The sequence below is a fragment of the Passer domesticus genome, chromosome 15 (assembly GCF_036417665.1).
Source record: "Passer domesticus isolate bPasDom1 chromosome 15, bPasDom1.hap1, whole genome shotgun sequence".
Taxonomy (NCBI): domain Eukaryota; kingdom Metazoa; phylum Chordata; class Aves; order Passeriformes; family Passeridae; genus Passer; species Passer domesticus.
Window position 1 is genome coordinate 15,621,325 of NC_087488.1, and position 121,896 is coordinate 15,743,220.

The following is a 121,896-nucleotide window of genomic DNA, read 5'->3' on the forward strand; positions in this document are numbered from 1 at the left end:
GCTGGCAGGGCTGAGCTGGACTGGCACGAGCCTGACCCAGCTCTCCCAGGGCCAGGCTGGTGCTGGCACGGGGCTGGAGTGATGCTGGCACTGCCTGGAACATCCTCTGTCACTGCTGAGTCAGGGACAGAAAGAGTTTAGTCTTCAGAAGGTGAATAAAGGACATTTAATAGAAAGTAACACATCCTTTCATAATGCAACTCACTAAACTGAGAGTTGATTAATCTCAGAGTAAAAACTTCTCACACTATAAGTGAATTATGAATAACACACTCTAAAATATATCTATAAACAATTACAAAAAGAGAGATAATAATTGTTTAAATTCTTTTCTTTACGTTTCTCAGGCTTGGCCTGAGCAAAATGATCTCTGTTCTTTCTTCAGCTAAACTGAGAATATCCACAATCCTCCCTGGGATGATGCTTCCAGGGCCACGGGCTGCTGTGGTTTGGGGTCACCCAGCTCCAGGCTGGATGTGACAGCAGGGCTGTGACAGTCCCGTGGCACAGGGCGGTCAGTGCCACCCCAGGCAGCTCCTGGGACACCCACGAGGAAGCCACCCCCAAAAACCTGGGATGAGGAGGGAGCTGTGGTGGACAGGGCTCTCCAGGCATGGAATTGTGGAGATGTTGAGGTTGGAAAAGATCTTTAAGCTCACCAAGTCCAACCAGCAGCACCACCGTGGTCACAGCTAGCTCACATCCTCAAGGGCCACGATCTCCTCCAGGGCTGCTGGCTCCTCCAGCCAGTTCCAGGGCTTTAAAATCTCTTCCACGGAGAAGTTTTCCCGTGGTCCCACCTGAAGCTGCCGTGTGCTGCCCTGTGCAGGCGGTGCTGAGCACAGGAACACGCCTGGGACAGGCATTTCCCACCCGGGACAGGCATTTCCCACCCGGGACAGGCATTTCCCACCCGGGACAGGCATTTCCCACATCAAAAATGAAGCTGGTGATTCCAGGCGTGATTCCAGGCGATGCTCACTTGGGAGCAGGAGATCAGACCCCAAAGCAAGCGTCTAAGTATGACTGATTAACAACTAAACCCTCACTAATTGCCTTAAAAAGTCAGATCTCGACAGCCAGGGAAGGGGAAAAAAAAAGGATTAAAATTTTCCTTGGGCTAAACATTTTTCCGGCGTGCTCAGACTCGCTCTGGGTGTCTCCAGTCATTATCTCCCTAATTAACACGCGCCACGAACCCCAAAGAAACTTCCCCACCTTGTGGCTGGGGGAGGTTCAGTGGGATTTTCCAAACCTGGGGAAGGGATCGGCCAGCAGAGGTGAAGTTGTTGTTGCTGCAGGAACTGGAATAAACCTTGGGAATAAACCTTGGGAATAAACTTTGGGAATAAAGCTGGAGGTGCTGGGACAGGTGAGGGAGGCTCCTCTCCTCCTGCCGCCAGGAAATCACGATGGGGAAGGATTTTTATCCATTTCCATCCCTTTATTTCCTTTATCCATTTATCCTTTTCCTTTTATCCATTTCCATCCCTTTATTTCCTGTAATTAACACGACAGCCGCATTTTCACAGCCCCAAAAAGAACCCAGATGATCCCTTAGAAGCAAACTGATGCCAAAGGGCACCGAGGGGATGGGAGCTGGGCATGAAAGCAAAATCTGCTGGGAATGATGGTGCCAGAAGGATGAAACCCCCCAAAAGCGCTGCTTTGGCCTCTTGGAGCAGGAAAAACCGTGGATCAGAGGATAAAATGAAATAAAACCACACAAATGTGAAAGGAGCCATCCCTGCGGTGCTGGGCAGCCTCTGGAAACTGGGAATTCCAGAGTGCAGGAGGAGCAGGAGCAGCCAGGCACCGGCTCCGAGGAGCAGCGGTAATTAGAGCTTCCGAGTGCCTCCAGGTCATTTGCCTTTTCCTCGGATAACATCATTTCTATAGGGCTTGTTGTCTTATTGGAGAATTAATCTAAATCTTGGCGGGCTCTGGATGCTTGGCCGGCGGCTGGAGCCATCCCGGGGAGGGTCAGGGGCAGGTCCCGTGCGTGGCATGCGGGAAAAAAACCCACAAAACTCAGAAGGGAGGTCAGCTGGAGGCTACGGGGGAGGAAATGAGCGATTTCTTCAGCAATCAGGGAAGTTCGCGTCGGCCTGGAAACGTAATTTAATTTGTGCCGTTAAAGCCGGGCTGCTCCCGACTGAGGAAAATCCTCTCGTTAAGGCAGAGCTGTCATTAGCGGGATAATTAAAGCAGGGGGAATGGCACGGGGAATGTCCGGGACGTGCAGTGAGGGGGGAAAAGCAGAATTCCGAGTGCCCCGGGGGTCCCGGGAGGGACTGGGCAGTGCCCAGGGCTGAGGGTGCTCGGGGATGGGATGGGATAATGGGATGGGATGGGATGGGATGGGACAATGGGATGGGATAATGGCATGGGATAATGGCATGGGGTAACGGGATGATGGGATGGGATGGGACAATGGGATGGGATGGAATGGATTCCTCCTGCGGGATTGCATCCTGAATCCTCAGCACCAGGCGCTGCCTGGAGCTCTCCACCCTCAGGTCTCCCGTATTCCTGCTAAAATCCCCTCTCCAGCCAGATTTCCATGAAAATGCCCCACCCCTGTTTAAACCATCCCGGGGGGGGGGGGGGGTTTGGCTCCGGGGATATTTCCTTGTGGATGCAGGGATCCCACAGGAGCATCCTCCTCCTTCCGTTCCCTTCCCTCCCTGGAAGGCTTGGGAAAGGCACTTGCACCCTCCCGTGCCCGCATCCACAAACTGCAAGGCAGCCTGGAATCCGGCTGGATCCGCTGCGGGCAGGGCAGGGATGGAGCAATCCCTGCTGGATCCCTGGCACGGGGTGCTGGGCAGGGCAGGGATGTTGGAATCCCGGCTGGATCCCTGGCACACACTGCTGGGCAGGGCAGGGATGTTGGAATCCCAGCTGGATCCCTGGCACACACTGCTGGGCAGGGCAGGGATGTTGGAATCCCAGCTGGATCCCTGGCACACACTGCTGGGCACGGCACGGATGTTGGAATCCCAGCTGGATCCCTGGCACGGGCTGCAGGCAGGGCAGGGATGGAACAATCCCTGCTGGATCCCTGGCACAGGGTGCTGGGGAGGGCAGGGATGGATCAGTCCCGGCTGGATCCCTGGCACACACTGCTGGGCAGGGCAGGGATGGTTCAGTCCCGGCTGGATCCCTGGCACAGGGTGCTGGGCACGGCAGGGATGTTGGAATCCCGGCTGGATCCCTGGCACAGGGTGCTGGGGAGGGCAGGGATGGATCAGTCCCGGCTGGATCCCTGGCACACACTGCTGGGCACGGCAGGGATGTTGGAATCCCGGCTGGATCCCTGGCACAGGGTGCTGGGCACAGCAGGGATGTTGGAATCCCAGCTGGATCCCTGGCACGGGCTGCAGGCAGGGCAGGGATGTTGGAATCCCTGGCACACGCTGCCCACGACGGGAGGAAGCTCTGCCATCCCAACACTGGCACTCCCAAGGTTTCCTCCCATTGCAGCATCTCGGGGGAAACCACTCCAAAAATCCCTTCCTTCCACACCTGCAGGGCCCATGCAGATGTCACCTGGCCTGGAGAATCCTGGAATGGCTTGGGTTGGAGGGACCCTAAAGCCCATCCAGTGCCACCCTGCCATGGCAGGGACATTTCCACTGTGCCAGGCTGCTCCCAGCCCTGTCCAGCCTGGCCTGGGCACTGCCAGGGATCCAGGGGCAGCCCCAGCTGCTCTGGGCACCTGTGCCAGGCCTGCCCACCCTCCCAGGGAAGAATTCCCCCTCAAAGCCCTAAACCCCAGGGATTAATGAGTGAAAAGGCAGACTGGACCTTCAGACCTGGTGAACGATCAGAGCTGGAGGCTGACCCGAGGTGAGGGCACTGGGGGGAGAGCTGGCCCTGAGCTCGAGGGGACTTCACCCCCTGGAGCAGGAACTGCAGCCTAGCAAAGCCCAGCTCAAGCTCCAGGCTCAGGGATCCAGCTCCAAGGTCCCCTGTGAGACTGAGGGTTGTGGCTTCCAGTCCTGCAGGGGAACTCTGGTGAGAAACTCATCTCCCTGTGCCCAGAAAATCCTGACAGCCCAGGAAGTGCCAAGAACGCCCTTGGAACAAGCCAAAAGTGGCTTCATTTACGAAAAAGTGCTAAGTGGAGTGGAAGGAAAGCTTCCCAGTGGAGCTTTGGCTCTGGGAATGCCCCATCCCCCTTTCCAATGGCAAACCTAGGGAAATGGGAAGAGATTCCAGGTAAAAGCACACACCCCCAGCCCCCAGCCAGGGAGCAGGGAGGCACCCAGGGATGCCATTCCCAGCGTGTTCAACACTCCAACACAGTGAATCAGTGCTTTATTTCAGCATGGAGAGACCAGCAGTGAGCTCCAGGGCTGGCAAACCTCACCCGGTGCCCCTGGATCCGTGGGATTGAGGGAAAACACACGGAGAGAAAAGGCCCCAAGGTATCCCCAAGAGGAGCTGCACCCACAGCGCAGCCCCCCAAAACCCCACGGGTCAGCAACAGCCTCTTCCCTCATTAAAGATCCTGGTGTATCCATTGCAGAGGAGGATTTGGCTCCTGGGACAGGCAGGAACGAGGCACTGGATTCAGCAGAATTAGTGTGGCAGCCCTTGGGAGCAGTGAGGCAGAGCCTGAGCGGTGCCAAGCACAGCCCTGGGCACAGCTCCAGCCTCCCTCTCACAGAGCAGTGCCCTGAGTGCCCCTGGGAATGATTGCACAGTGCTGAGTCAGGGGTAAGGCCAGGGCAGAGTCGAGGACACTGGCGTGGAACCGTCCCTGCAGGGTGGGAGGTGGGCAGGGGGGGAAACACCTGGGTGCTGCCCAGTGGGACCATAAAACATCCCTGCCCCAGCCCCCTGGAAGGGTTTACATGGGGCACTTCATAGCATGATCCCAGAATAGCTCCAGGGATTAACCCCGAGCCTGAGCCCAGCTAATCCTGCCTCACTCCCCGGGAGTGCCAGCAGAGCCTCCTGCACCGAGCCGGGCCTGCCAGGCTCTGCACACTGTCACAGCAAAGGACAGTGACGGGGTCAGCACGGGCACTGCAGCTCTGGGCTGGGGCTGGAACAGCCCCAGAGGGGAAATGGGACGGGGGAAACGGGGGGGACTGGGATAGGGAAAACGGGGGGACTGGGATGGGGAAAATGGGGGGACTGGGACAGGGAAACCAGGGGAACTGGGACAGGGAAAACTGGGAAACTGGGACAGGGAAAACGGGGGGACTGGGATAGGGAAACCTGGGGGGACTGGGATAGGGAAACCTGGGGGGACTGGGATGGGGAAACCTGGGGAACTGGGATAGGGAAAACTGGGGAAACTGGGATAGGGAAACCTGGGGGGACTGGGATAGGGAAACCTGGGGGGACTGGGATAGGGAAAACTGGGGAAACTGGGATAGGGAAACCTGGGGGGACTGGGATAGGGAAAACTGGGGAAACTGGGATAGGGAAACCTGGGGGGACTGGGATGGGGAAAACTGGGGAAACTGGGATAGGGAGAACCTTGACAGGGAAACCAGGGAGGAACTGTGACAGAGAAACCAGGAGAGAACCGTTAGAGAGAAACCAGGGAGGAACCGTGACAGAGAAATCAGGGGGAACCGTGACAGGGAAATCAGGAGAGAACTGTGACAGGGAAATCAGGGGGGAACCGTGACAGAAATCAAGGGGAACTGCAACAGGAAAACAGGGGAATTCTGACAGGGAAATCAGGGAATAAAACCCTGACAGGGAAATCAGGGAATCAAACCCTGACAGGGAAATCAAGGGGAAACCGTGACCAGGAAATCAGGGGCAAACTTGGACCAGGAGCTTCCTTGGGGTTGCTCGTGCTGTGGGTCCCCTTGGCAGGTCAGTGCATCCCAAGAGTGCAGGCAGGATTAGCCCAGGGCAGTGGCAGGTGCAGCAGCTCACTTATTTCTCCTTCAGGTCAGCTTTACCTAAAAACAGGGGAGGAGCAATCAGGGCTCGTGTTTCTTCCTCCAGAACCACCAGCCCTTTTTATCTGGGGGTTTTGCTACACACATCCCCACCCCCACAGCCTGACCAGCTCATGGCCTGGAATTTGGCCTCCTGAGGCCTCTCCTCGAGAGTTTATCCTTTGACAACTTCCCCAGGGAGTGCCCAGCAAACCCCCCCAGCCCCTCAGTGCCAGCACAGAGACTCCCTGCACCCCCAGAGAAACCCCCCAAAAACTCAGCCACCCTCAAAGCCACGGAGTCCTGGGTGCTGCTCAGAGCCAGGAGCTGGGCAGGGTGAGCTGGATCTACCCCAGGAGTCCTGGGCTGGGCAGGGTGAGCTGGATCTACCCCAGGAGCCTTGGGCTGGGCAGGGTGAGCTGGATTTACCCCAGGAGCTCCGAGCTGGGCAGGGTGAGCTGGATTTACCCCAGGAGCTCCAGCTGAGCTCAGAGAGCCCTGGGCTCAGTAGAGTGAGCTGGATTTACCCCAGGGAGTCCTGAGCTGGGCAGAGTGAGCTGGATTTAGCCCAGGAGCAGCTCCCTGGCCTTATCAGCCCGGCCAGGGCCACCCTGCTGCAAGCAGTGCAGCACTCACAGCGTGCCCAAAACCAACTCCCTGCACTGGGCCAGGGGCCAAGCCACCTCTGGTACCTTTCGGGACGAACTTCAGCGAGCTGCTGAATATTCAGAAGCGGGACTGGCCCCGCTTGGGGCCATCGTTGAGGAACTCGTGGCCCAGCCCGTTGCCACACTTGCCACACGTCACCTGGGGGAGGAAGGACAGGGGCTGGCAGCAATGTGGCTTTCCGGGGGCTCACGGAGAGCCAGCCCGGGGTGTTTTTGTTCGGGCCCGGGGTCGGGGGTCGCACCTTCAGCGCCCCCGGGCGCTCCTCGCGCTTGGCCACGCTGTCCCCCCGCAGGGTCTCGGTGAAGGCTGGCCACGGCGACGAGTGCTCGTACTTGGCCCGGCTGGAGAACAGCTCATGGCCACACTTGGCACACACGTAAATACCTGCGGGGAGGGCACGGCGGGGGGACAGCGAGGGGACAGGTCAGCGCGGGGACACGGGACACCCGCGGGACAGCGCGGCTGCCGCACCCCCGGGCAATATTCCTGCTAATATTCCGGGCACCCCCAGAACAACCCCGGGCACCACCAGAACAACCCCAGAGTACCCCCAGGGCACCCCCAGGGAATACCCAGGGAAGTCCAGGGACCCCCAGAACACCCCCAGGGAACCCCCAGAACACCCCCAGGGCATCCCCAGGGAAGTCCAGAGAACCCCCAGGACACCCCCAGGGAATCCTCAGGGCATCCCCAGGGAAGTCCAGGGACCCCTAGAACACCTCCAGGGAATCCCAAGGCATCCCCAGGGCACCCCCAGGGCCAGGCACGGGGTGGAGGGGCAGGACCCCCACTCCCCACAGGACAGACCCCCACAAGGGGCTCCCACAGGGACCGAACCCCCGAATCCCCATCGGGACCCCCCACCCCGTGGGGAGGACCCCAGCAAGCACCGCAGAGGGGGGACCCCCGCCCGGACCCGCGGCTGGAGGATGCTCCGGAGAAGGAAACCCCCCCTGACCCCCCCTCAGCCGCTCACAGCGGGGGGACAGATTCTGGGGGGACAACCCCCCCCGACCGCACCCCCGGAGCCGCGGGGAGCGCCCCTCACCCGGCTGGAAGTGGTCCTTGAACACCTCTCCCCCCAGGAAGGAGCAGAAGGACATGGCTGCGCCCGCCGCCCGTTCCGTTCCGTTCCGTTCCGTTCCGTTCTGTTCCGCTGGCCCGGCCGCGCCCCCGCCACGCCCACCCACCGGCCCACCCCCGTGTCCCTCCCCTCACCGGGCCACCCCCGTGTCCCTCCCACCCCCGTGTCCCTCCCCGGTCCCGCCCCGGTCCCGCCCCGCCGCCCGCAGAGGGCGCTGCGGGCCCGGCGGCACCGGCGCGGTCCCGGGGCGGTCCCGGTACCGGGGGGACCCCGCTCCGAACCCCTCCTCATCCCCCGGGACCCCCGGCCCGGCCCGCAGCTCCCCGGCGGGGCGCGGAGCCGGCTCGGGGCTGCGGATGCTCCGGCACCGCCGGTGCCAGCCCGGCTCCGGGCATCTGCAGCCGGCAGCGGGACCGCGGCGGGGCTGCCGGTAGCGGCTCTTCACCGCCGGCACCGGCACCGGAACCGGCCCTGCTATCCCGGCACCGGCATCGCTCCTTGGATCCCGGCACCAGGACGGACCGGCCTCACTGACACCGGCACCGGCACCGACACCGGCACCGGCATTGACACCGGCACCGGCACCGGCACCGGCACGGGCTCTTCTTCCCCGGTGCCCCCGGTACCGGGACTGACCCCCCGTTATCCTCCCCCGGCGCTGGGACCGCTCCGATTCCCCAGCACTGCTCGTCCTTCTCCTCCACCGGACCGAGCGGCCCTTCCCGGCTCCCCGGGCCCCCCGCCGCAGGTACCGGCGCTGCGGGGCCCCGGGCCGCCCCGCTGTCCCCAGCAGGGTTGGGGGCGGATGGCACCGGGGGTCCCTCGGGCGCTGCGGGGCTCTGGGGGTGGGTGCGGGCACCCCAGGGACCACCCTGACCCCGGAGAGCAGAGCGGGGTCACCCGGGGGTGCGGGGTCTGACCGGGGCCCGTGGTGGGTTCGGGGGTCCCGGGGAGGAGGAGGAGGAGGAGAAGGAGGAGGGACAGCCCGGCATGTGGCAAGGTGAGGGCTCTGAAGGTGAACCTGGGCAGGTTCCAAAGGGGCCGAGCTGCCGCAGCTCCCTTCTCCTTCCAGAGATCAGCCCCGCAAATCCCTGCTCGGGCCGTTTATCCCAAACCTCTCTCCCGGATGAGCCCCGGGCTCAGGCTCTGCTGGGAGCGGCACCTTCCTCGGTGCAAGAGGAAAAAAAAAAAAAAAATCTTGGTGCCGTTTGGGCAAAACGCGGGTCTGGCTGTGCTGCCCTGGGATGGATCCCGGCTCCCGAATGCCGAGGGACGCGGCCGGGGCTCAGCCTTCATCCCGGGCAGGAGCCGGGATAGGGGGAGGAAGGGGCTCCGCACGGCCGGGACCGCACGGAGGGAGGAGGAGGAGGAGGAGGAGGAGGAGGAGGAGGGGGATGCGCTGCTTTGAAAGCGCCTCCCGTAAGATCCACCGAGATCAGAGGAGCGGGATGTCAGGGAAAGCTCCAAAATAGACTCCAGGGCCCCGCTCACCTCAGGGGTGTGGATTTGCTGGCGGTGGAAGGAGCTGCAGCTGCCAGGAGCTCCCGGCAGCATCATCCACGGGATAACTGCTGCTCCCTGCAATTCCTGCGGCGAGGCTGTGCCGGCGCGAATGGCATGGATGTGGGAAGTGGCTGGGTCCGTCCCCATGGCTGAGAGCCCCTGCGGGACGAGCAGAGACCGGGAATGGCTGAAAAGGGGCGTGGGGCAGAGCCCAGAGAGAGGCAGGGCTGGGCTCCAGCCCCGGGATGCACAGGACAGGTTTTGGGAGCGGCTCCTGGGGCTGCCAGGCTCTCTGGGATGCACAGGACAGGTTTTGGGAGGGGCTCCTGGGGCTGGCAGGCTCTCAGGCACCCCAAAGCCCTGGGATGCACAGGACAGGCTTTGGGAGGGGCTCCTGGGGCTGGCAGGCTCTCAGGCACCCCAAAGCCCTGGGATGCACAGGACAGGCTTTGGGAGGGGCTCCTGGGGCTGGCAGGCTCTCAGGCACCCCAAAGCCCCGGGATGCACAGGACAGGCTTTGGGAGCGGCTCCTGGGGCTGGCAGGCTCTCAGGCACCCCAAAGCCCTGGGATGCACAGGACAGGATTTGGGAGCGGCTCCTGGGGCTGGCAGGCTCTCAGGCATCCCAAAGCCCATCTGGCTCCTTGCTCCCCCATTAGCACAAAACCCACTCCAGGATTCACCAGTAAAACCCCTGTGATGTGGAACTGGGAGCAGAGGATGGAGCTGGGATCCCACGCTGCCACCCCACTGGGCAAAGTTACCTCTGAGCTTGCAGAATTCCCCCAAAGCCACCCCAGTGCTCCCTGGTCCTGGGATAATGCAGGGACAGAGTCACAGCCGGGCTCTGTCACAGTGTTTTGTGCAGATAATTAGAGAGGGATTTCCAGCTCCTTTGGCTGGTGAGGAAAGTGCTGCTGTGGTGCCACGTGCCCACCAGCAGCGCCACTGCCACCCTAATTAACCACCGAGGACTGAGGGAAGTTAATGAAGTTGATATTTCAATTAACTCCCTGATCCTACAAGCAAAGCAAGGACCAAGCAGGCGGTGCCCACCCGGGAGCTCCCCCCGTGCCAGGCTGTGCCGTGCCACCTCTGCTGCCATGTGAGGGAATGTCCCAGTGGAGACACCCCAGGCCACCAGCCCAAGCTGGGTCACAGCTTGGCTCTGCCAGGTCGTGTCAAGCTCTGAATTTGAGCCAAATCCAGGAGCAAGGAGCGGAATTTTGGAGCTGGAATCCAGGGAGAGGCTCACTGATGGTCGTGGCCCTGGTGAGGGGGGACACTGTCATTAGGGCTCTTGTGTCCCTGCCCTGCACAGATGTGACCGTGCTGGGCTGGCTGTCCCTCAGCAGACACCCCTCTCAGCCCCATCCCTCTCAGGGGTGTCCTGGCAGGGGTGGCATCACCCCTGAGAGCTGTTTGCTGGCACCTCCAAAGCCCCCATCACCCCACTGCCCCGTGACCCCACCGAGCCCACCGTGCTGCCCCCATGACAGCACTTGCAAGGACTTCACGTCTGATTTATCCTGCAAAGAGCACACAGAGCCCCCTGATCCTGCAGGGCCACAGCCTGGGGACGAGCTGCAGGGAGGGGGCAGTGCTGGGGATACTGGGCATGCTGGGGCACCTCCACACTCCGTGCTGCTCTCTGGAGCCCGAGCAGCAGCAAAGCCTCCCCCAGGGCTGCACCTCTCCCTGGGGCACTGCTGGTCCAGGCGGGACAGCCAGCAGGGTCTGTCCTGCTGTCCCCACCCTCCCCAGAGGTGGCTGCAGTGTAGCCCCTCTGTGCTCAGCATCCCTGCCAGGGGAGAGCTCCCATACAAACCCAGGCTATTATTATCTCTGTCTTCCACCGTGCTAATGGTCTCTCAGGAAACAGACTTCTTTTTTTTTTTTTTTTCCTTTTCTTTTTTAGCTTTTAAAACCCACGAGTACGGAGCGGTGGGAACGGAGCTGGGCACGGTGGGGTGAGCACAAGGAGCACCGAGGCCAGCCCTGGGGGGACACTGTCCCCTGGCCTGGCAGGGACACGGAGCAGGGACCGGCCGGGACCCTCCGAGCACCAGCCCAGGGGCGTTCTGGTAGGGGCACCAGGGTGCTGGGGATACTGGGGATACTGGGGATATTGGGGATACTGGGCAGCTGGGCATGCTGTGGATACTGGGCATGCTGGGCACGCTGGGGATACTGGGGATACTGGGATACTGGGGATACAGGGAATGTTGGGGATACTGAGATACTGGGGATACTGGGATACTGGGGATACAGGGAATGTTGGGGATACTGGGGATACTGGGCAGCTGGGGATACTGGGATAATAGGGATAATGGGATACTGGGGATACTGGGCATGTTGGGCACACTGGGGATGCTGGGCATGCTGGGGATACTGGGGATACTGGGCAGCTGGGAGTGGCTGTGATGGGGCCACTGGGAGCCCTGCGTGGTGAGGGGCAGGGGGGTCCAGGCTGCAGTGGTGGGTGGGGGTTGGACAGGGCCCTGCAGTGTCAGGGATCCCTTGGAAGCACAGAACCATGGAATGCTGTGGGCTGGAAGGGACCTTAAAGGGCCACCTTCCCCTGGAGCAGGCTCCTCTCAGGCCCTGCTCCCTCCTCCTTTGGCTGTTTTGGTGCCTTGCTGGCGGTGCCAGCCGTGCCACCAGCACCAGCCAGGCTCTCTGCCAGGGCTGGCACCACCGGGACAATCACCCGTGGCTGATCTGGGGTTAACAAGTGGCTCCTGCAAAGGAGAAGCGAAGCAAGAGCTGAGATTATATAAAGGGGGCTGGAGGCAGCTGCGGCGCAGGCTGTGATTAATTCCTGGCACCGAGGAGCTCTGAAGATGCAGGGCAGCAGCTCCAGGGTCCCTGGGATGCATTCCTGCTGCTGCTGCAGGGCTGCTGTGAGGGGAGGGGGGCAGGGAGGGGCTGAGCACCCCAGGGACCCGCCGGGAGCTGACTCAGCACCGCGGTGGCCCTGCAGAGCCCGTCCTGCAGATCCCTCCCAAAATCCCGGAGGGGACACGGCTCAGAGCAGGTCAGCCCATGGAGAGCAGCAGGGAGGGGTGGTGGTGGCTGGTGGGGACAGGACAGCACTTCCTTCAGGCCATGGACCCCCTCAGGACAATGGAAACTCGTGTTAGAAAAACTTTTGTCCTCTGCACCCCCAGTAAAGCCAGAGATTGCTGCCTGGGCACTGGGGCTGGGCTGGCTCCATTTTGGATCCATGCACTGCTCGAAGCAGGGGCCAAACCATGAACTTCTAGAGGAGCCAGGGAGTCCTGCCCGCCGGCCTGGCAGCCCTGGGCTGGCACTGGGAGCAGTGGAACATCCCGGTGTGGAACATCCCGGTGTGGAAAATCCCGGTGTGGAAAATCCCCCCGTTTGGCTGCAGCCCTGCTGGCAGCTCCGGGCTCTCTCAGCCCCATGGATAATTGCCCGGCCGGGGTTTATCCTCCTTGGACAGGCGTGTTCCCGCATGCAGCCACGGAGCTGGGCCCAGGAGCCATCCCAAAGCAGGCTGGCAGGCGGGCTGACCCCGGGCGGTGCCCATGGGGAGGCAGGAGCAGAGCAGGGATGCTCCGTGCCCGCGGTGCCACGGAGCCCTTCCAGCTGTGACAGCTGCTTCCCCGCCCCTCGGCAGGGCCGTCGGCGATGCGAGCGATGGCAGACCAGGCTGCGGTGGCAGCAGACGCCTCTCCAGCCCTGGCACCGAGCCCGGGCTCGCCTCGGCGCGGCGACATCGAGGGACCGACGCCCCACGCCGGCGGCACCGGGGAGGACGGAGGCGACCGGGAGGGCTGCGGGCTCCTTCCCACGGCCGACGGGGACACGAAGCGTCCCCCCTCGCCCCAGCCCGAGGGGATGCTCCTGGCCGACCTCCCGCGGGCCCCGCAGCCCCGGCTGAGCCCGGCCAGGTCGCGCACGGCTCCGTCGTCGCCCAGCGTGTCGCCGTCGGAGAGCCGAGCCGCGCTGCTCCGGCTGGAGGACACCAGGAGGCGGCTGTCGGAGGCCGTGCAGGAGCCCCTGAGCCGCCTGAGCCGCCTGATGGCCGAGGAGAGCAGCCCCACGGGCCGGGCCAGGGAGCCGGGGGGCAGCCCCGGGGGCAGCCGCGGGGCCGGAGGCCGCCGGCTGCGGGACTGGACGCCCTGGGAGCCCACCCTGAACTGCCGCTACGAGATCTGCTCCTACGGGGACGTGATCCAGGTGGTGGAGGTGGCGCAGAGAGCCGCGGAGCCGCCGCTGCCGGCGGCCGAGGAGGGGGCGGCGGCGGGGCCCGGGGGCTCCGTGCCGGGCCGGGCGCTCGCCTGCATCGCCCTGCTCGCCTACGGCTACCTGGTGCTGCCGCTGCCGCCCTACGCCGCCGGGCTCTGCCTGGGGCTGCTCTGCGGCATGCTGCTGGGCTTCCTCGCCATCCTCCTCCTCGTGCCCAAGGCTCCGCCGGCCGCTCGGGGAGCCTGGGGCCGCCTGCGCCCCAAGCTGCTGCCGGGGGAGCCGCGGGAAGCCCCCCGCCTCCAGGTAGGGGAGGGGTGGTCCGGGGTGGGGGGCTGGGGGTGTCCGTGGTGAGCGGGAGCATCCCCCCTCCCCGTGTTGCAGGGCTGGATGAACCAGCTGCGCGTGTACGACCCCGAGCTTTTCCACCCGTCGCTCACGCACTCGGTGCGGGCCGTGCTGGACGGGGCCACCCTCAAGCTGTCCTACCCCAAGAGCAACATCCCGCGCCGGGCCACCTTCGAGGAGGACATCCTGGACGCCGCCTTCGTCAGCCACCGCTGCTACGACCTGACGGACGCCAAGGTGAGCCCGGGGGTCCCCCGGGGACCCTCCGCGCCCGGGCCGGGCTCACCCCGCTCTCGGTGCCGCAGGTCTTCCTGTGCCCGCCCAGCCTGGCCCGAAAGCGGACGTGGAACAAGAAATATCCCATCTGCGTGCTGCTGGCCCAGGCGGAGGAGGGACAGGGCGGCGAGGAGCGCGACACGGAGCTGCAGGGGGAGGAGGGCGCCGGGAAGGCGCCGGTGGCCGGGCAGGACGTGCCGGGGGACGGCAGGGACAGGTGCCTGTACCTGTTCGGGCGGACGGGGCGGGAGAAGGAGGAGTGGTACCAGCACCTCGTACAAGCCTCCCGCGGGACGGCCAGCAGCCACGGTGACAGCAGGGTGACAGGTGAGGGGCAGCCACCACGGCCAGGACTGGTCCAGGAGCAGAGACTGACCCAAGGGTGCCTTGGTGGGCAGCAGTGAGCGTGGAGGGACAGACATGGAGGAGCCCAAAGTGCAGCCAAGAGGGTTCAGATCATCAGCACAGAGTGGGTGGCATGTCACTGGTGTCATGGACAGGCATTGTGTCACCCCTGATGCCATCCTGACCCTACAGAGTGGATATTAGGAGCAGTTCTTTAGCTGAAAGGGCTGTCCAGGCCCAGGGGGATACTGGGGATACTGGAGCCCATCCCTGGAGGGAGTTAAAGCCACGTGCATGTGGCACCTGGGGACACGGGTTGGTGCTGGCCTGGGCAGTGCTGGGGTGGTTGTGTTGATGACATGAGAGGGGTTTTCCAAGCGAAAGGATTCTGTGATTCCACACGGCCAGGCACGGGATGGGCTGCGCAGAGCAGCGGCAGCAGCAGCGGGGGCAGCACCGAGGACATCCCAGGCACGGATCCCTCCAGGGACGCGTCGGGAAGCACCGAGGAGATTTACCTGGACTACAGCACCTACATGGCCCGGTTCGTGCCAGCACAGGGGGCAGGCAGCCCGGAGAGGAGCCCCTCTCATGGAGCTCTGGGCAGCCCCACGCCCACCAAGGTGAGGGGGACAAGCCCAGCCCTGGCTGATGGAGCCACTTGCAGTGTGGGGTTTGCCTGAGCAGCCAAGCCCCGGGGCACAGGACAGCAGGTCCCACTGCTCACGGGGCCACCCCGCTGCAGGGGCTGGTGGCTGCTGTCCCCTCCCACGAGGACACGAGCATGGCCTGGATGAACGCGCTGGTGGCACGCATCTTCTGGGACTTCCTGCGTGAGCAGTACTGGGCAGAGCAGGTGTCCAGCAAGATCCAGAAGAAGCTGAGCAAGATCAAGGTGAGAGGCAGGAGCGTCGCCCAGGGGAGCCCTGCTCCCGAGGCCCCACGGGGAGTGCTGACTGTCCCCCACGGGGGTTCCCTCCATCAGCTCCCCTATTTCATGAACGAGCTGACGCTGACAGAGCTGGACATGGGCACATCCATCCCCTCGGTGCTCAGTGCCTCCAACCCCACCATCAACGAGCGAGGTGAGAGCCCCACAGAGGCACGGGGACCCCAGTGCTGCCTCCAGGATGGCTTTACAGAGCTGCCAGCCCGGTGCCCAGAGCTGGGAGGGCTTGGCAGTGCCCAGCTCTGAGCCCCGAGGTGCTGACCTGATCTCGCCCTGTCCCTCTCCCTGGCAGGGCTCTGGGTGGACATGGAGGTCACCTACAGCGGCTCCTTGCAGATGACACTGGAGACAAAGATGAACCTCAGCAAGCTGGGGAAGGAGAGCTCTGCAGAGGAGAGCGGCCCTGCAGAGGCAGGCAGAGAGGGGTGAGGAATGTGCCCGTGGAGGGGCTCTCCTGCTCCTCCTGCCCCAGCGGGGCGAGGCCGCTGTCCCAGAGCAGCCTGTGACCTCCTGGGGCTCGCAGGGCCAGGCCACGGCTGATCCTGCTGGCAGACAGCGACGCCGAGTCGTCCAGCGCCGGCTCCTCCGACGAGGAAGATGGAACCAGTGCAGAGCCCGTGGGGGAGCGGCCGCCCCCGCCTGGCCCCGAGGGGTACGGGGGTGCTGGGGGTCCGTGCCACGGGGGGCACGGGGAGGGGCTGGGGGCACACGGTGCCACGTCAGCACAGGGGCATGGGGACGGTGTCCTCAGCAGGACACACACAGCACATCGTGGCAGCCTCCAAAGGGGACTCTGTGCCTGTGGGGTGCTGTGGCAGAGGGCGGGGGGACCCCAAAACCCAGCAGGGCTGAGCTGGGGCCCCTCTTGCTTTAGGCACGTGGGCGGGAACAGCACGAGCAGGAAGATCCTGCGCTTCGTGGACAAGATCGCCAAGTCCAAGTACTTCCAGAAGGCCACGGAGAACGAGTTCATCAAGAAGAAGATGGAGGAGGTGTCCAACACGCCGCTGCTGCTGACGGTGGAGGTGCAGGAGCTGGCAGGGACCCTGGCTGTGAACATCCCCCCGCCGCCCACCGACCGTGTCTGGTACCAGCTCTGCTCCCCCAGCACGTCCTGCTGCCAGCGCCCCTTGCCCCCTGTGGGCACCCAGCCCCAGGGCTTTGGGCTCCTCTTGGCACCTACAGCCCAAGGCTGCTCCCCAAAGGGGCTCACAGACCTCAGGCTCATTCCTGAGTCTGCACCCAGGCCAGCACAGATGTGGGGACCCTGAGCTGTCAGCTCCTCCCTGAAACCCAGCAGTGCCACACCTCTGGCAGGTGATGCTTTCTGCCTTTCCCTGTCCCCTCGCAGGTACAGCTTCCGAGTGCCCCCGCAGCTGGAGCTGAAGGTGCGCCCCAAGCTGGGCGAGCGGGAGGTGACGTTCCTGCATGTCACCGAGTGGATTGAGAAGAAGCTGAAGCACGAGTTTCAGGTGCCTGGGCTGCTGTCCAGGGGCTCAGCAAACCCTGCTGAGGCTTGGGCATTGCTGCCATCGGGGAGTTCGGGCCAGCTGTTTCTGCAAAAAGCCAGCCCCTGCTCTGGTCTGGTCTGGCCAGCTTGGAGCAGTGAAGATGCAGAACCCAAATAACCAGCTCAAGGGCTGAGGGAAAGTGATTTTCTCCCATCATTTGCAGGGAGAGTTTGGGGTGTCAGGCAGTCCCAGGCAGACACCCCCCAGAAGGGCTGAATCTACCTGTCCATTCTGGTTTGGGGATGTTTGGGAGATTTGCCTTCCCAAGGGTTTGTGTTCAGCCTCCCACCTCTGCTCAAAGAGCAGAAATGTCCCCACAGATACTTAGGGCCCCCAAAAGCCACCCATTTGGATAGTTTCAAAATGCTGGTCCTGCCTCTCTGCTGTGACCATCCCTGAAGCCATTGAGGTGGCCAGGGCAAAGAAAAACTGTCCCTGCTTGTCCCCACCCTGATCCAGAGCTGGGACCCTCCTGGGGCTGCTGCTGTGGGGTGAGAGCCCCAGTTCACAGTCCCTGACCTCGGCCTGGCTCCTGCCAAGGCTCCTCCAGGAGTGTCCCCGTGGTGTTCAGACCCACTGATTTGTTATTCTGGATTCCTCTTTGTAGAAAATTCTGGTGATGCCAAACATGGACGATCTCATCATTCCCATCATGCGCTCTGGCCTGGATCCTTGGCCCCCCTCCACGGGACCGCCCCGGGACCCCCCAGCCAAGGGGGACAGGAGGCTCTGAAGCACAACCCCAGGGGCAGGGACACTGCCCAGAGCTCAGGGACCTCGCTGGGACATGGGACAGCCTGCATGCAGGGCTGTGCCTGGGTTCATCCTCATGCTCTGCTTCTGCAGCTGAGCCTCCTCAAATCCTGCAAGCACACCTCCGGGGCACAGCCAGGCTGCTGGAGAAGGAATTCCACACTCCAGGACTCCTGGTCAAGCAGGCAGCTCTGCACAGTGGAGGGCTGGGCTTCCCACTGTCTGGTTCCAAAGAGGGTGCAGGACACCTGGATCACGGCGCCGAAGGAGTTGGGATCATCGCTGATCCAAAATTCCCAGCCCCGGGGCATCCCCCCTCCCCACAGGCAGCTGGGCTGCAAGGCAAGCACGGGGGGGAGAGGTCCCAGGTGAATAAATCCATCGCTGCCCAGCCCTGCCTAGCAGCCCTCGTGTTGTGCACAAATTCCCACCTCTGCCAGGGCTCCAGCCAGGATCAGGGGGCTTTGAGCAGGGAGAAACCCCCAGGGTGCACCTTCAGCTTGGCAAAGGCAGAGCTGGAGGTGTGTGGAGAGGCACTGAGGGGACAGGCAGGGAGCCTGGGCAGGGCCAGGTCCTGGGAATGCCCAGTATTCCCAGTGGAAACTGGGGCAGAAGTGCTGGAACGTGCTCTGCTCTCTGCTGGGTGAGAGGGAGGGGAGGCTCCGTGGTGATTTGGGTGAGAGGGAAAAATTCTCAGAGGAAAGGAAAGGGGGGATCCAGAGGGCACAGCAGGCCCTTGGCTGTCCCAGTGAGTCCCTGTCCACGTGGGCCAGTCCCAAATGCCACTTTCCCCATCCCCACCTGCTGAGGAGCCTGAGAACAGGCAGGAGACCCCTCCAGGAGGAGAGAGGAGCAGGCTTGGCTTGGAGCCCCTTTATTGCAAGTGCCCAGCCAGGCAGCCTTGGACCTCTGTCCTTAGAGCTCTTCCTGCACTCCTGGCTTCTCCTTCACCAAATGCTTCTTCTGGGGGCCCTGGAAGAGAGCAGAGAGGAGAGTTGGGATTTAGGGACACACAGACCTGGCCTGCATGGTTGTGTCTGGGCTGTGGCAGCCAGAAAGGCAGCTCGGGCCAGCAGATTAAAAATGGACTTATCCCACAGCAAATCAATCCTATGGGAGCAGGTGGCAGGAATTCCTTATGTCCCTCAACTTCCAGACAAATGTGATGTTTTGCCACAGAATCCATGGGGCAAAATGGCAAAGAAAAGAGCTGCAGCCAGGTCAATCCTCCTCCTGTCACCGAGCTCCTCGTCACAGCAGCTCAGGGCTGGCAGTGACACAACAGGCTGCTGACACTGAGCTGAAGGAAATCGGCTTAACCTCTAAAGAGCTCTGCAAAGGCAGTGCCTAACCAATCCCCCTGCCAGCTCTAAGGAGGCTTAGCCAGCTTCACATGGCATTTCTGGCTGACAGGCCAGATCCAGACCCAGTTTGTGTCTGCGTAGGACACAGGGAGTTGTTTTTTTCCCTTCTCCTTCTCCCTCTCCTGGTTTACTCAGTGCTTCCTCCGCTTCAGACTCAGACTCACACCAGCCTGGTGAAGGCTGAAAAACTATTCAGGAAACTGCTGTGTTTGGATTATTTAATTATATTATATTTGCCCTGGATTTAAGAAAAATACACTGCTTGGCCTTCTTGAAAGCTTCTGACAAAAGCAACACAAATTTGCATCTGAATTTGACCCAAACTTTTTATCCTCTGAGAACATTAAAGCTATGAATCATTCCAAACAAATCAAAGCAGTGCACAATCCCAAGTGAAAGGCACCATATGGCCAGGACAGTGCCTGCCAAGTTAACTGCTTGTTTAAAACTTCCCATGGTGAATGGGAACTGGTTGCCCATATGGTCTTTTATTTGCTGGTTGAGTTGCCTTGGATCACTCACACAACCATCCTGTTCTTCCTTAGCATCATTTCTGCTCTGTGCACTGAATTCATGGCTGCCTTTAGGCAAGAGAGTCACCAGCATTCCCTTGGCTGTTGTTGTATCAAGAAACACACCACAGAATCATGGAATCAGAGAATCCTGGGATGGTTTGGGTCAGAAGGGACACAAAACTCATCCAGTTCCACCTCCCTGCCCATGGACACCTGGAAGAAGCTTGGTTGGAGCCAGTCAGTTGCTGTGGCCTCCTGAGGCAGCCCGAGGAACTCACCATGAAAGCTCTCTTCTCCTGAGCTGTCTGGAAGCGGCCGTGGCCGAATTTGGAAGTGGTGTCAATGAATTTGAGCTCGATGGCTTCGTGGGCCCGGCGGCTCGTGTGCACCAGGAGGGACTGGGAAAGAACAGCCACAACATCAGGAGAATGGCCACAGGACCTCAGGACAGCTGGTCCCATGGAAGCAGGGTTGGAATATCCTCTGAACAAACATCTCCTCAAAAATCTGTGTTCTCAGAGCAACACTCTGGTGCTCAGGTGGTGGAGAGCTGGCAGAGCTGCTCTTTGCTCAGTGTTTCACAGAATCACAGAACCAACCAGGCTGGAAAAGACCTCTGAGGTCACCAAGTCCAACCTGTGACTGACACCACCTTGTCACCCAGACCATGGCACTGAGTGCCACGTCCAGCCTGTCCTTAAACACCAGGGACTCCACACGCCATCCCTGGGCAGCCCATTCCACCTTTCTGTGACAACCCAAGTTTTCAGTTCTGAAATGAACCACAGCCCCCAGAGCTCCGAAGCTCTCCAGCTCCATCCACCTGCTGGCACTGCACCAAGAACCCGGCAGGTCCCTGCCCAGCACTCGGAGGGTTCTCCAGGGGGGGAATGTGCCCGTGGGGAGCTGCAGCCCATGCCAGCCCAGAGCGCTCACCTTGCGCAGGGTGAGCACGCGCTTCCTGGTGCCCACCACGCAGCCCTTCAGCATGAGGAAGTCGTTGTTGACCTCCCCGTAGTGAGGGAAACCACCCTGCGGGGAGAGCAGAGGGGCTGGTGGGCAGGAGAGCTGGCTGGGGGAGTCGGGGGGGCACAGCCCTGTCGCCCCTCAGCCCTCACCAGAGGCGTGATGGTCTTCTCGGTGATATCGTAGTGCGTCGAGGCGTTGTTCCTCACCACTTTGCCGTCCTCCACGTGGATCCCGTGGCCAATGCGGTAAATCTGGGAACACACAGGCCGTGGAGATGGAGACTGTCCCACCCCTTGCTGAGGAGCTTCCCAGGCTGCCAGAATCCCCCACAGATTCACGTGGTTTTCACCACTTTGTGCCCTCAAACAGCGGAAAACCACCAGGAAAGGCATGGAGATGTCCAGGGAAACATCCATGAGGATGCAGGGAGCTGAGGGCACCGCGGGGAGGATGTGACAGGATGGGAGGCCTGAGGGGCCCCCCGGGCCGTACCTTCTTGTTGATCTCGGTGCGGTGGTGGTAGCCCTTCTGGCCAGCGCGGGCGATGGAGTAGCCCACGCGGGCCGGGTGCCAGGCCCCGATGCAGGCCACCTTCCGCAGGCCCTTGTGTGTCTTCCTGGGCAGCTTCTTGGTGTGCCAGCGGCTGGTCACCCCTGGGAGCGCGGGAACAGCGGGCAGGGTCAGCAGGGAGGGCTGGGGCTGGGGAAGGGCAGTGCCATGGCTCTCCTGAGGGACATTTCCTGAGGGGCAATCCCTGAGGGACAGTCCCATGGCTCTCCTGAGGGACATTTCCTGAGGGACAGTCCCATTGCTATCCTGAGGGACAGTTCCTGAGGGACAGTTCCACGGCTCTCCTGAAGGACTGTCCCATGGCTCTCCTGAGGGACATTCCCTGAGGAACTGTCCCACCAGTCTCCTGAGGGACAGTCCCGTGGCTCTCCTGAAGGACATTTCCTGAGGAACTGTCCCATTACTCTCCTGAGGGACAGTCCCATTGCTATCCTGAGGGACAGTCCTTGAGGGACTGTCCCATTACTCTCCTGAGGGACTGTCCCATGGTTCTCCTGAGGGATAAGTCCCTGAGGGACTGTCCCATCATTCTCCTAAAGGACAGTCCCACAGTCTCCTGAATGACAGTCCCATGGCTCTCCTGAGGAACATTCCCTTAGGGACTGTCCCATCACTCTCCTGAGGGACATTCCCTGAGGGACAGTCCTATGGCTCTCCTGAAGGACAGTCCCATGGCCCTCCTGCAGTTCTCCAGGAGGCCGTGCTGGGAGGAGTTCAGGAGCTGCTCTCACCTCCCAGGGCTCTGATCAGACCAGGAGATGTCCCATGCATACGCCCAGGGACGCCCACACCCTGCACATGTGGGGTTTGTGAGACAGCCACACCATCACAGAATGGTTTGGACTGGAAGGGACCATAAAGGCCATCCAGTTCCAAGCCCTGCCAGGGGCAGGGACACCTCCCAATAGACCTGGTTGCTTTATGTACTGACAGTGCCTCTGAACACCCTGGGAGGAGGCCTTCACTGGCCTTAATCTCAGGGAAAATCTTTCCACCACCTCCTCAGCTCCTCTGTATCTGCATCAGAGGTGCCCCTGTTGAATTTTCCCTTGCTGGAATCCCTGAGATTAAGGAAACCAAGCCCTGCCACAACAGAACTGGATGTCCTGCTTAAGACCCTGGGGCTTTTTGCTACTCCCTCTACAAAAAGTTAGGGGTTCTCAGCGTGGTTGACACTCTGCTGCCCCCAAACCAGCTGATGGGCAGAGCCACGTGAGGAGGAGAGCCCCAAAGCCCTGCACCTTTCATGCCGTGGCCCTTGGTGACGCCGATGACATCGATCATCTCGTTCTGGCTGAAGACGCTGTGCACAGAGATCTGCTTCTCCAGCCTCTCCCGGACCCAGTCGACCTTCTCAGGCACTGTCCCCCCGTTCAGCTGGATCTCCATGATGTGGGCCTTCTTCTGCCTCAGCGGGAGCAGCCTCATCTGCAGCACACAGTGCTTCAGGGTGACATGTGGCCCCTCACCCCACAGACAGGAGGGTGCAGCAGGGCTGGGTAACTCACAATTTGTGAGTAGAGGGTGAGCAGAGCCACGGCTTCACCTCTCTGCCACAGTCACCCCCTTTCAGAGCAGCCCTGGGTCAGCAGCTCTTGATATCTGGGATTTTATGGAGCCAGCTCCTTGTCCTTGAGCCCAGAGACCCTGTCTGGCCTTGAGCCAACTTAGCTCTCCCCCAGACCCCAAAGCAGCCCTTAACTCGGGGATCAGCATTAAAATGAGTCCCACGTGCATCCAGCAATCAGCATCTGGCAAAACTGTGCCTGCCCTTGGGGTTATTTTTGCCCAAAACATTTGACACCAGTTGCTAATTTGAGGTGATCATGAGGCCCGAGGTCCTTTGCTGACACAGGACTCGGGCTCTGCTCTCCTCCTGCTCTCCTCCAGGGGTGTGTGGGCTCCCATGGGGATGTGGGGGCTCCCCAGTGACCCCAAACCATGGCAACCCTGGAGCAGGAGCTCTGGGAGGGCACTGGGAGCTCAGGAGGCAGCTGCAAAGGTCAGCCAGCACCTCCCATCACCATCTCACACCCTCTGCTCTCTCAGCCTCTGTGACCCCACCAAAACACCCCCTGGTCCCATTTCCAGGCCCTTCAGAGCTGAGGAAGCCCCCGAGCCCCCTGCCCATGCCAGGGGGAGGCTCTGACCTGTGTGTGCATAATGACACGGATGACCTTGCAGTACTTCTTCATGGCTGCAAAATCCTTCTCCAGCTGCCTTTTGCCAGCCTCGTCCTGCCATTTTTTGCAGTACTTGGTGAACGCCTTCTTCTTGCTCTTGTGCCTGAGGACAGAAGTGGCTGGCACCCATCAGAGCTGATAAAGGGCTTGTGACAGTGCAGAGAGGGGACAGGTCACCTTGGCAGCCGCCTCCTCAGTGGCACAAGGAACCTGTGGATACCTGAGCCTCGCCTGACTGTCAGGACCTTGGGGTGCGAAGAGGGAGGTGGATAATGAGCCCTGAAAAGGGCTCGTTCAAGGGTAATTCAAACCTTTCTGCATGAGGAATGCAGTTGTCTCCCACTGACTGACTCAGCACATCAAAACAGGAAAATCAGAGGCAGGAGAAAGCAGGGATCGGAGGATTGGGGTGGGTGCGTCTCCATGGCACTCACAGGAGACTCCTGCAGCCAGGAAATCGCAAAGGCACTTCCCTGCTACCTGTGGGTACCTGAGCCTCACCTGACTGCCGAGGGCTTGGGGTGGGAAGAGGGATGAGCCGTGAAAAGGAAAAAACGGGGATCAGAGGCGTGTGGTGGGTGGGTCTCCATGGCGCTGTACCAGGAGACCCAATTCCCACAGCGAGGAAATTCGTGTTCCCACTTCCCTCTCTGCCGAGGGCTGTTGATGTTTATGAGGGCCAGGGGCCACGTTCTGCATCAATTTTCCCCCTGGCAAATCTGGTTTCAGTCCAGCTCAAGGATTCTGGTTAACCGGGGAGCCGAGGAGCCCGAGCTGCACGAGGGAAAAGGAACCTGCCATATGATATTGTGGAGAGAGCTAACTTGGTTCGGCTATTAGAATAAATTTACATATGCAAACGCTGCTCCCCAGCATCGGGCTGTCTGCAGGATCCCTGTGCATGACTAAATAGGCAGCAGTGTCACTCCACAGGAGCTGAGCTGTTTGGGCATCCTGTGGAATTCCTGCCAGGGATCCCTCACAGGCAGCCCCCCAGGACACCCCACTCTGGGAATCCCGGGATCACTGAGGCTGGAGCAGCCCTCCCCGACCATCAACCTGTGACTGATCCCCACCTTGTCCCCCAGCCCAGGGCCACACCCAGGGGTGCCTTGGACACCTCCACCTCCTGCCTGGGCACTCCCAGGGTTTGATCCCCTTTTGGGGAGCCCGTACCAGTTCTTGTAGAAGCGCCGCCGGCACTCATCGCTGATGTGCTCAGCAAAAACAGTCTTGAAATTCCTCAGGCCCTTGGGCGTCTCGATGTAGCCCACGACCCCCACCACCACCATCGGGGGGGTCTCGATGATGGTCACGGCCTCCACCTCCTCCCTCTTGGAGACCTCTGCAAGGCAGCAAAGGGAGGGGGTGCCTGGAATCCTCTGGGATCATTCCCAGGAGGATTCCTGCTGTCAGAGAGTGCTGGGGGCGAGGTCGTGTTTGATCTCAGCCCCAGCATCCTCACCTCCCAAACCACCACTCACCATCCCAGTGTGGAGAGTTCCACACTCAGCCCGTGCTGAGCTGGCCTTTGACCACCCAAGCCAGGATTTAACGCAGGGCTCCACCAGCCCTTTCCACAAAGAGCCTTTCCCCAGGAGCCCACTCCCCCCTTTCCCTCCCCCCGGGCCGAGCCTTACTGAGCCCGGGCCGGTGCACCTCGCGCACGGTGTGGGTCATCCCAGCCTTGTAGCCCAGGAAAGCCGTCAGGTGCACTGGTTTGCTGGGGTCATCCTTGGGCCAGGCCTTCACCTTGCCCCGGTGCCGGCGGCTCCGCTTGTGGGGCAGGAAGCCCAGGTGGCCGTGCCTGGGAGCCGAGAACTTGCGGTGGGACTGCGGAGGGGAACCGCAAAGGGAGGCTGCACAATCAGCTCCCCCGGAAAGGAGAGAAGGGAAACATGACAAAAACACAACCAAAATCCCCTCCTTCCAGATGGGAATGGCACAGAGATTCCGGGCTCTTCACTGCGTCCTAACAGGGCAGGGTTTTGTTCAAGCTTCTGTTGCATACATGAAAAAATGGCATAGAATTCTGGAATGGTTTGGGGTGGAAGGGACCCTGAAGCACATCCAGTGCCACCCCTGCCATGGCAGGGACACCTTCCACTGTCCCAGGCTGCTCCCAGCCCCATCCAGCCCATTGGGCATTGCCAGGGATCCAGGGGCAGCCACAGCTGCTCTGGGCACCCTGTACCCAGAGCAAGGAAAGGATTCCTTCCTAACACCCATTCTAAATCAGTCAGGGTGAATTGACTAAATTTCTGGTCAAATTATGCCACTTAAATAAGAAACCTAACCTAATCTCCCTCCTTCAGCTTTTTCTGAAGGACTTTGAAGGAGAAATACATTCTTTACTAGGTCTGTCCTTCCATGCTCTTAATTATATATACAATTTATTTTGTATCCCGTAGCACCAAAAAGGCCTGCTTGGAATTCCTGGGCTTCATGTCATCAAGGCAAATGGCACAAAACAAGCACAGCCAAGGGTTGGGGAAACAGGGGAAAAGATGCCCAGAGGAATGGACAACAGGAACATGCACAGGTTCTAAAGGCACCTTAAAAGCCAGATGAGATAAATACATAAACCTCAACCACAAGCAGCAAAGGGTTAGTCCTGCACCCACTGCAGCTCCTTCCTAGCTCAGATCAGTCCCTGCTCCTGGCTGTGCTTTCCACCAAGCTCCTTTTCCAGCCCGAGTGGAGCTCTGAGGATTCTGCCCCCATTCCTGTGGCACCACCGGGAGCAGAAGCAGCCCTGCTCGCCGACCCTCGCGCACAAGCGGCTCCAGCAGAGCTGTACCAACCATGGGACGTCTCCAGGCCGGGCAGCAGCAGGGAGAGGCTGTCAGGAAGTGCGTCCCAGATTAATACTTAAGATGGGTATGGGTCTGAAGACACAAATTTAGCCGCTCGCTTCACCCGCTGCGATATTCATTTCATTCCTGGCAGGTTGGACACGACAGTTGTGGTGGGATAAAGGTCAATTGCTGCTGGCTCAGTTTACGCTTCTCCCTCCTGAACAGCTCTGATGTGAATGGGGAATTAGGGCAGTTTCCTGAATTAGGGCAGTTTCCAGAAGGGGCACCACACACCCAGAGCTGTGAACACCTGCGCCAGGTACCCCCAGCACAGGCTGGGAATCTGTCAGCCCAGGATTGTGATCCTGACTGGAAAAAGAGACTGAGACAATACATCTCAGAATCACAGAGCAGTTTGGATTGCAAGGGACCTTGAAATTCATCCAATGCCAGCTCCTGCCATGGGCAGGGACACCTTCCATGGCTGAGAGGGGCCCTCATGCTGGGTGCAGGGAGGGACAGAGCAGGGACCAGGCTCTGCTTCGGGGGCAACAATGGTACCAGAGCCAGGGCAGAACCGATGCCAGGCAGAACTTTATCCCTGTGCGGTGACCGAGCACAGATCCCTCAGAGGGTGCAGAGCCTCCCTCACCGGGGATATCCCAAAGGGGTCTGCTCCCAGCCCCGTGCCATGTGCTGTGGGATGGCCCTGTGAGCGGGGAGGGGGACAGACGGGATGGGGACAGATGGGATGGCCCTGTGAGCAGGGAGGGGGACAGATAGGATGGGAACAGTCGGAATGGGGACAGACGGGATGGCCCTATGAACGAGGAGGGGGACAGACAGGATGGGGATAGATGGGATGGCCCAGTGAGCAGGAACTGGGACAGATGGGATGGGGAGAGACAGGATGGCCCTGTGAGCAGGGAGGGAGACAGACGGGATGCCCTGTGAGCAGGGAGGGAGACAGACGGGATGCCCTGTGAGCAGGGATGGGGACAGACGGGACGGCCCTGTGAGCAGGGATGGGAACAGATCGGATGGCCCTGTGAGCAGGGAGGGGGACAGACGGACACGCTGTGGGCTCCGCCGTCCCGCCCCATCCCGGCCTTCTGGGATCCCCTCACGGAGGAGGCACTCGCGCACTACAACTCCCGGCGTGCCCCGGGGCCGCCGCCATATTCCCGCGCCCAGCCCCGCGGGGTCGCCGCCATATTGCCGCGCTCCCGCCCCCTCAGGGCCGCCGCCATCTTTCCGCGCCGCCGCCGCGATGCCGGAGGATCACGACTGGGAGGCGTACAAGGTGCCGCCGACCCGCACCCCCGTCTCCGAGAGGACCACGTCGGTGCCCAATCCCGTCGATTACTTCCAGACCGCCTTCAACTATGTGCTCGACGCGCCCGTCACCTTCATCCGAGGTACCAGCGGGGCGAGGCAGAGACTCCCCCCACCCCGGTCCCCGTCCCCGTGGGAGCTGAGCGGCGGCGCGGGGACGGGGACACCGGGAGGGGCACACCGGGACACGGGGCAAGGGCGGGAGGACACGGGCACCTGCACAGGCAGAGGGCACCACAAGGACACTGGTCCTGATAGTAACAACACAGGCAGAGGGACGGGACACTGGGACATTGACGAGAACACAGCATGGACACAGGGACAGGGGACATTGACAGGAACACAGCATGGACACAGGGACACGGGACATTGACAAGCACAGCATGGACACAGGGACATGGGACATTGACAGGAACACAGCATGGACACAGGGACAGGGGACATTGACAGGAACACAGCATGGACACAGGGACATGGGACATTGACAAGCACAGCATGGACACAGGGACATGGGACATTGACAGGAACACAGCATGGACACAGGGACATGGGACATTGACAAGAACACAGCATGGACACAGCGACATGGGACATTGACAAGAACACAGCACGGACACAGGGACACGGGACACAGACAAATGCACGGCGTGGACAGAGGGACAGACACAGGGACAAGAGACACATGGACCGGGGACACACAGTAGAACACAGCACGGACACAGGGATAAGGGACAGACAAGAACACAGCTTGGACAGGGCAGACTCAGGGACATGGGACACTGCACAGGCATGGGACACAGACAAGAACACAATACTGGTAGTGTGACAGGGACATGAGACATGTTGTGGACACTGTGACAGATACAGGGACATCAGGGTACACCTTGGACACTGGGAGAGGTGCAGGGGATAGAGGGACAGTGACACAGCGTGGACAGGACATGGGACACGGCGCAGAGGGGCCCCATGGGGCAGGTGGCAGCGGGCAGTGCCAGCGCGGGGCTGTGTGTGACCGGGCTGTCCCTGCAGGCTGGATCGAGCGGTGGCAGAACAACAACAAGTTCTACTACTACCACCAGAAGTTCCGCCGCGTGCCTGACCTGAGCCAGTGCCTGGAGGGCGACTACCTGTGCTACTACGAGGCCGAGGCTCAGTGGAGGAGGGACAGGTATGGCTGCCCAGGACTGTCCCCAGGCAGGGACACAGCACAGCACACAGCTCTGGGACCTGCAGCCTCTTGGGGGATTCTGGGCACGGTGGCATCAGGGAGCTGAAAATCCCAGAGCTGGCATTGCACAGGGTGTCCTCAGCTTTTCTGGTGTCCCGTGGCTGCTGTTGCATTGCTCACCATCTCTCCCCAGGATGGTTGACCAGGAAATCGTGGAGATCGTCCGGGAAAGGGTGGCTGCGTGCAAGCAGAGGGAAGGGCCCAACCAGTTGCAGAACTGTGCCAAGGAGATGGAGCTGCTGGCACAGGTCACCAAGGCCTACCAGGACAGATGTGAGTGGCAGCAGCACACGGGGCAAGGGCTCTGAACGCAGGAAGGGGCTCTGAAAGCACATCCCACCCTGCGTGAACGCAGCGGGAGGCACTGCTGAGCCCCTCCTCTCTTTTTCAGACGGGGATCTGGGTTACCACGGCAACGCACGGACATGCCTGATGAAGCAGAAGCACAGGATGATGGAGGAGAGGAAGGCAGCACAAGAGAATCAGTAGAGCTACAACAGTTCCTCCCTCCATGGTGCTGCTCTCCGAGTGCATGCTGCTTCCTTGGCCTCCACAATAAACAGACATCTGTACAGCTGGGCTCCCTACTCATTCTTTGAAGAGCTCTGCAAGCCCTCAGCTCCAGGCTCTTGGGGCTGCCCTCTCCTCCATGAGCCTCCAGAACATTCCGTGTGCTGCTCTGCCCTGGCTCTCAATTCCAAGTGCCCCAGGCCGGGCTGGACAGAGCTTGGAGTTGGAACTGGATGAGCTTCCAGGTCCTCTCCAACCCTCCCATTCCGTGGTGTGACCCACCTGCCCCGAGCACCACCCCATCACACAAGCACGGGTTCCTGGTTCTCTGATCACTTTATTCTCCTACAAAACCCCTCAGGTGGTGGCCACAGCGGCTGCCTGGGTCCTCTGCACCGACACTCTGGTGTGGGTCTTGGCCAGGTGATCAGTGAACTCCTGCAAAGAACACCAACAGGGTTATTCCCTGCAGCCCCTCACGGCTTCCTCAGCACCCCTCCCATCCCTCTGCTGTACAGCTACCAAGCCTTTGGGTACAGAAATCGAAGTTTTAGGGTAAGAAGGTTTGAGCTGTAAGTTACCCAAATGCTCTTACCTGGTAGGGAGACTTGGTGAAGACAGTCTCCTTCCAGAGGTCAGGAGTCAGGTAGCTGTAGGTTTTGGAGATGGCATCGAAGGTGGCTTTAGCTGCAGAGAGATGTCACACGCTGTCACACACTGCCACTTAATGGCTGCACAACCAGGCAATCCAACCCACAGCTCCAGTATCCCCCAGTTAGGAAAATGTGGAATTTTGCAAGGATCAGGGAGACCGGGGAGGGCCTCCCTGATGAACCCACAAAGCTCAGGTTGCTCTCTCTCTCCAGTTACGACGATGACACCACGGCACGCAGGTGCAATCGCGCAGATTGGGAGATGCAGGAGTGCTGAACCCACGGTTGTGTAACTCTGACAGAACCAGCAGCAGGACTGACCACACTGCCAGCACAAGGCACAAACCACTGTCACGCTGTGCCCCACCCGTGACAGAAGCGGCCCTGCACCCCGTGGCAGCCCCAGAGCTCACCGAAGTTGCCGAGCGTGGCCGTGCAGCCCCGCGCCGACGTGTAGCAGTCATCGATGCCAGCCATCATCAGCAGCTTCTTGGGCACGGGGGCGGACACGATGCCGGTGCCGCGGGGCGCCGGGATCAGGCGCACCAGCACGGAGCCGCAGCGCCCGGTGACCTGCGGGGACACGGAGGGTCACGGCCCCGAGCACAGCCCGGGGGGACGCTCACCTTGCAGGGCACCGTGTGCCCGGGCAGGGCAGGGCTGGGGGGACGCTCACCTTGCAGGGCACCGTGTGCCCGGGCAGGGCAGGGCCGGGCCGGGGGGACGCTCACCTTGCAGGGCACCGTGTGCCCGGGCAGGGCAGGGCAGGGCTGGGGGGACGCTCACCTTGCAGGGCACCGTGTGCCTGGGCAGGGCAGGGCAGGGCTGGGGGGACGCTCACCTTGCAGGGCACCGTGTGCCCGGGCAGGGCAGGGCTGGGGGGACGCTCACCTTGCAGGGCACCGTGTGCCCGGGCAGGGCAGGGCTGGGGGGACGCTCACCTTGCAGGGCACCGTGTGCCCGGGCAGGGCAGGGCTGGGGGGACACTCACCTTGCAGGGCACCGTGTGCGGCTTGCCGATCTTGTTGCCCCAGTAGCCGCGGCGCACGGGCACGATGGACAGCTTGGCCAGGATGATGGCCCCGCGGATGGCCGTGGCCACCTCCTTGGAGCACTTCACGCCCAGCCCCACGTGGCCGTTGTAGTCCCCGATGGCGACGAAGGCCTGCAGCACAGGAGGAGCTCTCACTGCTGGGCCAGGGCTCGCAGCTCAGCCCCAAACCTTCACACAGCTCTCAAAACACGCTTTTGCCCTCAGAGTTCATCCTTCAGGCACTGGGTTCAATTCCCTGCTGCAGCCTCACTCTGGTCAGAATTCCCCAAAATTTCACAACAGCGTTCCCTGCTTACACCCCAAACATCTCCCTGAAAACCCAACGCTGCTGTGCAAGAACAACTCAACTTTGCGCTATCAGAAAAGTTTCCTTAAAAAGGACTTTTAAAGACTTGCAGCCCAACTTTTGGGCCAGTGCTGCTTCAAGGAACATACACACACGTCACTGACGTTTTCAAGTTAATACATTTAACAAACTATTAATGATCCTCACTACAAAGTAATTACTTACTGGATGTGACAGTAAAAGAGATTTGGAGTGATTAAAATGACTCTGGAAGTGCAGAAAGGGAAGCTGTGGGCAGGAGGATCCAGAGGAAGGGGCGTACCTTGAACCTGGTGCGCTGCCCAGCACGGGTCTGCTTCTGCACAGGCATGATCTTCAGCACCTCATCCTTCAGCGAGGAGCCCAGGAAGAAATCGATGATCTCCGACTCCTGCAAGAGTCAGCGCTGAGCACACGGAAACCACGGAGTCCTGGGATGGTCTGGGGTCACAGGGACCTCACAGGCCAGCTACTCCACCCCCTCCCCAGGGCAGGGACAGCTGCCACTGCCCCAGGCTGCTCCACGCCCCATCCAGCCTGGCCTGGGCACTGCCAGGGATCCAGGGGCAGCCACAGCTGCTCTGGGAATCTCTGCCAGGGCATCACCACCTTTACAGGGAACGATTCCCTCCCAGTATCCCATCTGATGCTGTCCCACGTCTTTCTCCTGTTCTCCTGGAGCCCCTTCAGGCTCTGAGGTGCCCCCGGAGCCTTCCCTTCCCCAGGTGAACAACCCCTGCTCTCCCTGCCTGGCTCCACCCTTTGGAGCATCTCCCTGACCCTTCCCTTCTACATCCACAGCAACTCACCTTGATGGGAAGCGAGAACAGATAAATCTCCTCCAGAGACTTGATCTTCATATCTTTGACCAGGCGACCGAGTTTGGTGACAGGAATCCACTGGCAGAGAAACCCGCGGGTAAGAGTCACCAGGGGCTCTGCTGCCCCATCCCGGGGGCCGGCAGCAGCCCCGTCCCCGCTCCCCACTCACCTCCTTGTCCTCGGCTTTCCCTCCGCGGGCTCCGCGGCCTCTCCCGCGGCCCCTCCCGCGGCCGCGCCCGCGGCCCCGCAGCCCGGTCCCGAATCCACCGCGGAAGCCCCCGCGGGCCGCTCCCGCTCCTCCCGCAGCACCGGCGTCGTCCGCCATTTGCTGGAACAGAGCGGGAGGTCAGGCGGGCGGCGGCGGGCGCGGATGGGGCCGGATGGGCCGGGCCGGGCCGGGCCGCGCCGCCGCCGCTCCCGCCATACTTACGTGATCCCTCAGCGTAGAAGGCCGCGCTGAGGCACCGCGCGCTATTTATACGGCGCGGGCATCTCGCGAGAGCCGCGGCGGCCCTGCGCGCTGGATGGGGAATACACGGCGGGCTGGAGCGGGCGGTTTGTGGTTATTTATACAGAGCGCGGGGCGGCGCGGCTCGGGGTATATAGGGGCGCGCACGGGCGGAGCGCGCAGAGCGCGGCGCGGCGGCGAGCGGTGAGGGCTGGGGGTGCGGGCCGGCGGGACGGCACCGCCGCGTGTCCCTGCGCCTTCAGCGCTGTCAAACTGCCGGGGAATGGCTGCGGTGCTGCCCCAGCCGCGGCCGGGGGGCAGGGAGTGTGCCGGGAAGGCGATCCAGGGGACGCGGTAGCGCCCGGCGCGGTCTGAAAATCATTGGGGGCCTGCTGTGGCCCCGGGTGAGATAACGGCGCCCAGAGCATCGGGAACATTAAGCTTGTTGCCCACGGCTGTGTGTGGGGAATGAAACCCATGTTCCCATAGGTGCCGTGCGGGCGGTGCCGGGCTGGGCTGGTCGTTCCGGGGCCGTTTCTCAGTTCTGTTCCCTGTCCAGGTTCCCGGCGCTGATTCACGGCCATCCCGTCCCCAGGAGCTGTGGAGAGCGCGGGGCTGCCGCGACGGACGGCGGCACGGGAGGCACAGCTGGGAGCGGTTCGGTTTTGTATTTCGGTGTGCAATAAAACACGAAGCGCTGTAAAGATGGAACGTGTCTGTTCTCTCTAATTATCAAAAGTTCTCCTTCCCGCGGTGGTCGGGGAGGTTCAGCTTTACGCTTCCTGGGGGCGGTTGTGCTGCGGGGCGCTCCGGATGGCGGGGGATGCAGCGGCGGGGCCGGGCTGTGCCCGCTCTCCCGGGAACCGGGAATCTCCATCCCGGCAATTCCCGTCCCGCTCTCCCGGGAACCGGCAATCTCCATTCCTCTCTCCGGAGCCGCGCCCCGCGTGGTGCCGCTGGCGCCCCTCGTGACGTCACTGGAAGGGCCGGAAGTTCTCCCTCACTTCCCGGAAGTGGCGGCGGAAGCACGTGGGCCGCGGCCATGGCGGACGCAGAGCCGGCCGCCGCCGCTCCCGTGCGCTTCAAGAGCAAGTGAGGGAGCGGCGGGACCGGGCTGGGCTGCGAGGGCGGGCGAGGGGCCGGGCCTCGCGGCCGGAGCCCCCGGGCCGCCGCCGCTCCGCTTTAACGGGGCCTCTCCGCGCGTCTCTTTCCCTTCCAGCTACGCCGCGACGCGGAGGATCGAGCCGTTCTACAAAGGAGGGCGAATCCAGGTAACCCCGGCTCTGCGGGGACAGCCGGCAGCGCCGCGCCTCTGGCTCTAACCTTCCCAATCCCTTTTCCCCAGATCAGCCGCGATGGGAAGTTCATGTTCTGCCCCTGTGGGAGCAGAGTCAACGTGGTCGAGGTGGAAAGCGGAGCGCTCCTGCACAGCCTCCAGCAGGTGACCGGACCGGGCGGCTCGCCAGGCTCCCGGGGGTTTCTCACTGCGGATGCAGCGCTCCCAGGAGCGGGGAGGGCGGGAAGGGACCGAGCACAGGTTTTGGGGGCTCAGCAGAGCCCTCGGAGAAGGGAGCTCGGAGATCTCTGCAGGGGTGGTGTAACCGTGGCGTCTCCCCTGTGTTTTGCCAGGATGAGGAGGAGGATGTCACAGCGTTCGTGCTGAGCCCTGATGATGAGGTAGGTTTGTGCTGGGGGCCGTGAGCACCTGGGACAGGCTGAGCCTGGAATGGAGGGGATTTTGGGGGGGATTTTGGGGTGTCTGTGCAGGGCCGGGGCTTGGACTCGATGGTCCTGGTGCATCCCTTCCAGCTGGGGATCTTCCATGGCTCCATTCCACAGTCTGTGCTTCCTGAGATCCCCTGGAGCCTTCTCAGGGCGTCACCCTCACCCCTGTGGGTCACCCTCACCCCTGCCCAGAGCCTGAGCTGCCCAGCAGCTCCCTGTGCCACGTGGCACTGACAGGAGCCCAAACCCAGCCCGTGCTCAGGCTGTCCCTCTGTCCCTTGTCCCTCTGGTTCTGGCTGTCCCTTGTCTTGTGTCCAGGTGCTGGTGACAAGCAACCGGGTGCTGCTGTGATTCTGTCTGTCCCTTGTCCCTCTGTCCCAGCTGCCCATGCTCAGGCTGTCCCTTGTCCCCGTGTCCCAGGTGCTGGTGACAGGCAGCCGGGCGCTGCTGCCATGGCTCAGGCTGTCCCCGTGTCCCCTGTCCCTGTGTCCCCTGTCCCCAGGTGCTGGTGACAGGCAGCCGGGCGCTGCTGCAGTAGTTCAGGCTGTCCCCTGTCCCTGTGTCCCCGTGTCCCCTGTCCCCAGGTGCTGGTGACAGGCAGCCAGGCACTGCTGCCATGGCTCAGGCTGTCCCTCTGTCCCCTGTCCCTGTGTCCCCTGTCCCCAGGTGCTGGTGACAGGCAGCCAGGCACTGCTGCAGTAGTAGTTCAGGCTGTCCCCGTGTCCCCTGTCCCTGTGTCCATGTGTCCCCAGGTGCTGGTGACAGGCAGCCGGGCGCTGCTGCCATGGCTCAGGCTGTCCCTGTGTCCCCTGTCCCCGTGTCCCCTGTCCCCAGGTGCTGGTGACAGGCAGCCGGGCGCTGCTGCTGCGCCGCTGGCGCTGGAGGGAGCCGAGCTGCGAGCGCTCCTGGCGAGCCGTGCACACCGCGCCCGTGGCCACCATGGCCTTCGACCCCACGGGCACCCTGCTGGCCACAGGTACGAGCCCCCTCTGTCCCCGAGAGCTCCGGGGCAGGGCCAGCCCCAGAGCCGTGTCCTGTGGGGTCTCTGCTGGTTCCCAGAGCCGTGTCCTGTGGGGTCTCTGCTGGTTCCCAGAGCCGTGTCCTGTGGGGTCTCTGCTGGTTCCCACTGCTCCCTCCTGCAGAGCTCAGTGTCCTTCTCTTCCCAGGGGGCTGCGACAGCACCATCAAGGTCTGGGATATGGTCAAGCACTACTGCACACACAACCTGAAGGGATCCTCTGGAGTGGTTCAGTAAGGAGCAGTGCTGCTTGGCAGTGCCAGGCTGGGCTGGGATGCTGGGATTGGGGTGCAGGTCTTGAGTTAATGCAACATTCCCAGCGGGTTCTGGGCTCTTCCTGCTTTTTGAGAGCAGGGTTATGGCTGGTTCTGCAAGAATTTTCATGGACTCACAGAAGGGTTGGGCAGGGACACCTCCCCCTAGGCCGGGATGCTCTGGGCCCACCCAAGCTGTGCTGCTGGGGTGGGCATTGCTCAGGGCTGGGGTTATGGCTGTGCTGTCCCTCTGCTCCTGCCCAGCCTGGTGCAGTTCCACCCCGACGCCTCCCGCCTGCAGCTCTTCTCCTCCTGCATCGACTACAAGATCCGCATCTGGGACCTGAGCTCCAGCAAGTGCCTGGCAGTGCTGGAGGGACACTTCAGTGCTGTCACCTCGCTGGCCTTTGCAGATGGGAACAGCCTGCTCAGGTACCTCCTGGCAGGGCTGGCACCTCCAGACCTCCATCTCCTGGCGGGTCTGGGTGGGTTCTGCTGACAGGGAAGGGGTGGTGCAAGTGCTCGGTGGGTGTGCATTGGAATCATGGAATGGTTTGGGTTGGAAGGGATCTTAAATCCCATCCAGTGCCACCCTGCCATGGCAGGGACAGCTTCCACTGTGCCAGGCTGCTCCCAGCCCATCCAGCCTGCCTTTGTTCCTGGGAGTACCCTGTGCTGGCACAGGGAGTGCTGCTGCTCTCTCTCCCGTGGCCTCTCCAGAGAGGTGTTGAGCTCCCACAGTGCCAAGTTTGCACCCAGAGCCAAGCTGGACAGGTTTAGCACTAAAACTGAGGTTTTCTTTCGCAGCTCTGGCCGTGACAAGATCTGCATGCTCTGGGACCTGGAGACCAGGCAGAGCAAACGAACCGTCCCTGTCTACGAGGTGAAACTGCTTTTTGTTCCTTCCTTTGGGGCCCTCTGGAGTTTCTAGGCCATGGTCCCCCCGTTCAGGGTCTGTGTGTTGTGAAATCAGGTTTCTCCCCTTCCCAGGGGTTTCAGCTCTGGGTCTCTGCCTCTCTGACTCTTGCAGACTGTGGAAGCTGCTGTGTTGTTGCCTGAGGAGGGAGATTTCTCTCAGCTGGGTGTGAAGAAACAAGGGCTGCACTTTGTGACAGCTGGCAGCAAAGGTGAGTGTCACTTTTGGAGCCTGAAGGGTGGCACTCAGTCACTTCAGTGCTGTTATTCCCAGGCTGTGTGTCCTCCATGTGGCAGGAGCCTTGGGTGGAGAGCAGAGCCTGCTCCTCACTTCCTTGGGCAGGGTGGCTGAGCAGGATGGAACATGCACAGATCCATTTACTACTCAGACACATTTATCTCTGTTTGCAAACTCGATGAGTTTGAGTGAAGAATCAAACCCTCCAGGCTTTTCCAGCCACTGCATCCTGCCCAGTCTCGCTTGGGGCCGCGTGGCTTTTCCCTCTGTGCTTGGGATGACGTTCCCTGGACATCCACCGTGTGAAGCAGTGCTGTGCCACGTTTTCTCCCGCTTTCCCAGGCATCCTGAGGGTGTGGGACGTGGCCACGGGGGCCTGTGTGCACAGCCAGGCCGTGCCCTTCGCGCTGCGCGAGGAGCCCAGCGAGCGCAGCCTCTCCCAGTGCCAGCTGGTGCCCGCCAGGAGCGAGATCCTCACCGTGTCCATGGAGCACAACATCGTCTTCTATGATGCCCAAAGCCTCCAGCTCAGGAAGCAGGTGACAGCCCTCAGCCTCCCTGTCCCTTTGTCCGTGCTGCTGGAAGAAGCACCAAGGGTGCCTTGGCTCCAGCCCGTTCTGGGATTGTTCCGTGGGGCCACAGAATTCCACTGGTTTGGGGGAATGTTGCAAGAGCCCGTTCTGGGATTGTTCCATGGGGCCACAGAATTCCACTGGTTTGGGGGAATGTTGCAAGAGCCCGTTCTGGGATTGTTCCATGGGGCCACAGAATTCCACTGGTTTGGGGGAATGTTGCGAGACACCAACACAGGAAGGAGAAAGCAGAAAAGATTTAGCCAGAAATGCCTCCTGTGTGTAGAAATTACACCCAGTGTGAAATGAAAACCAGGCACTCCCACCTCTCCTTCAGCTGCCTTTTCCCTCCCGGGCTGTTTCCATTGCAGCTCGCAGGATACAACGAGGAGGTGCTGGATGTGAAGTTCCTGGGCCCTGGTGACTCTCACATCGTTGTGGCCACCAACAGCCCCCAGCTGAAAGTGTTTGAGCTGGCAACGTCCCACTGCCAGATCCTGTACGGCCACACAGGTGGGTGACACTGCTGCCCTGGGGGACACGGGCAGCTCTTCCTTTAGCCAGCTTCTCCTGTGGTGGAGTCCCTGAGTTCTTGGTGGAGCAGCATCACAGCAGGTTTGGGAGTTGTGTGGAGAGAGGATGTGTCCCTTTGTCCCCATCCCTGGCAGTGAGGTCAGTTTAAACTGGAGCTGAAGGTGCAGGTGTGTGACAGGCTCAGTCCTTAGGCACCAGTCGTGTCCCTGACCTGTCCCCGGCTCGTTAACTGGGCTAATTAACTCACCCCTTTCTGTTGTCCCATCTCAGCATTGCTCTGCACACACCAGCTTTTATTTCTTCTGTTTAGAAACAATCCTGGCTTTGGACGTCTTCAGGAAAGGTCTGATGTTTGTCACCTGTGCCAAGGTGTGTCACTGCTCTCCATTTAATGAAATTATGGATTCCTAGTGATCCTTGTGGGCAAAATTGTGGTTTTTTAGGAACTCCAGAAAGGGCTTTCTGTTCATACAATCCCTGTCTGCTGCATGCCCCAAATAGGTTCTCCTTTTATCTCTTTATAACATTGTCCCTGGGAAAACGAGTTGTGTTTTATTGGCCTGAAGGAGATGTTTCCTTCTCCAAACATCCTGGTCTGGTGTCAGAGTACAGAAAAGTTGTTAGTGTCAGATTGATGAGGGAAAAGGTGCCAAGAGCCCTGACAGACCCAAAACCAAAGCTGTGAGAGAACCAGAAATGAACGTCCATGCTGGAGCCCCAGAGTGGGGGCTGCCCTTGCCACCTGCCCTGACAGAGACGGATTCAGTCTGGAACAGCAGAGACCAGTGGGGCTGGGGGATGTGGTGGGAGCACAGGGGGGCCTGATGCCTCCCCAGAAACCTCGGCAGAAAACCTGCTGACTCCTGGCTGAGGCATTTGTGTCCCCCCCCAGGACAGAAGCCTGCGGGTATGGCGCATGGGCAGGGCTGGCAGGGTGACCTGTGTGGCACAGGGCCTGGGCCATGCCCACGGCGTGGGCGCTGTCGCCTGCTCCAGGTAACTCAGACTGGGGCAGGGAGGGAGGGAGGGAGGGAGGGGAGTGTCCTGGTGGGTGCTGCCCCCTCCCAGCTGTGCTGCTTCTCATCCCTGCTCCCAGCTTCTCGTGGTGCCCGAGCGTGAAGGGGTCATGGGGTGGTTTGGGTTGGAAGGGGCCTCAGATGTCATCCAGTGCCACCCCCTGCCATGGGCAGGGACACTTCCCCTGTCCAGCCTGGCCTTGGATATCCCAGGGATGGGGAGTCCCTCTGAAATGAAAGAGCTTGGAAAGCCATGAAACCACTTTTGCACACCCAGCAGTGGCTGAGTGTGGAGATCCCAGTCAGGGAGGAGAAACCACGGAGTTGTTTCCCTGCCCTTGATGCTTTCATTGCTCTCAGGCTGAAGGAAAGCTTTGTGGTGACCAGCAGCCAGGACTGCACCATCAAGATCTGGAACATCCCGGAATCCCTCACTTCCAAAGCAAAAGCAGCCTTGATCTCCAGCCCAGAGCCCCTCCATGCCAGGGTCACCGAGAGGGGCCATGACAAGGTACAGCTCCTTTCAGTGCCTCAGCCTCCCTCCTGCTCTGCAGCCTCCGTTTGTTCCGTGTCCCACAGCCTGACCCTCTTCCTCCTCCTCTTGTGGCCTCCCCAGGACATCAACAGCGTGGCAGTGTCCCCCAATGACAAACTGGTGGCCACGGGCTCGCAGGACCGGCTGGCCAAGCTCTGGTCCTGCTCCGACTGCTCCCTCCTGGGGGTTTTCTCCGGGCACAAACGTGGCATCTGGTGTGTGCAGTTCTCCCCTGTGGACCAGGTGCTGGCCACCTCCTCGGCTGACGGGACCCTGAAGCTTTGGGGACTTCGGGACTTCAGCTGTCTGAAGGTGATGAGAACTTCGCCTCTTGCCCTGGGCAAAACCTTGGGGTTCCTTAAGGATCCTTCCAAAACCTGGGGCGTGTTCCTTTGGGTTCTGTGAGTAAATGGGATCCTTTGGGGTCTCTCCAAAGGCCTGGCACTGCTGAGCCTCCTTTGTGTTTTGCAGACCTTTGAAGGCCACGATGCCTCAGTGCTGAAGATCATCTTTGTGAGCCGAGGGGCTCAGCTGCTCAGCAGGTTTGTGCCTGGTTCCAGAGTTAAGGGAATGTCTGAGCTCATCAGCAGCACCAAGAGGAAAGACTTGTGTCCAAAGAATCTTTGGACAGATTTATAGGAAGATGCCATGTGTAGGCCAGGCTTTCTGAAGAGGTTATTTTAATCTTCCTCCTCTCCAGGTGTCCCATGGGTTCCATGTGGCTGCTGTGGGGTTGGGACAAACTCAGTAGACAAATCTAAGGGTGCCCTCTTGCCCTCCACATTTTTGGTTAACTCTGCTCCTGTTTGGAAGGAATTGGGATGGGACAGGTCCCTCTGATATGTGAGGTGGGACAGAGCAAGAATGGATCTGTCCAGTGATGCTTTCTGTTGTGTTTCTCTTCCAAAAGTGGATCCGATGGTCTCTTAAAACTCTGGACAATTAAAACAAACGAGTGTGTGAAGACATTAGATGGCCATGAGGATAAAATCTGGGGCCTGCACTCCAACAAGAAGGATGACATGGTTGTGACAGCCTCCAGTGACTCCTGCATCACCCTGTGGCAGGTACAGCGGGGGGCTGGTTCCTCCCTGAGTTAATAATCGGGGTAATTGGAGAGCTCAGGGTCTCGTGGCTTGTTTTTCATGTGTTCTCCTTGTCTGCAGTTTGAAATTGGGGTTTGGGGGTATTTTTTTGGCCGTCCTGTATTTCCCCAGAGCAGCAGATGGGCCCTAGCCCTGGAGCTTTGGAAGGAAGTTGGAAATTGCTGGATTTAACATTTAAATTACTTGACCCTGAGATTTTGCTGCAGAAACTGGTCTCCACATCACTTGATGGCTAAATCAAAACCCTTCTATATTAAAGCAGGATTTGATAGAGTTTTATCCTGGTTTTTTTAACAGGATGTGACTGAAATTGAGGAGAAAGAAGCACAGGCTAAACAGGAGGAGCAGATTATGAAGTGAGTTAATCTTGTGTCATAAAGAGCTGTGAAAGGCAAACTGTGCAGTGGAACTGTCCACACCTGGAGCCACCCAGCTCCACCTGATCTCAATATTGGAGTGAGGGCATTTATTGACGAGCACCACAAACTTCTTAACTGTTATTGCCAAACCTGCTGCTTTTTCTGTAGTTTTGGTTTTTTCAGCACCCAAAGACTGGTCTCACTCTGCCCCCTGCTTTGTTTTCCAGAGAGCAAGAGCTTTCCAACCTTCTCCATGAGAAAAGGTACCTGAAGGCTCTGGGCCTGGCCATCTCCCTGGACCGGCCGCACACAGTGCTGACCGTGGTCAAGGGTGAGTCCAGAGCGTGCTCTGAAGGATTTCCTGCCCTCCCTCCTTCCCTGGACACCTCTTCCAGCTAGTTCAAGGCTTCAAAGTCCAGTAATTAGTCTGAAGCCTGAGTTTTCCCCGAGTGCCATCACCAGGGTGTCCCTGCTGTCGTTTCTCTCTCCAGCCATCCTCAGGGAGCCCGAGGGGAGGAGGCACCTGGAGGAGAACATTGTTCGGCTCCGCAAGGATCAGAAAGGTTTGTGGCAGACTGAAACGCTGAAAGCTTTCAGCTCACAGGCTGAAATTGGAATCCTACAGTCCTGGAATGATTGGGGTTGGGAGATTGTCCAGTTCCACCCTCTGCCATGGGCAGGGACCTTCCAGCAGACCAGGACCTGGCCTTGGGCACTTGCAGGGATGGGGAGTGTCCGTGTGGCACCTGAGAGAGCCCAGGGATGTTTGCCAGGGCGGGCTGTGCTGTGTGCCAGCCTGGCCAGGCTTCCCTCCCCCACAGAGGCCGTGCTGGCGTTCCTGGTGACGTGGAACACCAACTCCCGGAACTGCCACGAGGCCCAGGCCGTGATGGAGACGCTCCTGAAGCACGAGGCACCCGACAGCCTCCTGCAGTTCTCTGGGATTAAATCCGCCGTGGAGTCCCTGCTGCCCTACACGGGTGAGCCCTGTGGGGACAGGCGTGGCCTGGAGGGGCTGCCTTGGGTCAGGGATCATGGAGTGGTTTGGGGTGGAAGGGGCAGGTCGGGTAATGCACCCCTGCCATGGCAGGGACACCTTCCATTATCCCAGGGTGGGATCCCCGTCCCAGGGTGGGATCCCCATCCCAAGCCTCCATGTCCAGCCTGGCCTGGGACACTCCAGGGATCCAGGGGCAGCCACAGCTGCCCAAGGCATCCCCACCCTCCCAGGGAATAATTCCTGCCCAATCTCCCATCCAGCCCTGCCCTCTGGCAGTGGGAGCCATTCCCCGTGTCCTGTCCCTCCATCCCTTGTCCCCAGTCCCTCTCCAGCTCTCCTGGAGCCCCTTCAGGCCCTGGAGGTTTCCCTGGTGTGTTCCCTTCTCCAGGCTGGGCATTCCCAGCCTGGCTCCACAGTCCAGGGCGGGCTGTGGTGCCTCCCCCCGTGAGCTGAGCCCTCCCTCCCTCCCTGCAGAGCGCCACTTCCAGCGGCTGAGCCGCCTGCTCCAGGCCTCCACCTTCCTCGAGTTCCTGTGGCACAACATGAGGCTGGCAGAGGTGGCCCAGCAGGACCAGGGGACTCTGTGACCCCCCTCCCACCAACTGCTCTTTCCCACCAGGATTTTTAGTTCCTGTATTTTATAATAAAAGTTTGAATTTCTAAACCAAGTCTAACATCCAGTCTCCTCAGGGATGAATGAAAGGAAAGCACAACACAAAAGGTCATTTCTTTGGCCAAGCTGGGGTTTGTGTTTTCACACCCTGAATTTTCAGACACACAAACAGCAGGTAGTTTGGGATAAAAAAAAAGGCAGAATCCCAACAAGCAGCTGGGATTTAAAGGGTTCATGGAGCTGGGATCTTGCTTGGGCAAAGCAGCCTGGACTAAGGTAAGGGTCTCACCCATGCCCACCCAAAATTTAGCACCTGGGAGGAAGAGAAGCACAATTTAAATTCCCCAAACAGCATATTTTTAAAGCATAATACACAAGCCGGCTTCAGAGATATTTACATGTATTTTATTTCATAGACAAAAATGTATAAAATTCAAACAACATAAACACAAGTTCTTTATAAAAATATAACAGATACCTGGGAGAATAAGTACAATTAAAGCCATCAGTGTAGAGAAAAGTTAATTTTCCTATAACTCTTTTTCTGACTCATTTCTAGCAAATGAGTTGAGGATTAGAATTGTGAGTTTCAGTAACTAGCCAGTCCCCTGTGAAGAGGAATGTTTTGTCCATAAAAGTGACCTCTGTTCCCATCCCAGGTGGGACAGAGCTGTGGCTGCCCTGGTTGTGTTCCTGTGCCTGCACAGACCTGGCTGGGGTGAGCAGGGATGAGTTTCCTCCCCAGCAGGTTTTTTATTCTCACAGCCATTCAGCAGATCCAGCCCATCCCTATATTCATGGCCACTCCACTAACCTATTAAAAAATCCCAAACCAACACCAAAAGTCAAAAAAGTTAAAAAATATCTATAAAATAGGGGGTTCAGTAAGAGCCATCACACAGGTGAACCAGCCCATCCCTCCCCAGTCCCGGGACTGGCTCAGGGTGCCAGGGGCACTGAGGCACTCTGGTGCCACTCCTGTGCCCTCCACGGTGGCCGTGGCTGTGCCAGCTGATCCTGGCATGGGGAATAACCCAGCTGTGCTGCAGGGAGGGGAACACTGCCTGGGGAGAGCTCCCTGAGCTCCGAGTGACCTCCGGCTCTGGAGCTGCTGAATGTGACCCCACAGCCCTGTCCCAGTAATCCTGGTCCCTGGGGAAGCTGCAGCTGCCCAGGGAGGTGATGGCTGTGTGTGTGTCCCTCAGAAGGGACAGTGCCAAGCCCTGACACTCCAGGGTGATGGAGGTGTGTGTGTCCCTCAGAAGGGACAATCCCAAACCCTGACACTCCAGAGGTGATGGCTGTGTGTGTGTCCCTCAGAAGGGACAGTGCCAAGCCCTGACACTCCAGAGGTGATGGCTCTGTGTGTGTGTCCCTCAGAAGGGACAGTGCCAAGCCCTGACACTCCGGAGGTGATGGCTCTGTGTGTGTCCCTCAGAAGGGACAGTGCCAAGCCCCGACTCTCCAGGGTGATGGATGTGTGTGTGTCCCTCAGAAGGGACATCCCCAAGCCCCGAGGCTCCGGAGGGACCCCAGCGAGCGGGGTGTCAGCGCTGTGCCCGTGTCCCCGGCCAGGGCCGCTAATGGCGGCAGGGCAGCGGCAGGCCGGGCCGGGGAGCCGCCTGCTGCACGGCGCGCTTGGTGACGGTGCTGCAGCGCTGCAGGATCTCCTGGGCGGAGGGACGGGCTGGCACCCTGGGCACAGCCGCGGCCGGCTCCGGCTGGGCTGCGGAGGGCTCCGCGAAGCCGGAGTCGTTGCTGTCCCCGGCGCTGAGGTGCGGGGCTTTGCCGCTGTGCGCGGCCGGCCCGCGGCTCGGCCCGGGAGCGCTCCTGGCCGGCTCCACCTCGGGCAGGGACCGAGACAAGTCGGCTTTCCAGGCGCTGCTGCTCGCCGAGCTCCGCGAGGAGCTGTCCAGCCCCAGGTCCAGCTGCGGGGTGGAGCTGGCCCGCGGCAGAGAGCGGGAGCGGCTCCGGGGAGAGGCGGCGGGCTCCGGCCGGGCCGCGCCCCGCGGCTGAGGGGAGCCGAGGCCCGGGCTGCAGGCGTGCGGGCTCAGCATGGTCTGCAGCTTGTGGTGAGGGTTCTGGTAGGGCCGGAGGCACAGCGAGGGCATGTAGCCGGTGCAGCCGTTGTACCTGAGGGCAGGGATGGAAAGGACACTGAGAAAACCCTTCCAGCATCTCGAGCCAAGGGGAGGGAGCGCCTGGGGAGCGGGTCCGTGCTGTACACGGGGTGTGAGGAGAGGGAAAGCATCCCCAGCCAAGGACATCCAGCTCAGAGGGCTCCTGTCCATCCCACACGGGGCAAACAGCAAGCAGCTCCCTGGGGCAGCCAGGGCTTTGGGAAAGCCTGCTCACCGTATCAGCCACCAGCCGTTGTGGGATGTCCTGAGCACCTCCACGACCACCCCCTGGTTCAGCGAGAGCTCGTCTGCCTTCTGAGCCTCGTAGGCCTGCACCACAAAGTACAGGCTGCCTGCAGAGAGAGGGAGAGGTCAGATCTGCCTTGTGGAGAAAGTGCTCTGATCCCTGTGGGAGACCAGCCCAGCTGCAGGGCAGCTGCCCCTGAGAGTGACTGGTTTGCTCAGGGACCCCAGTTTGATCCATTTAAGTTGGATATAAAGAAGTTTTTTACAAAAAGGGTGTGGAGGCCCTGAAGAGGTTGCCCAGAGAAGCTGTGGCTGCCCCTGAATCCCTGGAAGTGTTCAAGGCCAAGTTGGACAGGGCTTGGAGCAGCCTGGGACAGTGGAAGGTGTTGGGGTTGGAACTGGATGGGCTTTAAGCTCTCTTCCAACCCAAACCACTCCATGGTTCCATGACCCACAGGTGGTGGCAGGGCCAACAAGAAAAGTCAGAGGTCCAGGCAGGGACACCAGGCAGTGGTAAAGTGGTGGGAGTTTGCAGAACTCATGTTTTGAAGGAAGAACAGACTTACCCTCCTCATCTGAGCTGAAGGCATTCTGGACGTCCTCACAGGCATCAAGCTCTTCCAGGTACGAGGCTGGGAACCAGGCTATCTGTTTGTCTGCATTTTCCACCAGCCACCAGCCTACAAAGAGGAAAAATACCCAGATTTTAACAGCCTGCAAGTCAAGACGTGACAACAATCCCTGGGTAGGGGACACAAGAGACAGGAGGGACATTCACTGTCCCCCAGGTAAACACACAAGTGCAAACACCCGAACCCCTGACACTGCCTCAGCATTTGCCTGGCTATGAATCCATCTGCCCATCCATCCCAACACTGAATCCTCTCAGACCTACCAGTCATGTCCTTGATGAGCACTTCCACAATCTCCCTCTGAGCCACTGTGAAGGGTTTGTTCTTTGTGTCTTTGGTTTCAAAGGCCTCGATGCAGTGGTAGCTCTGCGACGCCTGAGGGAGGGTGATGGAGAGGGGCTGGGGGCTCTTCTCCCTTCTGAATACTGATGGCATGATCACCACACTGGAAAGTAAAGGTGCACATCAAAAACTCACATGAGAGGTTGAGTTTAGTATTGATTTTGGTAAAATAATGTCTGCAGTAGGCTGAGAAATGCTTCAGGCATCAGAAACAAAATTAAAAGCACCCAGCTGAGCTGCCCTGGAGTGTAAGTGGTGTTTCCCTTCTATCCATATCCATAACATTTCTGTTTCACCAACAAACAAAAAAATGCAACTCATGTTTCATACCTGTTTTCAGGGAAGGAGGGATCGAGGTCTTGAGTCTGTGCCTTGAAAAACTGATTCACCTCTTCACCCCGGGAGATTTTCACATCTGTTTTCAGCAGCTCCTGGGAATATGTTTCCAGCAGTTTCAGGATCTCCAGGCACCTGTTCAGCTTCCCGCCCTTCCTCTGCTGCATAGTTATTCCTTCAAAATAACAAGAGCACAGTTGGGATAGGGCAGCAATGGATCTGGATCCCTGGAAAAGAGCAGCACTTTTCCCTGAACAGCAGGTGCCCTCACCCACCACCCTTCCTGCCCAAGGCAAACTGTACAAAGTCACTATCCCTGCCTCCCTGTCATTTTTAACAGCTCCTGATAGGATTTTGTAACATCTAAAATTTCTCTTTTTTTTCACATGTGAAGTTTCAAGAAGCTCTAGGTCAACATTTGAAGTGTAGCATTAATTTGCCAAGTGCAGCTATCTATTAAAAAGCCTTTCTGGGTCATTTTAAGTCAGTTCTAGACCCAAACAAGCTGCTGTGACCCAGTGGTGCCATGGCAGGAGCAGGAGAGAGCCCCTGATCTGTTCCAGAGCAAGGTCAGCCTCAGAGGCTTCAGTCTCTGTCACGGGTTATGGCTGTCCCTGATCACTCTTGTGTTTGTTGGTCCATCAGAGATTTGTCCTTACCTTTAAACCTGGGCAAACTCCTCAGTGACCCACTCTCAGTGGGGAATTTTCTCTTCAGCTCTTTCTAAAAGCAAGGAGAGGGAGAGAGCAGTGATTCCTCACAGCTGACACACGGCCAGGCTCCTTCCCCTCCCCAGGACAGGAACCTTGAAATTTCAGGAATTGAAAATTCACTTACATGGAATTTCTTAAAATCTTCAAATGTCCTGTAGATGAGAATGTTGTTCTGATCTGACCAGGACACAAACATCATGTAGTTCTGGGAAAAGAAAAGGGAGAAGAAAAGCAGTTTAATCATAATGTTCAATGTTGGATGGTTCCAGACAATCAGCATGTGGTTTTGCTGTGGTTTAGTTGAGGCTTTTAACATCACATTAAAAAATTAAATGAAACATTAAACCTACAAAAATATGTCTTTAATTTCATAGTCCCAAATGGGTGATCATTGCTGAAACCAGGAGAATCTTATGGTGCTCTGACAAAAAGAGAGCAAACCCCAAGATATGAAGCTCATTAAAAACCAAGTCCCCTTATCCTAGACCCCTAGGCTCCAATCCCAGTACTACGGGGAATGAGCAAACATATCCCTGGCAGAGTAACTCAAAATCCTCTAGTGTCCCAATATGTAAATTATATTTAAGGAAGAAAACAAAGCCCCCCCCAAAAAAATTAAATTACCTTCTGTTTCCTGCACTGCATGAAGCCGACAGCCTTCACATCCACGGGGTACCTGTTGCAGCTCATTTTCCCCACGGCTGCTGCTGCTCCTTCGCAGGGAGCCAGAGGGATGAGAGAGGGAGGGATGAGAGCTGGAGGGATGAGAACTGGAGGGATGAGAACTGGAGGGATGAGAGATGGAGGGATGGGAATTCGAGGGATGAGAGATGGAGGGATGAGAGCTGGAGGGATGAGAGATGGAGGGATGAGAACTGGAGGGATGAGAGCTGGAGGGATGAGAGCTGGAGGGATGAAAACTGGAGGGATGAGAGCTGGAGGGATGAGAGCTGGAGGGATGAGAGCTGGAGGGATGAGAACTGGAGGGATGAGAATTCGAGGGATGAGAGCTGGAGGGATGAAAACTGGAGGGATGAGAACTGGAGGGATGAGAGCTGGAGGGATGAGAGCTGGAGGGATGAGAATTCGAGGGATGAGAGCTGGAGGGATGAAAACTGGAGGGATGAGAACTGGAGGGATGAGAGCTGGAGGGATGAGAGCTGGAGGGATGAGAATTCGAGGGATGAGAGCTGGAGCGAGCAGAGCTGCGGCTCCTGCCCGAGTGCCGAGTTTAAATAGCCCGGAGCAGGAGGCAGGGCAGAGGTTCCCGAGCTTCCTCCTCCGCCCAGCGCCCGGGCAGAAATTCCGCGATTTGCCAAAGTGCCGCGTGCCTTTTACCTTTCCCCCCGCTTTTAACATGCAAATGCTGCCGGGTGCAGGCGGGACTCGTTCAGGTAGCCGGGGAGGAAAAACAGAGTCTTTTATCACGTCCTTACTAACCAGTGCCGGGAAGGAAGGGAGGGGAAGGCAGCGGGGCTGTGTGCCAGCGCTGGGTTAGAGAAGGTCACAGGGGCTGCAGCACCTGCCCCGAGATATTTCCGGGAGACAGGTGAGGTTTTTATGGTTGTATCACACGGACCTGCAGCTCGGGCTGAGCTCACCCAAAGACTGATTTAGAACATGGGTTGTAAAACACAGATCAGGCACCATTAAACGTGAGTAATATTTGTTGCAAATATTTTTCCTGCTTTGTCCCACCTGCCGAGTTACTTTAAATAGATTTCTGACAGTTTTATCAATACCTCCATTGAGATGCCGATGTAATGAACAGACATCCCCAGGATGTAACTAAAAGACTGAAAGCTCCTCGGGTGTAAATATGTGATGGAAATTCAGCTCTGAGTGCTCTGCCCTGTGTCCAGCCAGGTGTCCACACCCTCCCAGGGCAGCCAGCAGCTCTTCCTGAGGAGCAGCTCCACTGCCCAGAGGCTCAGCAGGATAATTCCGGTCTTGGCCAGCCTGTCCTCTCCCTGAACCTCAGGGCTGATGGGCACCGTGTGATCAAACCGCCTCTTCTTTGGTAAAGCCTCAATTGAACCATTATCACTATAATTATCTTTATCATTATCATTATTGGAACCCCAACTGAGAGGCTCAGCCGTGCCTGCCTTTCATTTCCCAGCCTCACCTGGTGCCTCAAACCCTCAGCAATAGCTGCAGGTGATTTTTCATCTACCAAAAAAAAAAAAACCAAAAAAAAAAAAAAAAAAACCAAAACAAAAAAAAAACCAAAAAAACCCAACCCAGAACTGGAACAGGGGGCCAAACCAGATTCCTTCTGGAAAATACAGTGAGGAGGGTCTTGGTTTGTGATCCAGGAGCACGGGAGGCTGCTCCACACAGCAGGGTGGCAGCTTGTGGAGACAAAGAAAGCAGGTTTACTGCAGTTGGATTTATTGCTGCTGGATATCTGTCCTGCATTAAAAAGGGAAAGTTATCCCTTTGGATTTTGGAGAGAAAAGCTCTCCAACAGGCTGTCCAAGGCATTTCCTGGCTCAGGAAGCCGCACAGGAGCTGCCCTGTGGAAAAGGCATGTGGAGCAGCTCCCTGCCCTCCACAGCCCTGGAATCAGACCCTCCATCCCTCTGTTATAAATCCTCCAGCCAAACCATGTGCTGGTAAATCTCTCCAAATGAAAGAGTGAGGATTTCATGGAGTGAGAGGAAATCACTTCATCCAGCAGATTTATTTAGAAAGTTCCAGTCTCTGAGGTGCCAAAACCCTTTGCTGACTCCATGTCCTCAAACCTGCACTCACTGGCTTCTCCTTGGCAGCCAAGCCAGGGCCAAACTCACCCTCACGTGGCTCTTGGAAATATCTGGGACCACGACTCCCAATGAAGCACCTTGGCTTGGTTTCCTGTCTCAGAGCAAACACAAATGACAACGTGTTTCCAAGAACATAAAGGTTTAAACATGTCTATCCTGACTGGGAAAAGCCAAAGACAAGGAAAGCTTTGGAGGAGCTGCAGGATGAGGAGATAGCCGGGGGGGCACAGAGAGCACCTTGATCTGAGGATGCCATAAAAACCAGAAGAGTAGGAAACAGCCTTGGTTTTTCTGTGTTTCATCATTCTCAGGGAATTCAAGCAGAAAGGGAGGTGTGGAAAACATCTAATGGAATGTTACAACAGGAAGGTGAAGCTACACAGGGTTTTACAAGTCACCCGAGGCAGAAGGACCAGCCCTGCAGCTTGCAGAGCTGATCTTCTGGAAAAGATTGGACTGACTGGGACATTGCTGGTGACAGTGGTGTTGTATAAAACCAAATATGAGCAAAACTGCTCAAAACTCAATAACTGGTTATTGAGAAAACGTTTTGAGGAAGTGAAGGGCTCTGTGACACAGAACTGAGGTGCAGGGAGGGAGGGGAAATCCCTGCCACTCCCCTGAGACACCAACACCTCTGGAGTCACCTGGAGGGCTCAGGTCAGGCTCTGCAGCTGTCACAGTATCGGTGCCCTGGCGCTGTCAAGGGTGATGTCACAAAACTGTCTGCTCCAGAATGACCTCAGGAGCCTCGTCACATCTGCAGTGACACCGCCTACGAAACCAGAAGGAGGCTGGGCCAGACGGCCCTTGGAAGGGTAAGGTGCTCCTCCAAGCTCTCCACAGCTCCCAGCCATGGCAGGGCCATTCCTGTCGGCAAGGATGGGTAACCCCCAGCAGAGGCCATAACTCCACTCCTCTGCTGGATGCATTTGGACTCGCTTATAAAAAAACAAGACAAACATTGTTTTTCTGGCATTATCAAGTTTACTTTGTGTCTTCTACAGTTTCCATGTCATCCTGCTATAAATCAGTGCCTCCTCATGGGTAATAATTAATGGCAGAGGAGGAGGGGTCTGCCCAGAAAAAGTGATACTCAGCAAGAATTACTGGATGCTGCTGTTTCATCACCTATATTTATTTACACGGCTCTGAGGGCAGCAGTTAATTTTCCTTTGTTGTTTTACAAGGTACCAAAGAGATCATAAATTAACAGGCAATATGTAATATTGCCCTGCCCGGCTTTGCCAAGATGCAGGAAACACGGATTTTTCCATAAAGACTCCCATCATTTTGCAGTGTGCTCCAAGAGAGCTTCCTGCACCCCACCAAGGTGCAGCTCTGCTGCTCGAGGAGCCTCACTCCAGCCACAAACTGCCCCTCTGGGGACAGAAACACGTTTGTGTCACAGCAGGTGACTAAGGCACTGTCACAGGGAGCCACACCAGGCTGCCTGCCCCAGACTGGCCACGGCTGGGAAGATGAAGTAGGTCAGCCAGAGGTGCAGGAAGGCCCCACAGTCACCAGGGCTGTCCCACTGATATTCCCATCCCAAGATCAGCCTCTCTTCCATGACAAATGAACACTGATGCTCTGCTTTTCTATTCATTTCCGTGTGGATGAGGAGTAATTTCAGTAGAAGCAGAATCTGAGCGCACAGATGCCCAGGGGCAGCCAAAGGCAGCTCCTCTCCAGCTCCTCCTGAGCCATTTTCCAGGTCCAGCAAGAAACAGCCTTGTCCCAAATGCTTGGAGAGGAGCAGCTGTGTTCTGAACATCTTTCCCACACACACAAGTCGTGTCTGGGCTGCTGAGTGACCTGTGCCCCTCATGGCTGATGATGTGTGGGACTCTGCATCAGGATTTCTCTTTCTGTGGCCACCACAGGAAAGGCAAAGAGAGGAAAAGTCCTCAAACCACCCCCAGGACACTGCAGCTGCGAGGAAGAGATACAGAAAGGAGCTGTGGGCACAGCCAGGGGGGGCCTGGAACAAAGCTGGAGGAAAAGCTTCATCTTTCCCTTGCTCACCTTCAGGATCAAAACCTGCCCTTTACTGTTCTTGAAGGTCACCTGTGATGACACATGGCCTATCAGCACCTTTAATGAAAAGCCCAGATGCTAAAAGCCGATTTTAAAAGTACAAAGAGGTTTTAGACTTTTAATAAATAGAGAAACAGACCTTTATTTAAAAAGAATAATGAAAACCCAGACACTGGAGTTGACAAAAGTCTCCTTCACTTCAGGAACAAAGGAAGCAGTTGAACTTTCACACAGGCTGGGATGAGAGATTTTGCAGTAACTAATCCAGAAGAAAGTATTTCATTTTCTCCTAATTCCAGCAGCTGCTGCAGCCACTAAAGCATTTCTCTGTGGCAGTTCAGGAACCCTTTGAGCCCAGGCAGCAGCTCAGCCCTTTCCCACTCCATCACATCCCTCTTCAGTGCATTGGGGCACTCACTCCTCACAGGCAGCTTTAGTTCAGGATCCAAAATCACAGCATCACATCAAAGTCCTCAAATCTCACTCCCCAGGTGTCATTTTCTTTACAAAGCCCCTGGGATGGCCCTGGCCAGCCCAGGGAGAGCTCTGCCTGTCTCAGGAGCTTTGCTCGCTGCCTGGGGCATGCACAGCAGCCAGGCTCTTGTTCACCAAGCACTTGTTGAAATAATTTCATAGTTCTTTTATAAAAATGACATGTTTTCCTAAGCTTCTGCAAAATACAAAAGTGTGATTCATGAAGGAATCTTCCAGAAAGGGTGAGAATGTAACTTAAGCTTCTTCAAGAAGAGGAGGTTCCCTGAATTATTTTCTCAGGAAAACACGGTGTTTGATGAGTGCATGGCATGAGGCCAGGGTTTTGTGGACGTGCTGTGACCCAGGAATGAGATGTGAAGGCAGAAGAAAAGGAGGGTGGAGTTTCCAAGGGGGTTTGAGGCTCTGCACTGCGCAGCCTGCCCACATTCCAAAATCTGGTGGGAGAAAATCCCAGCAACACCAGTACAGCCAACAGCAAGCGCAGCAAGCACCAGCGAGCATGGAGAAATACTGTTTTCACTTGGGGAAAATCTGTTCTTACATCATGCTAAATATAGTAAATTGATCGGAGACAAGACCGTTGTGTTCCTTCCAGATTAGTCAGAGATGCTCATCCCACTCTTTCCTCATTCCCCACGGCCATCGAGGAGCAGAGATGCAAAGCCTTATCTCTCCTGGGGATTCCACCAGCACCAGGAGCTCTAGCTAAAAGTCCACCCATATTTCAGAGCAAAGACAGCAACTTGTGTTCCTTGGCCCCTTCAGAAACCAGGGAAAACCAGACCACTCAAAAGCCTGGTGGGAGAAGAGCAATGTGGAAGGAACATTTGGGTTTAATTCTTAATGAGTCCAAGCATAGCAGCTGTTGCCTGAGGAAAACCTCTTCCACTGAAGGAGACTTCTGTTAAATTCCTTAGACCTCCTTCTGGAAAAAAGGAATCGCCCCAAATCAGAAGCAACTCCCCTTTTGCAAAGCCAAGTGGAACAGGAGCTGCTCCCTGAAGACTTTGTTTTTCAAGAGGACAATAGGAACCCCCAGTTTTGCTGTGTTTGTCCTCAGAATGGATGAACTGTTCCAGGGATGCTCGGAGTGGGTCTGGGAAGGAGGAGATGGATTGGAGCACAACACAAGCAGGGCCACCAAAACCAATCTGCAGAAATGATTTGGTTTTCTCCCTGCCCCTGCCATCACCATTACCCATGGATTCTCATTTTAATCAGCAAGAGGATCCACACATAAAAATGGCACCAACTTTAAAAGAACAAACGCAGTGTCGGGTGTAGGTGCCCAGATTTGAGCAAGGCAGTGCCTTGTGCTGTCCTTCACTTCAGACTGTTCTGAACACATTTCAGCAGTTCTGGATGGATCTGAACTGAGACATCTCAGCCATTCCCTGGCAGGGGGGCTGCAGGCTTCTTCCTGATATCTGGGGATAAATTCATACTTTTGGGAAATTTTACAGGTGATAAAGTTCTTACACAGGCAGAGAGGATCAATATGATCCACTTAGCTAGAAATGAACACCTTTTTTTGATGTTGTTGCTATTTCCTACTTGGCTGTAATTTCTCAAACAAGTCTATGACTAATTCCTGGTGCTGCTTTATCACTGGTCAGACTTTAGGCTCACATTCTTACATGTAAATACAAGACAGCTTCCTGCTGTATTGCAGGAATACAATCCAGGGTGCTCCACCACCCCAGGGTGCTCCAAACTGTCCAAGCTGGCCTTGGGCACTGCCAGGGATCCAGGGGCAGCCACAGCTGCTCTGGGAATCTGTGCCAGGGCCTGCCCACCCTCACGGGGAAGGATTCCTCCCCAAAATCGAATTTGTGTGAGGAGTTTGTTTGGTAACAGGCTCTAGCACACTCCAGCTCCTGAATCAGTGCTGGGAGCAGAGGTTGGGTGGGTTAGGGCTGTGCAAGGGGGAGCAGGAGGGAATGTTCCCTCATCCTTCCCCGGCTCTGCACCACATTCCTTCCTTTGGATGGAAATAATTTGGCTCCGCACTTGGAATCATTTAGAGACAGTAAAGTGAATTTCCTTGCTCTGACTTGAATTGGAGCATTTCTCCATTTTTTAAACTTTAAAATCCAAGCTGATGCTGGACCTGAAGGCAAGGGGAGAAAATTTTCCTAAAGAGGCAGCTCTGCTCCTAGAGCTGAGCAGGAAAGGGGCGAGGGGAGCAACATGGAGCACAAATCTCTGTAACCAACAGCCTCCTTCAAAGCTTTTCCTTTTCAATAAAAATGATGATATTTTAACTGAATCCATAAATTAAATCACAATCAAGGAAGCAAAGTCTGCTAACGGCCAAACCAGGAGATTGCTGTGGCCCAGTAACATCTCTGCACCTGTTTAATTGCTTGAAGACCAAACAATAAAGCTCTAGAGGAAATTCCCTCAGTATCTCATTCTCTTTTTTCCCGACTTTACAAAAATTAATGAGGTCATGAGCATCAGTTAAAACATTTATTGGCGGGCAAGGAAAACAGACATAAAAACGTTGCTGTCCCTACTTGATCTTTCCTTTGCGTGTGAAATTTATCTTTATAGTTGTCTACAACTTCAGACAAAGTCATTCCAGCAGTTCCTACCAGTTACTCATGTGTCTTCTCCCTTTCTAACAAAAATCAGCACATAAATATTCCCAAGAAGTAGCAAATAAATAAAAATAAAGGAGCACTGGTAGATAGAGACCCCAAGATGGAGATCCAGACCATCAGCTCAGTGCTCCACAGAGCAGGAACAGCTCAGCCACTTCCACATGAAACACACCAAGTGTTAAAGTATTTTTGAGGGCATGTCTTTGAGGTATTTCTCTAAAATGATGCTTTTTCTAATACATATTTTACACTACACTGTGTTGAATAAATCACATATATATATATTTATATATAAAGTGACATTTTGGTCCAGCCCCATTCTGGACGTACATTTGTTTGCATTAAACAAAATAATAATATTTTTCATTTGACCTACAGGTAATGAACAGGAGAAAAGTTGAAGTAGATACAAAATTCACATTGTTCATGGTAGGAGACTTGTGGCTCTCAAACCTTTAAGAGCATGACAGAATCAAGGCAAAAAGAAGGATGAGAGCAAGTCTGTGCTGCTCTCCAAGTTTTCCCTCTCTGACCTCTATTAAATATTTTGTAAGGCCACAGATAATTAACATTTCCAAGGGGTGAAAGAGCAAGCTCCAAAGTCTGATGCCAGGCTGGACAGTTGCCCAGGTCACCACCCTCATGTGCTCACAAGCTCTCTGGGAATAAAAGAAAAAATGTTAAATATCCACTGAAGACCAAGATCCTGGGACCAGGTCTGGCTCTCCATCAACCCACGGAGCCCAGCCACTCCCAGGCAGAGCCTGCCCTGGTGTAACACGTGCCAACACTCCCAGAAAGAGGAAAATCCTCCCTCCGCATGGATTTACAAGCATGTGACAGGTGTTAAAAACATGGAGCACTTCATATGGGCGTGCTGCTATAAAGGAGCTTGAGTTGAATGGAGTTATCTACTTGTTTGTCCATAAAATCGCCCTGTTGATTGTATGACTCTGCTGGAGATAACGCTGAGGTGCCTGCCAGCACTGCTGGCACGAAGAGCTGCTGTGTGCCATGGGCTCTGCCACACTCAGTGTCTACACATCCCGGAATCCCAGAATTGTTCAGTGTGGAAGAGCTCATCCAGGGCAGCCCCTGCCCAGGCAGGGTCACCTGGAGCAGGTGACACAGGACTGGGTTTGGGATGGCTCCTGGGGGAGGCTGCACACCCTCCCTGGGCAGCTGTTCCAGGCTCTGCCGTGTCAGGGCTCGGCTCTTTCCCCTCTCATGGAAAGAGGTTCCTCCTCCTGTCAGGTGGAACTTGCTGTGTTTTAGTTCCTGGCCATTGCTCCTCACCCTGTCACTGAACAGAGTCTGGCACCATCCTCTGACACCCCTGGGAGGGATTTGTATGGATTGATGGATCCCCTCGCAGCCTTCCCTTCTCCAGACTGACCAGGCCCAGCCCCTGCAGTCTCTCCTCATCACAGAGATGCTCCAGACCTCATAGGAACACATATTTATACATATTTTTTGTGCTCATTTGGGAGGGCCAATGAGGGGGCACTCACTGAGGGAACCCTCAGGGGGACATGGCAGAGTCCCTCACACTCTCAGGGGGATCATGGCTGTGAAAAAAATGTGTATTTTATGATTGGCTTTTCGCAAGTATTAAAATGAATATTGTATGTGTATGTTAGAAAGTTATGCTGTATTAATTTTCGTAAATATAGTTTTAGGTTATAACATAATGTTAAAATAGAAACTATGCTATGCAAGATATTTGTTTAAGAAAGGACTCGCACCAGATAGGAGCCACAGGACCCTGAATCTTTCAGAGAAAGGGAATTTATTGCTCCCTTATCAGCAGAAAACTAACTTCTTCCCGCCTCGCTCAGACTGGAAGACGGCATGAGGATTGAGAGGAAGAAGCTGACAGTGACCAAAAGGAATCCTGTGTTTGAATGGAATTTATGCATCATGTATGAGGTGTATGAATATGCAACAGGCGATTGTTTTTAAGGGTTAATCCTCTGTTAACGGGTGTCCTTTTTCGGGCTTGTGTTGCCCTGAAAAATGTACCCGGCCGTCCCTATCTCTGTTTTTATTGTCTCATATTGTGCTAACCTCAAATGTTCAAATTTTATTATTTTTATTATATTACTATTTTATAACCATTTTATTACTATTAAATTTTTAAAATTCTAAAAACAAGTGATTGGCGTTTTTCACATGGCTGAGCCCCCTCACGTAGAGAGGAAGGAGACGAGACCCCCTTCAGCCTCCCGCTGTGCGGGTGAGCACAGCTCCACCACACCCCAAGGGCGATGTGAAGCGAAAACCAAGGATGCACACAGCGGAGTGTCGCGTTCTCCTCACACACGACATTTAAACACGGAGTTTGCTGCGGTTTTTCGGTAAAACCACCTCAGGAACGGCCCTCGGGCGCACGCCGGGCGCCAGCCCCCTCACGCCGCCCGGGCGCGAATGGCGCCGCCCCGGCCCGGCCTGCACCGCGCGCCAGCATGGCGGCGCCCAGCGAGGGCCGGGCGGGCCGCGGCTACGCGCCCTTCCCGGGCACCGACAGCGGCTCCTTCCCCTTCGCCGTCCCGCACGGTGCGGCGGGGGAGCCGTCCAAGAAGCCATGCCGAGCCTGCACGGATTTCAAGAGCTGGTTCCGCGAGCAGAGGAAGCAGACGGCCCCGGGCGGCGCGGTGAGGCGCGGCGGGAGCCCTCCCCGGAACCCCTGGCGACCCTCAGTCCCTGCAGCGCTCCCTCCGTCCTCCATCCCGCCCCCGCAAGTGGGACGAGGCTGCGTGTCCCCTTCGGGGTGTGAAGGAGCCGGGGACAGGGTTCCCTTCGGTGGGAATGGGAAGGGAGTCCCCATCTTCTCCCTGGGGATGAGGGGCTCTGCCATTGCTCCCGCTGAGGTGTGAGGGGGGCTCTGCCGTGTCCTCTGAGGGTGTGAAAGGGTCCTTGCCTTGACCTAAAGAGCGTGTGAGAGGAGCTCTGCCATGTCCCCTGAGGGTGTGAAAAGTCTTTGCCTTGTCCCCACAGAGGGTGTGAGGGGGACTTTGCCATGTCCCCTCAGAAGGTGTGAGGGGGACTTTGCCATGTCCCCTCAGAAGGTGTGAGGGGACACTGCCATGTCCCCTCAGAAGGTGTGAGGGGGCTCTGCAATGTCCCCTCAGAAGGTGTGAGGGGGACTTTGCCATGTCCCCCTCAGAAGGTGTGAAGGGGCTCTGCCATGTCTCCTCAGAAGGTGTGAGGGGACACTGCCATGTCCCCTCAGAAGGTGTGAGGGGGACTTTGCCATGTCCCCTCAGAAGGTGTGAGGAGACACTGCCATGTCCCCTTAGAAGGTGTGAGGGGACACTGCCATGTCCCCTCAGAAGGTGTGAGGGGGACTTTGCCATGTCCCCTCAGAAGGTGTGAGGGGGACTTTGCCATGTCTCCTTAGAAGGTGTGAGGGGGCTCTGCCATGCCCTCAGAAAGGATGTGAAGGACCTATTCCGCCATCTCACCTTCCCACCCAGCACAAAAGGGCTGTTTCCCCACCCACCCCGCTGTCCCCTCACACCGCTCTGTCCCTCTGCAGGACGTGGAGGTCACGGAGGTGAAGGAGCCCCCTCCAGACTGTCCCCTGGACAGCGAGCAGCTGGGCCGCAGCACCTGGGCCTTCCTGCACACCATGGCTGCCTACTACCCCGACCAGCCCTCCGGGGCACAGCAGAAGGAGATGAGGGACTTCATCAACCTCTTCTCCAAGTTCTACCCCTGCGAGCACTGCGCGGAGGACCTGAGGGAGAGGTGAGTGGGAAAACCCTCAGAGGGTTTTTTCAGGATCTGGGGAAAGGTGAGTTTCCTCAGTGGGGTTTTTGAGGCTCTGAAGGACACGTGACTGGCCTCAGCAGGTTTTCTGAGGATCTGAGGGAAAGGTGAGTTTCCTCAGCAGGTTTTTTTGAGGCTCTGATGGACAGGTGAGTGGCCTCAGCAGCTCTTTGTGCTGGAGGGGCTTGCCAGAAGTGCTGTGCTGCAGCAGCTAGTTTGCATATCAGCAGCTCTTCCTGCACGTGGGGTTTGTAGCTACCTGGGCTGGTTTCTTCCATTATTGCATCAATCACAGATGCACTTACTCAAAAAACAAACACCTGTCCTCATGCTGTTGGGTTCTGTGCTGCCCCCAAGGCCTCCCTGAAGTGATAATGGAGTTTTCTGGTTCAAAATGGGCTTATGAACAGTTGTGGAATTAGACTGGGACTTGGAATAATTTGGTTTTCAGGAGACAAGTGTTCTTCTACCCTCTACAGTGCCTTGTATAGGCAATCTCAGTATTGGAAGCAAGGACGGAAATGGGCTGAGGTGTTTGATTTGGTAGAAGGAGTCCCTGCCCATGGCAGGGGCTTGGGATGAGATGATCTTTAAAATCCATTCCAACCCAAACCATTCTGGGATTCTGTGATAAAGTTTTCTGCTGCTCTCAGCTCCCTTCTCAGAAGTTTCCACTAATTTGTTTCCCATTCCCTGCTTGCAGATTACGGACAAACCAACCCGACACGAGCACCAGGAGAAACTTCTCCCAGTGGCTGTGTCTGCTGCACAACGAGGTGAACAGAAAGCTGGGGAAGTCAGAATTCGACTGCTCCCGTGTGGATGAGCGCTGGAGGGATGGCTGGAAGGATGGGAGCTGTGATTAACCCGCAGGGATTGCTCTGGGAATGCAGCACCGCCGTGCAGTCCGCGTGGAGCTGCTGCAGGGACACAGGGAGTCAGTAACTCTGTTTGTGTGGGACTGATTCAGAGCTGAACCAATGCCAAAAGGAGAATTGAAAATCCTATCCCAATGATGTTTTGATAAGTAATGGTGCCTGAGGGGTTGAGGCTGCCAGAAACCTCTGAGATTGGGCCACTGACAAACTCATTTCATGATGACATTTCCTGATTTTGGGGGCATTTGCTTATTTCTGTGCTAGAATTCATTTTCCCTGAACACAGTGGTGTTCTCGGCAGGCATTGCCTGATGTTTTAGAAGATGCATCTGATTAATTGTCATTTTCATTTCTGTTGTTCTGATAGAGAAAATTCATGCTGGGTTTTGTGCCAAGTCTGTACCCATGGATTTCTTTCCAGGATCTCCAACATTTGTTGTTACTCTTTCATCCAATTCCTTTGGTAAAAGTCCTGAGGGCAGGTACATCTGATTTAAACACTAAAATACAGAGCCCAGATTTCTCAATTTGGTTTTGTGTTTCAACTTACCATGTCAGAGGACAAAACAGAGTCAAAATCATTTCAAGTTCTTCACGTAGCTGGTGATCTCATCCCTTCCTGCACTCCTGGCTGGGAGAGGTTTGCACAAACCCTGACAGCAACAGGTTTTTTTTCCTTTCCCTGTTTCCCGCTGAGGTTTTCTTGCCTGTTTTATTGAGCTTCCTGATGTTGTGCCTCACAGCACACCTGTGAACTTTTGGCAGGTTTTGACTGGAAAGGTTAATGGTGCTGCTGTAATTAGAGCAGAGGCACCTCTTATCTGAGCCTTTGCTCCTCACACCACTGTGTGGGGCTCCTTAGTGGTTAGAGAACCAGGAACACCTTTGGAAACACATTTTAATATTTTGTGGCACAGTCAGGTCCTTTCAAGTCAGGTCTGTTAAGTAAATGTTGGAGTTTTATGGACTAATTATTTCTGAACTTTTTGTGTCATAACATTTCTAAACACAGACCCAAATGAACTGATAACAAGGTACTGCATGAAGAGTGTGACTGAAGCTGTCACTCAGGCTATTAAAAGTGCTCAGAAAATTTCCCTAGCACCATGCTGAGGTTTCTTAGAACAAATAAACCCCAGCTCTTGGATTTTGTCTTTTGGTAATAAACTCAGCCCCCAAAACAAAGCCCACTGGGATCCACTAGAGGGGAGAGGACCAACAAAAGGGCTGCAGCTCTCCCTTTTTGCAGGCAGGACCCAGCTGACTCAGGTCTCTCAGGCCACTCTTAGCAGCTGGGGGTGTGGGCAGGCATCTCCCTGTGGGTTTGGTTGTGCTAAAGCAGGAATTCAGTGTTCTTCCATCCCAGTCTGCCCTGCACTGTTCTGTGTGACAATGTCCTCGCCCACGGAGCAGATGATGAGATTTCTCCCTCCTTTGTTTCAGTGTGAACAAGCAGGTTGGTGAAACATCTGTGCCATCCTTTGTCACCTTCCTGTGCCAGGGGAGCAGGCTGGGGAGCTGCACTGCCCTGTGCCAGTCCTGGCATTGCTGGCCAGGCTCAGGGAGCAGCAGGCTCCCAGCACACCCTGGGTGAGGGTGTATCAACACATTCTGGTCACTTTGTGTGCTTCAGGGAGGTGCTGTGCAGTGCAGGAGGAGAAGCCTGTCCTGTCCTGGCAGGGCTTGGGAGGAGCCTTCAAGCTGAGTCTGTGTCTTTAGCAAATCCTGCCTGAAAATGAGGCCACCAGCTGTGGCCAGGATGCTTCTAGAGCAGTTTCTATCTTTACCAAATGGCCACTTGATAAAATCTCTTCTTGCACTTTGTTCCCTCGTGGTTTTGGCTTGGCAGAAGAGCTCTGATGTAGTTGTTTCTCAGGCATAGCCTCACCTCTGTGGACTTGGCCATGTGAGGATTGGGGGGATTTGTTCTGCTGCTCATTTGTACCACAAGTTTTAGTCTGGGTAAGGAATTTCCACTGGAGGTCCTCATACTTGTGTACAGCAAATTGTGAATTCTCTACTAATTGCACTTGATTAAATCTAGTTTTAAAAATCTCTGTATTCAGATTATATTTCCTGTTGATGTAAAAATAATAAAGCAACTTGAGTTCACTCCTGTTCACTCCTACTGCATGGGATCTTAGGAAAAGGCATCATGCTGTGCTGGTGGGTCTAACCCCTGCATGCCAAGATACTACTGTTATATATACAAAACATATATAAATATATATAAAATAATATAAATATATAGTTCTATATGTGTATATTATAGTTTGGTGGCTCAGGCAAACTGTGATTCTGTGTGGATTGATCAGACGAGGTGGGGCTGCTCCTGATCCTTTCCTCTTGTGCTGTAGAATTGATGCAGTTCTCTGTTGGCCCTACAACAATGCAGGAATTTGCACAGCAGGTCCTGTCACATCGGAGTTTGCTTTTATATGGGGAATTTTTATAGGATCCCAGTGATTGTTTTTGACTTGCTGACAGTGCAAGGGGCAGCATTAGGGTTGGGAGTAGCTCAGCTCTGGCTGGTTTGGGGCAGGGTGGCATCCCTGAAGGGCAGGGTTTGCAATCCCATTTCCTGGAAAGGGGAAGCTGCTTCCTCTCCATGCGAGGAGCTCCCTGAAGAGCAGAGCCAGGAGCAGGTGCTGCCCAAGGAGCTTGTGGGACCTTGCTCCAGAGCTGCTGCTGTGTGACAGGAGCCTGACCAACCCTGCAGCTTCCCAAATCCCTGTTTTCATGGGCTGGCTTGCATTCAAACCGTGCTTCACGTCTTTTCCTTCTTTTTTTAGGATTTTTATTCCCTCCCCAAAAGCAAAGAGCAGGGAGCCCTGGGGGAATCATCTGTTCCATGGATGGCAGGCAGGCTTGCAGATGCTGGCAGAAGCAGCACTGTGCCTTTGACATTTTTCCAGGGATTAGCTGCTCCTTTGCAGTGTGTTGGGTGCATGCAGGCTCCTGTTTACAGAAGGATTCCCAAGAGTTGCTTTGTTTTCTCATGCCTTTTGCTTCAGTCTGTTCCAGGCAGTGTGGGAGATTCTTCCTGTTGGAGTTTTACAGGCTTGGAGAGGGAAGGGTTTGGATTTTTTAGGGTTTTTCTTTTCTCTCCCTCTAAGCACTGATTTTGTTGGGGTTTTATTCCATCCCTGGAATGGCTGCTCAGGGCTTTTGTCTGAAGGATGGAGAGGAGCTGTCCAGTATTATTTGAAGTCAGGATCAAGCACAGCCAACCAGGTGATGTAAAGTCAACTCTTGATTTTGTAGGGTAATGGGGAAAGTAATAAAACATGGAAAACAAACCACAGGTAATGGCACAGAGACAAATCAGTTAAATTGTAATCCAGGGGGGTGAGGGTCAGCCTTGGGACCAGCTGGGGCTCTGGATCAGTCCCACAGGGAAGTGTTGATGAACACCAGATCTTGCTTCCAGGCTGGCCAACCCTCAGTTCAGGTGTCAGTCACAGGGCAGGGATGATGGTGGTTGGCATCTTCTACAAAACTGTGAACAAAGGCTGTTTGCTGAGGATAAATGAGGTTTGGTGCCTTTCTCTGTGCTGATGCATGTAAAAAAAAACCCAAAAAACCAAAAAAAAAAACCAAAAAACAACCCAGGTGGAGCTGATTTTTCTGTCATTTCCGAATATTTGTAACTGCTGTTAAGGTTTCCACAACAGAATCACAGAATACCCTCAGTCAGAAGGGACCCACAGGAACCATCAGCTCCCAAGTCTGACAGCCACAGCCTTTGCCAAGCTGTGTTCCCCTTGGCATGTGACAGTCCTGGTGAGGGGTGGCTGGTCCAGCCCAGAAAGTTCTGCTGGCATTTCTCTGGACCCAGCAGCTGGCATGGGCTGGCACCCTGATGGTGACCCTGGCACTGGGACCTGCCCTGGCATCCCATGGAAAGGTGCCCTCCACTCCCACGTGCTGTGCTAGTGCAGGCTGATGCTTTCCCTCCAAACCCAGAAGCCCCGTCCTGGTGCCAGTTTTCCCTCCGTGTCCCAGTTTTCCCTCCCGTCCAGCACATCCCGTGGTTCTCCTTGGCTGCTGTTGGTGGCTGCAGTGTGCTTCCCACGGGGAGCTACCGGGAAAATTCCCTCCACATCTGACCAAGCCAACAGCAGAGGGCAACAGAGGATGTATTGCCATGTATCTCCTTCTATTGCCATGTATCTCCTTCTATTGCCATGTATCTCCTTCTATTGCCATGTATCTCCTTCTATTGCTGTGTATTTCCTTCTATTGCCATGTATCTCCTTCTATTGCCATGTATTTCCTTCTATAGCCATGGATTTCCTTCTATTGCTGTGTATTTCCTTCTATTGCCGTGTATTTCCTTCTATTGTCATGTATTTCCTTGTACTGCCATGTATTTCCTTGCACTTCCTTGCATTTCCTTGACTTTTCCACCTCTCACCCATCTCTGGAACAAGACTGCTCCAGACACCAAGTGTTTCACCTCATCCTAGTCCCTTTCCTGTGACTTAGGGAGGAGATTTTGGTGCCTTCAGTTACTTTCCAAATGAGTGTGCAAGCCTCTTGTCTAATTACTAAAATGAGGGATGTGTTATTCCTCTGCCTGCAGCTAAAGTCTGCACTTGGAAGCAGAATAAAACGCTGTTTCCAGTTAATTTAATGTCTGTCCCACCAGGCATTTAATGCAGCCCCTAAAACCTTCCATGTTTCTCAGAACACCAAGCTTTAGCTCTAAGCTCAAGTCCCACTGCTGGATGGAGACTTGCCCTGTGAATTCTGGGTATGGTCAGGCAAAGCTGGGCTTTCCCTGCTTTTTCCATCCAGGTGTGCATAAAATTAAAAAAAAAATAATAAAAAAAGTGGATTCTGTGACTGTGCCTCATGTTCTGCTGCTTAGATGGGGTAAAAGATATAAAAGATGTAAAGGAGACAATGCCCTGTGGCCAGAGCATGTGGCTGGAGGCTCTGCAGATCAAAATTCAGTTCTTTTTTAGTCATAAGCTTCTTGCTAAACACCAGGTAAGTCCCTTCATCTTCTGCAGCCACACTTTCACTTCTGCATAAGGGGGGTAAAAATAGCTGTTAGGGCAGTCTTGGCCTGTATTTCCTGTTTAGATGAAAATCTCTTTTGGGGAGGCTGTTTTAATGGGCTTGTGCTGCACAAGCCTGGGCCTGAGAGCGTTCACACTTATAAAATCCCTCATCTTCATCCACCCCACAAATCTCTTTTCCGTCAGGTTGTATCCTGCTCGTGAATCTGAGGACCTGTGGGGTTGTGTTCAGTTAAGAAACAAAGCTTTTTTTTTTTTATTTTCAGTGTGTTTTGGCAGCACAGCTTGGTGGAGCTGTGGATGCTCTTCACGTCCAGTACGGCTCGAGCTGCCCCAGGTCCTTGTACCTGCCAGCTCTGCTCAGCTGTGCCACAGCTTCTTCTGGTCATGCCAAATTCTTCCCTTTGTCTCTATCACAAAAAAACCACAACCCATCAGGCTTTCTCAGGGTTCAGTATGTGGACATGACAACCCGGAGGAAACAAGATGTGGGGCTTTCTCCTTCTTAAAAACCTGTTCCAGTCAGCCTGGTACCCTTTAGGGTACCTGCCAGCTCTGCTCAGCTGTGCCACAGCTGCAGGTGGCAGGCACCAAGGTCAGCTGTTGGCTGGCACACCCAGCACAGAGGGACTGCTGGTGTGCTCCTAAGGAGGCCAGTCTGGGACAGCAAAGACCTTGTTCCCCTTCTTCAAGCTCCCCCAAGGTGGGCAGCAGTGGCTGAATCAGATTAGATTCTGATTTGCCAAAAGCCCCGAAATTTTCATGCTGGGAGGAATTTGGAGGAGCAGATGTGAGTTCCCTCCTGAGCCGCTGAGAGGAGTTTTGAAACCCTTTGGGGTTGGGTTCAGTTTGGGTTTTACGCAAGCACTGAGAGACCAAGTCCCCTGTTCAAAACCAGCGCTACCTCAGCTCACCGAGCTGCGTTAGCCCGACCTCCCCTCGGTGATTTCAGTCAGCAAAGTGTTCCACAGTTTTTTCTGGCACACTTTTCCTGGGTTTATTCATGTACAGTGAGTGCTGAATCCCACCTGAGAACTGTTTCACAAGCAGATGAGTAACCAGCTAGTAAAAGATCTTCCAGATATTTTTGGATCTCTCAGGGTGGAAAGCATGAAGAGCTTTCTAGTGGCAGTGGGCTCTCATCAGGAAACCCATTCTCTCTGCTCCTGGGCCCTATGGACTTCAGAGCTCTTCCCAATATTCCCATCAACTCTCATTTTCATTTCTCATTTGATGGCAGAAAGCAGCATCAGCCAAGCTCTAATGAAGGGCAAGCAAAGCATTTCAGAGCAACAACTAAACATGTCTCAAAGTGCTGTTTCAGGCCTGCTGCCCGGGGAATGTGAAGGACAAGCTGTTTTCCCACCCACGCCGTGCCAGGCCGGCTCAGACCACGGGGAGCTGCTGATCCGGTGGCTGCAATCCGTGTCCAGAGCTCCCCCAGCCCCCTTGTCTGGTCCTGCAGCCAGGCTGAGTCCTGCACGCTGGGATTGCTTCACTCCAAACACACACTGGTGGGGCTGCTCTCAGATAAAGGTGGTTTCACCTTGCTTTTCCCACCGGGGGCTCCTGTCCAGCTCTGGGGCCCCACACACAAGGAAAAGATGGATGTGTTGAGGTCACTGCTCCCAGGGCTGGGAGGGCTGGGGGTGTCCAGCCTGGAGAAGAGAAGGCTCAAAGTCTGCTTGGAGCCCCTCCCAGTACCTAAAGGGTACCAGGCTGACTGGGACAGGTTGTGAAGAAGGAGAAAGCCCCACATCTTGTCTCCTCCAGGTTGCCATGTCCACATACTTAGCCCTGAGAAAACCTGATGGGTTTTTTTGTGATAGAGACAAAGGGAAGAATTTGGCATGACCAGAAGAAGCAGAAAGCAGATACAGATTTACTACATTTAATTAAATTAATGTAAAATCAAGACATGGGCAGCTCTTGGGCAGTTGTCTGCGTGCTGCTCTGTTTGTTTCCTGTCCTTGTTCCCTGTCCCTGGAATCCAGTGGAATGGTAAATAGAGACAAAACTTGTTCAAATCAAACTGACACTGTGGGAAGTGCCATTTCCAAACGCTGCTGTTCTCCATTTGATGGGAAAATGTGGAAGGTGCAATATCCTTCCCCATTATTGGCTGGCTCTGTGTTTCTGTTGATCTGCAGCAATAGGAAGCGAGACAGAAAGACAGTTTGTATGTGGGCTGGAGATACCTCCTGTGCTCTCTCTGAGCTGGAGCAGGGGGAGGAAACTGGCACCCCCACGATGTGGGCAACGATTGTATAAACACTGCACGCAGCTGAAGCTGGGGGGATGAACCCCAAAGAAAGGACAAGTTTAGGAGAAGAGGTTTCAGTGCACCTTGGTCATGCCTGGAAGGGTGTAAAACCCATACCTGTCTGGAAATGGTCATGATTTGTTCTGGGGTAACATCTCAAACATTCAGTGCCCAGCTCCCTTGTGCTTTGCATTGTCTAAAAATTCCAGCTGGGGCAGATGAGCTGGGCAAGACATGTTAGAAAGAGGGAGAAAGAAGTGGTTTTCCCAACATCATCAGAAAGCCAGGAGCAGAGCCCAGGGGTCCAGCTGATTCCCTGCAGCAGCCCTGGAACCTGCTGCCTCCTGTCATCCTGCCACCCTGGAGGAGCAGGGCAGCCCGTGCCATGCCATGGAACCCTGGGCTGATGGGTTTGGGATGGTTTGTGCCCAAAGCCTGAAACGGATTTTTGAGGATGCTGAAACAGCTGCTTCTAAACTGCTGAACTGATTGAAAATCCCACCTCGGGTAATCCCTTCAAGTTAATTTGGTCTTTGTTCCTGACCTGCAATTCAGGGATGAGCTGGCAGTGATGCTCTTGGCACTGGGGTCCCATCCCTGGCCGGCTCCACGAGCCATCCTGCCAGCAGAAAGCAGGAGGGACCAACCTGTCATTTTCTTCACGGCCATTCGGTTTTGCCTAGAAAAATGTGCTGGTTCCTGAGCTGGTGGCATTGAGGAATGAAGGGCTGAATTCTGCTTTTCCTGCTGGGAGTCAGAAATAGACCTGGCGAGATGATGACTCACCTGGAATTGAGAAAAACTGCGTGGCATCGCTATGAGCTTCAACAGTTAAACCCTGCTTCCAGCCTGCCAGGAAGAACAGACTGACAAAGCAGCAGAGGGCCAAAAGGAGCTGGAGACAGCACCCAGCACCCGGGAATCCTTGGCTGTGTGTGTGAGGGGTGTGACACACTGTCCCGCAGGTCCCCCGCAGTGGCACGGTCCCTGCCGGGGGGCAGGGGCTGTGCTGGGGCCGGGAGGAGCCCCCAGCCCCACAGCCCCGTGGCAGCAGGGCGGGTGGGCTCCTCCTGGCTCCTCCTTTCCCTGCAGCTCCCGTCCGGAGCCGGGATGATGTCAGGGTTGTCATGGCACCGGTATCTATGGAGCCGGGATCGGCAGCGCGGCGCTCAAACCCAGCTCAGGGCACGGCCCGGAGCGGCGCGGGGAACTCCCTGCGCGATAATCGAGGCTTTCCCTCCAAGCTTCCTCCTTTTCCTCCTTCCTGCTGTCCGTGGGGAGGGAGCAGGGCTGGGGCTTGGCCTCCTCCCTCCCGTGGCAGCTCCGGGGGCTCCTTCCCTAAGCGAGAGGCCAGCCCCAGCGATTTTCGCTTCCCCGTTCTCGCCCCAGCGGTGAATGTGCAGCAGCACGGAGCGGCTGCCACACCTCGCCCCCTGCTCCGGGCCACTGGCCCCGGCGAGTGGCCAGCAGAGCCCTGGCTGTGCCAGGTCTGAGAGCCCTCCTGGCTGCAGGGCTGCAGGTCCCCAAAGGGTGGCAGCCACCCTTTCTGGGGCTGGGCACAGGAGGGGTGTTTGTTTTAGGGTCAGTGCCCGCAGCAGAGGTGAGCTGAGCACTGTGGTGACCTCCCTGTGCTCCGGGCCATGGCATGGCCCTCGTGCCAACTCACATGGAGCCTTTGCATTGCCTGGTGACACTGGCGTGGGATGGTGACCCGTGCAAGGACACCCCACGGCATGCTATCCCCAGAAGGAGCATGGTGACCATGGGACGGTAATTCTTGGAACAGCACAGTGACCCTGGCTGCTCTGTGGTGTCCCCAGCCCTGGCACAGTGCCCGTGGCCACAGCACAGTGGCACTGCTATCCACAGTGCTCACAGCTCTGCTGTGGTGGCCATGCCCACAGCTCGGTGACAGTGCCTGTCCCACTGTCACAGTGCCTGTGCCCACAGCTCGGTGACAGTGGCTGTCACAGTGCCTGAAGCCCCTCCTGGTGACAGTGACTGTCACAGTGTCACATTGCCTGTGCCCACAGCTCGGTGACAGTGCCTGTCCCGCTCTGCCCATGCCTACAGCTGGGTGACAGTGCCCGTCACAGTGCCCAGAGCCCCATCCCGGTGACAGTGCCTGTCCCACTGTCACAGTGCCCATGTCCCCATCCCAGTGCCAGTGTCACTGTCACAGTGCCCGTGCCCCCATCCTGGTGCCAGTGTCACAGTGTCACTGTCACATCTCCCGTGTCCCCATCCCGGTGATACTGTCACATCTCCCGTGTCCCCATCCCGGTGATACTGTCACATCTCCCGTGTCCCCATCCCGGTGATACTGTCACATCTCCCGTGTCCCCATCCCGGTGATACTGTCACATCTCCCGTGTCCCCATCCCGGTGCCGCGGGCTCAGCTCGGTCTCAGCGCCGGCCGCGCGCACCTGCCCGTGCCCACCCCCCCACCCCACGGGTGGTTCCTCCCGCCGCCCGCACGCGGCGCTGCGGACGAGCCCACGAGGGAGGGGCGCGGGGGGGGCGGGCCGGCGCGGTGCGCGCGGCGGGGCTCGGCTGGGCGCGGAGCGGGGGAAGATGGAAGGAGCGTCCTTCGGAGCGGGCCGGGCGGGGGGGGCCATCGACCCCGTGGATTTCCTCAAGCAGCCGCAGACCCTGCTCCGGGTCACCACCTGGGTAAGGCGGAGCGGCCGCCGCGCCGCGGGGATGGGCAGCGGCGGAGCGGGGACAGCGCCCGGTGCGGGGACAGCGCCCGGGCGATGGGCAATGCCGGGGCGATGGGCAGCTCAGGTGCATCGTTCCCGGTGCCGGTGCATCATTCCCGGTGCCGGTGCATCGTTCCCGGTGCCGGTTCCGGGTGCCGGTGCATCGTTCCCGGTGCCGATGTATCTTTCCCGGTGCCGATGCACCGTTCCCGGTGCCGGTGTATCATTCCCGGTGCCGGTGCATCATTCCCGGTGCCGGTGCATCATTCCCGGTGCCGGTGCATCGTTCCCGGTGCCGGTGCATCGTTCCCGGTGCCGGTGTATCTTTCCCGGTGCCGGTGCCGGTGCCCGGTGCCCAGCCCCGCGGGCAGTGCCGGCTCCCGGGGGAGCTGCCCGGGAGTTTCCCGGGAGCGGGGCCGGGTTGCGCTGCCCCTCTGCCGTGCGGTGCCGAGGATGGCGAGGCAGGGGACATTTTCCTGCCTGCCGCGCTCCGTGCATGCGTGTGCGGGTGACAGAAAGCCGGCAGCGGCCCTGCCCAGCTCCCCGTGCTGCTGACGGGGTGTCATGTTCGCTGGACGGTTCCCACGGGTGAATTCCCACCAGTGGGCTCTGCAGGGCTCAGGGGAGCCCTTGGTGCCCCGTGCCCAGGGTGCCCCTGGGGCCGTGGTGCCCCGATGCCCAGGCTAAGGACAGCCCCTAATTTGCCTCCCCAGCCTGGCTTTTGCTGAGATCTGCAGGTGTGCAGCGCCTGGGGAGGTCAGGAATGCCAGGTCTTCCCAAAAACCCGCTGCGGGAAGGATCAGCCCGGCTCTCGCCTGGCTCCAGGGCTTGGCTGGAGGCTGTGGGTGAGCCTGGGGCTTGTCCTCGCCCGTGTCACACCTGTGCTGGCCCGTGTCACCGTGGCAGTGCCCAGCGAGGCAGGGAGCTGTGCTGGGAGGAGCAGCCAGCCCCGGCTGCCCTCCTTCCAGCAGGCACAGCCGTGCCTCCGAGGGGCTCTCCGGCCTGGGAGAGGCCCCGGCAGCAGCACATGAGCAATTCCAGCTGCAGTCACATGCTCAGGGTTCAACCACACGCTGCAGTGTGTGCCTGATGGGAGCTGGTGTCCTTCCCAGGGCGTGGAAGGCCCACAGCTCCAGTGCTGGGGAAAAACAGGGCCAGGGGTGGATCTGGGGCATCCTGATCCACGGATGTGGTGTGGATCTCGCTGTGGATGGGGCATTTTGGGCAGGCTTGAGGCACAGGGCAGCAGCTGTTTCCTAGAAGAAAACTTGGTTTGGATCCTCCTTGGGTGGTCATGGCAAAGTGCTGGCAGTAGGGTTTGGGTACAGTTAAATAAATCTGCCCCACTGCTGGTGAGTTCAGCCCCTCCCAAAATAAATGTGTCACCTTGCACCCAGAGGGCTCCCCAGCCTTGTGGGGTGGAGGGGATTGGACACTGCTGGGAAGGAATGTAGGTACAAAATAAAAATCCCAGCTTAGGAGATATTCCTGTATCTACTCACTGGTTCATTCAGGGGTGAAGTCCCTCCTTTCCTCTGTTCCCAGGGAATCAGTGACAAACGAGTGCTCACAGCTACAGAAATGCATCAGCTTGACTCCAAACAAGTGCAGGGGCCACCAGTGTGGACAAGCTGGGATGAGAGTGCTGCTGTCCATGTGTTTGCTGCATTCAGGGTTGGCCAAAGCCCCCTGAGCAAAAAGGGAGGTTTTGCTCTTTTCACTGGGCTGGGGGAGCTCCCTTTGGAGCCCTTTTCCCAGCTCTCACACTCTCTGGAGGGCCTGTCAGGGTTCATCACCGCTCCAGCCTGGGGGTCCAGAGCCCCAGTTTGGTTGTCCCAGCCCAGTTCCCCGTGCGTTGAACCAGTTCAGCACTTGTGGCTCCTGCCCAGGGTGAGCTGCAGTCACAGCATTCCCCTCCTGCTGCCGTGCCCCGTGCCTCCCTCCCAGCCAAACCCGAGTCAGCATGGACAGATGGGGCGGGGGAGGCACCACAGGCCTTGCTGGGCTCCCTGCTGCTGTCCTGGGTGGGTGGCAGCGCTGTGGCCGTGGTGGCATCCGTGCAGGAGCTCGGCCCGATGCCACTCCCTGGTTGCCAGAGCACACAGAGCCTCGCCAGGCCTCCCTGCCAGCCCGGGGGGATGAGCTGCCTGTGCCAGCGCAGAGCAGCAGGGCTGAGGTCAGGGCTGGGGTGGGTTTTTCACGTGGTTTTCCTTCCTGTGCTCGCCGGGGCCGTGGTTAACCCGAGCAGCTGGAGCCCACGCACACACAGGAGCCTGCTCTGCCTGTGAGAAAGGAGGAGCTGCTCCTGGGGACAGGAGGGGCTGCCAGGGTGGGCTGCTCTGGGTGGGGGTGATGGAGAAACCCCACAGGGATCTGGGGCCAGCCCCTGGTGCCTGAGTGAGTGACTCGTGCTGATCTGGCCACTGCTGGGGCTTCCCACCACCAAAGGAAGGTCCAGTTCCCTTTTTTTGGGATTCTTGTGCTGCCAGACATGTGGGGGACTGGCAGGTGAATGGTGACCAACACAGAAACCCCCAAATGTCAGCCGTGCCCAAAGGGGATTCCTGGTTCTGCCTCCCCCTGAGAGAGTAATTCTGAGTGTCTGAGGGGGAAAAACACCCCTCCTGGCTTGGAAAGAACCATTTAGCAGTTCCTCATTCATCTCTTCCCTCTGTGTCTGATGCAGTTTGTCAGATGAAGATGTGATCGCTCTTGTGGTTTCCTTTTGAGACATTTTTTGCACAGCCAAACAGAGCTGATATTCACAGCAGCTGCCTGCAGAACCATGAGCTCCTCTCCCTGCCACTGCCCGTGCCAGCCAGACTTTCAAGTGGCCACTCAGCTCCGCAGGGCAACTGTTCATTTAACACAGGCTTAGGTCTGGCTTTTGAAAGCAGTTTTGGAAAATTTGGTAAACTTTTTCAGCAATTCCTGTGATTTCGTGCAGAGCAGCAACAGAAGTGCAGTGCTGGGTGCCATCAGTGCACCCTCACCCCCCAACTCACCCATCCCATCCCATCCCATCCCATCCCATCCCATCCCATCCCATCCCATCCCATCCCATCCCATCCCATCCCATCCCTTTATCCCATCCCATCCCATCCCATCCCATCCCATCCCATCCCATCCCATCCCATCCCATCCCATCATCCCATCCCATTATCCCATCCCATTATACCATTATCCCATCCCATTATCCCATCCCATTATCCCATCCCATCCCATCCCATTATCCCATCCCATTATCCCATTATCCCATCCCCTCCCTCTGTGCCTCCCTGGAGCTCAGCAGAAGTGCAGGAGATGAGCTCTGGATGGCTCCTCAGGGCTTTCACTCACTCCTGAGCACTCAGGGCTCTCAGGGAGGAGCTCCAAGGCTGCTCTGGCACTCCAGAGCCCCCAGCAGTGCTCAGAGTCATTAGCATGATCTGAGCTGCCTCAGACTTTGCTCCTGACCACTTTTCAGAAGGGTCATCAGATTTCTGCCTTAATTTTCTCTTTCTGCAGGCCATGGATTAAAGGCAGAATTCAAACTTAACATTTTGGTAATGGAATTATAGGGGAGCTTTGCTGCATCTGAGCTTAAAATGGTTCTGAACTGTCATGCTCCTGTCATCTCTGGTTTCAAGCACTGCTGCTGTGCCATGTGCTCAGATTGCAGGACGAGATTAGGAGCCTTGAATGAACGCTCTGTCTCAGCCAGCATCTCTTACCACATCAGAAAAAGTAATTCAGGCAGAATCAGTCATGTGCTCATCAATAGACATCCTCCCAAGCTGATCAGCCTGGTGGATGTGGCCCTAAACCTATCAGAGCCAGCATCAGCCCACCCCTTTCTGTGCCAGGAACCACGCCAGGCCTTCCCTTTGTGGCCATCCCTGGGATGACCTGGCAGTGCCTAAAGCTGAGCTTTGGTCTTCACAGCCCCCAAGAAATGGTGCAGGGCAGTGCTGGGAGCTGCCCTGTGGCTGACTGCTGTGAGGATAACCTGCAGAGGGGCCTGGGGGCTGATTGCCCCCGTGCCAGGGGGTCTGTGCCAGGGGGGTCCGTGCCAGGGGGTCTGTGCCAGCCCAGGGCTTGCAGGGCCTCAGGGGATGCTCGGTGCTCAGCAGGATTTGCCCTGTGCTAATTTGCCCTGAATTGTTTTCCTTTCCCATTTGGAGGTCCCTCCTTTCTGTGCTGGGCTGCAGGAGGGCAGGGAGCTGAGCAGGAGCAGTTTGGCTCCTGGAGGCAGTGAGGGGTCACCAAACCTGGCTCTCTGCACCCCTGGGCTGGAGCCACAGCAGAGGAAAGCAGCTCTGGGAGTTTCTCCTCATGCATTGCATCTCCTCCTCGCTGACATTACTGGGTGTGTGACCAAAGCTGGGTTCTGCAGTCTCCTACAACCCCACACCTTCTGCTGCTGTTTTTTATAGGTCCCAAATGCAAGTGCAGCTCCTCAGCAGTGGGAACATCTCACCTTAAAATGGCTGACAGCTCTCAGCTCCTGCTCTCCTGTGCTGTTTGCTTCTTGTTTGCCTCGCCTGGCTCTGCTCAGGCTGCTGAAGCACAATTTAGAGGATGGGCTGCAGAAAGCTGAAAGCAATAGGGAGAAAAACTGTGTGTGTGTGCTGGGGTCCAGGCTGCTGGAGCTTCAGGAGGGAGCAGGGATCTGCAGAGCACAGCCTGGCAGGCTGGCCAGCCTGCATCCTCCAGGTGGCAAAAATGTGGTGGAGGGAGGGCACACACAGCTCCAGCTCCGTGCACACCTGAAAGGTGTCTCCATCTGGGCACAGCAGGGTCCTGCGAGGGCCTGGCGGGTCCAGCAGAATCCTGGAATGGTTTGGGTTGGAAGGAGCCTTAAAAGCCACCCAGTGCCACTCCTGCCATGGGCAGGGACACCTTCCACTGTCCCAGGGTGCTCCGAGCCCTGTCCAGCCTGGCCTGGGCACTGCCAGGGGTGGAACAGAAATGGATTCTCTGGACACCTTGCACCAGAGCTTCCCCACCCTCTGAGCAGAGACACTGTCCCACTGTCCTGTCCCACTGTCCTGTCCCATTTTCCTGTTCTGCTGCCCTGTCCCACTGTCCCGTGTCCCAGCAATGCTGCCCGGCCTGCAGAGGTGTCTCCTCTTGCTCGGAAGCCAGCTTTAATCTGGAGGAGCTGTGCTGCTGGCCTTCATCAGCAGGAGAGGCCCCAGTTGCTGCCTGGGTGGTGGAACCCAGCCCCCTTAGCATGAGCAGCCCCTGCATGTCCCCGTGGGTCTGGGGGCTGTGACCTGTGCTGTGCTGCCCCAGGGTGGGACTGAGGCTCCTCTGGGTGCTGAGGTGCAGCTCTGAATGGAAAGGATGGCAGAGGAGAGCTTTCCTCCTTCCCATTCCCCTGCAGCCACGGGCAGGGCAGCACTCGTGGGCTGCTGGGGCTGCTGGGGCTGCTGGGGCTGCTGGGGCTGCTGGGGCTGATGGAGCTGCTGGGGCTGCTGGGGCTGCTGGAGCTGCTGGAGCTGATGGAGCTGATGGAGCTGCTGGAGCTGATGGAGCTGATGGAGCTGATGGAGCTGATGGGGCTGCTGGGGCTGCTGGGGCTGCTGGGGCTGCTGGGGCTGCTGGGGCTGATGGAGCTGATGGAGCTGATGGAGCTGCTGGGGCTGATGGAGCTGCTGGGGCTGATGGAGCTGATGGAGCTGATGGAGCTGATGGGGCTGCTGGGGCTGCTGGGGCTGATGGAGCTGATGGGGCTGTTGGAGCTGATGGAGCTGCTGGGGCTGCTGGGGCTGATGGAGCTGATGGAGCTGATGGAGCTGATGGGGCTGCTGGAGCTGATGGAGCTGCTGGAGCTGATGGAGCTGATGGAGCTGCTGGGGCTGCTGGGGCTGCTGGGGCTGATGGAGCTGCTGGGGCTGCTGGGGCTGATGGAGCTGCTGGGGCTGCTGGGGCTGCTGGAGCTGCTGGGGCTGCTGGGGCTGCTGGGGCTGCTGGGGCTGCTGGGGCTGATGGAGCTGATGGAGCTGATGGAGCTGCTGGGGCTGATGGAGCTGCTGGGGCTGATGGAGCTGATGGAGCTGATGGAGCTGATGGGGCTGCTGGGGCTGCTGGGGCTGATGGAGCTGATGGAGCTGATGGAGCTGATGGGGCTGCTGGAGCTGATGGAGCTGCTGGAGCTGATGGAGCTGATGGAGCTGCTGGGGCTGCTGGGGCTGCTGGGGCTGATGGAGCTGCTGGGGCTGCTGGGGCTGCTGGAGCTGATGGGGCTGCTGGGGCTGCTGGGGCTGCTGGGGCTGATGGAGCTGCTGGGGCTGCTGGGGCTGATGGAGCTGATGGAGCTGATGGAGCTGCTGGGGCTGCTGGGGCTGCTGGGGCTGCTGGAGCTGCTGGGGCTGCTGGGGCTGCTGGGGCTGCTGGAGCTGATGGAGCTGCTGGGGCTGCTGGGGCTGATGGAGCTGCTGGGGCTGCTGGGGCTGCTGGAGCTGCTGGGGCTGCTGGAGCTGCTGGGGCTGCTGGGGCTGCTGGAGCTGATGGAGCTGCTGGGGCTGCTGGAGCTGCTGGGGCTGCTGGGGCTGCTGGAGCTGCTGGGGCTGCTGGGGCTGCTGGAGCTGCTGGGGCTGCTGGAGCTGCTGGGGCTGATGGGGCTGCTGGGGCTGCTGGAGCTGATGGAGCTGCTGGGGCTGCTGGGGCTGCTGTAGCTGTGGATCTGCTGGGGCTGCTGGGGCTGCTGGGGCTGCTGGATTTGGGGTCCCAGCACTCAGGAACCCCCACACCAGGAGCCCCCGAGCTGCCAGCACATCCCCATGGCAGCTTTGGCAGGATGCAGGGATGGAAAATACAATTTCCCACCAGGGTGGCTGGGGACAATCCATTTTCTTGCTGTGCCTTGCACTGGTTCAGCCAGGAAAAGCAGAATTTGTTGCTGGTGGTGTTGGGTTGTTCAGCTGGAAAATGGAGTGCCCTGTGAAGCTCCTGTGCAGATCCTCTGAGATGCTGCTCAGGCCCACCAAACCTCGCTCACGGTGGAAAATCTGACCTTGTGTTTTCCCTTTCAAGACTCTGGTGAGCTGGTCAGGGCTTTGAGCTGCTGTGGTTTGTGAAGGTGATGGGGAAAATGCACTTGTTCTGTGGGAACTTCAAAAAAAACACAGGGGGTTTATTTCCCTGCCCACGTTTATTTCATCTACCCACGTTTTCCTAAAATAAAAGCACTTTTTCATCTATACTTAGAAAGACAACACCAAATTTATTCTCATTACAGTGTTTCACCAGCACCAGTAGGTTTTTTTAGGAAAAACCATAACATTACAATCCTGGGGTGAGGGAGAGGTAACCCTTGGAAAGGCACATTTTGACAGGAATATTCCAGGCAGTGCTGATGTTTTGAGCTCATCTATCAATGTGTGCTCTTGGAATTTGTTTCTCCTTTGGCCTCCCAAGGAAAAGCTGCGTGTCCTGTGCTTTGTACATGGAAATTGGTTGTGGGGCTCTCATGGCTTGAGCCACTTGTGTTGTCTGGCAGCAGGAAGGATGCTCTGCTTTCCAAAATCCTTTGGAACTGGAAGTTTAGCAATAAAACATCCTTTTTTAAAAATCAAACCATGGACATTGGCAGCCCCAGGTGTGCAAAGCTGGTGCAGGAACCCCACGCCTGTGCTGGGACCTCCTGAATTGTGTTAGTGGGAGCTCTCCCTCCCCAGCAGAGCCCTGGGCTGCAGCAGGCTCCCCGAGCTCGGAGCTGATCCTGGGGGGACTGGGTGAACTTCTCACAGAGGCTGAGCACAAGTTTGCTGGCCTGCCAGAGAAGTAATCGCGTGGAATCAGAGGTCCTCAATTATTCATGCTTTCCAGAATCACATTACTTCTTCCCAGGGCCTGTTTCATAAATGCTGCTGCTATTTCTGATGGTAAATAACAATTTTGCATTATTTATGAGCAGATTTTTACAACTGCTGATGTTACAGCTGCTGCCAAAGCTCTGGGAAAAAAGATTGGTGCTGTTTGTTGTTGTTTCTGCCTTACACACGGCCCCGCCCGTGTGAGCGTGGGGATGGGGAGGATGAGGATGAGGATGGGGATGGTGGGGATGATGAGGATGGGGAGGGACTGAAGATGGTGATGATGATTATGGAGATGGTGATGAGGGTGGTGGTGATGATGAGATGAGGATGGTGATGATAAGGATAATGATGATGATGAGGATGATGATCATGGTGATGAGGATGATCCAGGGAGGGATCCAGGGAGGATCCAGGGAGGGATCCAGGGCAGGATCCAGGGAGGGATCCAGGGAGGGATCCAGAGCAGGATCCAGGGAGGATCCAGGGAGGGATCCAGAGCAGGATCCAGAGCAGGATCCAGGGAGGGATCCAGGGAAGGATCCAGGGAGGGATCCAGGGAGGATCCAGAGCAGGATCCAGGGAGGGATCCAGGGAGGGATCCAGGGAGGGATCCAGGGCAGGATCCAGGGAGGGATCCAGGGAGGGATCCAGGGAGGGATCCAGGGAGGATCCAGAGCAGGATCCAGGGAGGGATCCAGGGAGGGATCCAGGGAGGGATCCAGGGCAGGATCCAGGGAGGGATCCAGGGAGGATCCAGGGCAGGATCCAGGGAGGATCCAGGGAGGATCCAGGGAGGATCCAGGGCGGGTTGTGCTGCTCCTGCAGCCTCCCCTCCTGCCTTTGGGAGATAAGGAATTCCTGGGGCATGCAGGGGGATGGTGTCACCTGGGGCAGCAGCTGCCATCGGCTCCTTCCCCACATGTGACAGGGATGTGACAGGGATGTGACAGGGTGTGGCAGGGCTGTGACAGGGGTGTGATACCTGTGGTGCCAGCATGGCCACCTGGGCAGCCCCAGCAGCTCCCATCCTTCTGTCCCTCCTGGCCCCAAGCAGGTCACTGGTAATGCATTCAGCAGCTGCACCTTTCAGCCCCTGCTGAAAAATCACCCTGCAGCTCCCAGGGCAGCCAGTGCCCCTGTGCCAGCTCCCCACACATGTCCCCTGTCCCCTCCAGCAGCCAGCCAGCCCTTCCCAGGCTCAGCTGCCCAGCTGTCCCCTGTCCCTGGGGACTCCAGGGGCTTTGTGGGGCCCAGCCTGGCAGCAGAGAGCAGCCCAGCTCTGCAGGAACCTGCCCCACCTGGGGATTTTCCCCTCCCCAGCGCGTCTGGAGAAGCAGGTCCTCACCCTGCTCTGCACAGCGGGCGCTGGAAGGCAGGAGCAGCAGGAACACCCAGGTGCAGCCTGGGGCCACCAACCAGAGCAGAGCCAGGAGGTGTGTGACAAACGCCACGTTGCCATGGAGCACAGGAGTTGGGGATTGCTGGGAAGCAGAGCTCAGTGCCACAGCAGCGAGCTGTGCTCTCTGCTTGCTCCTGCAGATCTTCTCCATCGTGGTGTTCGGCTCCATCGTCAACGAGTGCTACGTGAACAAGGACAGCCACGACCCCGAGCTGCTCTGCATCTTCAACGAGAATGAGAGTGCCTGCAGCTACGGCATCGCCGTGGGCCTCATCGCCTTCTTCGGCTGCATCTTCTTCTTCGTGGTGGACCTGTACTTCCAGCAGATCAGCAGCGTCAAGGACCGCAAACGCGCCGTGCTGCTGGACCTGGGCTTCTCAGGTACCCTGCTCTGCTTTGGTCTGCTTGGCTCTGCTTGGCTCTGCTCTGCCCTGCCCTGCTTGGCTCTGCCCTGCTCTCTCTGCCCTGCCCAGCCCTGCCCAGCCCTGCTCTCCCTCCCTGGGCTCTTTGCTGGGCTCTGCTCCTCCTCTCTGGAGCCTTCCCCGCTCCTCCCGTGGCCTGACACTGCTCGTGTGCCTTGGCTGGGGACAGTGGGGTGGCAGGGCAGCTGTGCCCCGCAGCCGTGGCTCAGGGGCACTCAGGGAGGTGGGCACAGTGGTGTGTCCTCACTCTGGAGGTGTTCACTGAGCCGGGTTTGTCACCCGCAGGGGTGAGCCTTGGTGGCCACATCTCAGAGCCCAGCGGGGTTTTGCCTGCCCACACCTCCTGCTCTGGCTCACAGAGAGCAAAGGTGGTTTCAGCAGCTGCCTCGGCTCTGGTTTCACTTCGTGCACGGGTTTGGGGCACACAGGAGCAGCTCTGTGCAGCTGGCACTGCCCTGGGACCTGCTGTGCCCTGGAGCTGAGCTCAGCCCTGCGGGCAGAGCAGGCAGCGTGCTCTGGGCTGGGGGGAACGGGCTCTGCCCTCCCTGGCAGCTGCTGCCCTGCACTCCCAGCTCTGCTCACAGCCTGATTTATCCAGCACGAGCCTTGCTGATGGCTCTCTGTCCCAGATGAAGGCATCCATCATCCCCTCCCTGCCTTGCCTGTTGTTCAGGCTGTTCTCTCCTCGCTGCAAAGCTCATTTCCGTGGTGCTGGAGCATCCAGCCCTCGTTAGATAAAATTTACAGCCTGTTCCGTGGGGCTTGGTGCCTGAAATCCTTGGATTCCAGCAGGAGGGGGACACCCCATCCACCCTGTGGCTGCTGCTGAGTGTCACAGAGCCAGGCTGGGCTCCTCCTGCCCTCCTGGCAGCCTCAGGGGAGCTGGCACTGCTCCCAAACCCTGCCTCCTTTCTCTTTGTCCCTGCTGTGGATCCGCTGAGAGGGGAAATGACAGAACCCTGGGATCCTGGGGTGGTTTTGGGAAGGGACATTGAAGCCCATTCAGCTCCACCTTCCACTAGGCCAGGATGCTCCAAACCCAGTTAAACTCTTCCAGGGACCCAGGGGCAGCCCCAGCCAGGGCCTGTTCCACCCTGACGGGGAAGAACTCACTAAAATGATGTGGGCAGTAGCTGGGTGGTGACTCTGGGGCACAGCTGGTATTCAGGGCTGCTCTGAAAGCAGCACTTACAGCCCTCTCTTCCAGCTGCTCCCAGGGACAGGTGAGGCCAGCTGTGCTCGGGGTGCTGGCACATCCTCCTGGGTGCTGGCACATCCTCCCGGGTGCTGGCACTGCTGTCTGCAGCCCCTGAACGATCCTGATCTCCCAGCTCTCCTCCCCAGTGCTGGAGCTGCTGCTGCTGCCAGGGCTGGGGCTGGCACAGCCTCACCCTCCACTGCCAGCCCAGCCCTCCGGGGTGTTTTAAACCCCTGTCACCCCTCCAGGCATCCCCCCCTACCCTGGCTGCTGTTCTGGGGGTGCTGGCAGTGCCCACCCCTTCTGCTGCGCTGGCAGTGCCACCCGCCCTGGCCCTGGCACTGGGGCAATGCTGCTGCTCCCAGAGCTGCTCTGGAGGGGAGAGGCTTCTCCCTGGAGCACAGCAATCCTGAGGGCAGCAAAGGCTGCCCAGAGATGCCCAGGTTTCTTCCTGGAGCACAGAGCTCCTGAGGGCAGCCGTGCCTCCAAGAGCTGCCCAGGTTTCTCCCTGGAACAGAGCAATCCTGAGGGCAGCAGTGGCTGCCCAGAGCTGCTCTGGAAGGGAAAGGTTTCTCCCTGGAGCACAGCACTCCTGGAGGCAGCAGAGACTGCCCAGAGCTCCTCTGGAAAAGGGAGAAGCTTCTCCCTGGATCCCAGCTCTCCTGAGGACAGCCGTGCTGCCCAGAGCTGCCCGGGTTTCTCCCTGGAGCCCAGCTCTCCTGAGGACAGCCGTGCTGCCCGGCGCTGCAGGTGCTGCTGGCTGCAGGACGGGGAGGTGGGTGCTGCAGAGCGCTCTGGCAGCTGCAGTACCCAGCGCAGCCGTGCTGCCTCCGGGCTCGGCGTGATGTCATTTTAACCCCTGGCAGCCCGCGGTGCCACCCCCGGGGCTGGGGTGGCACTGGGGACAGAGCGGGCAGGGGAGCGGTGGCAGCGTGTGCCAGGGAGGACGAGCTGTGCTGGGTCCAGTGTCACACACAGGAGCAACTCCCCTCCACAAACCAGTGCCAGCCCCAGTGCCAGCCCAGTGTCCCCAGCCTTGTCCCTGAGCCTAGCCAGTGCCAGCCCTGTGTCCCTTGTGCCAGCCCTGTGTCCCTTGTGCCAGCCCTGTGTCCCCTGTGCCATCCCTGTGTCCCTTGTGCCAGTCCCATGTCCCCATCCCTGTGTCCCCTGTGCCATCCCTGTGTCCCCTGTGCCAGCCCTGTGTCCCTTGTGCCAGTCCCATGTCCCCATCCCTGTGTCCCCTGTGCCATCCCTGTGTCCCCTGTGCCATCCCTGTGTCCCCTGTGCCATCCCTGTGTCCCCAGCCTTGTCCCTGCTGCTCCCACGGTGTGAATCAAACCTTTGGGAGCTGCTCTTGTTTCACCTCTGGGTTTTTGGCTCCCACAGTCCCCCAGTGTGATCTGAGCAGTGGCTCAGCTCCAAACGTGGGCGCTGGAGCTGCTTCCCATCCCAGGGAAGAGCTGCTGGGAGAGCCCCTGGTGACAGCAGGGCAGCAGAAACGTCCCCGGGTTAAAGGGTGACCTTTAGGGAGCAAATCCCAGGAAATCTCTGCCCTTTAGTGCTGGCAACAAGCCGCTGTCCTGAAGGGAAGTGAGAATGCTTATGCAGAGATCTGGGTGGGTTTGGTGACAGGATTGGCTGTGTTTGGTGAAGTGTCTGTCATTTGGGAAGGGAAACCTGGCTGATCCTTCCTGTGAAGGAAGGGTTCCTTCCACGGCCAGGCTGCTGCTTGGGAATTCCCAGGCCGTGCAGGAGGAGACAAGGAATGTGTCTTAAACTGCAATGAGGAGCAAATTCTGAACTAAAGAAAGGAGAAAATTCTGAATTAAAGGCCTTGAGCCCTGCTCCTCCAGCACTCGCTGTGGATGCTCCATTTTATATCCTGTTTAAGGAAAACTGGCAGGATAAATGTGAATGAAAGGGAATAAAGGAAGGCTCTGCCGTCCCTGCAGTCAGACGGGGACAGCAGCCTGGTGCTCATGCTGATGTGCTGATGATCCTTGCTCAGCATTGCCAACATCCACCCAGAATCCCGGACATGAGGAGTGATGGAGACCCTGACAGCAGCACCATGGGAGGCTCCAGGTGGTGCAGCTCCTGTTCCCAGAGCTGGAGAACTCCCCTGCTGCTGGCCCCGTGTGCTCCTGGCTGTTCCTTGGCTGTGCCCTGGGCTGCTTGGCACTGGGCAGGGCTGGTGGCTGGGGGTGGAATTAGAGCAGCTGCAGCCCTGTCTTGCTCAGCCAGCTTTGCTTCCAGGCAGGAATAATCAAATAATCACCAGAGGGTTTCTGCTCAGTTCCACAGCCCAGGGGGATTCTCTGCAGGGATGAGCAGAGCTCTCACGTGTCGTGAATTACAGAGTGCTTTGGGTTGGGAGGGGCATTAAAACCCATCCCATCCCACCCCTGCCGTGGCAGGGACACCTCCCACTGTCCCAGGGTGCCCCAAGCCCTGTCCAGCCTGGCCTTGGGCACTGCCAGGGATCCAGGGGCAGCCCCAGCTGCTCTGAGCCTCCCCACACTCACAGGGAGCAATTTCTCCTCCATGTCCAATGTAAATCCACCCTCCTTCAGCCTGAGGCCATTTGCCCTGTCCTGTTTCTCAGTGCCCTGTGAAAAGTGCCTCTCCACCACGTCCAGGGAGGCTGTGCTGTCCCTGGGGCTCCTTGAGGTCAGGCTGAGGCTGAACTGAACTGCAGGCAGGGGATTTGCTGAGATGTCCCCACAGCTTCCCTCCATCCCTGGTTTTGTGTTCAAAAAGCTCCTTTTGGGCCAGGCTCCCAAAATTCCTGTTCCTGTTGGAAGCCTTGGTGGATTGTGCAGCAGGAAGGGAGAGGTGCTGGCCAGGGGCAGCAGTGACCAGCACTGTTCCTGTGGCAATCCTGAATGAATTTGAGATGGGACCTCTGAGTTGCTTTAGATTATTTGATTTTTTTTTCTTATCTTCTGCATAGACAGGAAGAGTGAATTCAGCTCACATCTTCAGTGCATGGCTCAGAAGGTCACAAGACCTCTAGTTACAAGACCTTTTAAGGATTTATTGACCAATAAAACACTGCCAACAAGGATATTTATGCTTTTGACACAGTCCTTAAATATTTTGTTTTATAGACTCATGCTACAGTGTCAGCTTTCTTGCCAATCAAGTTAAGACACACAGACTTACAGTACTACACTTTAAAACTGTAAACTTTCTTCTGCTTAGCTTAACTTTAAAACTCTAAACTTTCTTCTGCTTAGCTTAACATGCCTCTGCCTTTAAACCATAAATCCACATTCCCACTTCCAGCACCTGAGCTTGGGAGCCTTTTCCAAGGTCTCAGATCAAACCTTGGGTTTAATGCCAACCTTTGGCTCACAGCCCCAGAGTTCCGAGAGCTCCCTGCATTTGGGATCCCGTGTTCCCCTGCAGGTTTCCTGGCCTTCCTGTGGTTTGTGGCCTTCTGCTTCCTGGCAAACCAGTGGCAGAGGACGACGCTGACCCGCGGCTTCTCGCAGGGCGCCGACGCGGCGCGGGCAGCCATCACCTTCTCCTTCTTCTCCATCATCATCTGGGTGAGGCCGCCGGGCGGAGGGGGCACAGCAGGAACGAAACCTGCCCCGGGCTGCTGGGGAGCTGCCTTTGCAGAAGTGAATGCTGCTGCTGGTGGCGAGGGGCAGCGCTGGGGAAGCTGCGGGCTCCCCTCGTGTGGTTTCTCACCAGGGAAGGCTCAGCTCTGCCTGGGGAATTCCAGGCTTCCCTTTCTCCCGAGGCTGGGGGGTTTTGTTCCTGTTGAAAACGTGCTGCCAGTCACGAGCTGCCCTGGTTTCAGGGCCTCCTTGGAGGGCCCAGGAGCAGATCTCTGCACTGAGCAGCTTCGTGGGGTGGCTGGGGGTCTTTGGGAGCTCTCAGGCTCACAGCTCCTCCTGGGACACACCAGACTGGCCTCACTGCTGTCCACCTGGGGAAGGGGCTTAGAAACCCCCCTTGACCCCACTTTTGGCTCCACCTGGGCAGAGGGACTGCAGCCAGGGCTGTGTGAAGCCCTGGGGCTCTCCTGGAGGGCTGGGGGCTGTGCCACGCAGGGCTCCCACCCCAGAGCTGTGTGGGGAGAGGCAGGGATGGCTCTGGGTGACCCCCAGCCTCCCCTGGGCACAGAGCCCCGGGATGTGCCCCAGTTCCATGTGGCCTCCAGAGAACTGGGGCAAGAGCCAGTGCCAGGCTTCCCAGCAGCGCTGCAGCCTCGCTCAGTTCTCCCCCAGTTTCACTGCTCCCTGCTCTGTGATTATCCCCGTAAATCTCCTTTAATCCCAGCTCTTCCCCATCCCTCCCAGTTGGGGGGATGTTCCCCATCCCATCAGCATCTGCTGCCAGCCCGGGAGGGCCGTGGGGACACCGCTGTCACCCTGTGCCACCCCAAGGATGGCCGCGGTGGCTGGGAAGCCATTCCTGGCCTCTACAGGCGTTTTCCAGCCTCCTCAGAACGTCACTTACAAACTAATTGAATTGTTAATGAAGCCTCCTGGAAGGAGAGCGAGCGGGGCCCTCCTGGGCCCACATTTCCCACCCTCAGCAGCCTCAATTCCAGCAGCCTGGCAGAGGGTGAAGGAGTCTCGGCACAACTGACCCATTTTCCTGGGCTGCCTCTGGGCAGCTCCCCTCCCCACAGCAGACGTGTTTATTTGGGCCAGCAGTGCCAGATGGGCACGGCCAGGGCCCCCCAGCCCGGGTGGGGCTCTGGGGGTCACCCTGCCCCTCAGAAATGGCCTCTGCAGGGTTCACTGGGGTCTGGGGCTGGGCTGGCTCGTGGGTACAGCCTGGGGGTGCTGCCTTGAGCTCGGTGCTTTGCAGGGAAGGGGAGATGTGGGGTGCTGGGGGGATGTGGGGTCCTGGTGGGATTCAAGGTCCTGGGGGTTTGGGGAACTCTGAGAGGACATGGGGTAATGGGGAATGTGTGATGCTGGTGAGACACAAGAAGCTGGAGGGACATGGAGTCCTGGGGGTTTGGGGGACCCTGAAAGGACATGGGGTCCTGGTGGGGTTTGAGATCCTGGGGTTTTGGGGGATCCTTGGAGGACATGGGGTCCTGGGGGAAGGTGAGGTCCTGGGTGTTTGGGGGACCCTGGGAGGACAGGGAGTCCTGATGGGATTCGAGGTCCTGGGGGTTTGGGGGGTCCTTGAAGGACATGGGGAATGTGTGATGCTGGTGAGACACAGGATGCTGGGAGGACACGGGGTCCTGGGGGTTTGGGGGATCCTTGGAGGACATGGGGTAATAGGGGAATGTGTGATGCTGGTGAGACACAGGAGCTGGAGGAACACGAGGGATTGGGGGACACTGGGAGGACAGGGTGTCCTGATGGGATTCGAGGTCCTGGGGATTTGGGGGACCCTGGGAGGACATGGGGTCCTGGTGGGATTCAAGGTCCTGGGGCTTTGGGGGGTCCTTGGAGAACATGGGGAATGTGTGATCTTGGTGAGACACAGGATACTGGGGGGACACGGGGGGTTGGGGGACCCTGAGAGGACATGGGGTCCTGATGGGGTTTGAGGTCCTGAGGGTTTGGGGAACTCTGAGAGGACATGGGGTCCTGGTGAGATTCAAGGTCCTGGGGGTTTGGAGGGTCCTTGGAGAACATGGGGAATGTGTGATGCTGGTGAGACACAGGATGCTGGGAGGACACGGGGTCCTGGGGTGATGTGTGATGCTGGGGGGACACGGGGTCCTGGGGTGATGTGTGATGCTGGGAGGACACGGGGTCCTGGGGGTCCTGGGGGTCCGGGGCGGTTCCGGGGTGCCGTGGGGCCGCAGCCGTGCCCGCTGTGACGCTGTCCCCTCTGTGGCTCGCTGTCGCAGGTGGTGCTGGCGCTGCGGGCGCTGCAGCGGTACCGCCTGGGCACGGACATGTCCCTGTTCGCCACCGAGCAGTTCGGCACCGACCCCAGCGCGCCCTACCCCGGCTACCCCGGCGGCAGCAGCGGCGTGGAGAGCACGGAGACCTACCAGAGCCCCCCGTTCACCGAGACCTTAGAGCCCAACCCCAAAGGTTACCAAGTGCCAGCGTACTGAGGGGCTGCGGCGGTGCCACCCCCGCCCTGTCCCCGCTGTCTCCAGCCCCGACCCCTCAGTCAGTGCCGGGTCCCTTTATTAGCTCGTTGTGCAGTGAATTCTGTACAGTGGTATTGGTTCTTGTCTTACCTGTCCCCGGGTTTCTAAAAGCAGTGTTCCCTCTAAGCCAGCAGGAAGGAAGGTTGGTGCCGCATCACCTACAGGTGGGGAGGAGGAGGAGGAGGAGGAGGAGGAGGAGGAGGAGGAGATGCCCCCTCCGAGCTCTGCTGGGAGAGCCCAGGACGCCTTTTCCTCCTGGCAAACAGCAGCTGAGGAGTTCTTATCTCGTTCTTCCAGAGCTAACACAGAATCCATCGAGGGTGGGTGGGCAGTGGGGAGAGCTGGCCCTGGCTGCTCCCGCTGCAGGTTCCAGGAAAGTGCCAAATTCACAGGGAAATCAGTGGGGTCTGTGTTGTTTTCCTTTGTATATACTTGCTGTACAAAACAAACATCCAAACAGGTGTTTCCAAACTTGGTTTAGAGGCTCAGGGAGCACAGCAGGCCGGGGCTGGGGTCAGTATCCAGAGTGTTTCTATGCTTCAGCAGGTTCTGGTTGAGGATTTAAAAAGTTGCTGTTTGAAATGGAAACCAGCAGGAGCTGGTTGCTAACTGGGAATAGCCTGAGATCAGTGGGGATGTGTCACTTTGTGGTTCTGTTTCCTCGTGGGGAGTGGGAAATGTGTAAATTCCTAAGGAATTTTTGGCTGGCAGCGCTGACACGTCCTCACCCTGGGCAGGTGAGGGCCGAGGTGAGGGCTCAGACTCGACATCCAAGGCCATTAGGAGCAATACTGCACTTGTGTTTTTATCCTGGGAGCAGCCTCCATCTGTCAGCTGCAGCAGAACCCGGGGGGGACACGTGTGTCACCCTGCAGCCTCCAGGAACGAGGGATTCAGGCAGGGAGCTGGAAAGGTCCACAGGCCACCGGAGTGTGGGGTCACACCCGAGTTGGGAGCTGGTGTGGGAAGAGTCAGTGAAAAGCACCCGGGAAGGAGGCTCAGGCTGGGGCTCAGCTGCACAGAACAGAGGAAAGGACAGAATGTAAAACCCAGCAGGTCCCTGCCAGCCTGCCAGCCTTCCCTGCCCGGGTGGCAGCTGGTCCAGGCTGTGGCACCGAGGGTGGCACTGAGGGCTGAGCAGAAACTGGAGTCCCAGCCCTGGGTGGCAGCTCCATCCCTGGAGGCTCCACTGCCTTGTGGCCCCGTGAGGAGCAATAGCCACCACCTGTCCCCTCCCTGTCACAGGTCCTGGTCGCCCTGGCCACAGCTCATCCTGCTGCAGATCAGTGTGCTAATTAACGAGCAGCAGAGAAATGCACTAATTAAGCAGCCAATATCCCGAGGTCACTGCCAGAGCGTTCCTTGCCTTGGCTCCAGGTCCTGGCTGTGCCCAGCCCCTCACAGGGGCCTGACCACGGCCCAGTGCAGGGTCAGCCTCAAGGGATTCCGGGATCTTGGTGGTTTTGTGGAGTCGGTTTTGCTGGGAAAGAAAAAAAAAACCCCGAGGATTTTAATACAGGGTAGGGTGGAACTGTAGCAATATTTTCCTTAGAGGGAACACTGAAACTTTAGCAGCACAAACAGTACTTGTGTTAATATTTTAGCGAAATTATAATCAATTTAAATGTTTAAATTGATTGTACGTGAGATAATGTTCGTTGGGTACAGTGTATTTTTTCTAACTATAATATAACTGTTCCAGAGTTTCCGTGTAACCGTGAAGAGCTAAAGCTGTGTCTGCCTGCGGGACACGTCCTGCCCCGCGTGCCCCCGCTCAATATTACACGCTCTGAATGTCCCCCCAGGCCTGCATTGCCTTTCTTTGCCCCCACACGCACATCCCACCACGCCCTGACCTTGGGGCAGCAGCAGGGACACAGGGACGACCCCAGCACAGCTCCTGGTGCTTCCCAGTTTCCTTTTCCTTGCTGCTGTGCTGGGCAGGGAGCAGGAGCAGGGCTGGGTGCCCCAGGGGCTCCCTGGCAGCACAGGAGATGCTCCTTGGTGAAGGCAGAGCTGGGAATAATTAACCTGTCCAGCCTCATCACTCAGCAGCGCCTGGAGGGAGGCGAGCCCTGATCCTCTGCAGGCAAAGTGCCCGTGCCAGGCAGGGCAGGGGTGGCACCTGCTGGGGTGGCACCGGGACAGGCTGGAGCCACGGCTGGAGTTTTTCCAGGGAATAGCACTGGGCTCTGTCCCATGTGGCCGTGCCAAGGCCGTGTCACCAGGCAGGACGGGACAGCCCCAAGCTGCCTGGCCGTGCTGAGAGCCTTCACCCACCTCAGCCTTGCTCTCACAGCCCCATCTGGGGCATCTGTCACACCCCATGGGGGGACACCCGTGCTGGAATCCTGCCCCACGCCCTTTGGGAGCCCCCCCAGTGTCCCCACGGTGTCAGGTGTCACTGGCACCCTGCGGTGGCCGTGGCAGCCCCTCGGTGTGCCCCTGAGCAGAGCAGGGTGTGCAGGGGGGGCTGTCACCAAACACACCCCAAGGGGACAGGGCTGGAGAACCAGAGCTGCAGGAACCCCGGGCTGCTGGGGGTTCAGGGATTTGGAACATCAGTTTTCCTCTTTTCTCCTCTTTTTCTCCCAGCTGTGCTGCAGCAGCACTCACCCCCTGGTAACCACCCAGCCACATCCTAGAGGATGCCAGGGCTGGGCCAGAATTGTCCCAAAGGCAGGCCAGGACTGTCCTGAGCGTGCCAGGGCTCTGCCATGCTCACAAGCTGTTTGCAGCCCTCTGTTCTCCCCACAGCTCAGCAGCACCTCGAGCTCACAGGGGGCTCAGCTGTGCTCAGTCCTGCCCAAAGGCTTCTGCACAGGGTTAGCACTAAATTTGGGTGTGAAGAGTGGAATTCCAGCATTCTGCCTTTCCGGGAGCTGCATTCTGCCCCACCCATCCCCTTGCTCCAGGAGCCTCTGTCACACCACCACTGCTCTCAGCACTGAGGTGACCACATCATGCACTTCAAGCATATTTAAAGATTTGGAATTTTTGCCAACATTTCAAGCTGTTCCTAGCAAAGGTGGAAGCTTTGCTTAAGTGATGTTCAGTAAAAAACATTCTCCCCCTGCAGTGCCTGCTGTGCCAGGGGCTGGAGCAGACCCTGAGAGCAAACCCCTCCCTTTAGAGGACATTTGGGATCTCCTGTGCCTGGACACTGGGCTGAGATTCCCATCATTTCATGCCACAAGGAGTGGCACTGCTGTCCTGCTGCCCATCAGTCCCTCAGTGCTGCCCTGCACCTTCCCTCCCGTGCCAGCCCGAGGCACAGGGCTGCCTCTGCCCTCTGCTCCTGGGGAAATGCCATCATTGCCCCATGCAGAATTCTCTCAGTGTTAATAATAATAATAACAAACACACTGCTGTGGTTCAGACCCCTCCCAGCCCGTGCTGGCCCCAAGCAGTGGCTCTGGCTCCCTCTGGTCCCATCCCCAGTTGCATTTTGCCCCCGTGTGTGTCACAAGCCCTCTCCCCCTCAGTGAGGCTCAGGCCCAGCCCTCACTGCCTCAACTTGAAGCCCCAGCTCAGCTGCCTGGATTTTGTTGCAATACACATTCAAACCTCAGCTCCTCTCAGAGTTTTAATCTCCAACAGCTCCCACTGAGGGCTGGGGAGTTCAGTTTCTTTGCCAATACCTCTGTCCGAGCAGACGCTTCCAGGAGTTGCAGTTGTCACTAACCTCTGTGCAGTGTAGTATAAAGTGGACTGTGTATGGAAATAAGTTTAAAATGTTTACAATTTTGTATATATTATATATATAAAAATATCTTTTGAGAGAACAATCTGTGATTCTGTATTTTCGGTGTCTGTGTAACCAACTGCAACTTATTTTCAATAAAGAGCTAAAAATGAATAGAAAAAACCCATTTTTGGTAATAACTTTATTGAATCAGGTGAGCACAAGGAACAAGGAAACTGCAACATCAGGCCCCAGAGATGCAGCAGCTCGAGGGAACTCCCAGCAGCACCTCCCAGGGAACTCGGAGCTGCTGATGGAGAAGTAACTGAAACCCAAGGGAAGACAAGATGCTCCTGCAGGGAAGACATTTCACTCCCTGAACTTTACAAACCAAAGGGAGGGGATGAGGAAAGTTGCTGACTGGAAGTGGTGGCAGCACCCAGCCCCCTCAGGGGCCAGGAACAGGGACTGCCAGGGGCTTGTGCACCCAAATCACCCTCCCAGCCCCTTCTGGGCCAAACCCAACGTGCACAGGTGGTCAGAACAGTCTTAAATATTCAAGAAAAGAAACCCAAAGCACTTTGCAGCCTGAGAGCAAGCAAAAATAACACATGTAAGGCAAGGAAGAGTGGCTGTAGGCAGGAGTAGCTCTTGGGTAATACTCTGAGCTCGATTTCATAGAAATGATGATGCTAGAAAAGCTGTGTTTCATCACTACAAATTACATAAATTCATGTCAGCTTTATTCCTACACGTTAGAAATAACTAAACCTGGGGATGGGAGAGAATCAGACACTGAATTACAGCCAGGGGGGACTCCTGGCACTCCATCACCTCAGAGCTGCTGCTGGAGGAGTCACTTCAGAGGAGGAAGAGATCCCCCTCTTCCTCTGGGGTGGAATTTGGGGGTGCCAAGGAACAGGAGCAAAGCTACGCCAGCCCGGTGGTACCGAGGGAGGTGCAGGTGTCAGACTACTGTAAACAGATAAATGCACTTAAAGGCACTGCAGAAAACATGGTCAGTAATCAGCAGCATTTAATGGCCCAGGATGCTGTTGGGAGCTCCCACCAGTAATACATCCAAGAAATTAGAAACATGGCAGTCATTTAAATAAAATTCCCGTGTGCTTTACGCAGAGTAAAGCCTTAATGCTGTTACTGTACATGCAGGGCTACAAAATCAGCTTCTTGAAAGAACTTTACAGAAAAAGTCAGAGGCAACTTCAAATCTTGCACAGATCGGCCCAATTCTTCAAGCAGCAGAACTGACTCTGTTTGCAGAAAGGGAAACTCTGCAGCCCAGTGCGTGCAGCCCTCCTGGTCACACACCCCAGTGAGCAGCACTCTCTTGCACCTTTTACCCCTGACTAGTGTGATCTTCACTGAAATAGCACAAAAAAAATCAGAATGTTATAAGGGAAGCCACCTCCATTCATTTCAGTGACCCGTTAACTTCCCCCACCCCCAAACCAGAAAGAAACCCCCAAAGCAGAAGCTTATTCCCCTGTTGTATCCCCTGTCATTCTGCAGATCCAAAAGGATTCCCAGCTATTGCATGTTCCAGGAGGAAGGAGCCCTGCCTGCCTCCCCCCTGCAGCTCAGCCTAACCCTAGCCCAGATTTGGGAGCTCAGACAGTGGGTGGGGACGAGCTCTGGCCCATTCCTGTGATCCCTTTGCCCAGGAGGGCTTCCCAAATCACCTGCTCCTCTCTGCCTCAAGGGCAGCAGCCCCCAGCTATGCCAAACCTCGTTCCAAAGTGCACATCCACAGGCAGAGCCCGGGTGGTGGCCCTGGGCAGAGCTAACTGATGATCCTGCTGATGGCCTGCAGCGAGGGGAACTCCTCATCCTCGATGTGCAAAGCTTTGTGGGTCACCACGTCCTGCTGGGTCAGCACCTGCCTGCACGTGGGGCAGATGGAGCAGTCGAGGTCGCCGGCGGAGTCCGTCTGCCAAACATTCTTTTTGTTCTTTTTGGGTTTGTTGGAGCTTTGTTTCTCCTTGATCCGGAAGTCGTTGTGAGCAGAGAGCAGTTCCTGCTGCTTGGCTGTGTCTGGCAGCAGCACCAACAACTCCTTGAAAATCTTCTTGAAGTTTTCCCCCAGCAGTTCCCGGCAGCTTTTGTAATACTGAGCTGCAGAGATCAGCCCCTGCAGGGGACAGGGAAGGGCAAGAATCAGAGGAAAATGAATATTTATCTATTAAAAATCCCACTGGAATTCAGGCCTCCCTGAAAGGGAGGCTTTGGGAGCCACTCACCTGCCTGAACTGCCCAGAGTGAGTTTTGAATTTATTGAACTTGGACTCGTCGCTCTGAAGAAATTCTTTAATGGATTGTATGAGCTGGATGTTCCTCTGCTGGAAGTTCTCAGGTATCAAGTATGATCCATGACAGGATTTTGTCCTGTGTTGGAAAAGACCAGAAGTGACCCTGACACTGGTTTGTGTCACACAAAGATGTCCTGGGACATAAATCACAAGGCTGTTCTGGTTTGCAGCTGCACATCTTTCCTCCACCCAGCTACACAAAAGCAGCACACAGCTGTCTTGTCAGGATAATAAAATATGGGATTTCCCTATCAGATTCCAGCTTTACACAAACAGAATGTTTAAAATCCAGGTTTAACGTGGTCCTGACGAGCTGGGTGCACTCAGAAGACCTGAGCAAAGACCTCACTGTGAATAAACCAACAGATAATGCAGGTTCTGTATGAAACTGACACAGAGTTTTCCCTCCCCTTTTCCCAAAAACTCCTCCTTCTGTCCCAGAAGGAACCAGAGAGCAGCTCCTGGAAAGACCAGAGCAGTGAAGGTCACCCAGGAGAACAAGCCTCAGCACCTTGCTGCTGGGACTCCACAGAATCAATGGGAAGTCAGGAATGTGTTGGAGCTGCAGATTCCCAAATAAATCTAGGACAGACCAAGGTCTGAGCAGCCAAAACATTGCACAGGTTTGCAGTTCCTCAGACTTGTAACTACACAGGGCTGTTTGATGCAATTCTCCTGAATCCAACCCACAGCACCCTGGGACTTCCCAGGGGAACCTTCCCCTGACTGGCCCCTCAGTCACCCCCTGCGTGCTGTCTGAAGGCCCTGGCACCAGGGAGGTGTGAGGTGTCCCACAGCCCCTGGACTCACTCCTTCAGAGCTGTAGTGACGGGTTCAGAGATGGTGGAGGATGGGATGACAGCGAAGCCCGGCGGGGGTTTGCTGACAGGCACCGACAGGCCCGGAGGCGGAGGAGGGTTCTTCAACAGCACCACGGAGTTAAAGCCTGAGGGAAGCAGGGAAGGGGCAGGAATTAGAGCACCACAGACCCCTGGATAAAACCCACACCAGTGCCTGACACACTCTGCAGAAGCACCAGGAAGAGCTTGCAGTGCAGACATCACTGTATTGGAGAAAAACCTAAAAAAAAAATCTTCAAGAAGCACTTGAGAGTGGCTGATGTTCCTCTACAGAGAAAGTGCTTTAATTATTCATTTACTTTCTCAATGGAAAATAATTTTCAAAGCCCACTCCAAGTCACAATGAAAAACACTTTTGCATTATTAAAGTGAACACAAACCACGGGAGGAGGCAGCGGGCCCAGCCTGGCCTCTCCCAGCAGGAGCTGCACAAACAGCGGTGCCGGCGCCTCCCGATGGATCCCACTGCCATGAAAACCACTCCAGGTCACGTTTGTTCCTGTCTCCCTGCTTTCACAAGGTCATGGCTAAAAGCACGGCAGGAAACCTCTGCCAGCACAGGAGCAAGTGAAGTGACAAGTGCCAGCAGGGACAGCACACAGCCAGATTCCCTCTGCCTGCAGCGGCTTCCAAGGCAGATCTTGGAGTACAACACACGGATGTGTCAGCCCTGGGGACAGGGAAAAACCAGCTCTGCATCCATGAGCCACCCCCAGCGAGCAAACACCTCCAGCTGTGGGGCACAGGTGATTCCTAGAGGACATCCCAGCCCCCCTGTGACAGCCAGGCTGCCTCTGCCTCCAGAGCCCAACCTGGCAGCTGGTGGCAGAACCACACGAGAGCCAGGAGGAGTTTACACAACACATCCATGTGTTCTCTTGGCTCTCCCCAAGCAAAGCAGTGCTTCCCCATCCCTGGAAGTGTCCAAGGCCAGCCTGGAGCAACCTGGTCTATGGAAGTGCCCCTGCCTATGGCAGGGAGTGGAATGAGATGATCTTTAAGATCCCTCCCACCCAAACCATTCCACGACTCTGAGCTTCATTCCCTGCTCACCTGGTGGCGGAGGCATCCTGGCTGATCCTGAGCTCCCAAGAGCTGGGAAGTCTTCCTGAGGTAAAGGGCATTTGTTAGTCACTGGGGGCTTTTTAAGGCCGGGGGGCTCTTTGGGTGCAGCACAGGCAGCTGATGGTTTCTCCGCGTGCCCGTTGACGAGGGCCGCGGCTCTGTCGGGGCCGTGAGCAGCAGGGAACACCCTGCAGGGCTGCTCTGCCTCGGGGGGCTTCTCTGTGCCTGGCCTGGGACATGGTGGCTCCTGGGGCGGGCGTGAGGATGACAGGCTCTGCTTCTCAACCCCCATCTTCTTTTTCTTGCCCACTTTTGTAAAAGTTTGTGAGGTAGAAGCTGCCAGCAAGGACGAGACGTCGAACATGGTCGGGGTGTTGCGGATCTCCTGGGTGGTCAGGCCACCGCTGCTGTCCTCGTCGTCTGATTCACAGAGTTTATTGCTCTTCTTGCTTCCTTTGGAGGTGTTCAAGGATGGTTTTTTGGCTGGCTGGTTGACACAGGGGCTGCTGATGGCTTTGACCATGTTTTTACTGGAACCGTTGTTCCATGCAGATGTGATGTGAGTTACCGTCCTATTGGTGGGCTTCACTTTGGACACCAGGGCTGGGAAATCCTCCTCCTGGAAGGCTGCTTTCCTGGCAGTGGCTGTGTACATCAGAGACATCCCTGATGAGATGGTGGGAGCTGCAGAGGAGGACAAGCTTGGGAAGTCTTCTTCTTTAAGCTTAACCAGTGGTGGCTGGGCAGAGCTGTGGGGAAGGGAGAGGGTTGGAGTTACTGAGGCAGCAGAACCCCAAGGGACAGCACAAACCCACAGCTCTCCACCCCTCCTCAGACTGCCACTTAGGGTTGGACTGGATGATCCTCATGGGTCCCCGCCAGCTGAGGATGTTCTGTGATTCCATTCCATGATTCTAAGATCAAGCCAGGAGCTGAAGCAATGCCTGATGCTGCTCATGCTGGTGAGCAGCACAGAAACTGCTCCAGGCAGGGGGGACAGGGCAGGGGAAGCCCTGGAGGGATCAAATGATCTGGAAAATTATTTTCCCCAGAAACGCAGAACACATCAATCAGCTTCCAAAGGTGCTTTGTCCCCGCTGCAGCCCTGCAGACTCACCCTTGGAGAGGTCCTGCTGCAGAGCCGATTGCTGGAAAGTCGTCCTGGCTGAGCACTCCATTAGCAGCTGCTTCTTTTGGAACAGGGACAGAAAGAGCAAAGACATTGTTTTCAACCCAAACCCATTCATTCCAGAGCAGGGGCTATCAATGGCCGTGACAGCAGCACTACCAAGGCCTATTTTCAGCAGCTGATGATGTCATTAAGTGACATTCCAGAAGAACAATTTCAATCCATGCATCACTATTTCCTTCAATTAACTGTGTTGCCCATTATGTTGTGGCATTCAGGAAATTCAAGATACTTTAAATGACTAAAACATGGGTAAGGCAGAACTTTCTGAGGGAACCTTCTGGACACTGAGATGCCCTGCAGCTGCAGGACCTGTCCAACACTCACCTGGGACATCGTTTGAAGACTTTGGCACACGTTTGGAGCCGAGCACATCGAGATCCCTCAGATCCTCCTTTCTCCCCCTGCTGCTGCTGCCTTCCTCTTTGTCCTCCACCCTCTTCTTCTCTTCCTGCCGTTTGGCTGCCACAGATGCTCTGACTGCTGCTGCAACATCCCTGTCTTCCTCCTCCCTGCAGGACAGGGCAGACTCCCTTGGTCAAACAGCAAGGACCTTGCTGCAGTGCCACCTCTGCAGTGCCAGCTCTGGTGACATCCCTGATCTCGTGCTGCCACCTGCTGAGAGGCCCAAACCAGCCCCACCAGTCCAATCCACCCCAGCCAGGCAACATTTTCCCCCTGGATTTCCAAGTTCCATGTGTGGGAATAACAATCCAGGCCAGAAGAAACCGGGGTGAACTGGGAGAGAGAGTACCACGGCCACAGGGGGCACCTGTCTCTCCTGCTCATTTCCACGTGTATGGAATCATTTTGGAGGCCACAGGAACTCTCTGAGGCATGGCTGGGCATGAACTCTCAACACATGCACGATCCACATGCGACACCAACAGAGGAGTGTTTTGGGATGGACTTTTTTGCCCCGTGGAATCACCAGTCATGGACCAGCTGCCCATCCAGTGAGAAAAAGAAGAAAATAAAATGTGCAGGATGTAAAAAGCACTCGGGTCTGGTGTGGATGAAGAGACACAGAAATGCAGTTTCATTTCAGTACTTAACCCTCTTCCTTTTCCAAAGCACTCAGTCTGGCCACACAGAGATCTGTTAGTTCAGTGAAAAGCATGGTCCTTAGAACAGGAATTTCATGATTACCCAGACCAAAAACTCCATTAAACCTGCACAGACTTGTCACCTACTTCAGAAAATCCTATTTAGAGAAGTTTGCATAAAAACAGCTGTTGGAATTAACTCAGGGTTCTGAGTTTATTTCAAACCACAAGTTGAGGGTTACATTGTTTCCTGAGCTGAAACCTCACACAAAATAATTCCATGATGAGCAACCATGTAGCCAGGACACAGGCTTGGATGGGAAGCTCTCAGCTAAGGATTCACCACCGGGGCCTCCAAATTTTGTATCACTTCCTTCCTCCTAATCCTCCAAAATATTGTGAATTGGCAAGTAAAAGCCATGAGTAAATGGGAGTAAAACTCCACACGAGGTCGTGCTACTCACCTCTTGTACCTCCAGCTGCCTCTCCTGTTCTGCTGGCTCCCTCGGCTGCTCAACCTGCCTGCCCTCCCTTGCCTGTTGAACCTGTCAACCTCCTCGTAGTCATCTCCACCTACAACACCTAAAACAGAGGGGAGGGATGATCACTCTCAGTTATTTCTCTAGTGTGGGCATCACACTGTGCCTAAAAAACGCAAAAAATATACTGGTACAAATAAATTATCTTCATTTCTTTCTGATGACCAAGTCAGCAGTTCTCCTAAAATTACCTGTCCTCATTAAACCCACACACAGGGAAAAAATCCTACAACAACTCAGGCAGGAAGGGATGTCTGGATATCACCTGCTCCAGCCCTGTACTCAAAGCAAGGCCAGCTCTAGAACTACATCAGAGGGCTTTGTCTGGGCAAGTTCTGGTTATCCTCAACCTCTGCAACCCCTCAGGTTGGAGAGGCCTTCTCAAACTGTGCAACCCCTCAGGTTGGAGAGGCCTTCTCAAACTCTGCAACTTCTCAGGTTGGAGAGGCCTTCTCAACCTCTGCAACCCCTCAGGTTGGAGAGGCCTTCTCAAACTCTGCAACCCCTCAGGTTGGAGAGGCCTTCTCACTCTACAAGCTCTTGGTGCTGTTCCAGGACTCGTCTACCTTCTTTGGGGAGAATTTCTTCATGGCTATGAAATATTCACCAGAAAACACCAGTTGTTCTTGAAAACTCTTAGAGAACAAGAGCCATAGAATGGTTTGGGTGGAGGGGGGACCTTAAAGAACACCTCGCTCCTGAGCAGGGACACGTTCCAGCACACCAGGCTGCTCCAAGCCCTGTCCACCCTGGGCACTGTCAGAGAGGACAAGGACACCTTCCACCAGCCCAGGTTGCTCCTGCCCACCCTGGGCGTTTCCAGGCACGGAGCAGCCCCGCTGTGCCTCCCCACGGCGCCGGGGTGCCCATCCCTGCCCTGCTGTGCCTCCCCACTGTGGCAGGGTGCCCATCCCTGCCCCGCTGTGCCTCCCCACGGCGCCGGGGTGCCCATCCCTGCCCTGCTGTGCCTCCCCACTGTGGCAGGGTGCCCGTCCCTGCCCCGCTGTGCCTCCCCACTGTGGCAGGGTGCCCGTCCCTGCCCTGCTGTGCCTCCCCACTGTGGCAGGGTGCCCGTCCCTGCCCTGCTGTGCCTCCCCACGGTGCCGGGGTGCCCATCCCTGCCCTGCTGTGCCTCCCCACGGTGCAGGGTGCCCGTCCCTGCCCTGCTGTGCCTCCCCACGGTGCCGGGGTGCCCATCCCTGCCCTGGCTGTGCCTCCCCACCATGGCAAAGTGCCCATCCCTGCCCCGCTGTGCCTCCCCACGGTGGCAGGGTGCCCATGGCTGCCCCCGAGCCCCCGTGCCCAGCTGACCGTCGTTCCTGCGCGGGTGCCGGGGCGTGTAGGTGAACTGCAGGTCGATGTGGCGGTTCTGGCGCGCCTCGGCGCGGCTCTTGCTGTGGCAGGCGCTCTTGTGGGCCTTGTAGTCGATCTCGGTGCGGAAGGCGTGCGTGAACTGCTCCGAGCTGCAGCGGCCCTCCTCGCACAGGAAGTGCTTCTCCCTGAAGTGCTCCCGCAGGTATTCGTAGTCACTGGCAAGGGAAAACACAGGGCTGAGCCTTCCCACTCCCTGACACAGACACTCCTGCAAGGGTCATGCCTTAAGGTTGAGCTTTCCTGTTTCCCAGATTCTGGACTCCACTGGTACAGAACTCTAACTAACTAACTTCATATGAAGCTCAGCCACACAGAACAATCCTTTGCCAGCCCCAGAACCAAGGACACCACTGCAGCTTCAGCCCAAAAAGTGCAAACAGGGAATGGAGGAGAGCAGTCTGGGAGGATGGGACTGCATCACCTGAGCTGGAATTGGACAATGAACCCCAGTGTGGAAATGGATCTAAACTTGTAAAAGTGTGAAAACTCCTAACCCATTGTCCATCTTGGGGGTAGCACAGCCAGGCTCTTGTGCTGCCCAAGGTGCATCCTTTGAGGTCTTTCAATAAATCCCTGCTTTATTCCTTTAACTCTGCCCAAGGTGTATCCTTTGAGGCCTTTCAATAAATCCCTGCTTTATTCCTTTAACTCTGCCCAGCTCTGCTCCAGGCAGCCTCTCAAGGCATCAAAGGGAGGTGAGGACAAGCCCTGGTGGTTCATTTGTCCTTCTCCCAGGGATGTTTTCCAGCTGACACCAATTCTGTAGGGCCAACACACTCCTGGATGCACCACCCAGATGTCAAACCAAACCCAAACAGAGCTGACCCCTCCCAAGGTGCTCTTCTGATGGCACTTGGCTACTCTTGCAGGCTTCAGTGAGGACAAGCCCTGGTGGCTGGTTTGTCTTTATTCCCAGGAAGTTTTCCAGCTGATCCTGTTTCTGTACAGCCAATGCAGCAGAGGTGTTAAACCAAACTCACAGATGCTCAGCACATCCAGCTGTACACACGACAAAAAAGTTACCTCTATTCCCCTTGCACACAAACCTTGGAGCAGCAGGATCAAGGAATCACAGAATTAAGGCTGGAAAAGACCTTTAAGACCATCAGCCAGCACCACCACCATGTTCACCACTAAGTCGTGTCCCCAGGTGTCACATCCTCATGGTTTTAAATATTTCCAGGGACAGTGACTCCACCATTTCCCTGGCTAACCTCCTCCAGTGCCTGACAACCCTTTCCATGAAGGAATTTTTCCCCAATATCCAATCTAAACCTCCCCTGATGCAACCTAAGAACACTTCCTCTCATCCTGTCCCCCCTTAGAGGTAACACACCAGACAGTTGCTGTCAGGCTGCAAAATTAAATTCATTTCATAAAGAAAATTTTAAAGCATTAACTAGACTCAAAGTGAATATTTTTGTTATTTATTTAAGGGAATTTCAGCTAACCTGCTGCCATTCCTCCACTCTGCTTTCAAACACTACCCACCCCCTAAATTCAAAGGGCACCCGAAGAACTTTACTTCAAAATTTAAGCTAGAAAAATGAAATTTAAGGCAGAAAAGGACTCCTATCAATAATATTTGCTTGCCTGTAGTACTCCTGAGCCCCCTCGGAGTCACAGAAGTGGCAGAAGTAGTGATCCCTGCGCAGGTGCTTCAGCAGCTCGTCGTTGTCCAGGTAGCGCTCGTCGCAGAACTTGCAGAGGGGGTGGCCCCGGTGGGAGGTGTCATCAGGGTCCCCGTGGATCCGGTGCCGGGCCAGGTCCTTCCTGGAATACCATTTCCTCTCGTAGGTGAAGATCTGGAGGGCAGGTGTTGTGTTAGTACATTGGTATTTAGAGATTTGTAGTTATGGATTTGTACTGTTTCCTACGGACACGGAGCCAAACTGAACCAGCCAGGCTGTGTCCAACTTCTCCATCTGCAGGGGTGGAAGATTTGCTTCCAAAAGATGCAGTTTGATCACCAACACCTAAAAGTTTTGGTGGACAGGAAGTAAAATTCGTTTGATGGATTCAAATGAAATCTAACTCGCATTTCTCTGAACACTGGGAATGAATTTAATTCACTTTTTTCCCTTTGGAATCTTTTTATGCTGTAACGAGTTTAAATTATAATCTCTGGAGTGGAAAAAGCCTAACTATGTATTTATCAACAAACAGTATTTCGCATTCTTGAATTGAGAAACCCCAAGGGAGCTGCTTTACCTTCCTCTCACAGTAACCACCCCAAAGAGCTGCACACAGAGGATCCACTTCAGTGAACAACCTGTGTATCAAAGCCAGCCCTCTGTCCCCACTGCCTCGTGAGCTGTTTTGGTAGGAAGGGTTCTGGAGATGCCAAAAAGATCAACCCAGCCTTGAGAACAGAATATCCTTTAGTTCTGGCCTAGACAATGACTGGGAAATTGCTCTGGGAAAAGGTCTGTTTGGCTTTGCCAAGGCTGATGGACTGAAGCTGCCACAAGTTTAAGAGTTTCTTTTCAGTGGGTATGAGTAACATGGGACTTTTTTCTTTGAAATAAAAATCTCTACAGTATTCTGAAATTAAAAAACAACAGTTTTAATATTGTTTGTGAGAGAAAATGGCAAACAGTGCTGGCTATGCACCCTGAGCATGAAGCACCTCACCAGAAACCAAAGGAGGTCCTGCCCTCCTTTCCCACTTCCCTTCAATCAGCCCCAGGAATTCCAAGACCACAGGAAAGACTCAGCTCCCAAACTTGTTAGGGTTCATTTAGGTCAACCTGCTCACTCCTGGATCCCATCCCTTTTGGCACAAACTCCAGTTCACCTGGCACAAACCAACCGTGGCACCACCACCGTGGGGTTTAATTTAAAACCTGGAGAACCTCCAGGCCCTCTTCATTAATCAGTTTATGGAAGGAGAAAGGCTTTAAATAAAGCAACTGGCCTCGCTGCAGGAAGAGGGAACTTAAATACATCCTTGCTGTTCTGCCTTCCCACCTTCCCAGGAGCTCTGGAGGTCAGGGAGGGAACTCCCTCCTTCCCACACATCCAAGAGAGGCCCTGCTCACCTTCAGGTGTTTAACACAGAGTTTGCAGCAGAAGAGCTCGTGCTGCTTCCTCATGTGCTGTTCCAGGTCTGCAAAGGTGTTGAAGGGCTTTGCATCCGGGCACAAGTAGCATTCGTGCTGCAGCAGCTTCCTGAGGGATGAGAGAGATTCCCAAAAATGACCCAACTCCCCCTCAGCACCCCCACCCCTGCAGCAAAACACAACTGTCCCATCCCTGGCAGAAGGCTCCAGCTTTAAGGCTGCCCCTGCAGTCTGCAGTGAGGGTTGTGAGCTGCTCATTGCAAGAATTCCTTGTTGCAAGAGTTCTGCTGGATGGCAGGAACAGGATGGAACCAAACTACACCGAGGTTCCAGCTGCTGGGGAAGAGCTGAGCAGCCAGGGAGGAGGAACCACAGTGTCTGCAAAACTGAGTAAACTGAAACAAACCCTCCCTCTGCAAGAGATTCCTGCAACATTCACATCCAATTCCAGCACACTTCCCACTGTCAGAAACTGAGGAATACAGCGGGGAGAGATAAAGTGAAATTAAGGAATTGTATGAGGAAAGGAGGGGAAAACCCCACCCAAAAAAACCCACCACACAACGGCTCCCAGGAAGAGCTGAGCACTGCCACTCCCTCATTCCCATGAACACCAAGCCATGCAAAACTGTAAATGTCCCCAAGTTACATTCTCAGCCCAAAACAGGGTGAATATAATGCCCAATTCTCCAAGGAAAAGGTTCCACTGCCTGTATGCATCATTTCCACTCCTCTTTCCATTATCTCACATCCTCCCAATTAAGATTATTATGAAAAATATTTGTAGAGCACGATGCTAATGCCACGTTTTTATTCTGCACTGTTTTTTTCACTTCACCTTTTTTCTCTCCCATTCAGAATTAAGATCTTTGTGTGAAGACAATGCTACTCTTCATGCAATACTCGGCACACCTTGGTTGGGTTAGTCCTTATTCAGCACAGAAGTAATTACAATTACAACAGTAATTAAGTCTTTATCAACTCCACAGCAGCCACGCAAGGAACGGGAAGGTTTTCAGCAAGTTTGCTGCTGTTAAAGATGCCAAAAATGACTTTTATTGAGAGAGCAAAGCTTGTGTGTTGTGTTGGTGATTCCACCAGTGCAGTCCCACAGCTGCTGAGGCTCAGCGCCCTGCTCCAGGCTGTCACCTGGCCACAAACACCTGCAGGGCAGGTGACTCAGAGCTCCCCGAATGCCAGGGCAGCAGAGCACCCCTCCCTCCTGCAGCAGCGCTTCCTGCCCCGTCCCGTGCCCCGCCACGTGCCCGGGGACACCCGGGAGGAGCCCGGGCTCACCTGTACAGCGCGTACACCTCGGCGTCCATGAAATAAATGTCATATTTCTTCTCGTGCTGCAGCTGCTGCAGGGCTATGGAGGAGAAGGAGGGGAGCTTCCTGCCGAACACCACCTGCGGGAACAGCAGCGGGGTGGGCATTCCAGGCGGGCACAGCCCCTGGGAGCTGCCCACAGCCCCGTGCCACCTCCCCCGGGCACTGTCCCCTGCCGTCAGCAGGGCCACGGCACATCTTATCAACCCGCCAGGGGAACGTGGATTGGCCCAGCCCGGCCTCTGGAGTTTGAACGGGGTGTTTTGCTCCCACAGCTGTTCCCAGAGTAAATATCCTCGAGCAGCACAACCCCTTCCACGGCCAATGCCTGCCAGGAGCCCTGCCCTCGGCTCCTCCCCGTCTCCTGGGGGAGCACACGGGGACCTGGAGTCTCCAAGTGACAAGTGACTCAATGTCTAAGGCTGGCAGGGAAATCACTGTTTGGTCTTCCCTTAACTCCCAGGAAAGCGAGGAGCTCAGCAGCCATCACCTCCCGAATTGCCTGTACCACACTCCCCTCCCTGGGCATCCCCTGGCTCCCAGCTGCCCCCCAGCTCGGAGCACTGCAGCCCCCACCTCCAGCACACATTCCCAGCCCGGGAACTGCTGCGGGAACGGCTGGAGTTAACAGCCCCAGCCCAGAAAGGCCGAGACATAAATACAGTAAGGAATTTCAGTTCTCACAGCAAAAGCTACGTCAGAAATCTCGAAGTGCATGCCCAGAGAAGCTGTGGCTGCCCCTGGATCCCTGGCAGTGCCCAGGAAGAGCTTGGAAAGGGCTTGGAACACCCTGGGACAGCGGGAGGTGTTCCTGCCATGGCAGGGGTGGCACTGGACGGGCTTTAAGGTCCCTTGCATTCCAAACCACTCCAGGACTTTACCATTCCACGATCCCCCCTAAGAGCTGCTGCCTCCTGGGGCAGGGAGCTCCATTCCCTGCTGCCAGAGCGAGCCCTGCTGACCTCACACCATAAACATTCGCTCCAACTCCATTTTCTTCACATTTTCTTTCCCACTCGCCCAGGCGGCGGCGGCGGCACCCAGGGAGCGGGGCAAAGGCAGACAACCGGGGCAGTCCGTCCCCGGCGGTCCCGCCAGCCCGGTCCCCGTCCGCCCCGCCCGGAGCTGCCCCGCCCGGCCCAGGCCCCCCAGCCCCGGGCCCGGCCTCACCTGCCGCAGCTCCTCCCGGCACACGGCGCAGTACCGGACACCGCAGAGCGCCCGCATCCGCACGGAGCAGCGGTAGCAGATGGGGTGCTCGCAGCGGCCCAGGGCCACCACGTCCAGCTCCCCACAGCACAGCACGCACGGCCCCTCCGCCGGGCCCGGCCCCGTGCCGGCCATGGCGGCCATGGCGGCCTCGGCCCCGCGCCGCCCCGCCCGCACCACTGAGCGCGGGCTAGAGCGCCGCCCCACCATAGAGAGGCACGCTCACACAGCGCTCGCCGGCCATAGAGCTCCGCCCCGAGCGCCGCCGCGCTGCCGGAACTGATTCACCCCACGGCGACAGCGCCACCCCACTGATGTCACCGCGCGGTCCTCCAGCGGCCGGCCATAGAGACGCAGCGCGGTGACCATAGAGACGCGCGGGGCGGAGCGGCCCCGGCTGCGCCGCTCTGGCTCCCGCTCGGTGGTGGCTCTGAGGGGGAGGAGGACCCCGGGGGTGCTCGGTGGTCCCGGACGCGTTTGGGGTCCCCAGGTCCTTCCTGGCTGTGGGGACATGGGGACCTCAGACTCTGTGGGGACATGAGGGACCCCGGGATCGCTTCTGGTGCCTCAGTCTGTGGGGACATGAGGGACCCGGGATCGCTCCTGGTGCCTCAGTCTGTGGGGACATGAGGGACCCAGGGCTGGTGCTGGTACCTCAGTCTGTGGGGACATGAGGGACCCCGGGATCGCTTCTGGTGCCTCAGTCTGTGGGGACATGAGGGGACCTCGGGCTGCTCCTGGTGCCTCAGTCTCTGGGGACATTGGGGACCTGAGCCCATTCCCGCTGCCGGTGGATGTGGATTTTCCCCAGACAAACACCACCCCTGGGTGCCAACAGACCCTCCATGGATTCATCAAATCGCCAGCTCCGCCGCTTGATTTAATTTTAAATTTTGTAACCCAACCGTGCGTTTTCACAAGTAAACCGGGGGTGGCTGGGGAAATAAAAGTGTTAAAAATGTACTGGAAGCACTGTAGATACAGATTTTACATCCACTTAGAGCAGGAGCACAAAGGAGCTCAGTGTAACATGAATAAACTTTTATTTGCTGCAGGGGGTGAGTCCCACATGGTTCCCCCTGTGTGGAGGCAGCCCAGGTGTGAAAAACGCCAATCACTTGTTTTTAGAATTTTAAAAGTTGAATAGTAATAAAATGGTTATAAAAATAGTAATATAATTAGAGTAATAAAACTGTGGACAATTAGGATTAGGACAATACAAGACAATAAAAACAAAGAGTTATGGACAGTCCGGGTACCTCTTTCTGGGCAAAATAAGCCCGAAAAAGGACACACGTTAACAGAGGATTAACCCTTAAAAGAATAGTCTATTGCATATTTATATATCTCATACATGATTCAAAATTGAAGGGGTTTCTGCTTAATGTCTGCTTCCCCCTTCATCTTGTAAATCAATTTCCTTGGCTCCTCAAAGTCTGAGTTCTCCCGATAAGGAGGCAATAATTCTTCTCTTGGGGTCTTGGTGTCTTGTTGCTGTTGTCTCTGTGAAGAATTTCTGGATTATTTTATCCATTCCTTGACATAGTTACAAAAAATATCTTATATCACATAGTTTCTATTTTAATATTACGCTAGAGCCTAAAAACTATATTTACCACACTACTTAAAAAGATTAATACAGCACTACTAAAAAAGATTAATACAGCATAACTTTCCAACATAACACATTTAGTATTAATTTCAATATTTGCGAAGAGCCAATCATATAATATGCATTTTTCACAGATGGGAACTGCGGCTGCTTGGACAGGAGAGGGTGCTCCAGGAGCAGGGAAAAATGCTTTAACAGCAGCCATGTTCCTCTGGAAGTGGGGAAAAAGGAAAAAAGGAAAAAAAAAAAGGATAAAAGCTTGTTTGGTGACAGCACAGAGGAACACACAGGAAGTTTTTCAAAGTTTGCTGCCTCCCACCATTTTTTCCTCTCGGATCCCTGCTAAGTGACCAGCGTAGGATCACTGAGTCATAGAACCATGGAAGGGTTTGGGTTGGGAGGGACCTCAAAGTGCCCCCAGTGCCACCCCTGCCATGGGCAGGGACACTTCCCCCTGTCCCTGGGTGTTTTAGGCTCTCTCCAGCCTGGTCCTGGACCCTCCCCGGGATCCAGGGGCAGCCACAGCTTCTCTGGGAATTCCATCCCAGCCCCTTCACCACCCTCACAGCCAGGAATTCCTTCCCAATATCCCAATATCCATCCCTGCCCTCTGGCAGTGGAAACCATTCCGCCTTGTCCTGTCACTCCATTATGAAATTCCTACTGAATTCCTAGGGTCCTCCTGGAAGATCTGCTTAGCACCTTTGTGGTTCCTTTCTTGTCCCTGAATTCCTTGTCATTTGAGTCAAAAGTTGCTCTTCGTTTTCTTTGAGCCATAAACAATCATTTCAGGACAAAGCAACTCATCAAACAGATCATTAAAACATCCCATGATGCTCACCAGCCTCGGTTAATGACATCTGTGCCATCAAATAAATTAAGTAATAGCTTTGTTAAGTGTTTGGGAGCAGATAATGAAGGATTTGAACGATTTGGATCATTGGGTACAACAGGTAATATTTACTTCTCCTAGAGAGCCCCATTTATCCCTCTCGAGCGTGGAGTGGGATAACACACGCCTTGCTAATCAACCTGAAGTGTGTTTGGGTGGGGCTGCGTGGAATAATTAGGCATGACTGGTGATGCTGGCTGTAATTACTCCAGGAAATGTTCCCCGAATTAATGACACTGTTGAAAATGTTTTTTTGTGCCCCAACTGCATCACCCAATTTTGGAGAGCAATTAGCATGAAATGAGCTGGAGGCTGCTGGCGGTGATGTGCTGCCCTGAGTGTCACTTGGCTGGGCAGTGACACCATGGCTCGGGATCATAAACACACCTGAGCAGCTGGGAGGGAAAGGGACATTACTCACTGCCAGGACAATGGGACACGGACACTCAGCAGGAGCTGGGACATTTCAGAGTTCAGCTCTGGTTGGTGACATCATTCCCACCAGCCCAGGAGCGCCAAGGACCTGATCCAAAGCTCTGATCCTGCACAGTGTGTGCACAGAATTGTGGTTTTCCCCCAGGAATGTGTGGTGTTCCTGGTCCTGCTTGTGTGGTTTTCCCCCAGGAATGTGTGGTGTTCCTGGTCCTGCTGTTCACCAGGCAGCCAGCAGCTCCTCAGCTGGGGCATTTTCTGCTTTTTGGGCTGATATTTGTTATAATATTTAGGGAGGAAACTGCTGAAGATTCTGTGTCCCTTGACGGTGCAGGTGAACCTCCCCCAGCACTGACAGCTCCTGCCAGCTCAGATCCCATCCTCAATTCTCAGATCCAGGGAGCTCATTTGGAACAGAACTCATGTAAGGGCATCATAGAATGGCCTGGGCTGGAAGGAACCTTAAAGATCATCTGTGTTCCTTCCAGAGTTCCTTCTGGAGGCCAGATCCATGCCTGGTGATCCATCCACCATGGGATGACCCATCCCAGCCCAGATCCCAGCCTGTGGCACATTGCCACATTGTCAAAGTTGGGTGTCCTTAACTGCTGCTCTTCCTCCACAGCACCACGGGGAGCAGCTTGGAGCAGCCCTTCCATGGCACCACGGCCTCAGGCTGCACCAGGCAACCTTCAGCTTGGATATTGGGAAAATCCCCTCACGGGAAGGGCTGTCCAGCCCAGGGCAGTGTTGCAGTCCCCATCCCTGGATGTGGCACTTGGGGACACGAGTTTGTGGTGGCCTCGGCAGTGCTGGGAGCGTGGTTGGGCTCAGCGGTGTTGGAGCTCTGTTGAAGCTCAGTGATGCTGTGATTCCATGATTCCATATCCTGCTAACGCAGCTCTGCTGCTACCATGGCTTTTCCAGCAGTTGGACACATCTTTCCACAGCTGTAAAATGCCAAAAAAACCCCTCTTTGTTCCCTTTTGACATCATCACACAAGATATTCCCACTCTCCTGGCATTCCCACCATCATCAAGCAGCACAAAGAATTGCTAAAAAGCCAACATTCAAACTTCACCAAATCTTGTTTTCAGCTCCTCACCCTTCTGGAGAACCATCCTGCTGGTGCCTGTGAGTCATGTGTTGAGATTAATTTATTTTGTGGTGCAGAGAGGTTTTTATAAGCCTGTTTGAAGGGATTGAATCATTCTTTGCTGATGATTTAAAGATGCTGGTTTATTTCTCTGGTGATTGCAAATGAAAGCTGAATCTTATCACTGAGTGTGACCCCAAAATATAAAGAAATAAAATTTTATAGAATTAGCTGAGTTCTAAATATCTTAGTTGGTGCTTAGTTCTGTGTGTTGGCAGGCAGGGAATGTTTTCTTCCCAAGAAAAAGGGTTAATATTGACACTTGGGATAGTTGATTTCCATGTTTACTCACTAAATATCCCATAATAACTGCGGGAAAAGTCCCTTCTCCAGTCATTTCATCAGCAATAAATATACTTTGGAATAATTGATCAGTCTGGAGATGAGCACAACAAACCCATTCCAGTCAGCAGAACCACAGCCCTGATATTTATAGTTCAGCACGGAGGTCCTGTCCAAGTGTAGAACCAAAGGTTGAGCCTTGGATTCATTTCCCATTCCCAGCTTGGTGCCGACATGGCTCATTTGCAGCCAAGGCTCTCAGTGCAGAACGGGGAAATTTGCCTTCATTTGATAAAGTTTCTGCTAAAAGTGATGATTTTCTCAGTGTTCTGTTTTAAGGAAAATAAGTGTCAGCCAGCCTCTGAGCAGTGGCTTCTCACAGGTACCTCATTGCCTGGAATCCTGGAATGGTTTGGGGTGGAAGGGACCTTAAAGCCCATCCAGTCCAACCCCAACACCTCCCACTGTGCCAGGCTGCTCCAAGCCCCATCCAAGCTGGCCTTGGGCACTGCCAGGGATCCAGGGGCAGCCACAGCTGCTCTGGGCACCCTCCCCATGCTCTGAGTCAGGAATTCCTTCCCAGTTTCCCATCCCACCCAGCCCTCTGGCAGTGGGAAGCCATTCCCCTGTCCTGGCTCTCCAGGCCCTTGTCCAGAGTTGCAGCAGGGGAGGTTCAGGTTGGATATTAGGGAAAATTTCTTCATGGAAAATGTTGTCACACCCTGGCAGACGCTGCCCAGGGCAGGGGTGGAGTCACCATCCCTGGACTGCTCAGTGAATGTGTGGATGTGGCACTTGGGGACACGGGTTAGGGTGGACGAGGAGGGGGTGGGCTGGTGGTTGGACATGGGGATCTTAGAGGACTTTTCCAACCTTAACCTGTGCAGATTTGCCTGAAGGCAGATTTATTCTCATCTACACTCCTCCGAGCCCTCCAACCATCTCACACGTGTGTGCTGGAGAGCCTCAGCTAATTAAATTTCAGTAGAACAGGCGAGCTCTTGGGAGTGGTATGGGCTTTGGTTAGGAGATCTCAGGACTGTCAAACCAAAGATTCATCTGCTCTTTCTCCTCGCAGCAAACTCTGCAGAGCAGAGCCAAATTTACTCTGCACTTCACACATCTGGGTATTAACTCTCCAGTGGGGTTAGGAATTACTTCCAGAAGGAAGCTTGACTCATGGACTGGAGGGGGCTGGGGATCTGCTCACATTTCAGATAGCAGCCCATGGCATCTTTTTTCCCTGCTCTTTTCCCTGCTTCTCAGAGGTTTTGTCTTTGCTGCTTTCCTGAGGCAGCACTGTCATCCCACATGGTGGAGAATTTCTCATCATGGTTCCTTGGTGGTGTTATGTCACACCCAAACCACTCTGTGACGCTGCTGCTGCAGCCCTTGATGTGTTTGAAGACTTTTGATCTTCTGCCAAAAGCAGGAGAGGCAAAATACAGGGCAGGGTGGGTGGTGGTGTCTCACAGTCCATCCTCTCACCCAAGAGGCCCCACCAGAGCTGGGATGGAGACTCATCTCCAGCAGATGAGTCACCCCAGGAGTGAAGGGTCACTCCTGCAGCTTGCAGGATGATGGACAACTTCATTAAGCTGGAGGTGAGGACCCCAGGGTGGGTTTGGTGAGTCTGGACCTCTGTTTGGTTTTGGTCTCCCATCAGTGATTCAGTGATTCCCACTCTGCACCTGGGTTTGAAGCAGAAATAATTCCACTGACTCACCTGGGGCTGAGCTATTGTCTGTAAAGGGCTTTGAAATCCTAAAGGATCAATCCTTGAGAGTGTGGGTGATTGTGGTGTGAGCTCAGCACAGAACCCAAGTGAGGGAACAGATTCCCTTGGCTTGGAGCAGCAGCTCCGTGAAGCTCTGCACAAGTATCACAAGTCTGTGGGATTTTTTCCTTACCTTTGTGCTAATGGATCCATTGTTTCGTGTAAAGGTTTCTCCTGCTCTTGTTCTATCCTGTGTGACATTTACAGTACTCTTTGTTCCATTAGCAAAGTAATTTGAGATAGTTTATTATCCTTTGGAGACTTCAGTGCCTTCTGTTTAACTTCCACGTGACTGGACCCTGAAGACAAAACCTCTTAAAATAGTATGTGAGGCTAAAAATAGTGGGGAATGAGTTGCTTCTTAGGAGTCAAATAATTAATTTAGTGCACTTTAGCGAGATCTGCAACATTAGGAAACACCCCTTGTTGTTTCCTCTTTCTCTTCAGAGCCACCAAAGCCTGCAGCAGCTTTCTCAGGAGCCAAGGTGTGTTTTACCTCACAGCTTGAAACCGTAATTTGTTTGTAGCAACTGCAGCTCCTTTATTTCAGAGGAACAGACAAATAGCATTTAATCACGTTCTGAATCACCGGGGGCAGGAATTGCTCCGTGATCCGAGTTTGTTACACAAGGACATGCTCGAGATGCAAGAAAATGGCAAAGGTTGTTCTTGCTGGGCTTTTCTGGTGCCACAGCACCTGAGGGACAGGGGCTCTTGGGTCCCCCTGGCTGAGTGCCTCATCCCAGCCCCACACAAACACCGCTCTGATTGTCCAGCAGTGGGATGGGTGTTGGGAAACATCAGGATTTACTGAGCCACGTGTGTGGGAATATCTTTTTCTTGCCATCAAGACTTTGCTCACTCCCAGGCTGAAATAATGCAGGAGTCAGCAGGGATGTGAGTGTGGGAAAGGAGGGGAAGTGCAGGAATTTGGTGTCTGGGCACAGATGGAGCAGTGGGGAATCAGAGCAGCGACCTGGGCAGCAGGGTGTTCACACAAACGTGACAAAAATGTCACTTTCTGAGTGGGACCTGCAGTCCCAGCTCGCTCAGCTGCTGAGGTCCAACCTTGTGTGAAAGTCACCTCCTCACAGCCGCACCAGCTGTGCTCTGCCTTGGGCACTGCCTGGCACTGCCTGCTACGGCATGGGCAGCAAAACTCATCCCTTCTCCAACCTCCAACTCCAGATTTGTGCCTCCAGCTGATTTCACAGCGGTGATTTTTGGTTGATTTGTGTCCATCTCCCCAAGGCCAACCTGCACAGGAAGGCAGAGCTGGGCAGTGGCCAGGTGAAGGCCCTTGGGGCAGGAGGCTCCAAGTTACTTGGGCCAAACTTCCGTTCCTTGGGTGGTCTTTGGCAATGTGCTGAACGCTCTGTGCCTCAGTTTCCCAGCCTGAAGAACAGCATGATCCCAATTAGCAGAGCTGGGTGAGTTTGCAGAGTGCAGGAGGGCAGGCTCTGTTCCTCTTCATCCCAAGTGATGTCACCTCCATCCTCTCATACTCCCACAGGGACACGCTGGAGAGCCCAAATGGGCAAAAAATGTCATGAACAGAACAGGCATTAATGCCCAGGAGTGCAGAGGCCCCGTGGCAGGGCTGGCCTCTCCGATTGCTTTGTTTTCCTGCTCGGCTGAGTTGCTAACCTTCCAATAAACACCAGAGTCATTATCATAAAAATGTGGAAAATGCTGTCATTAAACCCCACCGGTTTCGCTTTCAAGTGCCTCTTTCTGGGACATCAAATTCATTTAGCTCATTCTCCAAAGCCACAAATCCTGAGTGGCTGCAGTAATGTGTGTGGTGGGAGGTGAGAGCACAGCAGGAATGAAATCGGGAGGAGAGGCTCTTCAGAGAGCTGGGCTGGGTTTGCTGCAGGGGTGAGGATGTGCTGCCTCCAGCTGCTCACCCCTCTCTCCCCTCAGCCGTGGGGTCCCTTGGGATGTTTTCCAGAAAAGCCCAGGAGCTGTGGTGGGTGCAGTGCAGAAATTGGAGGTACCCCCTGGAGAACCTGAGCATCCAGCAGGATGGGAGCTGCAGCAGAGACCTCCTCTTACAAAAGGAGTGATTTTGTTCCAAAATAAAAGAAGAAAACTTTAAATCCTTTCATCAGCAGAGGCATGTGATAAATCCCTATGGTTAGGTTCCTCAGAGAAGCTGGGCTGCCCCATCCCTGGAAGTGCTCAAGGTCAGGTTGGACAGGGCTTGGAGCAACCTGGGACAGTGGAAGATGTCCCTGGCCACAGCAGGGGGTGGGGCTGGATGGACTTTAAGGTCACTTCCAACTCAAACCATTCCAGGATGCTGTGATTCAGTGATGATCCCATTCCCCTTCCCCTCAGCAAATGTGGAATGACATCATTAGGGGCTCATCTGAGCACTGGGGTGGCTGAGCTGTGTCTGTGTGGTTGGGAAATGTGATGCTGGAGCCAAAATCTGAGGGTTTAAATAAAACCATAAAAATGGGGTTTCCAAAAGGGCTTGGGGTCAGCTGGACCCTGCCCGGGGTCAATAAACCCCTGCAGCTATGGAAGACCTGAGAGGCTGAAATCTCAAAATCCTCTGAGTCTGTACAAGACTTCCTTAGGAACCAGGACTTGTTCAAAAGTTTTTCCTCTCCCAAAAATAAGCAGGATTTTGCTCCTCTGGGGGAGTTCCTGGCACAAGCCCACCCTGGAGCAGCACGGTGCCATGTGCCCGCTGACGTGCCACGGTATTTGCGGAGCATCGGCTTCTGCGAGGGGAAGAAGAATCCTAAAATTATCTTTACTTACTTAGAATATAAATAGAAGACAAATTGCTTATCAGCTGTTTCGTTGGAAAGATATTTAAAAATACTTGGGAGAGGAAACGTGCACTCTGCTGGAGATCCGGAGCCGTGCTCTATCCCAAGGGTCTCGGCGCCTTGCGGACAGAGCTGCTGGCTCTCAGCAGGGATCATTCCTGGGAGGAAAGAGTTCAGTTCATGGAGAGTTTATCAGGGTGACAAGTTACCCAAGTCACGCCAAAAACACACAGAAAAGACACTTCAGGCAGATCCCTGGGAAGGAGAAAACCTTCCGTTCTGGCTGGGAAGGTTGAGGCCGCGTTGGAGTGTGGCTGCAGTGAAACAGGAGCTGCTAGACCTGCCTTTGTTTGGGCACAGGGCAGGTGCAGAACAAGCCAAGAGGAGCATCAGGTGCTTCTGAATCGATCATCCCTCGTGGGGAGGAGGGAGTGTAATGGCTTTAGCTGGAGGGAGCAGAGCCCTGGGGGCAGCGCGTGTCCCGTGCCAGGTGACCGGGGGATGAGCTGGGCTGTACCGCTGCCATTCATTAATGGCTCTATCAAACAGGAAAGTGCTGAGGCCTTCTAATGTCCAGAGCACTCAGGGGGTGACAGAAATAGCCCATCCAGCAGGGGCTGGCTCGGAGCGAGGCGGGAGCTGGCCACATCCTTACTGTAAAGCTGGGCACTTCCAAGAACCCGAGCCGTGCCCGAGCTGGACTCTGCTCTGCTTCATTACAGGAACGAGTGTGCCCTGCTCAGACGTAACTTCCAGCATCCTCTCACGCAAGGCTGGATCCCCCTCCTGCCCACTGGGATTTGCATTCACTCCCAGCCTTCTCAGAGTGGAAAATCGAGAGGCTCCACACTGACATTGCCCATCCCTGCCGGGCCAAGGGGCTGGATCCTACAGGAGCAGGACGTGGCTTGGCTGAGATCCCACATTCTGAGGGGTCCCCAGCGTGGTTCTGGGCCCAGTGAGAGCCTGGAAAAACATCCCCCAGAGTGGAGGGGCACAGAACACCAACAGCTGCAGGCTGGGCTGATAGGGAAAGGTTCCACTGGGAATTTGTGCTTGTTGGGTGGGAGAAGAGGGGGCTGGGTGGTGAAGGATGGGGGGATGCCGATGATGGGAAGCAGCCTGGATGGGATTCCTCTGGACCATGTTAAAATAAAATCCACAAGGAGAAATTCCAACCTCTGCCAGAGCAGCTGTGGCTGCTCCATCCCTGGAAGTGTCCAAGGCCAGGTTGGACGGGGTTTGGAGCAGCCTGGGATAGTGGAAGGTGTCCCTGCCCAGGGCAGGGACTGGAATGGATGGGCTTTAAGGTCCTTTCCAAACCAAACCATTCCATAGTTCTAAAATGCTGAGATTAAAATTAATCTCTGTGTGGCCTGAAAGAAACCCCAGAAATTATTTAGTCCTAGTTCAGCATATAAAGCCAAGAACTTCCCTAATAAACAGGAGGAACTGGAATTGCTCTCTGATGAGCATAAACTTGACCTGCTTGGTTTCATTAGGGAATCTGGGGGGGCGAAATCAGCTGACTGCAAAGGCAGAATTGATTTTAGAAGAAGAACCGAGTATTTAAGAAGAACTGAGTGGCAGAAGAGGAGGGCAAGCAGCCCGGCAAGCCCACTGGAACACGGAGGACGCTCGCGGGTGCCTGGGATGCTCCAGGCAGTGCCCAGAGGATGCTCGAGGCCACGGGGATGATGCTGAAGGCTGCAGGGAGGATGCTCTCGGGTTGCTCTGGGTTCCAGCGGGACGCTCAGAGGATACTCGGGGCCTCGGGGAGGATGCTAAAGGCAACAGGGAGGATGCTCACGGATGCGCGGGATGCTGCGGCTTGCAGGGAGACGCTCGGGGATGCTCAGAGGATGCTGGGGGCCATGCGGAGGGTGCGGGCATCCCGGAGGGGGGGCTGCCGGGGGAGGGCGGCCGGGGGCTGCCGGGGCGGAGCCGCGGGGCCCCTCCCGACGGCTCTATAAACCGGCGGGGCTGGGGCGCGGGGCAGCCGTCGCTGGGTGCCCGGGGCCGGGCACAGCCCTGCCCGCACCGTGCCCTGCGCCATGGCGAGGGGACAGCTGTCGGGGGGCGCCTGGGGGGCCCTGGTGCTGCTGGGGCTGATGCTGCCGGCCGCCCCGGCGGGCGCCTGGTACAAGCACGTCGCCAGCCCCCGGTACCACACGGTGGGTCGCGCCTCGGGGCTGCTCATGGGCGTCCGCCGCTCTCCCTACCTCTGGCGGCGGGAGCTGCCGGCAGAGCCCCCCCGGCACCCCGAGACCCCCACCGGGGACAGCCCCCCCGGCACCCCGGGCCGCCCCGCCGGGGAGAGCCCCCCGGCCGCCGCCCCGGCCCCGCCGCCGCCCGGCCCCGGCCGCCTCCTGCAGCGCCTGCTCCGGCGGGGCTGGGGCTGGGGCGGCCCCCGCCCGGCCCCCGCACGACCCCCGCCCGGCCCCCGCCAGCCTCAGGTAACGCGCGGCCCGGGGGATCGAGGGGATCCCGGGGATCTGGGGGATGCGGGGGGTCCCGGGGATCGGGGGGATCCGGGGAGCGGTCGGTCCGCGGTGCTCGGGATGCTCGAGGGGCGCGATCCACCCGCGGGATGAGGAGCCCTGCGGTCACTCCGCGGCACCCGGGGGTCACCGGGTCACGGGGAGAGTGCAGCCCTGCGGGGGTTTCATCAGGAAATTGGGGTTTCATCAGGAAATTGGGGTTCGGGGACCCTTGGAGGGGCGTCACCAGGTAAGAGAGTGTTTGTAGCGGCTGCACTTTGCCTTTAGGGAGGAAAAAGATTTGGATGAAGTGTCCGAGGTGAGGCTGGACAGGGCTTGGAGCAATCTCGTGTAGTGGAAGTTGTCCTGCCCATGGCAGGGGCGGAACTGGAGGATCCTTAAGGTCCCTTCCAGCCCAAACCATTCCAGGACTGTAGGATTTCTGTGTGCATTAGGTGCATCACAAACCCGCACTCTCTGGGGCCGAGCGTGGGACTGCCTCGGGGCCGGCTCCAGGCTTTACATTTCTTTCCTCTTATGTAAAGCTGGAGCCAGCATCCAGCTGAAATCCACCGAGGCTTTTAGCTGTTGGATCAGCCCCTGAAACATGTAGCTGTATTCCTCCCCCACTTCATTTTTTTGGAGGAAATCTGGGATAAGAATCATTTTGGGAAAGCCCGGACGGGTCAGCCCAGCCCTGGATACGCAGGCTCTGACCTGGGTACACCCTTGCATCCCTCTGATTTCCCAGCCAAATATTCCCACTGGGAACCCTGTGGGCAGGTCTGAACCTGGAATTTGGGTCTGAGTGGGGTTTATCTGTGTGGGGTTTCTCTGAGTGGGGGGTTTCTCTGAGTGGGGGGTTTCTCTGAGTGGGGGTTTCTCTGAGTGGGGGTTTCTCTGAGTGGGGGTTTCTCTGAGTGGGGGTTTATCTGAGTGGGGTTTATCTGAGTGGGGTTTATCTGTGTGGGGTTTATTTGAGTGGGGTTTATCTGTGTGGGGTTTATCTGTGTGGGGTTTATCTGAGTGGGGTTTATCTGTGTGGGGTTTATCTGTGTGCATTCATCTGCATGCACAGTGGCAGTAAGGGAATCTGCAGGTCAGATCTGAGCCTGTGGAGGAGGAGATTTAATGAAACTTGTGAATGGAGCTGTGGTTTAAGCACTGAAACGGGGTCCCACGTGGGGAGGGAGGTGGTGCTGGAGCTGGATACTCCAAAATAATCCAGTCCCTCTTCTCCTTCCAGCTCTTCCCGCTTGAAGAGCTGGCTCTGAGCCGCTGACAGACGTGGTGGAGATGCTTCCTGTGCCAGAGGAGCACGGACTGCCCGCCTGGGACCTGCTCACCTGGCAGGCAGGGAAGGGTCTCTTCAGCAGATCTCCGGGTACTCTGACCTCTCTGGAACCACACAGACAGTGACATCCCAAAAAACCTCTGATTTCTCACGGCCGCTGCCCAGCCGCAGCGGTGAATCCATCTTGTTGCCAGGTCAGCCTTGCTCTATGAACTCGGGGAGAAAGAAACAGGGGAGATATTTATTTTTGTTTATTTTTTTTACATTTCTGTACTGGCTTGTTTGCAATCTGATAGAAACATGTACTGTTCGCTTCCTCGGAACCTGCCCTCATTAAAATGAGATGTGATCAAAGGAAACTTTGGCTTCCTGCTGCTCTTTAGGGTCTTGCTGGGGTTTTTTGAGAGCAAACCATGGTCCAGCTCTGCACGGGGCAGACACGTCAGCAGTTGGGTCACTCCCAGATTTTTCTGACATGATTTAACTCCTTGACACCATTTTTTCTGCAGTTTTACAGTAAATCTCTTTTACTGCCTGTCTGGGAGTCACTGCCAGGCCAAGTGCCAACTCAGATGACAAAATTTTGGGATATTTCCTCAACTGGGCTGTACAAAAGCTCTGCGAGCCCTCACTGCTCTGCTTGTGTTTTAGGGTTTAATTTCTATATATTCCACTGATGGAAATGAATGTCAATCCCCATTAAAAGAGGGAGAAGCCTCAGGGCTGGGCAGGAGCACGAGGGGAAGGGGCGTTGGAGCGGGTGGGATCTGGGATTTAGGGAAAACTGAGCACTGGGGGGCTGAGTCTGGCACTGCTGAGCTTTAACCTGCCAGCGGGTTTTGCAGGAAATTTGACAAAAAGAAACATTTCCACCACTTTTAGATGAACCCCCTGCTCCTGCCAAGGTTCGTGCTGCCTTTGGTTGGGGTCTGGAAGGAAAAGCCCCCCCTGGGGCTTGTCAGGGGAGCCAGGCCAGGCCAAGCCCCCCTGCCATGCTCCTGTCACCCCTCATGGGCTCTCGGGGAGGATTTTGGGGGCTGTAACCCATGAAGGATTGTTTTCTCCCAGTTGTTTCCCCACCAGTTTCTCCTCTCCTTCCCCCCTCCCATAATTTTCCAACTCCTGCCCTTTGATGGCACGGTGCTGGGATGGGCCTGATGAGACACAATTGCTGCACTTGCATCCATCCTTGGCAGGAGCCAGCAGCCCCTGGAGAGGCCATGGGGCCAATTCCTGCAGGAAAAGAAGGGATCAAATGAGGCAGAAGAGGTAAAGCTCTGCTTTGAACAGGAGGGTGCACAGGGGCTGAAGGGTGATGGGATGAGGGACCCTCATCTGTTGGCAGCAAACACCTGAATGTGCCAATTGATGGATTGAACCCAGCGAGACAATCAGTGAAAACCACAAATCCTTCTCTCCTCACCTTGAAAATCATTTTTCCTGTAGAGCTCGAGCTGATTCCCCACCAGGGCTGTAAAATAATTTCCTCTGTGCTCCTGTTTCTCTGGAGACATCTGGGCCTTCCCTGGGGGTCAGTGAGCCAAATAAAAAGGAAGGAAGCTTAAAAAGGCATTTAATTACCCTCCCACCTCAGGGCAGAGCCCAGCCACCCCTAATGGATGTGAATCTGATCCCTCACAGGCTGATCCCGAGGCAGATCCCACATTCTCCCCTGTCACATCCCCTCACTCCAAGGGCTGTGTGCCCGGACCACCGGGATCCCACGGCTTGGGCCACAGGGACTCCCTGTCCAGGGCTCTGTGGATGCTCCAAAATGAAATGCAGGACACTCAGGGGCAATGCCAACATCTGGGATTTACAGCTGGGAGCAAAGTGAGGGGATAAAAGCTCTGGAGAGGAGCATGGGGAGGCGCAGAGCTGCAGCAGCTCATCGGCCCTGGCCCATTCAGGGTCCTGGTGCTTCCCCATCCCCCAGAGCAGCTGTGCAGGGAAAACTGCAGCCCGGGAGTGGCTGCAATTCCCAGTGACACTTTGGGATGGGGGGCTCAGAAATTCCAGGTGCCAGTGGCACAAACCATCCCTTCCCTGCCACCATGTCCCGGGGGCTGTGGCAGGAGGTGCCAGCAGGAGTGCCAGGAGTGCAGTGGCATCCAGTGGCTGCCCCAGGCCCTCTTGTGGTCACACCGGCCAGCAGGGAGGTGAGGACGAGCCCTGCCACCACGTCCCCATCCCTGCAGCCTTGTAGAGCAGGGAACTGCCCCCGTGGGTGCCAAGGCCACAGGTCCTGGAAGGGATGGACTCCGGCTCTCTCCTGCCCCGTGGGTGGATTTGGGCAGCGCAGGGATGAGGCTGCTGGGGTGCCCGTGAGCACTCAGGGGCTCTGGAGCTGGATGTGGCCCAGGTCCCTCCCCAGGGCTGCCCTGGCACCGTGTGGTGGCAGCAGGGGCTGGCCATGCCCGCGGTTCCCGGTGCCAGGGCCGCGCTCTGTTCCAGGCCCAGAGAATCCCAGCGGCCGGGGCAGGCAGGAAGATGTCCCACCCCAAGCCGGGGCAGCTCCCTTTCCTTCCCGGCTCCCTGGCCTCTCCCAGGGGAGCAGCAGCAGCCGGGGGGGCTTTGGGAAGGGCAGAGGCTGGGCAGGAACCGGCCGGCCCGGGGGAGCTGCTGTGAGCTCACGCTGGGCTGGCCCGGGCACACAATGGCCCCGGAGGGTACCAGGAGGAAGAAAACTCCCCAAGGAATTTCCTCCACGTCGGCTCCGCTCAGAAGCTGCTCCTCAGGGATGCAGGGCAGGGCTGAGCACACCTCTGGCTGTGGATGGCAGTCCCTTGCACGGGGCTGGCTGTCCTGGATGGTCCCTGCAATGTCCCCAGGGCACCAGCCTGCTCAGGACCCAGTCCCTCTGGAGTTCCATCATCCATGGGGCTTTCCTGCACACAGCAGACATCCCAGCTGCTCCAGGGAAAGGCGCTGTCCTGCCTGGCAGAGGCAGTGGGTGTCTGTCCCACGGGGACTCTGGGTGTGGAGCAGGCTGGCTCGAGCCGGGGTGTGGGAGCAGCATCCCCGGAATTCCCACGTGGAGCCTCAGGTGTGGCACAGCCAGCAGCACCGGCCCCTCCGGCTCGGCTCCCACAGCTCGGCTCCCACAGCTCGGCTCCCACAGCTCAGCTCCCACAGCTCGGCTCCCACAGCTCGGCTCCCACAGCTCAGCTCCCACAGCTCGGCTCCCACAGCTCGGCTCCCACAGCTCTGCCACCTCCTGCAGATAAAAAAGGAGCTGCCAGCTTGTGCAAGACTGATCTCCCGGCTCTCAGCAGCGGGGCTGAACTTTCTGGACTTTCACAACCCACAAAACCTGTAATTAATCCTCCTAATGATCAGTTCTCCTTCTATCCCCATCAATCTAACCTGGGGAATGTTTACAGCTCAGTGGTGCCACACACAGAGGCTCAGGGAAAATGAGATGGTGTTTTTTATGAGCTCTCCTCATTCCTGGTTCCTCCAGCAGCACAAATAAATCATCCCCTTTGAAATCGTCCCCTGGGAGCAGCCAGGCCCAGCAGCCCCACGCCGAGTGATGGTGAAACAAGGGAGGAATGAGCACGGGGCATCCCAGCCAGTGGGAAATCCCAGGACTTCATTTATTCCCAGTTGGAGCTAATGACTGCAGTGCAGGGCTCTGCTCTCCCAGCAGGGATCATCAGCCCTGAGCGCGGGCACAGCTCCCTCCACAGCCAGCAGAAGGTGCTGGGGGTGCTGGAAGTGCAGCCTGCTGGAGTGGAAAGCTGGATGTGGACAAACAGCAGCACTGAGGAGGAGGCTGAGGGGGAGGAAGAGCAGCTGCCATGGCTGGGAAGGATCCAGGAGAGGCAGGAGCAGTGTCCAGCCCAGCCCTCGGCCAGCAAAGCTCCCAGCCCCGAGCAGGATGAGCTCAAGGGAGTGACCGACATCCCGGGACAGGGGTGGGATGGGGGGGACATGGAAATGCCACCAGATCTGCCCAAAGCCACTCACAGAGCCACGAGTGAGACACAGGGCTCCTGGCACCTCAGCAGTGTGTGTGCAGAAGGACCCCAAACCTCCCACCCCTCTGGAAGCTCCGCACAGCCCAGCCACTCCATCATCATCATCCTCCTCCTCCGAGAGCTCCTCACCCTCCCACTGCCTCAGGAGCAAACCTGAGCAGGCCAGGGGGGTCAGCTGAGGATTTCCCAGGTTCTGAATGAAGGTGGCCTTTGTGGGCTCCCCAAAATCCCCACTTGGAGCTGCCAGGGTGCCTGGAGGGTGGCTCTGATTTCCATAACTGGGAAAGTCTGCATTTTAAATCAGTGTTGCAACAGCACCAGGCAAACGGAGCAGGACACAGGTGGGATTCTCTGTCACTGCTCAGCCAAGGGCAGGGAGGGAATTGGAAGCAAATGTTGACAAAAAGAGCCCCAAAGCCAGCCCCAAACCCTCCCAAGGCACTGAGCTCACAGGCCCCTGCACTGCCTCTGCCCCCAGGCAGGCCCAGCCTGGACTCAGAGATCTGCCCAAACCAAAACCCACAGAAATGGAAATGGGAAACTTCTGCCTGAGCAGGATCTGCTGGGTTACCCCGGGCTCAGGAACCTCTCTGCGCTCTCTCCTTTTGGGACTTGGGAGGGTGGCAAAGGCAGGACGGGAAGAACCAGAGGGATTTTGTACCTCGTGAGGATGCACCTTTGCACAATGCATTTCAATGCTCCTTCCAGCTCCTTCTCTGTCAGCTGCAGGGGAAATGCAGGATTTCCCCGTGCTCTGTGGTTGTGCCAAGGGTGCACAGGCTGTGTCCCAGGACAGGCAGCACAGCCCCCAGCTGGGTGCCAGAGGCACAACCACAGCTCCTAAAGCAGAGGGATCACAAAACAAATGTTTTATTTTAGGATCACAAGGTGCTCAGGCAAAGATCCAGTGCTGAGTCAGGGCTCTACCAAGTCCCCTACATTCTCTACAATAAATAGATGGGATTTTTTGCGAAAATAATGCCTTTTGCAGACACTAGGTTGAAAAAAATCAATAAATCCAGGGCACACTTGAGAAAATGCTTTAAAAAGAGCATTAAAAAAATTAAATAACTCTTTTCTCCTCTTTTGAAATATTTTCTCTCTGTTTTATTATCTTTTAAAAGAATTTTGTGCTCCCAATGCTTTCAGGAAGATATTCAAAAGGGTTAAAACATTCACTCTGACCACCCAAAAGATTTTCTCCCACCGTGTTTTTATTGCGCCGAATCAAAAGAAAAACTTTTTGGTTCAAATAAACTTGAAACAATTCCTTCTCCTCCCCCCTTCCCTCCAGTATTTTGGTTTAGCCAGTGAGTGGAAAAATCAATTATTCGCACTCCTCTAGCCTGATAAAAAGCTTCAGGACTCCACAAAGAGGCTCGAGGGAGCAGTTGTGTTGTACAGCAAATAAAACGGTCTCAGTTTCTCAGCTCTCCTCTTGGGTC

General features: G+C 56.5%; 11 protein-coding genes, 1 long non-coding RNA gene and 1 other non-coding gene across 19 annotated transcripts; 7 read left to right on the forward strand and 6 right to left on the reverse strand.

The window, feature by feature from the left end:
• Positions 1-5,333: 5,333 nt before the first annotated feature.
• MSRB1 (methionine sulfoxide reductase B1) lies at positions 5,334-7,775 on the reverse strand. The gene is made up of 4 exons (XM_064390077.1): positions 7,630-7,775; positions 6,823-6,965; positions 6,605-6,719; positions 5,334-5,933 (listed from the first exon to the last, which is right to left on the reverse strand). The coding sequence occupies exons 1-4, from the start codon at positions 7,682-7,684 to the stop codon at positions 5,908-5,910; spliced, it is 339 nt and encodes a 112-aa protein (XP_064246147.1). The 5' UTR covers positions 7,685-7,775; the 3' UTR covers positions 5,334-5,907.
• Positions 7,776-7,842: 67 nt separating this feature from the next.
• LOC135281319 (testis-expressed protein 2-like) lies at positions 7,843-17,952 on the forward strand. Of its 3 annotated transcripts, none has more exons than XM_064390068.1 (13): positions 7,843-8,413; positions 11,086-11,251; positions 12,811-13,685; positions 13,764-13,964; positions 14,033-14,330; positions 14,757-14,971; positions 15,094-15,243; positions 15,334-15,433; positions 15,590-15,722; positions 15,821-15,949; positions 16,172-16,322; positions 16,649-16,769; positions 17,416-17,952. In XM_064390068.1, exons 3-12 carry the CDS (start codon positions 12,822-12,824, stop codon positions 16,742-16,744), a joined length of 2,337 nt encoding a protein of 778 aa, XP_064246138.1. In that variant the 5' UTR covers positions 7,843-8,413; positions 11,086-11,251; positions 12,811-12,821; the 3' UTR covers positions 16,745-16,769; positions 17,416-17,952. The 3 variants fall into 3 exon arrangements, with proteins under 3 accessions (XP_064246138.1, XP_064246137.1, XP_064246136.1); XM_064390067.1 differs by having other exon boundaries at positions 11,086-11,137; positions 16,172-16,384; XM_064390066.1 differs by having other exon boundaries at positions 7,844-8,413; positions 16,172-16,384.
• A 166-nt stretch (positions 17,953-18,118) lies between these two features.
• Positions 18,119-24,700, reverse strand: RPL3L (ribosomal protein L3 like). 2 transcript variants are annotated; one of them, XM_064390071.1, is made up of 8 exons: positions 24,339-24,700; positions 23,130-23,265; positions 22,221-22,407; positions 20,902-21,062; positions 20,559-20,660; positions 20,377-20,472; positions 19,719-19,838; positions 18,119-18,533 (listed from the first exon to the last, which is right to left on the reverse strand). In XM_064390071.1, exons 1-8 carry the CDS (start codon positions 24,452-24,454, stop codon positions 18,477-18,479), a joined length of 975 nt encoding a protein of 324 aa, XP_064246141.1. In that variant the 5' UTR covers positions 24,455-24,700; the 3' UTR covers positions 18,119-18,476. The 2 variants fall into 2 exon arrangements, with proteins under 2 accessions (XP_064246141.1, XP_064246140.1); XM_064390070.1 differs by having other exon boundaries at positions 18,119-19,838.
• Positions 24,701-27,179: 2,479 nt separating this feature from the next.
• Positions 27,180-29,097, forward strand: NDUFB10 (NADH:ubiquinone oxidoreductase subunit B10). The gene is made up of 4 exons (XM_064390076.1): positions 27,180-27,378; positions 28,325-28,463; positions 28,657-28,796; positions 28,915-29,097. Exons 1-4 carry the CDS (start codon positions 27,231-27,233, stop codon positions 29,010-29,012), a joined length of 525 nt encoding a protein of 174 aa, XP_064246146.1. The 5' UTR covers positions 27,180-27,230; the 3' UTR covers positions 29,013-29,097.
• Positions 29,098-29,350: 253 nt separating this feature from the next.
• RPS2 (ribosomal protein S2) lies at positions 29,351-32,309 on the reverse strand. The gene is made up of 7 exons (XM_064390073.1): positions 32,056-32,309; positions 31,875-31,964; positions 31,349-31,456; positions 30,678-30,851; positions 30,100-30,259; positions 29,629-29,720; positions 29,351-29,471 (listed from the first exon to the last, which is right to left on the reverse strand). The coding sequence occupies exons 1-7, from the start codon at positions 32,209-32,211 to the stop codon at positions 29,391-29,393; spliced, it is 861 nt and encodes a 286-aa protein (XP_064246143.1). The 5' UTR covers positions 32,212-32,309; the 3' UTR covers positions 29,351-29,390.
• A 391-nt stretch (positions 32,310-32,700) lies between these two features.
• Positions 32,701-32,825, forward strand: LOC135281801 (small nucleolar RNA ACA64). Its single transcript, XR_010348292.1, has one exon. It is a non-coding gene; the product is annotated as a small nucleolar RNA ACA64 (small nucleolar RNA).
• Positions 32,826-33,347: 522 nt separating this feature from the next.
• TBL3 (transducin beta like 3) lies at positions 33,348-42,280 on the forward strand. The gene is made up of 22 exons (XM_064390069.1): positions 33,348-33,426; positions 33,554-33,605; positions 33,680-33,775; positions 33,964-34,011; positions 34,894-35,035; positions 35,226-35,310; positions 35,596-35,763; positions 36,139-36,214; positions 36,362-36,458; positions 36,827-37,023; positions 37,428-37,569; positions 37,901-37,959; positions 38,483-38,586; positions 38,967-39,117; positions 39,223-39,453; positions 39,613-39,683; positions 40,052-40,208; positions 40,545-40,603; positions 40,834-40,937; positions 41,098-41,169; positions 41,428-41,586; positions 42,081-42,280. Exons 1-22 carry the CDS (start codon positions 33,377-33,379, stop codon positions 42,191-42,193), a joined length of 2,433 nt encoding a protein of 810 aa, XP_064246139.1. The 5' UTR covers positions 33,348-33,376; the 3' UTR covers positions 42,194-42,280.
• A 1,519-nt stretch (positions 42,281-43,799) lies between these two features.
• Positions 43,800-47,422, reverse strand: NOXO1 (NADPH oxidase organizer 1). Its single transcript, XM_064390737.1, has 8 exons — positions 47,233-47,422; positions 46,733-46,813; positions 46,555-46,618; positions 45,890-46,070; positions 45,481-45,662; positions 45,152-45,265; positions 44,575-44,692; positions 43,800-44,352 (listed from the first exon to the last, which is right to left on the reverse strand). The coding sequence occupies exons 1-8, from the start codon at positions 47,296-47,298 to the stop codon at positions 43,800-43,802; spliced, it is 1,359 nt and encodes a 452-aa protein (XP_064246807.1). The 5' UTR covers positions 47,299-47,422.
• A 9,520-nt stretch (positions 47,423-56,942) lies between these two features.
• Positions 56,943-61,278, forward strand: GFER (growth factor, augmenter of liver regeneration). Its single transcript, XM_064390075.1, has 3 exons — positions 56,943-57,171; positions 58,056-58,267; positions 58,992-61,278. The coding sequence occupies exons 1-3, from the start codon at positions 56,983-56,985 to the stop codon at positions 59,152-59,154; spliced, it is 564 nt and encodes a 187-aa protein (XP_064246145.1). The 5' UTR covers positions 56,943-56,982; the 3' UTR covers positions 59,155-61,278.
• A 4,839-nt stretch (positions 61,279-66,117) lies between these two features.
• LOC135281329 (uncharacterized) lies at positions 66,118-67,475 on the reverse strand. Of its 2 annotated transcripts, none has more exons than XR_010348004.1 (3): positions 67,243-67,475; positions 66,574-66,679; positions 66,118-66,337 (listed from the first exon to the last, which is right to left on the reverse strand). It is a non-coding gene; the product is annotated as an uncharacterized LOC135281329 (long non-coding RNA). The 2 variants fall into 2 exon arrangements; XR_010348005.1 differs by having other exon boundaries at positions 67,104-67,475.
• Positions 67,476-68,978: 1,503 nt separating this feature from the next.
• SYNGR3 (synaptogyrin 3) lies at positions 68,979-89,941 on the forward strand. The gene is made up of 4 exons (XM_064390074.1): positions 68,979-69,130; positions 78,504-78,744; positions 83,395-83,537; positions 85,820-89,941. Exons 1-4 carry the CDS (start codon positions 69,032-69,034, stop codon positions 86,030-86,032), a joined length of 696 nt encoding a protein of 231 aa, XP_064246144.1. The 5' UTR covers positions 68,979-69,031; the 3' UTR covers positions 86,033-89,941.
• Positions 89,942-90,774: 833 nt separating this feature from the next.
• ZNF598 (zinc finger protein 598, E3 ubiquitin ligase) lies at positions 90,775-103,926 on the reverse strand. Of its 3 annotated transcripts, none has more exons than XM_064390064.1 (13): positions 103,718-103,926; positions 102,515-102,627; positions 101,198-101,327; positions 99,750-99,961; positions 98,094-98,311; positions 96,708-96,825; positions 96,254-96,295; positions 95,525-95,709; positions 95,126-95,195; positions 93,997-94,757; positions 92,894-93,029; positions 92,015-92,159; positions 90,775-91,905 (listed from the first exon to the last, which is right to left on the reverse strand). In XM_064390064.1, exons 1-13 carry the CDS (start codon positions 103,898-103,900, stop codon positions 91,558-91,560), a joined length of 2,661 nt encoding a protein of 886 aa, XP_064246134.1. In that variant the 5' UTR covers positions 103,901-103,926; the 3' UTR covers positions 90,775-91,557. The 3 variants fall into 3 exon arrangements, with proteins under 3 accessions (XP_064246134.1, XP_064246133.1, XP_064246135.1); XM_064390063.1 differs by having other exon boundaries at positions 95,126-95,198; XM_064390065.1 differs by lacking the exon at positions 96,254-96,295 and having other exon boundaries at positions 95,126-95,198; positions 103,718-103,925.
• A 10,698-nt stretch (positions 103,927-114,624) lies between these two features.
• Positions 114,625-116,827, forward strand: NPW (neuropeptide W). The gene is made up of 2 exons (XM_064390268.1): positions 114,625-115,150; positions 116,421-116,827. The coding sequence occupies exons 1-2, from the start codon at positions 114,749-114,751 to the stop codon at positions 116,454-116,456; spliced, it is 438 nt and encodes a 145-aa protein (XP_064246338.1). The 5' UTR covers positions 114,625-114,748; the 3' UTR covers positions 116,457-116,827.
• Positions 116,828-121,896: the final 5,069 nt, after the last annotated feature.

Excerpts from the sequence above, each read along its gene's own strand:
- LOC135281319 (XM_064390067.1), top strand. The coding sequence starts at position 12,822 with ATGCGAGCGATGGCAGACCAGGCTGCGGTGGCAGCAGACGCCTCTCCA. Across the intron at positions 15,244-15,333 it reads AGAAGCTGAGCAAGATCAAG|CTCCCCTATTTCATGAACGA; the intron begins GTGAGAGGCAGG and ends TCCCTCCATCAG. Across the intron at positions 15,723-15,820 it reads GCAGAGGCAGGCAGAGAGGG|GGCCAGGCCACGGCTGATCC; the intron begins GTGAGGAATGTG and ends TGGGGCTCGCAG.
- RPL3L (XM_064390070.1), bottom strand. The coding sequence starts at position 24,454 with ATGGTGGTGGTGGGGGTCGTGGGCTACATCGAGACGCCCAAGGGCCTG. Across the intron at positions 20,661-20,901 it reads GCACCGAGATCAACAAGAAG|ATTTACCGCATTGGCCACGG; the intron begins GTACGGCCCGGG and ends GTGTGTTCCCAG. Across the intron at positions 20,473-20,558 it reads AGAAGACCATCACGCCTCTG|GGTGGTTTCCCTCACTACGG; the intron begins GTGAGGGCTGAG and ends CTCTCCCCGCAG.
- NDUFB10 (XM_064390076.1), top strand. The coding sequence starts at position 27,231 with ATGCCGGAGGATCACGACTGGGAGGCGTACAAGGTGCCGCCGACCCGC. Across the intron at positions 27,379-28,324 it reads GCCCGTCACCTTCATCCGAG|GCTGGATCGAGCGGTGGCAG; the intron begins GTACCAGCGGGG and ends CTGTCCCTGCAG. Across the intron at positions 28,797-28,914 it reads CAAGGCCTACCAGGACAGAT|ACGGGGATCTGGGTTACCAC; the intron begins GTGAGTGGCAGC and ends TCTCTTTTTCAG.
- RPS2 (XM_064390073.1), bottom strand. The coding sequence starts at position 32,211 with ATGGCGGACGACGCCGGTGCTGCGGGAGGAGCGGGAGCGGCCCGCGGG. Across the intron at positions 31,457-31,874 it reads TGTTCTCGCTTCCCATCAAG|GAGTCGGAGATCATCGATTT; the intron begins GTGAGTTGCTGT and ends TGACTCTTGCAG. Across the intron at positions 29,721-30,099 it reads GGCCACGCTCGGCAACTTCG|CTAAAGCCACCTTCGATGCC; the intron begins GTGAGCTCTGGG and ends ATCTCTCTGCAG.
- TBL3 (XM_064390069.1), top strand. The coding sequence starts at position 33,377 with ATGGCGGACGCAGAGCCGGCCGCCGCCGCTCCCGTGCGCTTCAAGAGC. Across the intron at positions 33,427-33,553 it reads CCCGTGCGCTTCAAGAGCAA|CTACGCCGCGACGCGGAGGA; the intron begins GTGAGGGAGCGG and ends TTTCCCTTCCAG. Across the intron at positions 36,215-36,361 it reads GAACCGTCCCTGTCTACGAG|ACTGTGGAAGCTGCTGTGTT; the intron begins GTGAAACTGCTT and ends TGACTCTTGCAG.
- NOXO1 (XM_064390737.1), bottom strand. The coding sequence starts at position 47,298 with ATGAGCTGCAACAGGTACCCCGTGGATGTGAAGGCTGTCGGCTTCATG. Across the intron at positions 45,266-45,480 it reads GCTCATCAAGGACATGACTG|GCTGGTGGCTGGTGGAAAAT; the intron begins GTAGGTCTGAGA and ends TCCTCTTTGTAG. Across the intron at positions 44,693-45,151 it reads CTTCAGCTCAGATGAGGAGG|GCAGCCTGTACTTTGTGGTG; the intron begins GTAAGTCTGTTC and ends CTCTCTCTGCAG.
- GFER (XM_064390075.1), top strand. The coding sequence starts at position 56,983 with ATGGCGGCGCCCAGCGAGGGCCGGGCGGGCCGCGGCTACGCGCCCTTC. Across the intron at positions 57,172-58,055 it reads AGACGGCCCCGGGCGGCGCG|GACGTGGAGGTCACGGAGGT; the intron begins GTGAGGCGCGGC and ends GTCCCTCTGCAG. Across the intron at positions 58,268-58,991 it reads GCGGAGGACCTGAGGGAGAG|ATTACGGACAAACCAACCCG; the intron begins GTGAGTGGGAAA and ends CCCTGCTTGCAG.
- SYNGR3 (XM_064390074.1), top strand. The coding sequence starts at position 69,032 with ATGGAAGGAGCGTCCTTCGGAGCGGGCCGGGCGGGGGGGGCCATCGAC. Across the intron at positions 69,131-78,503 it reads TGCTCCGGGTCACCACCTGG|ATCTTCTCCATCGTGGTGTT; the intron begins GTAAGGCGGAGC and ends TTGCTCCTGCAG. Across the intron at positions 83,538-85,819 it reads TCTTCTCCATCATCATCTGG|GTGGTGCTGGCGCTGCGGGC; the intron begins GTGAGGCCGCCG and ends TCGCTGTCGCAG.
- ZNF598 (XM_064390063.1), bottom strand. The coding sequence starts at position 103,900 with ATGGCCGCCATGGCCGGCACGGGGCCGGGCCCGGCGGAGGGGCCGTGC. Across the intron at positions 96,296-96,707 it reads GGCAGCTGGAGGTACAAGAG|ATCTCTGTGTGGCCAGACTG; the intron begins GTGAGTAGCACG and ends CTGAACTAACAG. Across the intron at positions 91,906-92,014 it reads ACTCTGGGCAGTTCAGGCAG|GGGCTGATCTCTGCAGCTCA; the intron begins GTGAGTGGCTCC and ends TGTCCCCTGCAG.
- NPW (XM_064390268.1), top strand. The coding sequence starts at position 114,749 with ATGGCGAGGGGACAGCTGTCGGGGGGCGCCTGGGGGGCCCTGGTGCTG. Across the intron at positions 115,151-116,420 it reads CCGGCCCCCGCCAGCCTCAG|CTCTTCCCGCTTGAAGAGCT; the intron begins GTAACGCGCGGC and ends TTCTCCTTCCAG.